General features: G+C 43.8%; 4 protein-coding genes across 10 annotated transcripts in view; 2 read left to right on the top strand and 2 right to left on the bottom strand.

The window, feature by feature from the left end:
* Positions 1-16292, bottom strand: part of FGR (FGR proto-oncogene, Src family tyrosine kinase) — a 21794-nt gene extending 5502 nt beyond the window's left edge. Inside the window, exons 1-8 of one of the 6 annotated variants that reach the window (XM_072750596.1) lie at positions 16257-16292; positions 15927-16001; positions 7244-7306; positions 6030-6262; positions 5439-5541; positions 4345-4443; positions 554-657; positions 134-283 (exon numbers count right to left, since the gene is read on the bottom strand). In XM_072750596.1, coding sequence (XP_072606697.1) covers positions 134-283; positions 554-657; positions 4345-4443; positions 5439-5541; positions 6030-6249 — 676 coding nt within the window. In that variant the 5' untranslated portion in view covers positions 6250-6262; positions 7244-7306; positions 15927-16001; positions 16257-16292. Of the gene's footprint in view, positions 1-133; positions 284-553; positions 658-4344; positions 4444-5438; positions 5542-6029; positions 6263-7243; positions 7307-7921; positions 8130-15365; positions 15542-15926; positions 16233-16256 lie in introns of those variants that run through there. The other 5 variants (XM_072750598.1, XM_026014511.2, XM_026014512.2 and 2 more) reach the window with 5 other exon arrangements.
* A 26437-nt stretch (positions 16293-42729) lies between these two features.
* On the bottom strand, positions 42730-46499 carry IFI6 (interferon alpha inducible protein 6). The gene is made up of 5 exons (XM_026014530.2): positions 46376-46499; positions 44883-44983; positions 44476-44562; positions 44246-44395; positions 42730-42936 (listed from the first exon to the last, which is right to left on the bottom strand). Exons 2-5 carry the CDS (start codon positions 44950-44952, stop codon positions 42839-42841), a joined length of 405 nt encoding a protein of 134 aa, XP_025870315.1. The 5' UTR covers positions 44953-44983; positions 46376-46499; the 3' UTR covers positions 42730-42838.
* A 22343-nt stretch (positions 46500-68842) lies between these two features.
* On the top strand, positions 68843-95077 carry FAM76A (family with sequence similarity 76 member A). Of its 2 annotated transcripts, XM_072750593.1 has the most exons (9): positions 68843-69072; positions 70344-70408; positions 74357-74411; positions 75121-75273; positions 78105-78259; positions 83063-83149; positions 89345-89480; positions 92153-92254; positions 92772-95077. In XM_072750593.1, the coding sequence occupies exons 1-9, from the start codon at positions 68992-68994 to the stop codon at positions 92856-92858; spliced, it is 921 nt and encodes a 306-aa protein (XP_072606694.1). In that variant the 5' UTR covers positions 68843-68991; the 3' UTR covers positions 92859-95077. The 2 variants fall into 2 exon arrangements, with proteins under 2 accessions (XP_072606694.1, XP_072606695.1); XM_072750594.1 differs by lacking the exon at positions 83063-83149 and having other exon boundaries at positions 68888-69072.
* An 8606-nt stretch (positions 95078-103683) lies between these two features.
* Positions 103684-140645, top strand: STX12 (syntaxin 12). The gene is made up of 9 exons (XM_026014408.2): positions 103684-103972; positions 118687-118756; positions 120266-120365; positions 125235-125372; positions 131393-131436; positions 132952-133057; positions 136509-136581; positions 137277-137359; positions 138622-140645. The coding sequence occupies exons 1-9, from the start codon at positions 103855-103857 to the stop codon at positions 138712-138714; spliced, it is 825 nt and encodes a 274-aa protein (XP_025870193.1). The 5' UTR covers positions 103684-103854; the 3' UTR covers positions 138715-140645.
* Positions 140646-142950: the final 2305 nt, after the last annotated feature.

Here is a 142950-nt window from a genome sequence, read left to right as displayed (position 1 = left end):
ACCCAAACACTTGGGTTCCAGTTTTGCTCCAGCCACTACTGCTTTGGGAACCCCTTTCCTTCTCTGGCCCTAATTCTTAGTGGGTTAGTTCAGGGACCCAAAGCACACACCAGCCCTGGAAGCCAGCCCTCACCCATGTAATGCTGCACCAGCTCCTGCACCGAGTGGAACTGGGCCCGTGTGGTGATGTAGTAGCCACCCGTGTCCAGTTTGCGAATTTTGTAATGCTTCACATGGTCGCCTCTGGTCTGGTCCCAATCCCGGATGGACAGGGAGTAGGCACCTGTGGGCAAGGGTTGTCTTCGAGTCTGCTTTCCTCCTTGTTCTTTTTTTTTTTCCTCCTTGTTCTTCATTTTGGAGCCTGAGACACCCAAATGCCTGGGGACTCAGAACTTGGATGGCCACATCCCTTGAACTCGGTCCTAGTCAAATCTCTGAACCTCCACCCCTGTCCCATCTGCCCCCCACTCCCCCATGACCCAAGCCCCTCACCACTGTTCCTAGCCCCACCCTAACAGCTGAGCTTCCCATTTGCCCCTTCCCAGGCCCCCACCTTTGGTAGTCTCACTCTCACGAATAAGAAAGGCCCCCCGGGGGTTCCCGGGGGAGAGCAGCTGCCTCTCAGCATCCTTCCTCCCGATCTTTCCAAAGTACCACCTGTTGGGAAGGGCCAGCAAGAGTCAGATACACCCAGATACACCCAGTTCAACCCACAACTCAGCCTCCTGGGGAAAACCACCTCACTAGCCAAGATTCAATTTCCTCAGTGAGGTGCACAGAGACCAGGAATGTGGAATGCTTGGCTTGTGGTAGCCACCCAGTAAAGGTTAGACTTCTCTCCACTCTCTGGGTTTCCCTTCAACTAAAATCATTAGGACCCCAGTCACTAGTGATCTCATCAGGGTGCTACCAGTTTCCGAATTCATCTCACTACCGCTCCTCCAAGGGCTCATTTTGCAGATGTGGAACTTGAGGCTCAGAGAGGAGAAGTGACCTTCCCTCAGGACTGGTTGATGAGGTCTACGTGAAATGCTTTACCTCCCAGCCTAGTTCTTCTCCCACCACCTAGGCAATCTCTCAGATCCTTCTCCCCATCCATCCCTACCCCCAAATCCTTTCCTCCAATGACTTCCAAACAACAGCCTTTCCTGCTTCTCTTCCCCTCTTCATGACTGCTCCTGCCTGGCTCTGACTGCTGGTTTTCCTCCACTCCCTTTAACTTGGATATTCATATAAAGCTGGACTTCAACCTCAGATGTCAGGCATTCCTTCTTTGTCTTGGATATTTTTCCTAAGACTGAACTGTAGCCTTAAATCAACTGTGAAAATACACTGGGAGAACCAGAGTGGCCCCACAAGTGCCATAGAAGACTCAGATGTCCTTTGATTACAAAATTGGCCAATCTGGGGCACCTGGCTGCCTTCAACTCAGGTCATGATCTGGAAGGTCCTCAGCTTGAACCCTGTGTCACTTCCTGCTCAGTGAGGAGTCTGTTTCTCCCTCTCTCACTCTGCTTCTCCCCACTAGCTACCCGACCCCCTCCCCACTAGCTCTTATGTGTGTGTGTGTGTGTGTGTGTGCATGCATGTGTGTGCATGTGTGTACTCTCTCTCTCTCAAATAACTAAATAAAATATTTAAAATAAATAAATAAACAAACCAGTCTACACCTGGGTACTGGGCATAGTTTGGGGGACAGGAAGGTACTGGCAAATAGAGTGTCCAGGTGGGCAGGCAGGATGGGGAAAGAGGAACTGTAGAAGGCCTATGTAGACAGGACACATTCCCAAGTTTTTTCAAAGCCGTGCCCCCACCCATACCCATGGGAGTAGTTACCTCCTTAATAATTAATTTAATAATAACAGTACTTATTTTATGGCATGCTCTGCTTTAAAACACCTTATATTCATTTAGTTCTTATAACAACATTGTGAGGTAGGTCCTATTATTAACCTCCATTAGACAGATGAGGAAATTGAGATACCTAGTGGTTAAGCAACTTGCCCAAGGCCACACGCTCTTAAGCTGTGTTGGCCAGAATAGGAACACCAGTTGTCGCTCAATGGCCTGCAGTCTTAACCACAACGCTGCTCTTAACCATGGCACTGCAATGAGTGTCTCTCAGAGCTTCGTGACACTGCTTCTAAGATGTGGACACAAGCATGAACCTCCCACACCTCCCACCTTCTGCATCATCACCCTTCTCTTTTCCATGACTCCTACCACTTTCTCTGGATGAAGGCCTCACCTCCTCTGAGCTCAGGACCCCAACTACTTCCCTTCGCTCAGGGACACCTCTCCCCTACAAACCAGCCCCCACCTGCAGCCTCTCCATCCCACCAACCTCTACATATGCCCACATTTCTTCCTTCCCCCCAAAAAAACTGTTCTAAGCCCTAACTTGCCATCAACATTCTGTTATATCTCTCACCTTCTCTTCACTTGAAAAAGCACTTCACACTTGGGTCTTCACTTCCTCACCTCCTACTCCCTCCCAGGCTCTGCTGTCTGGCCTCCACCCCCACTTCACACAGAGACATCTCTCACCAAGGTCACCCCATTGCCAAATCCAGTGGCAGCCTCTGACACTCCCTTTCTTGTTTCCTGAAACCTCTCCTCCACCCTCTTGGCTGTTCTGACTTGGCTTGGCCTGGTTTCCTAACGGCAACTTCTCTTTCAAGGCAGCTTTCTCCAAAGTTGAGTTCTAGGGCCAATTTCTTTCTCACTCTCCTCCTCTTCCTTCACCCTCCTGTGCAGCTTTAATTGTCACCTCCATCCTGGAGACTCCCAGATTTCTACGCCAGCCCAGTTGTGCCCTCTGCAAGAGCTACAGCAAACAAAGAGCCTTAGTGCCAAGTAGGAAAAGATGCCCTCTCCTCTGGGCTAAGTCAGCAGCCTGGCCCTCTCATACGAAGCACAGCCTAGTCCAATTCCTGGCAGTGTCCTTCACCTGGGTGTTCTTCTCTACAGACCTCAACTCAGCAAGTCCCCCACCAGAACCCAGGTATCTATACCTGCTCCTGTGTTCCCCACGTTAGCAAATGACACCATCACCCACTTAGTTCCTCAAGAAGACTTTGGATCACACTTAATTCCTCCTGTTCCTTATAACCAATGGCAAATTAGTAACAAATCCTGGTGACTCCTGCTCTGCAGTCTCTCCGATCCATATATATATATAATTATATATATATGTGTGTGTGTGTATATATATATATATAATTATATTTATATATATGTGTGTATATATATATATATATGCACATAGATAAAAAAGTTTTTTATGAGCCTCAGTTTTCTCATCTGTAAAATGGGGACAAAATATCAATGGTGTGACTGTAAGAATTAAATGACTCAAGGTAGGTAAAGTCCTTGTCGTCATATCTCAGGTTATAATGGTACACCACGAATGATGATTCCCTGCCTACTGAACAGAATGAATTCTTTTTTTTTTTTTCAAGATTTTATTTATTTTAGGGAGAGAGCAAGAGAGAGTGTGTGTGTAAGTAGAGAGAAGGGCAGATGGAGAGGGACAAGCGACTCTGCTCAGCTAGGAGCAAGACTCAGGGCTCTACACCAGGACCCTGAGATCATGACCTGAGCTGAAATCATGAGTCAGATGCGGGGCACATGGGTGGCTTGGTCGGCTGGTATCTGACTCTTGGTTTTGGTTGGGGTTGTAGTCTCAGGGTCATGGGATCCAGCTCTGAGTTCAGCCATGAGTCTACTTCTCTCTCTCTGTCTCTCCCTCCCTCTGTCCCTCCCCCTGCTGGTGCATGCATACACTCTCTTTCTAAAACAAATAAATGAATCCTTTAAAAAAAAAAAGAGTTGGATGCTTAACCAACTGAGCCACCCAGGCACCCCTTTAACAGAATTAATTCTAAGCAATATCCCCTTGCATTTGTGTAGCATTTTTACAAGTTTTAAAAGCTCATATGCTGTTGTTATCACTGAGTCAACATGTATAATGCATAACAAGTGCAGCCAGACCTATCTGGGTTCAAATACCAACTCCACCTATTTACTAGCCATATGAGCTTGGGTAGGATATTTCACTTCTCTGTGCCTCAGTTACCTCATTCATAAAGAGAATAATATTAGTTCTTAACTCTGTTAATGCACAGAAAGCACTTTGAATAGTGCCCAGAACATAATACATGCTACATAAATATTAGTTATTGTCATAATCATCATTATTCTCTTCTCTTATTCTTACAATGACCTCACAGAATTATAGGTAAGAAGATAGGCTCAGAATGGGGCTGTGACTCAGAGGTGGCCTTGGATTCCAGAATCCTGTCCTGTCCATAGGGATTGCAACCTCCCACTCCCACTACTCACTCTTCAGCCTGGATAGAGTCCACAGGGGCCACGTAGTTGCTGGGAATATAGCCAGTTCGTCCGGAGCTGAGAGACCGAGCTTCCCACCAGTCACCCTCACTGCAGGCACAGAATGCAGTGGGTCAGTGGCAACCCAGCCCCCTGGAGTACCCTGGGGCCAGGCAGGGCCTTGTGAAGGGTCAGGTGGAGACTAGCCCTGCCAGCCCCTCACCTTGGACACACACACACACCCCTCCAGGGTATTGTCTGTTCTGCTCTCAGCCACTGATGCTGCCCCAGGAAACTTTTCCCTGCAGAAGCAACATGTCTGGGGACATGTGGGCCTCCTGGCTTTCTCCTTTGGCTCCTCAGCTGGGCTGGGGTTTGGATAGGCAGTGGACAGCTAACTCAGTCACTTTGTCCCCCACTGAAATCTTCCCCTACCCCCAATGATTTCCATATTTCCTTCTGGATAAAATCTAGATTCTTCAACATGGCTTAAAAAGGCCTGCAGAGGGTGGCCCAGGTGGCTCAGCAGTTTAGCGCCGCTTTTGGCCCAGGGCCTGATCCTGGAGTCCCGGGAGCGAGTCCCACTTCGGACTCCCTGCATGGAGCCTGCTTCTCCCTCTGCCTGTGTCTCTGCACTTTCTGTCTCTCATTAATAAATAAATAAAATATTTTTTTAAAAAAAGGCCTTGCAGAATCTGTTTCCACCCACCTCTCTAGCTTCTGGCCTCTCCACTCTACACCTCATACCTTATGATCTACCTAGACTGAACCATTTGGTGGTTTCTAGAAGTCATCCTTTATTCTCATTCTCTCTCACTCTCTCTTCCTCTTCTCCTCACTTCTTGTATGTATTTTTCTAGTCTCGCCTTAGAAATCACCTCCTCCAGGAAGCCTGCCCTGATCACTAGCCTTAAGACCATAGTGTCTTTTCTGGGCCCATATGTCCTCATGTTCCCCCCTACATAGTAGCAATTACTCTGAGTTGTTATTGTCATATATCTGTGTCCCCAACTAGACTGGAGCTTTCTGAGGGACTAGGTAGACTCCTTTCTGGGTCCTGCTCCCAGCCCAGGCTGTGTCCTGAGCCAGGTGGCCTGGTTACTTACGTGTTGTTCAGGATGTGGAACTTCTCACCCTTGGTGAAGGTGAGGTCATCCTCTGTCCGGGCCTCATAGTCATACAGGGCGATGAACAGGGTCACCCCAGTCCCTGCAGAGTCAGGGCTACTCAGCAGAGTAGGGCATGGGACAAGGGGCTCCAAGGGGCCTGAACCCCCAGAGTCTTGCTCCCCAGCCAGGTGCTGTGCCTCCCCACAGCTGCGGTGCCTGGTTCCCAGAGGCTTTTGGAGTCCAGTGGATTTCTGACTTGGGTTTCATAGCTTGGCTCCCCATGGATTCAGGGCACATGCCTTCCAGCTCATCCCTCCCACCCTGGGGAGTTCCCAAGTCACCCATTCCTCCTCTTCTCCATCAAGACTTCCCACCCAGGCCTGTCATCAGGGTCCCTATCTCAGATGGAAACAGAGCTATGTCTTCCCCTCAGACTGGGATTTCTGAGGTAGGGCCGTACAGTTTCCATCTGTGGTCTGAAAGTGGGGCTGTGTCTCCCACGTCATAGTGGAGCCCCCTACAGCTGTCTCCTTCCCCCCAGGTTCTTCCAGGGTCCACGCAGCGTCTGCCTCCAGCCATGAGACTCACCTGAGATGCCCCTGATGGTGCCCCCATCGAGGAAGGTGGGGTTGGTGGACTGAGTGGGAAAGTTGTTGTAGTTGGGGATATGGGCAAAGGAGGACATGCTCCGGGCCTGAGTAGGGTCAGGGCCATAGCGGTCCGCAGCCCCATTGCCCCTGAATTCCCCTTCCAGGCCAACATCGTCCTTGAGCCCTGGCTCCGACTTCTTGCAGAACACACAGCCCATTCCAGGTGCCCTGCTACAGAACGGGTATGCCTCACTCTGGGGCCCCTACCAGATAGGCCACCCTCGCACACTCACACAGGCATGCAGTTTCCCCTCTCAGGGCCTTCCCTGGTGAAGGATAAAGGTGGGGCAGGGCCACCTTTGGGTCTACCTCCCAGCTGCCTGAGTATGTTTGGAGGGAGGATATATATCCTTAATGGGCTGGTTTTCAGCTTTGGGATGCTGCTTGTGTTTATTTATATATTTCTGCCTCCTATTACTTCGATAAAGTTGTGTTTTTGTCACTTCTTCAGAGTGCTTGTACATGTGCGTCTTTTGTGTGTCTCTAAGTATTTGTGAGTTTGCCTGTGGGTGTGCCTATGTGGGTGCAGCCTTTTGTGGATATTTGTGTGTCTGTGTGAGTATACAAGTGTGGGTGGGTACGTGTCCCTGTGCACGTGGTAGCTCTGTGTGTTCATGTCTTAGGAGCATATACGTATGTACAATGTTGCCGTGCAAGTGTATCTGTGTGTTCCTGTGTGTGTGCGCGCATGTATCTCTGTGCGTGCAGCTGGTCTGTGTGAGTAGGTGCCTCTGCATCCGTGTGTATGACCACATGCATAACCCTGCGTGGGATCCTACAGGCCTGTCTATGCATGTGTGTATCTGTGCATACAGGTCTGTGAAAGTATGTGTCAATGTCCCTGTGTATGTGTGCGTGTAGCCCTCCGTGTATGTGCATGTCTATGTATGGAGACATGTTGGTGTGTAAGTGTGTGTGAGGGCTCCGTGTGTCTGCACCTGGAGATTCCCTGCAGAGGGGGATCAAGGCCATTTCCTGTTGTGGGTCCAGCCTCTGGCCTCTCAAGCTGCCTCTTTGTGGCTCCCCCATCTGTTACCTAGCAACAGGGCTCTTGTAGGAGGAGGGAGCCTTGCAGAGTTGTGGGGCTCAGGAAGGCCACCCCACCCCTTTTCCTGACCCTGAAAGCCTTCAGCCCCCTCTCTCCCCACTCACCCCTTTGGCTCCTACTCCTGGGTCAGTGGGGCTGCGGCATGGTCCTCGGAAGGGGCCAGAGACCTGAGGGCGAGAGAGAAGGACATGAAAGATGAAGGCTCTGCCAAGGTTCCTGCAAGCCAGCTGCCAGCTTCTGCCCTCTTCAGGAAGCCAGGCCTGGGCTCTGTCCCAGCATGACTTCTGCCTTCTTTTTCCTTCCCACCGCCCCTGGCAAACTTACATGTCCACCCTCACACAGGACACACTACCCACACCAACTCTCTCACACTCATATCCACCTGACACACCGACTCCCTGACACACACACCCCCCAGCACACAGTCACACACCAACACCCACAGCATACATTCGCATGAGTGTGCTCACCAATAACACCAACACGCTGACACAAACTAACTCTCATGCAAGTCCAAGCTCTGCCGCCCAGATACACGCACACATACACAGGCACACAGGCTGCCTGATAGGTTGACAGACTCATCCTCACAATTTTGTGTTAGGCCCACCTCTCTCATTGGATTTCTGTCAAGCCATGCTCAGCTCACTCACAGGCCCCTCAGTCACTGGCTCCTAAAAACCAGCCCTTCCTTCTCATGCTGCCTCTGCTCCCACCTGGGCTCCGTAAGCTCCAGCAGTCCCAGGGTTACATCTGGTGGCAGGCTGAAAGTGGACACCTACCTCCAGAGCTCGCTCCTAATCCCACACATCAGGTAAAGGCCCAGATCAGAAGCCAGGGCCCCCAGGATCCCTTGGGGAGGAGCCCCTCCAATGAGCCAAGACTTTTCCGATAGTGATGTCCTCTGAGCAATGGGGCAGGCAGATCATTGAGCAAGGGCTCCCCACACCCCATCAGAAACTCTGCCATTGCAACACTTAGAGAGGAACTGCTGGGGAGAGGGCTCAGTTTCTTAAGATGTGAGAGGAATGGAGAGTTGTAGGGTGGGGCTAACCCAGTGAACCCTGATTTCCCCCAGAGGGCTGAGGAAGGACCCTTTTGACAGGTGCTCCCACCTGACATCTCTCGGCCCCCAAGTCCAGTTCCCGTAGGGACATCCTCCTCATCTTCCCTCCAGGTCCTGCCCCTCCTGCTGAGGATACTCACCTCTTCCAGGAAGCCTTCCTGGCTCCACCAGATCCAGCGCTCAGAGGATGGCTCTGTCACATTAGACCCACCAGCCCCTCTCACTCTTCACTGTAACTGTTCTCCCATGTGTGTAGGGGGGGTGACACCCATCTGGCAAACTGCGAAGCAGGCTGTGGTAAGAGCCCTAAAATAGCCTGTGTTCACTAAGCCATTGCCGTGCTTCTCACCTCAGGACCCCTCCCCTGGGGTGCAACCACTGTGTCTGAAAGTCTCCAGGACACTGAGGGTTGGTTGGGCCTGAGGAAAGAAAATAGGTGGAGGTGGGGGGCATCCCGGACCTGGGAAAGGAAGGGATTTCAGGCACTGAGGGGACAGATGGGGATAGGATGAAAACAAAGGTTACAGGGTGAGAATGGAGGTTTTCTCACAGAAAGACACAGACCCATCTCAAATGGCACACAGGGCCTCCACCCAGATCCACACAGCCCTCCTGACATTCTTGGATACACACATTACCTCAGCTCCACACAGCACCTCACAGAGACTCTGAGCTCCTCTATACACAGACATCTTCAAATACCCACATCCCCACATACAGACATCCCCGGCCCCCACCCACCTACACACATGCACATACACACACCATACACACAGCCTCTCCACGAGAACAGCATATACAGGATTTTAGCACTTACCAGGTGCCAGCCACTGCATTAAACACTTTATATATATTACTGCATTTTATTCTCATAACAACACTCTGACCTATTATTATTGCTGCCTATTACTATAAGGCAACTGAGGCACAGAGAGTTTTAGAGCCTGGCCCAAGGTCACATACATAATGAATCCTGACGTTTGGCTCTAGAATCTGAGCCACTTCTCTCCCATGCCTGGTCACAGACACGGATAATTACAGCCATTCCTGCAAGCATGCACAGATGCACAGAGCCCCCAGAGGGACACACAGATATATACAGAGCCCTCTGCTGATTCACAGACCCACACAGAGCACCTCTCTATAAGAGACACAAATGTGTGCAACTTCTTGGGTCCCCACATAGATACGAGGTTGCCACTTCCTAAAATACCCGGATAAATATCACAACATTTTTAAAATTTTTTTAAAAATATTTTATTAGTTTATTCATGAGACACAGAGAGAGGAAGAGGCACAGGCAGAGGGAGAAGCAGGCCCCCCATGGGGAGCCTGATGTGGGACTCGATCCCAGGACACCAGGATCATGACCCAAGCCAAAGGCAGACACTCAACCACTGACCCACCCAGGTGTACTTTAATTCTTTTTTAAAAGTAGGCTGTAGGGCAGCCCGGGTGACTCAGCAGTTTAGTGCCCCCTCCAGCCCAGGGCATGATCCTGGAGACACCGGATAGAGTCCTGCATCTTTGAGCTCCCTGCATGGAGCCTGCTTCTCCCTCTGCCTGTGTCTCTGCCTCTGTCTCTCTCTCTCTCTGTGTGTGTGCCTCTCATGAATAAATAAATAAAATCTTAAAAATAAATAAATAAAAATAAAATAAAAGTAGGCTGTAGGCCCAACGTGGGGCTCAAACTCACAAGAGATCAAGAGTGGCATGCTTCACTAACTGAGCCAGCCCGGTGCCCTATCACAACATTTTTAAGGCAGCCTAATGAGATTCCCAAGTTCTGCATGCCTGGAATGGGGGTGGAGATGGTTCAAAAACTGTGAGCCTCTGAGAAGGAGCCAGAGGGTTCAGTGGGCTGAGGAAGAGCTCTGGGCAGCGTGGAGAGTGCAGGGAACAGACAGTAGGGAGCAGCTCTTAGGACTTGGCACTCCCAGCCTCATGGGGACTGAAGTCCAGGGTTAAGCATGGCTGTCTGGGTGCCAGCATGCAGAAGTGGTTGGAGGATATGGGTGAGGGGGGTTGGGCACAAGGTCTGGCACCTGCACAATCCAAGGCATTGAGGGAGACACGCAATATGTGACCATACTCATGTGGCTCTGTCAGAGGAAAGAGAGAGATGGGAGAGACAGAGAAAGAGAAGACAGAGACAGAGATTGAGAGATACAGAAAGGTAAAGAGTGAGACAAGTACAAAGAGAAACACAGCGTGGTGTGCTGGCATACTGATTCTCAAAATGAAAAAAAAAAAAGGCCCTGATTTGTAGCATTTGCTGATTTCTGTTGTATAAATATTCCTACCATGGCTGATTTCAAGTAACTGAGGTGACTTCTTGGACACTGGGCTGGGAAGAGATTCACACAATCAGCTCCCCAGAGCCAGGACTAGCTGGCTCCAGCAGCTCACTGTCAGGAAGGAATAAAAAGAGGCAAATAGAGATAAAAACGAGAAACAGAATGACAACAGAGAGTGACAGAGACAGAAAAAGAGATAGGGAGAAATCAGGAGAAACTTGGAGAATTAAAGAGTCAAAGGCAGAGGAGAAAAGGCAGAAGAAGCGGGTTGGGCTCAGGTGTTTGCAGACAGCCCCCAGGACTCTTCCTCTTTGCCTCATGTCCTAAGTGGTTGCCTCCCCTCTTTGGAGAGTAATTTGACTTCCTAGAAGTCTGGGTGCCAATAACTATGAGTTTAAAGTTTCTAATTTATAAAATACTCAGTGCCTGGCATTATGCACGCATTCCCATGCATGATCTCATTTAGTTACCCGAGGAAATAGGTTTTATTACTACCCCCTCTTTTACAGATAAGCAACCCAAGTCACAGAAATGGTAAGTAACTTCTCCAAGACCACACCGCAAGTAAGAGGAGGCCAAAATGCAACCCCAGGGGCCCGGGGTGGCTCAGATCATGATCCCAGGGGCTCCCTGCTCAGCAGGGAGTCTGCTTTTCCCTCTACCCGCCCCCCGCCCCACTCCTGTGAGTGCTCTCTCGGGCTCGCTCTCTCTCACTCTCTCTCATAAATAAAATCTTAAAATAAATAAAACAAAAATGCAACCCCAATCCATTTGGCTCCAATCCCACAATAAGCACTCTTCTATTTTGTAGCCCCTGTAGAAGCAATAATGTGTGTCCCTCTGAGAGGTACAAGGAGCCAGGCCCTGTGCTACATGCTCTAAGTCCTCATGATAGCCTAGAGAGGGGAAGCCTGGGTTCTCTCAGGCAACTGTGATTTTCATAGCCTTAGGATCTGAATCCAGGCCTCTCTTTCCTCAGAGCTGAGCCAGCTGCCTACTAACACCAGAAAGGAAGCAGCTCAAAGAGTGGCCATAAGCATTCTGGTTACTCAGGTTCATTCTGGTTACTTCAGGTCCAGAGTTCAGTTCACACCATGGCTGTGTTCTTCAGAGCCTGCACAGATATTTAAGAGTATGTCTCTTAAATATCTGGTTGATAGGAGTTAGTTTCCATAGCCTCATCTGTGTCAAAATCAAGTGGTAGGTATTAGAGCTGAGGTCCACCCCTGGACCAGGGTGCTCCTGCCTTCAACATTTCCCTCTGTGTAGCCTTACCTAGCTCTGTTCTTTTACTTTTTTTTTTTTTTTAAGTAAGCTCTATGCCCAACATGGGGCTTGAACTCATGACCCCCAGATCAAGAGTCGCATGCTCTACCGACTGAGCCAGCCAGGCATCCCTGTTCTTTATATTATATTATTAGCTCCGGGACTCTAGATGAATGATATAAGCCCTCTGAGCCTCCGGTTTTGCATCTGTACCTTCTGTGCAGTTGCTGGGAAGGCTTGAAGAGATGTGGCTTTTACCCAGTGTGCAGTGGCCAAGTGAGGCTGAAAACCATAAGCAGCAAAGCTAGAATGCCCCCCATCCAGGGACCATTTATCAGTTCATCTCCTTCTTGTGTGTAGAAGGGAAAGAGACTTGCTCGAGGTCAGACAGCCACAGGGGATTCAAAGCCAGGACCATTAATTCAGGTCCAGAGTTCAGTTCACACCGTGGCTGTGTTCTTCAGAGCCTGCGCAGGTCATGCTGTCTCTGACTAGTATACGTCATATTTCCAGCCCATGGCCAAGTGAACATGCCACTCCTGCCAAAGGGCAGCTGGCCACTCAGCAGGGAGCCAGCCTTAGGCCTAGCCCTACTCCTGAACATAGGAGTCCTAGGCCCACCCATTCTTTCTTGAGGTCCATGCTTCCCGAAGCCATGTCAGGGCTTCGATGTAGACACAGGATGTCCTGTTCCCCCCTAACCCCTGCCAAGTGTCTGTGGAACCTGGAGACAGATTTAAGCTTATTTCTATGCAGCCTGACAACTAGCTTGAAACATTGGGGAAGTCGGTTCACCTCTCTGAGCTGTAGTTTCTTTGCCTTATAGAAAATAGGAATATAAATCTCTACCTCATGGGGTTGTTTCGGAGCATCAAATGTGAAAGCACCAGGCACACAGCTGGTGTGCAGTGAACTTTCACTTCTGCTCCTTTCCCTCGAGGAAGGCCCCTCCAAGGCCCAGGGAGGGGGAGCAGCAGGGTGGAGAAGAAAGAGAAGTTCCCAGAGTGAGGTGGGAGGGCTGAGCTGGTTAGGTCGCTGGGGGGATTTCAGAAAGAGGGAACTGGGACTTTGGGCAGCAGCAGGAAACCACCATCCTGCAAGAGTTCCGGCTACTCTTCAGGGCTCTGGGCTGGCCAGGGGCAGGGCACTGCGCCCCATCCCCTCACCAAGACTGGAGCCCTCTGACCAGAGGCTTTTATCTCTCATTCGCAGAGGCCCTCTGTCCCTCACTGAACTCCACTGTCTCTTACTAACCCTCATCTCTTTCACTGAGGCCTCATCTCTCATTGAACCTCTACCCATCCCACACCATTCTTTCTTGAGGCCTTATAGCACCCCAGCCCTAACACCCAGGCCCCAAGAAGACATTCCCGAGTCTGACTCTACCACCAGGTGTGGTGGGGGCATGTGAGAGAGGGGCCCTATCTTTGCCACACTAGCTTTATCCTCCACATGATCCTGAAGGTGTCAGCTGAATTTTCTCCACTTGTGTGGGGTCATGGTGGTTTCTCATCTGTTTCTGAAAACCCACCCACCAGCTTCTATTTCAAGGGTCTTCAGGGATTCCGGTTTTAAGGAGATGGGAGCCATGGGTGGTCCAGGGAGATCTGAGGGAATAGGAGTCTAGATTCCATGATGTGGTCAGACAGGAAGCCTCCTCCCCTGGTTCCACCTTATACCAGGTCAAACCTTCAAACCAGGTGGTCTGCTGGTATGCTTGGTGCACAAAGGGCCCTGGCTTCTCCTTCTCCAGCTCTGGGGTCCCCCTAACCAGCCTCCCAAGGTCTGGCCACTTCCTTTGCCACATTAGCTCCAGGTGGCTGTAGAGAACGCCCAAACACCCACACAGCTGCTCGTGCTCATTCACTCAAAGCCCAAACCAGACTCACAAACACTGACACCTCGCTCATAGCTTCAAGCCCACAGGGTTCATGCAGCCCATACACTCCCCACCTTCTCCGTCAATTCGCCAGTCACCCACTCCTCTTTCCACAAGGCTTCAAGGGATTTAGTAGAGATGAGGAGGGATCTCAAGCTTCGGTTCCACCTACTTCTTTCACCACATCACGGGCAAGATGCCCTGGATTCCAAGTCCCCACTTCTGGCCCTATCAGCCCTTGACTGCTGAACCTCCCTCTTCCTATCTGTGAAGTGAGAACAGCTCTGTTCTCCCACCACCACCACAGGGGAAGGATGCCAAAAGACTCAGAGGTCACTGGGTGTGGTACTGTAGGGGTTGAGGATAGACCCTCAAACCTGTTGACTTTCCCAGGATGGGACTTCAACAGATCCACAAACATTTATTTATTAGATGTCACTTTGTGTGCTGGTCCTGGAGGCCCTGTCAGGCTTTCTGTACCCCCTCCATGCTTTTGAGAAGGTGAAAGAAAGGATCCCTCCAGGGCAGTAAGAACTCTTAACCCCTCCAGGACACTCTGCAAAAAGTGCTTTCTAAAGCACCTGATTCTGGGGATTTGGGATGGGGTGGGGGATAGGGGCTGAGTAGGGGCAAAGGTAATGCCCCCCCCCACCTCACTAATTACAGGCCCAGAGAAGGCCTGTAACTTGTCTAAAGTCACACAGCAATCAAGGGCCCCGGGCTGGCTAAGTCCCTGCGACTGCAGAGCCTCCCCCCAGGATGCCTGAACACTCAGCACCATGGCCTTACTCCTCTGTCCAAAAGCCTACCCCTGACTGAGGACCCCCAAATGGGGGCGGTGGGGGTACCAAGGGGGGCTGCGTGGGCGACGTGCCCAACAGCAGCGGAGCTCGGGGCTCCGGCTCTCCACCCTCTGGTTGCTACGGAGACAGCCTCTCCGGGCAATTGCGGTCAAAAGCAGGATTTCCGTCGGGGCTGCCAGCAATTCCCGGATCCCAGGGGGAACGTGGACCGAGGCCGCCACTGGGGGCGGGAAGGGGGCACCCAGAGAGGCCCATCCCTGCGGAGGGCGGGGACTTCCCCAGGAAGCCGGGACCCACGCCTCTAGCGCCTTGGAGGAGTCCCCTCGCCATCCGGGACCCGCCCACCAGGAGGGGAAGGGAGGGTGCAGGTGGCGGCAGTTTGGGCAGCCTCCCCGCCCCACCGGGCTACAGGCTTCCCTGCGACTTCTGCTCTTTTGGGATAGGGGACTTCCTGGACCCTCGGAATTGTTCTGCATCCTGCAGAAATGGTTCTCCTTGACCTCCTGCAGCGAACTCCCTCACCTGGTCCTCCCCCCTTACCCTCTTCCAGAACCCTCAGCTTCTCCCCCATCCTCCCTCTCACGGCGCCCTCAGCTTATTCTCCTGCCCCTCTGGGGAGGGTCCCCTTGGTCCCTCACCCCTGACTCAGCCCCCTTCCCAATTTCTATCGATTCCACTCGACAGGTTCCCTCCGCTTTCCCTACCAGACCTTTCTAGGGGGCCGGTCCCTTTACTCTGCTTCATCGTATTCCTCCGGCCCCCTCCCCAGGGATTGTCAGTCCCCTTCTCCAGGTGTCCTCCGGGGGTCCTTTCCGGGGCGAGGTCCCGGCTCCTCCAGCTCCGCCCTCCGCCCCCCTGCAGTCCCCCCCCCCGGGCGCCGCGCGGCGCGTCCAGCTGCACCTGACGGCCGCCTACCTGGTCCCCGGGGGTGGGGGGGGCCGCCGCCGACGGACCCCAGGCGAGCCGGCCGGGCTCCCGGCAGCCGCGAGAGCCGACGTCGTGGGGGGCGGGGGGCCCCTGGGGCGCTGCTCGCCTCAGCCCGCCGCCTGCGCTGGGCCGGGAGGAGGAAGCCGCCTGGGACTTCTCTTATTGAAGCGGTGCGGCGGCGGCGGCGGCGGCGGCGGCGGGGAGAGTTCACAGTCACGCCCCAGCCCCAAGCCGGCTGCCCCAGGCGGGGAGGGGCCCTCGGGATCGCAGGCCCGCCCGCTCCCACTGCCAGCCTCCCCCGGTGCCTCCCCCCTCGCAGCCCTGAACGTCTCTGCCTGCACCCCAACTCCCTCCCCCCCCACCTGAACCCCCAGCGCAGCCTTCCCAAAGGTCCCCTCCGACGGGGCAGGTTCCTCAATCCCAGAAGCACCTGCTGTTTTAGATCGATTGGATTTCAGGTTAAGAAGCAGCTTTTCTCTAGCCCTGAAGCCCACCCCCACCCCTTTTTGCAGCTGGGAAAACTGTGCACCAGATGCGGGCAGGCCTTACCCAAGTTCTCCACAGCCCGTTGGCTTCAGATTGCTGTCACCAGAGCCACTGAAGATCCCTGGTCTCCCTCAGGAGCTGGACAAGTGGGGGGCACAGGGATGTAGGACAGTGGGGAGCAGCGGGGGGGACTTTTCTCTCAGGAGACTGCTTTTGAGAGGAATCAGCCCTCAGGCCACACTGAGGAAGGAGAAGCTGTCAGCCTCCCCCCCTACACCCAAGATTTAGAGAAACTAAGCATCATCCTTTAACATGGTTCCCCTAGCCTATGGGACTAGGAAGGATCCCTGATCCACACCCACCCACCCTCCCCAACCTGGAGTTCAATCCTACCTCCCACCACTGTTACTTCAGCTTTTAACCAAGGACTAGGAAAATCCCTCCTCCTCTGGGGAGGAGGAGATGTGTGTGTGTGTGGGAGGGCTGTTTGGTGGAGAAGTATGTTTATTGGCATATGATGGGAAAGGAGAGAGGGTGTGTGAGCACAGATGTGTGTGTGTGTGAGTGATTGTAGGCAATGAAATTGATGACTGCAATTTTGTAATCAACAACTGGGACACGTTTTACAGACACATGTGTTTTCTATGTATGAGCAGGGATGTGTGTGAATGTCCGTGTGTGTGTGTGTGTACTCATGTGCACGCCTGCTCAGGTATGTCCCAATATGATTGTGAAATGTAGGTAAGAATGCGTTTCTCTCAGGAAAACAGAAGGAGGGATTTGTGAAGAAGACAGGGGACAAGGTAGAGGCACAGGAGCTTAGGAATGGGGGTCTCAGGTTAGCTGGGCAGCATCACAGCCACCAGCAAGCTTTCCCTACCTGGCTATTGGTCCATATGTTCAGTTAACAAACAAATATTTATCATTGCCTCTCAGGTACCAGGCTTAAGGGATACAGAGATTAATGAGACTGGTCCCTGTCTCTAAGGGATCCCCCAATCTACTAGGTTCTCTCTGGTATCCTTCAAGTTCTGGCTCCTTAGGAAGTCTTCCCTGACTGCCACCCCTATCCCCAGCAGAATGAGCACTCATTCTGTGAGTGAATGAAGTGAGAAGCACTCACTTCTACCAGTGACCACTGGTTCCTGGGTTTTCCTCAAGGACAAGAACTGAATCTGCCTCTTTTTAAAACAATTTAAATTTAATTAACATATCATTTATTATTTTCAGAGTGAATCTGACTCTCATCAATGCTCCCAGCACCCAAAGTAGTACCGACACAGAGTAGCATGTTCTCTGGGCATAGGAATGTATGAATCAATCAAGGAACAAAGGAATTAACGGGTGAACAAATGAAGCCCAATGAAAAAATAAATAATTGAAGGTAAGAATTAAGGAATGAATGAAAAAAATTTAAGAATCAATGAATAAGCAAATGAATGGAAGAACAAAACTGCTTATGTTTTATTTATTTATGATAGTCACATAGAGAGAGAGAGAGGCAGAGACACAGGCAGAGGGAGAAGCAGGCTCCATGCACTGGGAGCCCGATGTGGGATTCGATCCGGGGTCTCCAGGATCACGCTCCAGACCAAAGGCAGGCGCCAAACCGCTGCGCCACCCAGGGATCCCTGCTTATGCTTTTAAAATACAAATTAATCAAAAAAATAAAATAAAATAAAATACAAATTGGACCACATAAGTTCCATGTTTAAAATTCTCCAATAAAAAATAAATAAAATAAAATAAAATAAAATAAAATAAAATAAAATAAAATTCTCCAATGGCTTACCTCCCAGTTTGCTTGGAATAATAAACATAAAATGAAATGCACTAATAGTAAAGGATGATAAAATTCAAGTGTCTTGTCATGGCCTCCTAGGCCTTGTGGGCCTTATCCCTGTCTCCTTGTCTAGTTTCCCTCAGCTACACTGGAATCTTCCTTCAGTTTCCAGAAAATCATTGAATTTTTGCTTCAGGGCTTTCTCATGTGCTGTTCCTTCTTCCTAGGACACTCCCAAAATGCTACCTCCTCAGAGAAGCCTTCTCTGATCACTTCATCTAAAGAGGAGGTCCCCTCATGTCTGCTCTTGGCACCTAGTTTGTCTCCTTCGTGGCAGTTGTCACAATCTAAAATTGTATATTTCTCAGTTCATTTATTTCATATATAAATATGAGACTCCAAGAGTCTCGGTTCATATATTTCTCAGGTCAGGGCTCTGACCTCAAGAGATAACCAGCATCACTCAGGACAGGCAGGCAGGCAGAGTGAATCTAGGAATTTCATCTATCTATTCAGAATAACCAAGTGGCCAGAGACCCAGGCTCTGAGCCCAGACTGCCTGATTTGTAGACTAACTCTGCCTCTTCCTTACTCTATGACCTTGAATAAATTATTTTACCTTTTACCTTTCTGTACTTCAGTTTCTCCATCCATAAAATGGGAGTACTAGTACACCCCAGTTTATAGGAGTCTTGGGAAAAATCAATGAACTGTTAGACTAGTGCTAGGCACGTAGCAAGTGCCATAGGAGTGTTTGCTATAATTCATTCAAACATTTAATCAAGGGCAGCCCTGGTGGCGCAGCGGTTTAACACCACCTGCAGCCTAGGGTGTGATCCTGGAGACTGGGGATCGATTCCCATGTCAGGCTTCCCATGTCAGGCTTCCTGCATGGAGCCTGCTTATCCCTCTCCCTCTACCTGTGTCTCTGCCCCTCTCTCTCTCTCTCTCTCTCTCTCTCTCTCTGAATGAATAAATAAATAAATACATCTTTTTTAAAAAACATTTAATCAAACCTCAGATCTTTCCTGAGACTTCTCTGTGCCAGGCTGGGTGCAGAGGTCTCAAATAGGAATCGAGCTCCAGTCCTTGCCCTCTATGTGGCACAGAAGACTGTTAGCCATAGGGGCAAAGAGGCCATGCTTAATAGGCAAAGGTGCCTATTAGGGGTGCCTGGGTGGCTTAGTCAGTTAAGCATCTGCCTTTGGCTCAGGCCATGATCTCAGGGTCCTGGGAAGGAGCCCCACATAGGGCTCCTTGCCAGCAGGGTGCCTGCTTCTCCCTCCCCCTCTGTCCCTCCCCTGCTTGTGTGCACACAGGCAGATTCTCTCTGTGTGTCAAATAAATAAATACATACATAAAGTCTTTTTTTAAAAAAGGAGAGGCCTGTTGAAATCCCCCACTATCCTTCTAGCCCCCCCACTCACATTTTCCTTTAAAACAATTCTGAAAACTCTACCAAAACCAAATATCAAAATCCAGCAAGCCCGCTGAGACCTCCATTTTCCATCTAGCCATTATTCTCCTGTTCTCACTTCTGTTTTGAAGCAGCCTACATTCTGTCATCAGTCCTTATATCCTCCTTGGTCTCTGCTTTGCCGCCCTTCCCTTCCAGCACACTTGCCTGGAAGTCCCCAAGCCTGCAGCAATCCAACCACCCACCTTCTCTGGGTGTGGAGGAGAAAAGCACCTACCGGGCGGGCAGGGTCACAACTACCAGCCTCAAAAGGACATGAACCTAATCCAGCAATCCTCCAGTGTGTTTCCTAGTAACCTGGCCCTATATGTCTGCCCAGAGGACCAGCTCAAGTCCTTCCTTGTCTTCCACCTTTCCCCCTCCTGCTCCCCACTGGCCCTCTAAATGCCCTCACCTTTTGAGCACTTCCCACCTTCTGTAACCCCCTCTCAAGCATCATCCATCTCTCCCTCTCCACAGAATTATCCTTGCAGCATACAAATAAGTTCTAGAATTTCCCATTTGAGAAGAAAAAAAAAACAAAAACCTTCCCTTAGAGAATTAAGCATTTATCCTGCCTTCTTAGAAGGAACTGCAGTTCATTCCTAGTTGATGAGGGAAAGCCTGTGTATGTGTGTGTGTGTGTGTGTGTGTGTGTGTGTGTGTGTGCACGTGTGCAGAAAAATGCCAACTAATACACCAGGAGGAATGTGAGAACTAGAAAAACCCCATTTGCAGCTCCAATTAGATAATTGATTTAGTCAAGAATCATCAATGATGTGTGAGTTAGCTTGGGCCACCATGAGTGTAGACTGGGTGGCTCAAACAACAATTTATTTCTTACAGTTCGGGGGTCTGGAAGTCCCAGATCTAGGTCTGGTGGGACTGGTTTCTGGTGAGCGTTCTCTTCCAGGCTTGCAGACAGACACTCCCCTGATGCATTCTTACATGGCAGAGAGAAGGTGAGCTCTTTCTTTTCCTTTTTCTTTTTTTTTAAGAAAAACTTTTTTTTTTTGGAAGATTTTATTCAAGAAAGAGAGAGAGAGCATGAGAGAGGAGCAGAGACAGGGAGGGAAAGGGACAAACAGACTCCACAGGCTTCATTTCTCAGGCTCGGTCTCATGACCCTGAGACTATGACCCTGAGACCACGAGCAGAGCTGTGGATATATCAAGAGTCCAGTCCTTCCATGACTGCACCACCAAGGCACCTGGGAAGGTGAACTCTTTGGTGTCTCTTCTTAGAAGGACCCCTGTCTGCTTGGATTAGAGCCCTACCCTCATTACTTTATTTAACTCTAATTACTTTCCTAAGTGCCCTATCTTCAAATGTAGTCACATCGAGGATTAAGGCTTCCACGTATGAATTTGGGGGGAACACAATTCAGTGAATAGTTGATGCTAAAAATACCAGGTGAAAAGGTTTTAAAGAACAGAATGTTCACACAGTGCTGAGGGAGCACCAAACAATTGACCTGGTATTTGTGAAAGGGACCTCTCCTTTTCAGTGGAGAGCCCCAGTAGACATCTCATAACTGGAGTAAGCTGGCACTATGTGCCTTCTCTTGTGATGACCATTAAAGTATACATCATCACTGGGGAGAATTCTCACTACAGGTGCTTAATCTAAAAGCAATCAAGGGGTCAGCAAATTATAAGTCATATATGACCCTCTGCCTGTTTTTGTGCATCCTCTAATCTAAGAATGGCTTTTACTTTTTTTTTTTTTTTTGGCTTTTACATTTTTAAGTGGTTCCAAAAAATTGAAGGAAGAGGAGCTCCTGGGTGGCTCAGTCAGTTGAGCGTCAGACTCTTGTTTTCGGCTCAGGTCATGATCTCAGGGTCCTGCTCAGCTCACATGGGGCTCTGTGCTCAGCTCAGGGTCCTGCCTGTCCCTCTTCCTCTACTCCCCGCCCCCTCCCCCACCACCTCTTGCTTGGTTCCTCTTCCTCTCTCTCTCTCCCTCAAATAAATAAATATTTTAAAAACTCAAAGAAAGAATAATATTGCATGACATATGATAATTAGGGTAAATCCAAATTTCAATGTCTATAAATAAGTTATATCGAAGCATAGCCATGCTCCAGTGGCATCCGTATGACGTGTGGCTGCTTTCATGTTACCATGCAGATTGAATGGTTGCAACACAGGCTCTATGATCTGCAAAGCCAAAAAGATTTAGTTGGCTTTATAGAAAGTGTGCCAACCTCCGCTGTCCACCTAAGTTCAGGTACAAGAGATACAGGGGTTAGAGGGCTAAGGTAAACAACACTAGGAGGGGAATTTCAAACCCATCTGCAGTATGAAATATTCTATGAGACAACTGACCTGCTCACTTTCAAAGTTGCTGTCATTAAAAAAAAAAAAAAAAAGGCAGGAAGGGGGTAACCATTCTAAACTAAAAGAGACCAAAGAGGCATCACCACCAAACATTGCGTGTGAACCTTGGTTAGATATTTTTGGAGAAAAACCTACTATTGAAGGTAGTGGTCAAAGTGTTTTTCTCTCTCTCCTAGATTTTCAGCTCCACTAAGGCAGGAGTTTTGTCTCTAAATCTACCCAGCACCTTTCAAGTGCCTGACACCTAGTAGGTGCTTGATAGACGCTGGTTGAAAATAGGAATGAAAAAAGGAGTCAGTTTTGCTTGAGGGACAGAGGTGACCTCCCAGAGGAGAGAGCATCTAAGTGGGTTCTGAAGGATAAAAAAGAGACTGCCCACAGGCAAAACTTCTGATACGACCCCCGCCACAACTCCACCCGGCTCAGAGGCCAGAGATGACACTCATTCCGGGGGGGCCCCAGGCGACAAGCAGAACTCTGAGTAGTGGGTGGAGGCTCAGGCAGGCAGTTTCAGATCAAGAGAAGAAAGAACTACAATGGTCAGAACAGCTCAGCCCCAGAGTTGTTGGTCTCAGGAGGCCCCAGAGTGAGCAAGCAGAGGAGATCCACAAGTGGGCAAGGAGTGGGCCTGCATGATAATACACATCACAACAAGTCCCACCACCAATCCTTTGTACCAAGGTGCCTGCCATAGTTGGCCTCTTTTCTTTCTTTGCCCAGGCTCAGACTCCAGGCAGGTGGTTTCTCCTTTCTCTGAACCTTAAGCACTTCTTACCTGCACCAGTAGGGGGCGTTCGGCATGCTTGCCTTTTATGGGCGGTCAAGTCCATCAGGTTTAGAGGCAGGGCTTCTCACAGGCTGTATGACCTTGAGAAAGTATGTTGTCTCTGGGCTTCTGCTTCCTGATTTGTACAAGGACAAGGTGGAACAAGACATCCAACGAGGGCTCTTCAATCTCCAGACGTCTTGCTTGAAGCCTGTCTGGTCCTCTTGGCCTATAGATGACTGGGGACTCCCAGAGGACAGGGAGAGTACTGGCTGAAGCCCCTCTGCCAGACACCCAGGAAGAGAAGGTGGCTGGTCTCCACAGAGCACAGGAACCAGGGGGTTGGGGTGGGGTGGGGTGGTGGCTGTTGTGTCTGTGGTGATGCTCTGAACTCCTTCCTTGTCAAAGGCAGCGTGGTTCATTCTGGCCCTGCAAGTTACCAGCTGTGTTATCTTAGGCAAGTGACTTAACAAGTCTAGACTTTAGCTTCTACACCAATAAAATCAGAACAGTAATACCTATCTTCCAGGAGGAGGAGTAGAAGAAATGATCACTTTGAAAGCACCTTTACCAGATATAGAAACCAGCCACCAGGAGCCAGGGAGGGCGGTCTACCGGGAGTTTTAGAATCTCTCCCCCAGCTGCTCCTTACCCTAGTCGTTCCGTGCTCATAAGCTGATTGATAAGGGAAAAAATCATAAATACTTTCTATGTCTTTTAAAAAATATTTTAATATTAAATAAATAAATAAATAAATAAATAAATAATATCTTTTTAAAAAATATTTTATTTATTCATGAAAGACACAGAGACTAAAAAGAAAAAGAAAAGAAAAGAAAGACACAGAGAGAGGGGTAGAGACATAGGCAGAGGGAGAAGCAGGCTCCATGCAGGGAGCCAGGTGCAGGACCCGATCTTGGGACTCCAGGATCATGCCCCAAGCCAAAGGCAGATGCTCAACCACTGAACCACCCAGGCATCCCTCTGTCTATGTCTAAAGCAGACATAGCACATAGTAGGCACCTAAATACTTGATAAATGAAAGATATATTCTATAACCACTGTCTCAGAGCCTTGAAGCAAACTGGGAAGGGGCAAGATAATGGTTTTCTCTGTTGCAAGGGTAAAGCCACTGCAGCTCAGAGAGGGAAAATGATTTGCCTAATGTAACACAGGAGAGCTAGGTTTGGAACCTGGCTCCTTGGCTTGCAGAACCCATACCTGAGACCCTGCAGTTATGGGTTCCATGCAGCCATTTGTGGTCAGGGACTTGCCAGACTCTGCCCATACTCACCCTCACATAAGGGTGACCTGGCAGGCAGTACTTGGACAAGCACAAAGCGGGACAGATAGGGCCCCCCCCAAGTCTAGGGGTTCAGCTCTGCTCCTTGATAGCCTAGAGGCTCTGCTCCTTCGACAGAGAGGGAGCTTGGCTTTGGCTTAGCTGCCTGTTAATCAACAGACCCATGGAGCCCCAGGACAGGTGTCCCAGAGTAGGACAGTGGGAAAACTGGCAGAGTATTGGGGCTGCCTGAGCCTGTGGGACTGACTCTGGGCTAAGCCAGGGGACTCATGACAAGTTGACCTGACAGGTCAGGGGTATGCTACCCCAGGTTCTAGGTGATCCCAATCTTTGGGGACTACTTCCATGTTTCTGGTTAGTGGGGTTCTTATCCTGGGGGTGAGGGGAAGGTTTTTATTTTTATTATTTATTTATTTATTTATTTATTTATTTAAAAGATTTTATTCATTTATTCACAAGAGCCACAGAGGAAAGAGAGAGAGAGACAGAGACAGAGACAGAAGCAGGCTCCATGCAGGAAGTCTGACGTGGGACTCGATCCCGGGATTCCAAGATCACACCCTGGGCTGAAGGCAGGCTCTAAACTGCTGAGCCACCCAGGGATCCCTATTTTTATTTTTTAAAAGATTTTATTTATTTATTCATGACAGACATAGAGGGAGAGTCAGAGACATAGGCAGAGGGAGAAGCAGGCTCCCCGTAGGAAGCCCAGTGTGGAACTCGATCCCAGGACCCCGGGTCACAACTTGAGCAGAAGGCACATGATCAACCACTGAGCCACCCAGGCTTCCCGAGGGGAAGGTTTTTAGAGGAGGGCAGTGCTTGACTGGGAGCACCAGGTGGAAGGCAGTGAGATCATCTCCCAGATCCCTCCCAGGAGAGTGTTGACATTCCCCTACACGGATCTCCAGGAGCCCTTTGAGGCCTGAGAGGACAGGAGAACCAGCAAGAACCTGATTGTGTATTACTACTCGGTATGCCCTGGGCAGGCCTTGGAATCTCTCTTTCCCTGGGGGCAGGACAGAGCATTACAGAGGTGCTGGGTACCTGAGTGGGGTAGAGTGTTCCTGAAGGGGCAGCAGAGTTTTCACTGGGGGCGGAGGACTGTAATGAGAGAGAGAGCTAGGGTATTAAAGTGGGGTGCAGAATATTATGTGTGTTGGTATGTTTGTTGGGGGACTGGGGTATGAAAGTTAGAGCACACATTTTAAAGTTGAGCTAAAAGGCAACCCTCTTGGGTCCCCTCCCTCTTCAGGAGCTCTGTACTACAGCTCAATAAACTTTGCTTTACTATTGCTCAATAAACTTTGCCGCCCACCGCCCCCAAAAAAAGTTGATCTGGGGACGCCTGGGTGGCTCAGCGGTTGAGCATCTGCCTTCAGCCCAGGGCGTGATCCTGGAGTCCTGGGATCGAGTCCCACATTGGGCTCCCTGCATGGATCCTGCTTCTCCCTCTGCCTGTGTCTCTGCTTCTCTCTGTGTGTGTCTCTCATGAATAAATAATTAAAAACAAAAAGAATTGGTTAAAAAATACAAAAAAATCAAAACAATTATTAAAAAAAAGTTGACCTGAAGCTTCACAGCAGGGTCTAGAGTACTTCAGAGAAAATAAGGTATTGTACAGGGGGGTTTACAGAATGTCACTAAGGGCTGGGTTATTTCACAAGGTGCTAGAATGTTACAGGGAAAGAGGAAGATCTAGAGCATCTCAGAGGGAAGCTGGGATATTATGGTGAAGGCTAAAGTCTCCTGGGAAAGGCTGGATTATTTGAGGGAGCAGGAGTACTTCACATGGGGGCTGGAGTCTTTTACAAGGTGGGATGGGATATCTCAGAGGTGAGTGAGCATGGTAGGGGGGATTGCATGTGGCCCTGAGGCTATCTGGAAAGCCCCCGTAGCCCTGAATCTGCAGTCCAAGGATTCCAGGAGCATCCCTGGGAGTCTAGTCTCATGCTCTTTCCTGCCTCCTCCCAAAACAGGTCATCACCTCCACTTGAATCATAGGTGGTACATGCTACAACGAGATGCTAGTGACCATGGCCTTGGGAACCAACATCCGCTGTTGCCTCCAAGTCAATGGCACCAAGGAGAAGCCAGTCCCAGTGCAGACTCCCACCTGAGCTCTAGGGTTTTCAGACAAGAGTCAGACCAACTTGACTATTCCTCTGCCTCTGGGCAAGACTCCCTTCCAAGAGTGAGATTCCCGGTTGAAGTAGGGAACATTGATGGGCAAAGACCCTTCTGGTTCCAGGGGTCTCTTTGCAGTCTACCCACAGTCCCTTCTGCACTGATAGGGGGACAGCTTGCTGATTTCCTCAGTATGGGAGCCCTGTTGGGTTGGGGGATCCTACTCTGCCTCAGTGCTCCCTGGTGCCCTGTGCTGCCTGTGAGATCTGAGGTCCATGGGGGCCAGGAGGGCTCAGTGCTGGAGAGGGTGTCGTCAGTAGGCAGTGGGCAGAAGATCGTGTGCCAATTCTGGGTTGCCTCAGCCCTCAGAGGCCAATTCCTGTTTGTTCTACTGTGCAGACTTTAGCTACCCACTGGGCTGTCACTTCACCAAGTATCAGCTGGACTATGCCAACTTTTCTAACTGCTGTACGCATGACACGTTCCACCTTCCAAAGGGTGAGTGGCCCCAGCTCACTTAACATAGGACAGAGCAAAAAAAAACAAAAACAAAACAAAACAAAACAAAAAAACATAGGACAGAGCCCCACACATCCTCCCTGCCAACGCACCAACATTTCTACCTTCTGTGTCTACATCCTAGCAACACGCTCTGTGCAATGATGTGGCACGATGCTGTGGTTTCTCACCAGTGTCAGGCCTGGGGCCAGTATCTCCCCTCTCTGAATGTGCTGTCTCCAACAAACTAAAGACTATCTTCTCACCTCCCAGCAGAGACTGAGGGTCCCTGGGAATGGAGAGATGGTGGGGGTGAGGGTGGGGGGCCCCCTGCAGTCCTCCAGGCCTTATCAGTATGGGAAGACAGAACACAAATATTGTCTCTGAGACAGCTAGGTCAGCCTGGCTTGGCGTATGCCCAGGCATGGAGTCCCTGACAGAGGAAGAAAAGAAGAAAGGGAAGAGGGATCACTTTGTATAGAGCACCTTCTGTGTATCAGGCCTTATTTTAGACATTCTACATGCATTATTTCCCTGTGAAGTAGAGTTGTTCTTCCTTTTATAGGGATAGGGAAACCGAGGCAAGGGACCTCCAGAGACTTGCTCAAGGTCACACAGCTAACAAATAAGTAAAAAAGCTGGATTTTGGCCCAGGGTCTACCTGAACTGACTAGCACTGCCTTCATCCATAACCCTGATGTGGGCCACTGGACAAATCCTCATTTCTCCACCTATTGGCTGAATGACCTTGAACAAATTCTTTAACTCCTGAAACCTCAGTCTCCTGATCTGTAAAATGGGTATATTAATAAAAATCTATGTTATATGATGAACTAAGATGATGCATGTGAAGTGCCTGTTGTACTTCAGTGTTCAGAGTAAATGTTAGGTAATGCCAATATTTGGAACATAGGGAAGAGACAAAGCCCTGCCCCGTAGTTTCAAGAAAGAGACAAAGCTCTGCCTAGGGATCCTGCCTTGGGAGAGGCTAATCAAGGTGGCAGAAATCACTCCACTTATGAGTTCATCAGGTGCAGGAGAAGGGAGGAGGTGTTAAGGAATGGATCATAAGCTCCCAGCCCCACCTTGCCCCCAAGTACTATACCCTGTTGCTTGGAGTTTATTTCCTAAATATTGTTTCTATATGAGCCTTTCCCATTGGATCCTTGACAGCCTGGCCCAGAGCTGGCATCTCTCAGTGCTGATTATGTTGAAAACAACATGTTTATTGAGTATTTACAATGAGCCAAGTATTATGCTAAGGGATTTTTGTACATTTGCACATTCACTCATTTGATCTTCACAGTGGCCATAGAAGAGGACATTACTATTCCTGTTTTATAGACAGGGAAATTGAGGTTAGAGATGATAAGAGGTGGGTATCTGGCACGTAGTTGGTGCTCCTTTTACTCTGAAATGCTGAATGAATGGATGGATACATTAAGAAGGGGAGGTGGAGGCAAGGAGGTGAAGGTCACAGGAGTCAGTCTCTCCCCTCATCCAGCTTTATTAACTATCACAGCCATGCCCACCATACCTTGTGCCTGGCCCCTGACCACCTGATGGACACCGTCCTAGAGACCTGGCAGCTCTGTGGGGCCTGTTGACATCCTCTGAGGTGAATAAAGGAGAAATCTTTCCTGCCAAGCATCTGGCCAGTGTGGCTCTACCAGAGAACCTGACCTGGAAATTCCATGGTGAGGGCCCATCTCCAAGTCTCTGACAACCAACAAAGAACATAGGAAAACATTGCCCAGCTGCTCTCTCAGAAATCCTGGGGAACTAGGAGGAAGTTCATTCTTTATTGTAGTGAGCCTGATTTCTGTTAGACTGCAGAAGGGACTTACCAACAGAGAGGGGAACAAGCCTGGAGTTCCTTACTAGAGTTAGGAAATGACGAGGTGGTCCCTGTGGGTGGCTCCACAGGCCGTGACCTGGGAAAGGAGGGAGCCAGAATGAGGCTGAACCACAGTCCCCACACTTCCTGCAAAGGGGGGGTCATTGCCTAATGGAGGAGACTTATCACACCCCCAGGACAATAGCCAAGTGTGAGGCAACCGGAGAGGAGAGAGGAGAATTGAGGGAGATGGGGGCCGAGAAAAGGAACTCATGGGATCACACGGGAGGTATTCCTGGGGTGCAGAGTGGGTAACAAGAGCGTGAGGATCTCCAAGGCAAGTGAAGGGAGTAATAGGGAATCTTTTTTTTTTTTTAAGATTTTATTTATTTATTCATGAGAGACACATAGAGGCAAGACACAGGCAGAGGGAGAAGCAGGCTCCCCACTTGATCCCAGGACCCCAGGATCACAACCTGAGTCAAAGGCAGACGCTCAACCACTGAGCCACCCAGGTGCCCCAGTAGGGAACCTTCAGCTGTATGCCAAGCACCACACTTGGCACTTTACATGTGGTGTGCCGTTTCATCCATCCATCCAACAGATATTTATGGAGTGGGCCAGGCTCTAAGGCTATAGCTGTGAACAAGGCAGACACAGTCCCTTTCCCATTGGACCTTAGAAGGGGGAAGAGACAATCAACACATATGTAATATCAAGGGTGATACATGCTTTGAAGAAAAGTAAAGCAGGGAAGGGGATGGAGCAAGGTGGCAATTGGGAGTCAGGACTGCTTTATTATGTATGTATGTATGTATATTTATTTATTTATTTATTTAAGATTTTATTATTTATTTGTGTCTCATGAGAGACACACACAGAGAGAGAGAGAGGCAGAGACACAGGCAGAGGGCAAAGCAGGCTCCATGCAGGGAGCCTGACATTGGACTCGATCCTGGGTCTCCAGGATCACACCCTGGGCTGCAGTTTGCACCACCAGGGCTGCCCTGTATGTATGTATGTATGTGAGAGAAGGCCTCTTTACAGAGGTGACATTAAGTAGAGATCTGAATAAAGTGTGAGGATCGTCAGTGCAAAGGCCCTGAGGTGGGAGTGTGCCTGGTAGGCCCTGGGAACAGCAAGCCGCCTGTGAGTGTGAATAAGGGATGTGAACCAGAGCTGAGAGGAGAGAGGTGCACACATTCTGGTGTGCACTGGTCAGCCACAGCACGGTATGTGATTTTGTTATAATGTGATGGGAGACCACTGGAGGGTTTTTTTCTTTTTTTTTTTTTTTTAATTTTTATTTATTTATTATAGTCACAGAGAGAGAGAGAGGCAGAGACATAGGCAGAGGGAGAGAAGCAGGCTCCATGCACCGGGAGCCTGATGTGGGATTCGATCCTGGGTCTCCAGGATCGTGCCCTGGGCCAAAGGCAGGCACCAAACCACTGCGCCACCCAGGGATCCCCCACTGGAGGGTTTTTGAACAGGAGAGTAATATGGGGGTGCCTGGGTGGCTCAGTCGATTGTCTGCCTTCGGCTCAGGTCATGATGATCCCAGGAGTCTGGGATCAAGCTCTGTGTTGGACTCCCTACTCAGTGGAAAGCCTGTTTCTCCCTCTCCTGCTGTTTCCCCTGCTTGTACTCTCTCTCTCTCTTTCAAATAAATAGAATCTAAAAAAAAAAAAAAAAGGAGAATGATATGATTTATTTTTTAAAATATTTTTTAAGATTTTATTTTTAAGCAATCTTGATAACTTACAATATTAAAATCTTGACCTTAAAAAAAAAACAAAAAACAATCTTGACCCTAAGAGATCAAGCGTCTCACACCTCACTGACGGAGCCAGCCAGGCGCCCATTAATTTAATTTGTATTTTTTAATTTAAAAAAAATTGATGATGTCAGGTCTTTTTGTTGTTGTTGTTAAGATTTGTTTATTTGACAGAGAGAAAAAGAGAGCACAAGCTGGTGGAGCAGCAGAGGGAGAGGGAGAAGCAAGCTCTTCACTGAGCAGGGAGCCCAGCTTGCATCTCAATCCTAGGACCCTGGGATCATGACCTGAGCTGAGGCAGACACTCAACCAACTGAGCCACCCAGGCACCCTTAATTTAATTTTTAAACAGATATTACATTGGGTAATAATACCCAAAATGCAAAGGCCCTGCAAAATCTTATTCCCCTTTATCCTCTTATTCCTTCTCTTGCACCACACGTATTAGTTTCCTGGTTGTCCTTCTAAGATTTCTTTCTTTCTTTTCTTCTTTCTTTCTTTCTTTCTTTCTTTCTTTCTTTCTTTCTTTCTCTCTTTCTTTCTTTCTTTCTTTTTTTGTTTTATTTATCTATTCATGAGAGAAACAGAGAGAGAGAGGCAGAGACACCAGCAGAGGGAGAAGCAGGCTCCATGCAGGGAGCTGGACCTTGGATTGGCCAAGAGGCCTCAGGGTCCCCCTTGTCTGCAAAATGGGGCACTAAATACCATTACCTCCTAGGGTTGTTGTGGGAACTAGGTGTGCCTGGCACATCATGAGCTTGTAGACATGTCAGCTATTAGCACAGAAGTCTCCATCTGAGGATTCTTTGTTGTGGGTGCTCTTTTTTTTTTTTTTTAAGTTTTTATTTATTTATATATGAGAGACACACAGAGAGAGAGAGGCAGAGACACAGGCAGAGGGAGAAGCAGGCTCCATGCAGGGAGCCGGATGTGGGACCTGATCCTGGGTCTCCAGGATCACACCTTGGGTTGAATGTGGTGCTAAACCGCTGGGCCACCCAGGCTGCCCTAAGATCTCTTTATACAAATGCATGAATATATTTAATTAACATTTATGTAGCACTTACTATGTGTCAGATTTTATTCTAAATTCTTTAAAAGATTAACTCATTTAATCCTCTTAACTCAACCCTACACAGTAAATACTATTAGCTCTACTTCACAGATGAGGAAACTAGGGCACAGAGAAGTTAAATTATTGCCCAAGATTGCACAGCTATCTAAATAGCCATATTTGTTTTCTAGGGCTGTCATAACAAATTACCACAAACTGGATGGCTTCAAACAAGAACAATTTCTTCTCTCATAGTTCTGGGGGCTAGAAGTCCAAAACTGAGGAGTCAAGAGGGTTCATTCTTTTTAGAGGCTCTAGGGAGAATTTGTCCCATGCCTGTCTCCCCACTTCGGGTGGTTGCCAGCAACTTTTGGCATTCATTGGCTTGTAGATGCATCTCCTCCATCTCTGCTTCTGTTTTCATATGGCATTTTCTACTGTGTGTCTGTCTGTGTCCAAATATTCCTCTTCTTATAAGGACACCAGTTGTGTTGGATTTATTTATTTATTTAAAGATTTTATTTATTTATTCATAAGAAGTAGAGGGAGAAGCAGGCTCCTCACAAGGAGCCTGATGTGGTACTTGATCCCGGAACCCCAGGATCACACCCTGAACCAAAGACAGACACTCAACCACTGGGCCACCCAGGCATCCCTCGTGTTGAATTAAGAGACTGCCCTAGTCAGGTATGACTTTAACTTGACCTGCAAAGATCCTATTTCCAAATGAGGTCACATTAAGAGGTTTCAGGTGGACTGCAACATGACTCAACCCAGTATAGTACTAGAATGTGTATTTGAACTAAGGCAATCTGGCTTCTGAGTCTGTGCTCCTAATCACTGGTTATGCTGTCACTCAGTAGGATTATAAATATATATAAACAAAAAATATTAAAATCCTCTTTTTCTACAAACAGTAGAATATCATATATGCTTCTCTGTACCTTGCTTTTTACTTATTTTTTTTAAATATTTAATTTACTTATTTATTGAGAGAGAGAGAGCACAAGCATTGGGAGAGGCTGAGGGAGAGGGAGAAGCAGACTCTCTGCTGAGCAGGGAGCCAGACATGGGGCTTGATCCCAGGATCCCGGGATCACGACCTGAGCCAAAGGCAGATGCTCAACCAACTGAGCTACTCAGGCACCCTTACTTATTTTTTTAAGTAAGCTCTACACCCAGTGTGGGGCTTGATCTCACGATCCTGAGATCAACAGTAGCATGCTCTACCCATCAAACCAGGCAAGCACCACATACTTTAGTTTTTAAATATTTATTTATTTATTTATTTATTTATTTATTTATTTATTTATTTGGGCAGCCCGGTTGCTCAGTGGTTTAGCGCCACCTTTGGCCCAGGGCGTGATCCCGGGGACTCAGGATCGAGTCCCAATCCAATAGACTGTCCAGAAATAGACTCAATGCACAGTTATTTAGGATGTGATAAACGTGGCATCTCAAAGTGGAGAATGGCCTCTAAGTTGTTAAGACAACTAGGTAGCCAACTGGAAAAAAAAATTAGATTGGTACGTCACAGCGAGTACCTCACCAAGGATAAGCTCCGAAGGGATCAAATATTTAAATATTAAAAACAAAAACAAAAACAAAAAAATAAAAAAATAAAAACAAAATCATAAAAGCACTTGAGGAAGACATTAGAGAATCCATAGTCTCAGAGTGGAAAGGTCTAACCATGACTCAAGACCAAAAGTTCATTTTTTTTTTAAAGATTTTATCTATTCATTCATGAGAGACATAAAGAGGCAAAGACATAGGCAGAGGGAGAAGCAGGCTCCCGGTAGGGAGCCCACTGTGGAATTCAATCCCAGGACCCTGGGATGAGGACCTAAGCCAAAGGCAGATGCTCAACCACTGAGCCACCCAGGTACTCCTATAAGGTCATTTTTAAAAGTTTGATTAGGGAGCCTGCTCAGTCAGTTAAGTGTCTGCCTTTGGTTTTTATTTGTCTCCTCCTGCATCCAAAGTGTTTGTCTCCTCCTGCATCCAAATCAAGTTGTTTTAATTACTAATGGTTTAAATATTATCTATGGTAGTGAAGTTAGTGTACTTGTTCTCTCCCCCACCATACAGTTTCCTGGTATTCTTCCCCCCCACGCCACCCTTTTTTTTTTTTTTTTCTGAGGGTAAGGAACTTTAGGAGATATCATGGGACTTATACTCTAGGGGGGAACAGACAATAAACAATAATTACATTTCACTTGGTAGTGCCAAGAAAAACAATAAAGCCGATAAAAGGACAGAAGGCAAGCAGGGAGTCCTATTTAGGTGGGTAGCCAGGGAAGGCTCCTGGACAAGGTGAATACACCTGAGTGAAGGGATGGAGGCCACAGGGATACCTGGCCGAAGACATTCCTAGCAGGTCCAAGGACAAATGCAAAGGCCGGAGCCAGGAGCATGCCTGGCATGTTGAAAACAGCAGGGCAGAGAGTGCAGCCGGACCGGAGTGTTCAGATGGGAGAGTGGGAGGCGATGAGGTAGCTCTTGCAGGCCTCGCAGGTCACAGCAAGGACGCTGGCTCTTCCTTGGAGATGGGGCGCCACGGGAGGGGACTGAACAGCAGAGTAACGGGTTCTGACCTCCCTTTCAGCAGGCTGCAGTGTGGAGAACAGACCAATACAGGAGAGGGCAGCAGCAGGGAAGGCGGCAGGATTTAGGACGGGTGAGTGGATTGTAACTCAGTTTCCTTGTCCGTCTCCCCCACTAAACTGTGAGCTTTACAAGGACAGGCACTGAGCTTACTCTGCACAGCGTAGGCATGGACAAACATTTGTGGGAGGAAGAAGGGAGGGAGGAGAGACTCGAGAGGAGGCGGGAGAGGCACTCCCTGGGGAATGGCTCTGCAAAGGCCACAGACAGTAGAGGGAGCAGACGTGGTGATAACAGAGCCAGCGCTGCCCGGCAGGGATGAAAGCTGGAAAGGGCTAAAGCTGGTGAAGCTAGTCCTCCCAACCTGGTGCCCACCCAACCCAGGATCTGCAACCCCCACATGGAGGCCAGGCAGGGTGCAGTGTAGGCTGGAGTTTTGCTATCACAGGGACCCTGGAGAGATGCTCTGTTCCTCAAGGACGGAGGGTTCAAGGGTGAGATAGCCTGGGAAAGAGAGCAGCTTTCCTGAATTCTGGCACACTGAGGCCCTAGGGAGGGATAATTTGTCCTCTTTACAGATGATAAATTGAGGTTCCAAAAAGGAAAGGAACTCACCCAAGGTCACACTGCAAATAAGTGGCCCAGCCCAGTTGCAGGGACTTGGTATGTATAAGATAGTTCCTTGGCCAGTGCCTAATTTTGGTCTGGGCCCCTCTGCAGTTTGGGGGAGTGAGCAGATGCAGAAGGAAGAGGTGACTCCTGGCATTCAGCCAGCCCTTAGCTGCTGCCCAGGCACAGCTGCTGATGCCCCAGTGGGGGGTAGGACTCAGCTGTGGGGAATAGGAGAATGGGACCCTTCAGGACTTCAGGATGCTTTGAGAAGAATGGGCCTGGGAGCAGGGCAGGTAGATAAGAGGCATCAAGCTAATGGGCAGAGGAAAAAGAGCTTGGCTTTGCCACAATCTCACTGTGTGACTTTAGGTAAATGGCATCTCTCCAGAAACCTCAGTTTGTGCATCTGTAAAATGGGAACAGCATCTCATCTTCACAGGGCTGGCATGGGGTTGAATGAGGTAATAGGAGTCTAGTGCTACCTGAAAGTGCTTCCTTCCTGGCCTTTCCCCACCCAGACTAGGGTGCTGGTGTCCTGTTGCCAGCAGAGGCTGATCCACTCCTCCTAGGTAAAAGGGAACATGAGTTGTATCCCTGTCTCAAGTCCCAGGCCTATGAATGGATCCAGGCTATGGGGGATCTGGCCAGTGCTGATGCCTGTTAGGGTCAGGGGAGCTGCCACAAGCCCTCAGGACAGGTGGGTGGACCCCGCTCTGCACCAAGTACCTCAAAGTACTGGCTCACTCTGGGCCTCAGTTCCAGGCAATTTCTTGAGTACTGGTTGAGAATGGGCAGGCATTAGAGGCCTTCTAATAGGCAGATGATGGGATGCCTGGGTGACTCAGCAGTTAAGCGTCTGCCTTAGGCTCAGGGTGTGATCCCAGGGTCCTAGGATGGAGTCCCACATCGGGCTCTCTGCATGGAGCCTGCTTCTCCCTCTGCCTATGTCTCTGCCTCTCTGTCTCTGTGTCTCTCATGAATAAATAACATCTTTTTTTAAAAAAGATGTTATTTATTTATTCATGACACACACACACACACACACACACAGAGAGAGAGAGAGAGAGAGAGAGAGAAGCAGAGACACAGGCAGAGGGAGAAGCAGGCTCTATGCAGGGAGCCCGATGTGGGACTCGATCCTGCGGCTCCAGGGGCAGGGGCTAAACCATTGAGCCACCCAGGGATCCCCAAATAAAATCTTAACAAAAAATAGGCAGATGAAGTAGGCTCCTTCAATAGTAGTGAGCTCCCTGTCTCTGAAGTGTATAAGCAGAGACTGGACAAGCCCTGGGCAAGGATTCACTCAACAGACATGTAGTGGCAAGAAAGTGGGTACTTGATGTGGGAGGGCTGGTCAAGGGCTTCTAAACTGAGATATGGAGGACAAGTATGAGGTAAAATAGGGAAGAGAAGAGTGTTTAGGTCTGAGAGAACAGGAAGTGCAACACCTAGAGGCAAGGGAGAGCCCTGCATTTTGAAGGAACTAGAGGTTTATTTAGCATAGTGGGAAGGTAGGAAGCAAACTGGCTGAGTTGGGTGAGGTCAGAAGTCACCAGTCCTCATCTAAGAAGGGGACCCATCGTAGGGGTCACAATCCACCCTGTCCCATGATGGTCAAGGATGAGGAGTGAGCCAGGTGAGAGAGGATAGCACATAGAGGGAACATAGAGCACATCTTTGAAAACACCTGGAAGAGAGGAGAGAGAGCTGAGAGCTCCTCAGTCTGGCTGGAGCCCGGCTGGGAGAGAGGGGAGCTGCGAGGCTGAGACTAGAGCCTTAGGGGTCTTGCTGAGTAGCCTGAGGGCCACTGGGACCCACCAAAGGGTTTTGCGTGGTAGTGGAAGTGGGGGGAGGGTAGTGACCCAACCCCAGTAAAAACATTGAGGAAGGTAGTAGTCTGGGATGCCCTTTTAAGTCCCTGCAGACCCTAAGACCCCGCAGAAACTCTGAGGAGTCCAACTCTCTTTGGCGGAAACCCCCTTAGAGGCATCTCAGGAAGGATGAGGAAGTTGGTTTGTCTGAGGAACCTCAGAGAGGTCAAGTGACACCTGGAGGTGGGCTCTGGTTTCAGTTCATCGTTGATTCAGTGAGTCAGTAAGTCTGAGCTCTCAGAAGGTAGGGGCTGGAAGGACGATTCTCTCATCGTAAGATGGGGAAGTGAGGCCCCCCAGACAGAGGTGAAATGAAATTGCTCCAGGCCACAGAGCAAATCAGTGGCAGGGGCAGGGCCAGGGAGAAGGAAACTAGTATCTACTGAGCACCCAGCAAGCGCCAGTTCAGTGCTGGGCTCTTTATACACCAGATCGTGAGGCAAGTACCGCTTCATTTTGCAGATGAGCAGACTGAGGTGCAGATGGTAGGGCCCTCGTTCCCGGGTCTGGATAGGGCTGGAAACCAAGCGTGCACACTCCGTGTCCTGCAGCACTTTCGGGTCTACGTTAAGGTGGGGGGAGGGGGGAAGGAGGCGGGGCGTCTCCGAGAGTGAGGGGGAGGGTGGGGCTGCGTTTCTGGGACTTTCCTCTGAGGTCAGAGCCCCGAAACAGTTGCGCTCCAGTGGGCCCCCGAAGCTTGGCCACGCGTCATCTGCCCCGCCCGATGCGCGCGTCCCATCTTCCCCGGGAACGGCTTGAACTTGGCCAAACGTTCGGCGCGCCGTGGACGTGCCCCGGGTGCCCCGGAGGGCTGAAGCCGGGGCCGCTGCGGCAGGGCCTGGCGGCCGTCTATGCGGACACGAAGCCGCACTCCTCCACCTCGCCGCTCCCGGCACAGCCGCTCGGCCCGCAGCGCCGCTGAGCGCTGCTGCCGCCACGCCGCGCCCGCCAATTAGGGAGCAGAGGCGGGCTCCGGCCACGCCTCCTCCGTGACGTCACGCAGCAGCCCAGGAAGCCCCGCCCAGTGGCCTTGCCTGGGAAAGGCCTTGCGGGGCGGGGGCAGCGGGCTTTTCTAGGGTGGCAATAACTCCCGTGTGTATCGCCCACTGTATACCTGCCCTGAGAAATACAGAGGGGGAATAGTCTCCTAACTTTAAAATGTATGTGCTCACTCGATCGCACTTCATCCACCCATCCGTCTGTCCATCCATCTGGACCATCCACTCAACCCTAGCTATTGGGCGCCTGCTGTGTGCCTGGAGCTGAGCTGGGTCCTAGTGATAAATAATGATGAACTCTGTGCTTGTGTTCAGGGAGCTCGGAGTCTAGTGAGGAAGTCTGACAGTAACAAATGCTTACACCAATCATGCTTTTATTACAATCGTGATCCATTCTAGGAACATAAGGTACAGGCTGCTGGGATAAAGGAGTGTTTAATTTAGATTGGGGGCTCGGATCTCTGGAGAAGTTACATTCGAGCTGACTCCTGAAGCAACAAAAGTGTTCCAGGCAGAGGGAAGGGCTTGTGTAAAGGCATTGAGGTTGGCAGGCACTTGGAGGGTTCTGGAAAGGGAAAAGAGGCCAGTATGGCTGGAAGAGAGTTGGGGGAGGGGAAGCAAGGTGAAGAAAGACTCTGGAGCTTTGGAGGAGCAGATTATTCAAGACTGTGAAGACCAGAGTAAAGGAGTAGATTTTTTGGGGGGGGGAGGGGGAGTAGAATTTTAAGTGTGATGGGCACCTACTGGGGGACTTTAAGCTGGAAGGGGGGGTCACTTTGTTTTGCTTTAAGATCATCTTGATTCTGTGTGGAGAATATACAAGAGTGGACACAGGGAAACCCATTAGGAAGACCTTGTAGGTGACCTCCAGGACTGAGGGTAGTGAGCTAGATGATGAGAGGGGGGCCAAAGGGATGCCTGGATGGCTCAGCGATTGAGCGTCTGCCTTTGGCTCAGATGGTGATACTGGGGTCCTGGGATCCAGTCCCACATTGGGTTCCCTGAATGGAGCCTGCCTCTCCCTCTGCCTATGTCTCTGCCTCTCTCTCTCTCTCTCCCTGTGTCCCTCATGAATAAATAAATTAAATCTTTAAAAAAAAAAAAGAGGGGGGGGGCCATGTGGGTGGAGAGCCGTGAACAGACTCCAGAAATAATTAGAAGATAGGTTCTACAGGCTGATTGATTGCTGGATTGAGTATGGGGGGATGGATGGGACCAAAGGAGATTAAGTACCTTTATTGGACAATTATTTATATGGTCCTCTCTGGTGCCAAGTACTGTTCTACAGTGCCTGTCAAGATTCAAATCCTGGTCCTACCACTTGCTAGCTGTTTACCTTAGGGGAGTCATTTAACCTCCCTTCTCAGTCTTGATCCTCTTCATTTATGAAGCAAGGATCCTAATAACACCCAAGAGGGTTGTTGTCAGGGTTAAATGAGTTAATATATCTAATATCCTGGATCTAGAGGTCTGGGACTGGACTCTGAGGCTTAGTACTTGGACTTGGCTACTTGGGGCTGAGTGCTTGGGATTGCTTCTTGAAGTAACCCAGGCTCCATTTCTTGCCTGGCCTTAGACAAATGAGCCTGCCCCTAACCTGATTCTTCTCTGTGGCTTCATAACACATGAGAAGAGTGTGACCCTACCTGTCTGCACTGTTTGATCCATGGAAACCTCAGAGGGAAGGGAAGCCTGCTCGAACTTCTATATGGGGGCTTCCTGGGGCCCCTTTCTTTTTCCCTTAAGCCAGGAAGCTCCACACCCCCTACTCTTCTGCCCCTCCCCCACAGCAATCTGCTTAAAGGAAGTGGCTCTTTAGTTCTTCACAGGAAGCCACAGGCCTCCTCTGCCTCTGCTCCCTCCAGCTACTGCTGACCCAGGCCCTGTGCTGGCCCAGGACCCTTTCAAGGTTGAGTCCAGGGATACCCTGTATCTGACATCACTCTCTACTGCCCAGACAAGGGGAAGTGTTTGTGGAGTGTTCTCATGTCATTTAAATCCCTGTAGCAGCGGTCTGGAAGCACAGGCTGTAGGCCTGAGGGTGAGATCTGATTGCAGAGGGTCCCTAATGCTCTGTTGGGGAGTTTGGAGATCCTCAGATCCTCAGAGGACTGAGGGCCTGCCGTGCAAGGGAGAGGAGGGGCAGGCCCTGCAGGGATCCTCAGGATTCACTACTCCTGCGAGCTTCAGGAGCTCCTGCGGAAGAGCAGGGGCAAGGTCGATTCATTTTGGTCTTCAGCATCCACTGCGGGGTCTGCCCCTGGGAGGGCTGTTGGTAATTGTGGAGCAGCTAAAGGATGATTCAGGCTGAGGAAGATTCAGGGTGGGACTGTACTGCCACCTGGTGGCCACAGTAGCACATCGCACCATGGGATGCGGGGAGGGCTGCCCTGAGAGGGACGGAGCTGACTTTCCAGGGTCTGCGGGCCAGGGAGGCTCTTGAATAAAAGGAATCCCTACGTGAAGGGGTTTTATTAAAGAGAAAGGCACCTCTCACTTGAGTACTAGGGAAAGACATTCGAGGTCTAGATGAGAGTCCAACTCCTCCCCTCCTCCATTTCATAGACTAGGATACTGAGAGGTCCGGAGAGAAATGATGAGGACAGAGGACCTCAATGTTGTTTTCCATCAAGTCAGCCACACAGATGGGATCTATTTTTGGACTCGTCTTAGGGTGTGGTCTCAGAGTGAGGAACTGCCCTGTTGGTTTCTAGTCACCCTCATTTGTGACCAAACATGGCAGCCCTCGGCACCATCACCCACCTTAGTCACCAAAGTTGGCACCACAAGGTGGCTTTTGGCAGCTTCTAAAAATAAAATCCACTCTCAGAGGGCTGGGACCAGACAGGACTGAGAGGATTCTGAAGCATGTGCTTCAGGCTCAGCAGTTTTAGAGCAGGAAGTACCTCAGAGGCCATACTATCCAAGCCCCCTTGTTGTGAAAACGAGGAAGCTAAGACTCAGAGAAGGCAGGTAACCTGCCAGCAGCACCACCTATTGCGGGGCCAGGACTCAGTTTTTTGTCTCTTTGACGGCCATTGCCACGGAGGAGTCTAAAAATGCATTAGCATCCCCTGACTTGTTGAGTTAGTGAATTCTGGTTTGTGTTCATCATTCTGCCTCACACTTTGTAGACAGGATGATTGTGATCCATGATGGCTCACAAGGGTCAGGATGCACGAAAGGAGATGGGGGCAAGGAGGTCGAAGGAGGTTGTAGATGCTTTGTGGAGGCTCCTAGTGTGTGCACTGTGGGCTCCAAGGAGGTAGGAACTGGGTCTCTTCCACCATTGTGTTCTCAGCAGCTGGCACAGTGCCTGACACAGACTGAGTGCCCAGTGAATGCCTGCAGAATGAAAGCAGGGAGTTATCCTGCACAGACCCAAGGGATCCTCTGATAAGAAGAGTGTCTCCTTAGAGACGGGTCATTTTCAGTGTCATTCAGCCTGAGAAGTGCTGAGGCCTCAAATCTGAAATCCTGGGGGCAGAGCTGTCTGTCTCTCTCTGGCCTTGAAGCTATCCAAGGGAATAAGATGCCAATGGAGGGGGCGCCTGGGTGACTTAGGTGGTTAAAGCATCCACTTGTGGTTTCAGCTCAGGTTATGATCTCAGGGTCCTGGGATTGAGCCCCAAATCAGGCTCCACACTCAGCATGGAGTCTGCTTAAGGATTCTCTCCCTCTTCCTCTGTCCCTCGTGTGTGTGTGTGTGTGTGTGTGTGTGTGTGTGTGTGTGTGTCTTAAATAAATACTTTTTTTTTAATGCCAAGGGAATAAGTGCGGGGCGGTATATGCTCTTGGGGGCAGGATGCCCACCCTTGGGAGAAAGAAAGAACAGGGTCTGTGAGCTCCTGAAAATAAACCCTGACCCCAAGATCATGTGATCTAGTTCCTGGCTATTACTTGGCTTTTTCCTCTCTGCTTTTTTTTTTTTCCCAAGATTTTATTTATTTATTCATGAGAGACACAGAAAGAGAGGCAGAGACACAGGCAGAGGAAGGAGAAGCAGGCTCCATGCAGGGAGCCTGATCTGGGACTCGATCTCGGGAATCGGGGATCATGCCCTGAACAGAAGGTAGACACTCAACCACTGAGCCACCCAGGCATCCCTCCTCTCTGCTTTATGCTTTAATCTTAAAAAGGAAGAAACTGAGTAACATGAAGTGAAGGAACTCATGTTAGGTGTATAGGACTCCAGGGGAACTTCCTAACTATTATGTTCCACTACTTTGTTTGAAAACCCCAGCCTTATCTATGCTGGAGGATGCTGATTAAAAGGTTTGAGGCCTGTGTTTACTCATACCACAGTGTAAAAGGGGTTTCAGGTCTCCCACCCCCACGCCTACATGATAGTGACAATGAGTATTATCAAGAGTCGCCCAGGGAAAGAACAAGAGGTCCAGTCATCCTTCCCATGAACACTGAGGAAGGTGAAGGGACAGGTAGATGGGAGGAGACTGACCTCAGGTTTGATTCTACCCACATATATTAGCACCTACTGTGTGCCGGGCCTGTACCAGGCACTGGGGGCGAGAGATAAATTAGAGACAATGCCTTCCCTGAAGGTGTCAAGGGATACATAGTATGTCTCTGGGATGTCAACCTTATAGACAAACTGGGGTACAGGCCTCAGTAGAGTGTGATGCTTGAGATTCCACCTCCCTCCATAGGCAGAAGTCCACTCTCTGCTCCTCTGTGGATGGCCGTCACCAAGACAGGACTCTGCTGAGGCCCTCTGGTGAGTATCAGGTCAGGGGACTCAGCCCAGTTTTTGCTCTTGGACACAAGCCATGAGGAGTGTGTGAGGAGCAGGTGGTGCCTCTACCGCCTCTGGACCTCTTCCACAGGCAGTGCTTCTCTGGGGCCTGGGGCAAGCCAGCTGAGGCAAGCAATTGCCAGCTGCAGAGATGGCATTAGATCTGGGGGCAGAAGCAGGCAGGATGGGAACTCTTACCCACCCACCCGCCCACACACATCAGTAATTGAAGAAGAATTTCTGGACTATAAGTGGGGGGATGGCGCTGAGCACAGCTGCTGTGGCCCTTTGGTGACCAGCTTCTGTGGTTCACACATGACTACTTCCCAGGGTGGCCAATTTGGCATGGAGGCTGATGTGCCTGCTCACAGACCAGAACTATGGTGCTGGCACAAGCCCTGTCGTCACTGCTATTTGATTTCCAGGACCTCTGTGCCCACCCCATCCCCACCCCCAGGTCCAGGCACCCTGGGTTCACCTGGACAGGCCTCGCTAACTTTGGATCTCCCCAAAGCTTTGGGTTGGTCTTCCTGTTCCACTCAGAAGGTGTAAAGGCTCCATATGCAAACTGTCCACTTTATCCTCAGAGTTCTTGGAGGGAAGGAAACCTTACTGAGCCCTCAGAAAGCTGCTGTTACACACATTCCCCATGGAAAAGGTCTGGCCTTATATTCTCCATCTCAGGGAGACCACTCTAGAGCTTCTTCAGAGAATAGAGATCAGTCTTCTCCATCTCTGCCTAATCAGAAAAGTAGCTGGAAGCTTCTCCCACTGAGAACAGACTGAGCTCTGCCTCCCCAGGCACCCTGTGAAATCGAGCCTGAGTGTTCACGCTGTGGCAGGAGGCTCTGCTGGGAAGGAATCCCAGAGGAGGGGATGTCTCAGCTGGGTTATGAGCTTCAGAAGGACATTTGAGGCAGAGAGAACAGCACGTGCTGAGGCCCAGAGATAAAACCACTTGGTTGTGTTCTGGGAGCTATGGTTGGCTTTAGGGGAGAAGGGCTTGGAGGTGTGTGGATAAGACAAATCAGAGCCAGATCTTGCAGGGCTTCTCATAGCAAGGGTGACTCCAGAAGGGCAAAACGTTTTCTGATAGAATTTTATTCTGTGTTTTCACGCAGGTCACTGCTGAGTGTGACAGAGAAAGCTCTGGGCTACGACAGGAAGAGGGATTGGGTTCCTGGTAGGCACTGGCTACTCCTCATCCTCCTCGCTGTTTTCCAATTGTTTGTGGACGACGTAGCCCAGAAAGGCACCAATCTTGCCCATGAGGACACTGCCACCACCAGTCCCTGGAAAGCAAATACAGCCAGGTCACTTGGGGCCCAGGCACCAGAACTGGGAATTCAAACGCCTAGAAACCATTAGTTAAGTCCAGCCTCTTTATTTCCAGTTAGAGGAACAGGGGCCCTGAGAGGGAACAGGACTTCCACAAAGAGAATCCTAGCTCCCCCTTTACTTGCCATCTCAAATCAGAGATGTGTTTCAGAGATGGAAAATACACAAATCATAGCTCATTGTCACATCTGCTGTAAACTGGTTTTTTTTTTTTTTAAGATTATTTATTTATGTATTCATGAGAGACACACAGAGAGAGGCAGACGGAAAGCAGGCTTCCTGCGGGGAGCCTGACACAGGACTCAGGATCAGGACCTGAGCCAAAGGTAGGTGCTCAGCCACGAAGCCACCCAGGTATCCCCACACTGTATTATTAATAACGCTAATAGCAGCCACCTAGTGGAGACCTCCCTGTGGGGTCTGGGGGCTCGCGAGTAAGAGCTTTCATCCTCCTCACCACCCTGTGAGCCACATGCAGGAGCACAAGCATCTTAAGCACAGGACTGTCCCTAGCTTTGCCCATACCCTTCACCTCCCACTGCTGGAGTGTGGCCTGATTTGTCTTCCCTTCTGCCCCTTCTGTGAAGGGCTCTATTTTTCTGGGCTGATTCTTTGAGCTTTTGTCATCAAGAATTGAGAGCAGATGGAAGATTCAGGAAGGCAGAGGGGAGCCTGTCAGGGACAACTTTTCTCTAGGATTTTGGAGGCCTCAGAGAGAGAGGGAGAGAAAGATAAAGGGGTGGAGGAGAGACAGAAGTGAACGCATCTTTTTTTTTTTATTAAAAAATTAAAAAAAAAATTAAGTGTAATCTCTACACCCAACAGGAGGCTGGAACTCACAAGGGGGAGATCAGGAGTCACATGCTCTACTGACTGAACCAGCCAGGAACCCCTCTCCACCACCTTTTTTTTTTTTTTTTTTTTTGCCACTGCACCATCCTTCTTTGCCCCTCTGGTTCTCTGGGATGGGGCAGATTCATAAAATGTCATATTGAGGGTGGTCACCCCTGGGAACAGATGGGGAAACCGAGGCTTGTTGTGACCTGGCCGGAGCATCAGTGGAGCACGTGGCCTTAGTGGCTAGCAGCGAGGAATAAGAAGAGGTTCGAATCCTGACTCTGGTGCGAATTAACTGGGAGAACCCGAGTAAGTGACTCAATCCCTCGGAGCCTCAGTTTCCGCGCTGCAGGACGGAGACTGCCAACACCCACGCGGAGTCCCCCGGCCCCCGCGTCCCCGCCCCAGGGCGCGCCGCCCACTCACCGAGGCTCTGCAGCGTGGCCACCAGCCCCCCGGCGGGCACCCCGCCCGCGTTCGCCACCGCGGACCAGCTCATCAGCGAGGCGGCCACCGAGTTGGCGGCGATGCCGGTGCTCATGAAGCCCAGCGCGGGCAGCACGGCGGCCAGGAGCCCTGGGGGAAGAGGCGGCGGTGAGGGGGCGCCCGCAGGGGGCGCCCGCCCCCCTCCCCAGCCGGCCGCCCTCCCGGCCCACCTCCTCCGACGGCCGTGTAGGTCAGCGCTCTCAGGAACCCGGAGCCTCTGCCTTCCGAGCGCTCTTCCTTGTCTTTTTTTCTTTTGCCTATCGGGAGGGGACAGCGGGGTCCTCTGTGCCTGCTGCTCAGGACCAGCCCCAACCTCCCATTTCGGGGAGCCTTGCTGCAGGGAAGAGGCTTCACCCGCGGCGCCGTGCCTGGCGCGTAAATGCACGGAGCACATTTCGGTGGGATGGAGGGATGGACGTGTAGGGATTCGAATCCGGGACTCTGGCCACAGCGACCGGGGCTGTGCACTAGAATAGCGCTTCCCGTGTTGGAACCAGGGACCCGGAGACTCTCTGTCGGGATTCCGAAACTCTCGGCTTCTTTATCCGGCAGCCCTCGGGTGTGCGGGGATCCCTACCTGCCTCCACCCCGCCGCAGGCGAAGAGTAGCAGGTAGCACAGGAAGAGCGACACCGCCTTCTGCCGCATGGTGGCGCCGCGCGCAGGCTCGGCCACAAGCCTAGAGAAGGGGGAGAGGGAGATGGTCCCCAGTGCCCTTTGGGACGCGCTCGGCAAGAACGAGGTGCTCCGGATGGAGCCCAGGATCCTTCTAAGGAGCCGGGGGCTTTCAGTTTCAGCGTGGCTACAACAGTCACACAGCAAATTGTGCAGCCTAGACACACACTCAACACTGTCAGATTCAAACCTTAGGCTCTTGGGGATCCCTGGGTGGCTCAGCGGTTTAGCGCCTGCCTTTGGCCCAGGGCGTGATCCCGGGAGGGATGGAGGGCCGGGATGGAGTGCCCGGATGGAGTCCCACATCGGGCTCCCTACATGGAGCCTGCTTCTCCCTCTGCCTATGTCTCTGCCTCTCTTTCTCTCTGTGTCTCTCATGAATAAATAAATAAGTCTTTAAAAACAAAACAAAAAAACACCTTATGCTCTTAATGTTATAGCACAGAATAGGAAAATACGTATGCCCCCAAACTTACCTCTGATGTGATCTTTGTCAGCTCAAGGCATTTTCCTTGAATTAAAAACAAATAATCTCCCACATATTGAGGACTTAGCACTTTATGGCACAAGGTTACTTATAACAACTCCATGGGGTACGTACCATTGTTCTCAACCATGTGTTATAGATAAGGAAGCTGAAACTGGGGGAGGTCAAGTAATATTCCGAAGATTGCCCAGCAAGGAAGTCTCAGTCAGGATTTAAACCCACAGTTAACTGATGCCCAAACCCACACTTCTAACAACCACTCCAGATAACTTTATCCCCAAAGATGAATTCACTGTCACATCAGATCCTACATTAAAGGGGTTGCAGAAACTGTCCAGTCCTATAGGCAGGTAAGGTAGCTTGGGCTCCATTTTACAGATGACAAACTAAAGCCCAAAGAAGTGAAGTGCCACAGTTAAGGCCACAGATTGCTGAGTTGGCACCTATAAACTAAGTTTCATGCCTTTTGGAGTTTTATACCACAAGCCCCTAAAAGCCCCAACGCATCTCCTTGGATCAGTCTTAGCCCATGGCACTACAAGGGACAAGGGTATACTCTCCCTGAGGAACGGGTATCCTGGTTTTCGAGGCATGAGGCCCTGGCAAAGGTTGGCAGCTTGACATCCATTCTCCCTAGCTCCCCCTTTTTTTTTTCAAAGATTTATTTATTTATTTGGGACACACAGAGAGAGACAGACAGACAGAATAAGTGGTGGGGAGGAGCAGAGGAAGAGAGAGAAGCAGATTCCCTGCTGAACAGGGACCCCCCCCCCGCCCAGTGTGGGGATGCAGGGTGGGGGCTCGATGCGGGGGCTCGATCCCAGGACCCTGAGATCATGACTTGAGCTGAAGTCAGACACTTAACTGACTGAGCCACCCAGACACCCCTCCCCTAGCTTCTGAGTTTACCTTGGAGGAGGGGAGAAGAGGACTCTTCCTTCCCGGAGCCGGATGTTAGATGGGAACAACAGTGAGGTACAGTGAGGTAGCAGCTCTCTGGCTGCAGGCTGGTTTTATGTAATCACATTTGGACTGCCTCCTCTCCTCCCCCAGGCCACCAACCAATCCTAGTCTGAGTTTCCATTTACTACACTCATCCTGTGGTTTTATTTCCCCTTTCCCTTTCCCTCCACCTGGCTCACTGACAGTATCTCTGCCTAATCCACTGGCAGAAACCTGTAATTGAAGCCAGGGACTTTCTTTTCTCTTCTTTTTAATTTTTATTTATTTATGATAGTCACACACACACACACATACACACACACACACACACACACACACACACAGAGAGAGAAAGAGAGGGAGAAGCAGGCTCCAGGCACCAGGAGCCCGACGTGGGATTCGATCCTGGGTCTCCAGGATCGTGCCCTGGGCCAAAGGCAGGCGCTAAACTGCTGCACCACCCAGGGATCCCCAGAAACGTGTAATTGAAGCCAGGGACTTTCTGAGCAGCTCAGAGTATTTCAAGCAGACCATGCTAGAGTAGGGATCCACGGCCCTGCTGGGTTTAATGAAGCCCCACCACCAGCTCCTCTTGGGATGCAGAGGCCTTTCACAATTCCATTCATAATAATGCCTCCCATTTATTGAATACTTTCTGCACACCAGGGCCTGTGTAAAATACTCTATATACATGATGTCTTTCCTGTCCCACAACAGTCCTGCGAAGTATCATCTATTGTTTATAATTCTACAGAGGAGATGAAAGCTTGTGGAAATGAAGCTCATTCAATTCCATGTGTTCTCAGGCTGGCTCCTTCTGGGTGATAGGCATCTGGTAAGACCAGTGAAGCCTATATGCATGACACCGTTGGCACACAGCTTTTGCCATAAAATGGGTCCTCTGATCCTGGTAATGGATTGAGTATTCTTTAAACTTTTGGATAGTAATGCTTGCAGACACACTATGGGTAAGAAATACAACCAGTGTTTGGAGTACATAACGATTCCAATGAGGATGAATCATTGCCTTCTCCAAAGTGGAAGGGGGCTGATATAATTGATCTGCCACCCAGTGGCTGGCTGTTGTTCTCTCTGACCTATGTTGCAATACTGAAGCCTACTGCCGGCTGGTTGGCTATATATTGGCAGTTGCTAGATCAACTTTGGTGAGAGGGAGTCAAGTTGCAGTGTCCCCTCATAGCCTCCATCTTTGCTACCATGGCCATTCTTTTATGGATCTTTCACAAAGCAATAGAGTTGCTAAGTTAGAGCCTGGTTGACATCCACAATACAGGACAAATGACCATCTGGCTGGACAAACTCCTCTGCAGTAGGTAGTCTCTGGTAAGTCGTTTTTTTTTTTTTTTTTTTTTAGATTTATTTATTTATTTGTTTGTTTATTATTTAATTATTTATTTATGAGAGACACACAGAGAGAGAGGCAGAGACATAGAGGGAGAAGCAGGCTTCCTGTGGGGAGCCTGATGTGGGACTCCATCCCGGAACTCTGGGAGTGTCCCTCTGGTGAGTGTTAACATGAGACACAAAGATCCTCATGCCTAATGCCTACTCCTACCTATGCTCCCTACCCAGATATGCTTTTCTTTAAAATTCAAATCTTGCTCTTTCCAAGCCATTTGCCACTTTTAGGAATTAGTGTCTGTCTACACCTCAGTTCATCTCTTGCAAAAGGAGACAAGAGAGCTCGCTGCTCATGGTTCTGCGCCTGAGAGGGTTTACCACTGCCCAAGGCTACCCAACTGGGGCCATAGTAGAGTAGTCCATTTCCAGCTAGTGCCAAAATATCATACTGACCTGTCTGTGAAATGGATTTGACTCCTTTCCTTTTCTATAAATCGATTGCGGGGAATCCTTCATGAGACCATAGGTATGAGTTACAGGAGTGATGTCAGATCAACAGAGATACAGTGGGAGTCTGAGCTTCCTGTCCATTTACTTCTGCCTTCTGAATCCTGTAGGTCCAGCCCTGAATATAACACTTCCATCATATTGGATTGCTGCTATTCCTGTCTGATAACATCTAGCTTAAGACATTTAAGTCACCTGGCATCTGGTGGTCACAGTGGGGCCTAGTTTCACATCAGGACTTTTTTGTTTAAATGGACCATGGTTGGGATCCTTGGGTGGCTCAGCGGGTTAGCGCATGCCTTTGGCCCAGGGCATGATCCTGGAGTCTGGGGATCGAGTCCCACACCAGGCTCCCTCCATGGGGCCTGCTTCTCTCTCTGCCTGTCTCTCTCTCTCTCTCTCTCTCTCTCTCTCATTAATAAATAAAATCTTAAAAAAAAAATGGACCATGGTGAGTATATCCTTGCTGTAGATCTCAGGGGTCCTCACTGAAACTCTCCTTTTTGAGCTTCCAATAGGCTCCTTACAGAAACTTTATCCATCACAGATGCCTCCAGCCACATTGTATCTTCAGGATCATTTCATCCACCGGATTTGGACTAAACTCCATCTATTACCTGACCTCTGTTAGTCCCTACTCTTTTTTTTTTTTTTAATTTTTATTTATTTATGATAGTCAGAGAGAGAGAGAGAGAGAGAGAGAGAGAGGGAGAGAGAGGGACACAGGCAGAGGGAGAAGCAGGCTCCATGCACTGGGAGCCCGACGTGGGATTCGATCCTGGGTCTCCAGGATCACGCCCTGGGCCAAAGGCAGGCGCCAAACCGCTGCGTCACCCAGGGATCCCTGTTAGTCCCTACTCTAACCAGAAAGCTGTCAGTATTTTGTGTCTCTTACTTTCTGTGTCAGCTCAGACTCCATGTCTTTAACAGTCTATGAAAATCTTGAATAGTCTTCTCTTTCCAATGCACAGTTACCCAAGCAAATGTCAGCAGATCCCTTTGGGGAAGGATTGGAGAGACATTTACTACTTGTAGCGATGATAGCATTCACTGCAGAGTTGTTCCTTAATGGGGCATGGCCCCTCCTGTTTTCAAGTGTTCTGGTTATGTGAACTTAGATCTAGGATCTGGATGAGAGATTGTGATTTTTCCATTTGCGGCAGCTAATGTCAGTCTTCTGCTTATCACCTCTGAGGTTTTTTTAATATAAAAATTGAGAGGAGCAACTGGCTGGCTTAATCTATAGAGCATGTGACTCTTGATCCCAGGGTTATAAGTTCAAGCCCCATATTGGGTATAGATATTACTTAAAAATAAAATCTTTTAGGCTTTAAAAAAATTTTTTTTTATTTTTTAAAGATTTATTTTATTTATTTATTTTAGAGAGAAAGAGAGAGCGCATGCTGTCCATGAGAGTAGAGGGAGGGACAGAGGGAGAAAATCTCAAGCAGATTCCACATTGAGTGTACAGCCCGATATGGGACTTGATCTCACAACCCTGAGATCTTGACCTGAGTTGAAATCAACAGTTAGATACTTAACTGACTGAGCCATTCAGATGCTAGCAAAATAAAATCTTTTAAATAAATAAAAATGAAGATTACCCAGTCAGCTGTCCATCCATCCCATCCCCATAGGCAACTTGCCATAGATCCATCCCTGGAGATCAAGGCACCCTCATTGTCACTTTGGCCTTGCTGCCCTTGACAGTAATCATACTCACCTGGCCTTGGATGCCACCTCTGCCATTCTGGAATCTCAACATTACTATTGATATTAGGGATCCCAGTTCCATGGCGGCATCTCTTACTCTTCATCTCAGCTTACCAAAGACAGACAACACTGAGCTACCCAGAGATGCTGATGCCCCCTTTCTCAGTGAACCCTTTAACCTTAGTAAAGAGAGTCCTCTGGGCTCTCCTAGAGAACATAGTCAGGGGCTGAGTTTTTGGATTTTACATTCCCACCTCCTTGAACTTTCTGACCTCTTCTTAAATAGTCTACTATGGAAGTTCTAGCATCTTGTAGGCCACCATCCTGCTTTAAGGAACCATCCTTGCAAACTATTAAGACCATATTTCAATTATTTATTGCTGAATAACAACCTCCCATGCTAAAGGCTTAAAGCAACAGTAATTTATTATTTCTCACAATTCTGCAGTCTGGGTTAGACTTAGTTGGGTGTCCGTATGCTTCATGTGGTATTTACAGGTATTTGTAGAATAAATGTCTAAGATGTCCTTTCCACTTACACAAATGGCACTTCAGCTGGGATGGATAGAATACTTGGGGATTGGTCAATAATCTCTCTCTCTCTCTCTCTTTCTCTCAGATTTATTTATTTATGAGAGAGAGAGAGAGAGAGAGAGCGAGCAGGAAGGAAGGGCAGAGGGAGAGGGAGAGAGAATCCCAAGCAGACTCCATGCTGAGCATGGAGCCAATGTGGGGCTTGATCTCACAACCATGAGATCATGATCTGAGCTGAAACCAAGAGTTGGACATGGATGCTTAACCAACTGTACCATGCAGGTTCCCCAGTCATCTTTCTTAATATGGTGTGTCCACATGGCTAATTTATACTTTTTCAAAGGATGAGGAAGTGCCAGTTTCTTATATGGTGGCTGGCTTCCAAGAGGGAGGAAATGGAAGTTTCCTCTTTTTGAAGTTTAGGTCTGAAACTGGAACAGTGTCACTTCTATCATATTCTGTTAGTGAAGGCAAGTCACAAGGCCAGTCTAGACTCAAGGAGAAGAGGAAAACAGACTCTCATCTCTTGATGTGAAGAGTGGCACGTATATAAGGGAAGGGAAAGAATTGATGGTGATCATCTTTGGAAACTATCTACCAGAGATGAGAGCTAGCCATCCTGGAAAGAATATTGGAGACTATGAGGTGTCTGGCTGGCCCGGTTGGTGGAGCATGGAACTCTTGATCTCAGGATTATGGCTTTGAGCCCTGCATTGTGTGTAGAGATTACTTAAAAATAAAATCTTAAGAAAAATATTGAAGTCTGAGCTATGGGACAGTGGTCCATGATGACATGATCCCTATTAGCTGGTCTTATATTCTGTGATGGCTGCCCCCTCACTGCCATGTCTAAAACCAAAATCTCTCCCACATATATTAGCTAGGTCTTTTGATTCTTTTGCTGTGTACCTTGTTTTTCCCAGGTAAGGACTAAAATTTTCCTACTCAGGACTTGCCAGGAACTGACCCTGGTTATTTGAGGAGGTGATAGGAGTAGGTCTTGAGGAGAATAAATATCACCTTATGAGGCACAGGCTTCATGTGAGATTATTTCACGTCTCTAGAGAAAGAGAAATTGTTCTTTCTTGGCAAGAGGGCAGGGAAACCACCCAGGAAAACAGAATTTATGAGGTAAATTCAAACCTAAATTCTTAGGTTTGTCTTCCCTACTGTCCCTATTCCAGGTCTCAGGGTCCTACTCTTTCCCTGTCAGGACCTTGATTTTGATGTAGGAGATCTACTAAAGTTGCACATTAAAATTTTATTTGTTTATTTATTTATTTATTTATTTATTTATTTATTTATTTTAGAGAGCATGAGTGGAGGGGAGGGGCAGAAGCAGAAGCAGACTCCCCACTAAGCAGGGAGCCCGATGCCAGGCTCCATTCCAAGACCCTGGGATTATGAACCAAGCTGAAGGCAAATGCTTCACTGACTGAGCCACCTAAGAGCCCCTAAAGTTGCACGTTTAGAATCCTTTGCCACTTATAACCAGCCTGATCTTGGATGTGGTTTGTTCTGTTCTGTTCTGTTTTTTACCTGGTCTTCCCTTCACCACAAGAGAAAGCTTTCATAATTGCTATGCCAACTGAAGGCCAAGGCTATTATCACTCCACTTGCTACCATCAATGAGATTCCCTATTGTTTTCACATAAGTGAGAAAAACAACCACAGAATCATACACTGGAGGTCTGTTTTCTAGGACTTCTTCTGGTACTGAATGTCAGCCTATGTTCCTGGAAAATGGAGCTGGTATCTAAGGTTGTATGCTAGTGCTTTCTTGGGAGTTACAATCTCCAAAGCCAGGGGAAAAAAGAAATGAAACAGAGAAGGAAGGAAGGAAATACAAGCTAGTGCATTACTTAGCTGGCCAGAGTCCCACAAATCTCAAAGCCAGTTGCTCAGTCACATGGGATCTCTTCAAAGAGGTTGCATAGAGCCACTATGTCTTAGAATAGTCTGTAAGAAGGTAAGAGGGAAGAAGAGTGAGGAATTTATCTCTCAGCAATTTTTCACTGTCTGGTCTCAGGGTCACCAACAGGGTCTTAACAGTCTGCACTTTGGAATTGTGTGAATTCATTCCACTGGGCTGTTTCTGGGCAAGCCAGAGCCTTTATGGGTCCAGTTGGGTCAGACATGAGTGCCAAAGCTTCTGTGCTTACCACTATAGCAGGCTTCATTGAGTTCATGCCAAAGACTAGCATTTGCCTCCTGATAATGCCGAGGCAACCAGTAACATTTGGAGACAGGAAAAGATATAAACTGCCGGGAGACATCTAAACTGAGTCTGGGACAGTGAGAATAAAGACTGGCATTAACTTAGAGTGAGATGGAAAGCTACTGCAAGGATTTGAGCAGAGCAACATATCTAACAAGTTTTAGCAGGATTACTCTGGCTACCCAGGGGTCAATTGTGAAAGTTCGGGTATATCGGTCAGGGTTCTATCAGAGAAGCAGAACCATTAGGGACAATATAAAATTAGGGATTTGTTTAGGTATTTAACCTTATACAATTATGAGGGCTGGTTAATCTGATTATGCAGGTTGTTGCTTGTGTATCTGGTGTTGGGCTAGAAGTTAACAAGGAAGTTTTGAAAGTTCTCTTTCTTTTTAAAAAATATTTTATTTTTTTATTCATGAGATACACAGAGAGAGAGAGGCAGATACATAGGCAGAGGGAGAAGCAGGCTCCCCGCTAGGAACCCAATGTGGGACTCGATCCTGGATCCCAGGATCAAGACCTGAGCTGAAGGCAGACGCTCAACTGCTGAGCCATCCAGGTGTCCCGAAAGATGAGTGTTCTGAAAGATGGCCATGAAGTGATGGATGTCAAGGTCAAATTGGACCCCTGAAGATGAACTGGAACCCATGAGGACAAACTAGATTTCCTGTTGGTCTCTCCACCTTCGAGCCTCCAATTGTGATGACCAACAATAGAAACTGATGCCCTTCATGGATACATACTTAACCCTGGGGTTGGAGAAGAAGAAGGCGGAGAACTGGGGGTTGTGGAGGAGCTGCTGCCTTATACCAACCAGGGGAGCCAGCAGATTAGTGAAAACATGCATGAGCTACAGCAGCATCTGACCCTGTATCAGTCTTCCAGGAGTAGGCCTGACTACAGCCTCACTTCTTTTTTTTTTTTTTTAAGATTTTATTTATTTATTCATGAGACACACACACACACACACACACACACACACAGAAGTGGAGACACAGAGAGAGGGAGAAGCAGGCTCCCTGCAGGGACTCCTGGGGGACTCCATCCCAAGTCTCTAGGATCACACCCTGGACCGAAGGTGGGGCTGAACCGCTAAGCCACACAGGCTGCCCTACAGCCTCACTTCTGCCTCCAAATCCTGCTTGAGTCTTCCTCTGTGGCAAATTCTCACCCAAAACTACACAAGAAATGGAATTCTGGGAAACATAGTTCCAACTTAGCTAAGTTGACAAAATATAAATTCCACCACATCAGGTAGGAAATTAGAGTAGCTTGAACCAGAGTGTTGGCAACAGGGATGGGAGAAGTACTTGAAATCTGGAGGTATCAGTCATCCCTGGGTGGCTCAGCGGTTTAGCACCTGCCTTTGGCCCAGGGCGCGATCCTAAAGTCCCAGGATCGAGTCCCACGTCAGGCTCCCGGCATGGAGCCTGCTTCTCCCTCCTCCTGTGTCTCTGCCTCTCTCTCTCTATGTCTATCATAAATAAATAAGTAAATCTTAAAAAAAAAAAAGAAATCTGGAGGTATCTTGAATATCCCTCACTATCTGAATCTGTTTGCTTGGAGCTTGGGTGGTGAGTTTTTGTTTTTGTTTTTTTAATTTACTCATGAGACACACACACACACACACAGAGAGAGAGAGAGAGAGAGAGAGAGAGAGGCAGAGACACAGGCAGAGGGAGGAGCAGGCTCCATGCAGGGAGCCCGACATGGGACTCCATCCCCGGTCTCCAGGATCACGCCCTGGGCCCAAGGCAGCGCTAAACCGCTGAGCCACCTGGGCTGCTCTGGGTGGTGAGTTCTGATGCAAAAGTAGCATGTGTTGAGCAAAAAGCAAATGCCCACCACTCACATCTACAGACCCTGGGACAAAGGTGTAAACAGAGCTGCCCCTATTACATGTAAATATTTAAAAACTCTAAATGAAGACATAACTTACCATTTTTTAAAAGACTTTATTTATTTATCCACGACAGACACCGAGAGAAAGAGAGAGGCAGAGGGAGAAGCAGGTTCCATGCAGGGAGCCCGACGTGGGACTTGATCCCAGGTCTCCAGGATCACGCTCCAGGACGAAGGCAGGGCTAAACCACTGGGCTACCAGGGCTGCCCTAACTTACCATTTAAAATATATTCTAGCTTGGAGTGCCTAGGTGGCTCAGTTGATTGGGCTTTTGGGTCTTGATCTAGGGTAGTGGGTTCAAGTCCCACGTTGGGCTCTCTATTGGGCATGGAACCTACTTAAAACTAAATAAATAAATAATAAAAATAAAGTATATTCTATCTTTATACCTTAAATTTACCTTAATAATGACAAAACAAAAGATATGTGTAGGCCTATAGCTTTTATATGACCCAAAGTCTCTCAGAATGAATGCTTTTCATTATCAGTCTACATATCTGTGTCCTAATGATGGACTGGAAATATTTGGATAAGAAATACAATAAAATATATAAATAATTAATACTTTATTACTATATGTTTATTCCATATAAAAGAGAGGGAAAAAAGGACTAGCCTGTAACTCACAGCTAGACCATGTTATTGAACATAAATGATCTCACAAAATACCAATCTCAAATGTTACAGTGAGACCATGATAAAATAAGACAAAACAAGGCCACTTTATATTTTATCTTAGCCCAGACAACAACAAGGTCACTGTACCTCCCTCAAAATATGAAGCTACCCTTTCCTCCTTAGTTAAAATGAATGACTGCTACTTCTCAACAATTAGTTTTACCTTTGTGCGAGGCTCATTTCCCTACGGATAAGATTTATGTATTGAGATTCGTAATCATAGTATTGCCCTTGCTTTCTGACATCCAGAAAGTGAGAGCAATCCCTCACTATCTTAGACTTTCTCCTGTCATTCAATCCTAGTCCAGATCCTATAAAAGGCTGTTTGTAACACCCATGATTCCCAGTGTGTCTATTTTCCCTCACCACAAAGGATAATAAATCCAATTTGTTTATCTATGGTTTTTTTTTTTTTCTGGTGGTCTTTGGTTAAAGAGCATTAACACACACGTACACACACACTCACACACAAACAAAAGAGCATTAACACACCTAGAACATATTTTTCTTGACTTTTTTTCACCAAAATTACTAACCTTTCTTTTCCTTTTTTAAAAAAGTTTTTATTTAAATTCCAGTTAGTTGACATACAGTGTAGTTGCACTGCTTGTGCTTATGCTCAGCTTCTGGAAATCCCCTTGTGGCCTTTCCTATTCTGTTAGCCCTTATAGGTGGCTCTGAAGGTGTGCCTGTTAATCCTGGGAGGGGAGGAGTGTGGTCAGCATCTGCTTCATACTTCCTCCAAAATGCCTAACTGCTTAACATTAGTTTCAGGTGTACAATACAGTGATTCAGCCCTTCCATTCGACACCTGGTGCTCGTCACAAGTACATCCCAATCTTTTTTTTTTTTTTTAATATGCTAGCATTTTAAAAAAGATTTTATTTAGGTATTCATGAGAGACACACAGAGAGAGAGAGACAGAGAGAGACAGAGAGGCAGAGACACAAGCAGAGGGAGAAGCAGGCTCCATGCAAGGAGCCCGATGTGAGACCCGATCCCAGGTCTCCAGGATCAGTCCCTGGGGCTGAAGGCAACGCTAAGCCGCTGAGCCACTGGGGCTGCCCCCAATATTTCTTTTTTAAGTTTTATTTATTTATTTGAGAGAGAGAGAGAGAGAGCATGAGCGGTCAGATGGAGAAGCAGACTCCCTAATAGACTCCAAAATATTTAAAACATCTATTAAAATAATCTATTAAAAATAAAAATCATCTAAAAAAGCAAACTCTACACATTAATATAACATTTAAAAGGAAAATTTAAGGGGCACCTGGGTGGCTTAGTAGTTGAACGTCTGCCTTTGGCTCAAGTTGCGATCCCAGGGTCCTGGGATAAGTCCCACATCAGGCTCCTGGCAGGGATCCTGCTTCTCCCTCTGCCTATGTCTCTGTCTTTCTCTGCGCTCTCACGAATAAATAAATAAAATCTTAAAAATAAATAAAATAAAACTTTCTGATAGTGTTCAATATCCATCTAAATGCCAATAAAAAGAATTGGTACTGGGCAGCCCAGGTGGCTCAGCGGTTTAGCGCCCCCTTCAGCCCAGGGCCTGATCCTGGAGACTTGGGATGGAGTCCCACCTCAGGCTCCCTGCATGGAGCCTGCTTCTCCCTCTGCCTGTGTCTCTGCCTCTCTCTCTCTCTCTCTCTCTCTCTCTCTCTCTCTCTCTCTCTCTGTGTGTGTGTCTTTCATGAATAAATAAATAAAATCTTAAAAAAAAAGAATTGGTACTATGCTTCACACATGTTACATCGAGATCTATGCATACTCAGATGAGTAATAAGATTTGTTCAATTGGAAAACATCCCTCAGCTGCCATGTGTGACTGTTGTGAATGCCGAGGTAATTTATGAGTATCTCCAGTTTGGAATTGAAATTGGAAGAGAAACAAGAAAATGGACACTGGGCACTACTGGAAAATGATACTTTGTTGTGCCATAATTTATTACATTCATGCTATCAGAGAGGAAAGTTTTGGCTAGGCAATTAATTTGTCTGTTCTCTTGCCTAAGCTCTTTCAGTCTTCCACAGACTCTAAAGCAGTGTCTGTTCTCTGATGTTGCAGTGACACAACCTATAAACCTTTATAGCAATCAACACAATTCACTTTTGTTTTGGGAACACAGGACACAAGATTTTGGAAGCATTCCCTGGGGCCTGAATGGTGCTGGTCATAGATGTTTATGATTTCAGGTTGTGCTGTTCCAGGGCTGAGCTTCAGATCCTGAGCCATGGAAGCATTCATGTGTTCCTTATCTGATTTGTGTTTGTGATATGCAGGGTTCTCTAAAACACAGGGCTTAGATCTAAGGATGGTAGTAGTAGTAAGGTCTTGGATTTTTTTTTTTAATTTTTATTTATTTATGATAGTCACACACAGAGAGAGAGAGAGAGGCAGAGACACAGGCAGAGGGAGAAGCAGGCTCCATGCACCGGGAGCCCGACATGGGATTCAATCCCGGGTCTCCAGGATCATGCCCTGGGCCAAAGGCAGGCGCCAAACCGCTGCGCCACCCAGGGATCCCAAGGTCTTGGATTTTGAAGGATATTCCAAAAATTTTATTTGTGGGGGCACCTGGGTAGCTCAGTGGTTCAGTGTCTGCCTTTGGCTCAGGGCATGATCCCGAGGTCCTGGGATCGAGTTCCACATCAGGCTCCCCATGGGGAGCCCGCTTCTCCCCTGCCTGTGTCTGTGTCTCATGAATGAATAAAAAAAAATCTTTACAAAAATTAGAACTAATCAATAGTATTTATAGACAGATCAGATGTGATATATGAGAGAAAGTGAGGGATGACACCAAGACTTTTGACCTAAACAACTGGGGAAATGGAACTGTTGTTAACTGAAGGTAAGGACTGCAGAGGGAACTAGACATTTTTTGGAGATACCAAGTTTGAGATGTTTATCAGACATCCAAATAGAGATGTTAAGTTCAGGGGAGAGGCCAGACTAGAGATAATTTCAAAGTCATCAGTGGTTAAAAGCCAAGAGTTACATGAGACCTCATAGGATGAATGAAGAAAGAAAAAAAGTCCAAGGACTTTTTATATTCCCTGCCAGTTGTACCCCACATGAACTAGCCTCAACCATGCAGACTGTGGAGCAACTCACTAGGAGAAGTCTGGGTGTCTGGATGACAACATGGAGTACAGCCACCAGTTGACCTAGAACATTAGTCCTTAGACCATTAGTTAGTTTCAGCTGCTGTAACAGAATACCATAGATTGGGTGGCTTTTAAACAACAGAAATATATTTCCCACAGTTATGTAAACTGGAGAGTCCAAGATCAAGGTACCTGCAGATTTGGGGTCAGGTGAACCAGCTTCCTGGTTGCTCTCTTCCCCCGTGTCCTCACTTGGTGGATGGGGAAGAGAGTTCTCTAGGACCTTTTTTTTTTTTTTTTTTTTTTTTTTTACCAGGGCACTAATTCCATTCATGGGCCTAAGCCCTCATGAACTAATCGTGTCTCAGAGCCTTCACCTCCAAATACTGTCACGCTCGGGGTTAGGTTTCAACATGTGAATTTTGGGAGGACATAAACATTGTCCATTGCAATTATATTATTTTTAAAATTTTTATTTATTTATTCATGAGAGACACAGAGAGAGGCAGAGACATAGGCAGAGGGAGAAGCAGTCTCCATGCAAGGAGCCCAATGTAGGACTCAACCCCAGAACCCCAGGATTACACCCTGAGCCGAAGGCAGACAGACACTCAACCACTGAGCCACCCAGGCGTCTCCACTGCAAATATATATATATATATAAAAGATTTTACTTACTTACTTATTTATTTATTTATTTATTTTAAATTTATTTATTCATGAGAGACACAGAGAGAGGGAGAGGGAGAGACACAGGCAGAGGGAGAAGCAGGCTCCCTGCAGGGAGCCCCATGTGGGACTGGATCCCGCAACTCCGGGATCACAACCTGAGCCAAAGGCAGATGCTTTAACCGCTGAGCCATTCAGGCATCCCATATTTATATATTTATTTATTTATTTATTTATTTATTTATTTATTTATTTATTCATTCATTCATGAGAGACAGAGAGAGAGAGAGAGAGAAAGAGGCAGAGACATAGGTAGAGGGAGAAGCAGGCTCCATGCAGGGAGCCCAATGTGGGACTCGATCCCAGGACTCCGGGATCATGCCCTGAGCCAAAGGCAGACACTTAACCACTTAGCCACCCAGGCGTCCCCCTTCTGCAATTATATTAGAGGAAAGTAGACATCTAGCTTAGTCAACCCCCTGAATAATTGTTCATTCTTGTTACAGCAGCCAAGTCTTACCCTAGATGGCAAAGCTCATGGAAGTCCCTGCATCCAACACAGTCCAGGAGCAGTAGACAGGAATGGTTGAAAGGAGTGTGGCTCCTTATGCTGGAGAGTGGCACAGGGAGCAGTGGAACATTGTCTCCAATCTCCTTGAGCAAAGCAGCTATGGTACATATTCCTGGCAGACATGAAGATGCCTTGTGGTCTAGATGAGGAGGACATGGCAGCGAGCCACATGGACAAATGACTTGACACCAGATGGGAAAGAGGACGTCAGTATGGACAGATGACAAAGACCAGATAATCCTTACTCTGCTCCATTCCACCTGTGCTTGTGGCTCAAAAAGTTCCCAGAATTTATTTATTTAAAATTTTATTTATTTATTCATGAGAGACACAGAGAGAAGGCAGAGACATAGGCAGAGGGAGAAGCAAATTCCCCGCAGGGAGCCCAATATGGGACTCCATCCTGGATCTGGGATCATGACCTGAGCCGAAGGCAAGCGCCCAACTGCTGAGCCACCCAGGCATCCCCCCCCCTTTTTTAAAAAGATTTTATTTATTTATTCATGAGATACACAGAGAAGTTCCCAGAATTTAGATGCAGCCCCCGGGGAATGTGTGGGACAGACTCTACATTATACCTGCCGCTACTGTTCATGGCCATCTTTCAACTTGTACGCTGGATCCCATTCCCCATTTATTTACTCAAAGGCTTTGTTCCTTCAACTTTCTCCTGCATCATCAAGTTTCCCCTTTACTGTAATAGCCCCCACTGAAGAAAAGAAAAAGATAAATCTTCCCTTGCCTCTCATAGCCTTTTAAAATTATCCTTTGTTGTTGTGTTCCAAATCCTCTAAATGCTTCTCTATAGTCATTGACTCCACTTCCTCACCTCCCATTCTCTCTATTTTTTTTTTCTCCTGTTCCATCTGTCCTCAGCCTCTCTCCATCAGGGTTTTCCTCCTGCAAGCCCAGTGCAACCACTCTTGTCAGGGTTACCAAACATCCATCCTGCCAAGGCTCTTAGCAGCCTTTACTGATGATGATGACTTTTTTTTTTCTTAAAGTTTGCTTATTTATTTATTCAAGCAATCTCTACAGTCAACAGGGGGCTTGAACTCAAAAACCTGAGATTGAGTCATGTTCTCTTCCAATCGAGCTAGCCAGGGGCCCCAATGGTCACTTCTTTCTTGAAGACCTTTCTTTACTTGGCTTCTGAGACCCAACACTCTCCTGAGTTTCTTCCTAACCTCACTGACTATACCTTCTAGTTTCATTTGCTGGATTACCACCTCTCCCTCCTCCATCCCATCCTTCGGTTTGGGTGCCTGTTCTTGTGCCACTTCCTCAGGGAAGTCTTCCCTGATCATTCCATCTAAAATAGAGCCTTTCCCAATATTCTCTCTCCCTTTTCCCTGCTTCATTTTTATCTGAGCACTTAGCATCACCTGAGATTATATTATACATTTGTTTACTCATATATCACGTGTCTCTCCAATCCCTAAAATGGAAGCTTCATGACAGCAGGGACTTAGTTATATTTATTGCTGTACTTTTTAAGAGTAATCTCCATGCCCAGCATGGGGCTCAAACTCACGACTTCAAGATCAAGAGTTGTGTCCTCAAAATAAAATAAAACAAAATAAAATAAAATAAAATAAAAAGAGTTGCATCCTCTACCGAATGAACCAGCCAGGTGCCCCTTGTCTATGTACTTTTAAGGCCTAGCACTGTGCCTGATACTTACTAGATTGTCAATGCATGTCTATTGGATAAACAGTATAGAGAGTAAATCCAGTTATATGTCAATATATCTCAATAAAGTCAGAAAAATAATTTAAGCCAGAAAAAAATGTTTTTTTTAAAGAAATTACAGTTTTTTAAAAAAATTTCATTTCAGAATTTGTGGACCAAGAAGTCATACCTGTAATAGAAGCCAGTTCTAATTTTTGTCAACTCCCCCTTCTCCACCTCAGATGTACACCATTCTCCTTAACATGAAGATTTTCTGGAGATTGTGACTAGGAGGTAAGCGGTCAACTGGGAGAACTGACCCAGTCGAAGCTAAGTAAGCCCTCTCTGGACTTCCATGGTCCCCTAGGCACAGCACAATTTATTCATCCACTATTCTGTCAAGAGTTATTTCCTTCTTTCTCCCTTTCCTTTTGATACTATGAACAATATTGCTAGAAAATTGTCTTCTCCTTCTGCTCCCCAGGCACACCCTGCTGCTGCCAAAGACACACGGAAGACTCGATAAGGGAAGAGGGACAAGTTTTGACAGGGCAGACGTTCAGCAAACACAGGTGTGTGTCCAGGTCAGTTCAGGAAACATCCATCACTGTCCTCACTTCAGTCTCCCAGTGGCTGATGACACTATTGACTAATGTCTCTAGCTTTTCTCTTGGCTTCTGTGAAATCACTCTCTCCTCTCTGCACTCTCTGGCTCATGGCTGCTCTGCAGGCATCTTCTCCTGAGCAGACCTCTGTGTTGGATGGACTTTCTCTGGGCTCAGGAGGGGGAGCACTGTTCTCCTCTTCCTATGGGCTTCCAAGGTAACATCATCCAGTTTTAAGGCATTAAATAGTATGTGTGTGTGTGCGTGTGTGTGTGTGTGTGTGATACACACACACACACACACACGCACATATATATACTGATAACATGCCTCAAACTCTATTTGTCACAGACCTCTTCTATAAGACATATAAAAACTATAGAATGTCTCCCCCTGGATGTCCCATAGGAATCTAGAACTTAATACAGGCACACCTTGGGGATATTGCCAGTTTGGTCCCAGATCTCCACTATAAAGTGAATATCACAATAAAGTGACTCAATATTATTGGCTATATTCCCTATGCTGTGCCTTTCATCCCCATGACTTATTTATAACTGGATGTTTGTACCTTTTAATTCCCTTCACCTATGTTGCCCATTCTCCCAACCCCTTCCCCTCTGGCAACCATCAGTTTGTTCTCTGTATTTATGATTCTGTTTCTGTTTGTTTGTTCATTTGTTTTGTTTTTCAGATTCCACATATAGGTGAAATCATATGGCATTTGTCTTTCTCTGTCTAACTTATTTTACTTAGGTGTTAATAGCTGCTGACCAATCAGGATAGTGGGTGCTGAAGGTTGAGTGGCTGTGGCAATTTCCAAAACAATGAAGTTTGCCACATCAATTGCCTCTTCCTGTCACAAATGATTTCTCTGGAACATACGATGGTATTTGATAGCATTTTACTCACAGCAGAACTTCTTTCAAAATTAGAGTCATCTGGGATGCCTGGGTGGCTCAGCAGTTGAGCGTCTGCCTTTGGCTTGGGCCGTAATCCTGGGGTCTGGGATTGGGTCCTGCACTGGGTTCCCTGCATGGAGCCTGCTTCTCCCTCTGCCTGTGTCTCTGCCTCTGTCTGTGTCTTGTGAATAAATAAATAAAATCTTTTTAAAAAATTGGAGTCATTTCTTTCAAACCTTGCCACTGCTTTATCAACCCAGTTTATGTACTATTCTAAATTCTTTGTGTCATTTCAACAGTCTTCACAGCAAGAGTAGATTCTATCTCAAGAGACCACTTTCTTTGGTCATCCATAAGAAGCAACTTGTCCAAGTTGGAACATGAGGTTGTGGCCATTCTTCCATCTCCACTTGCTGTGAACACCACATCTGCAGCTACTTCCCCCAATGAAGTCTTGAACCCCTCACAGTCATCCACGAAGGTGGGAATCAACTTTTTCTAAACTCCTATCAATGTTGATACTTTGACCTCTTCTCATGAATCACAAATGTTTTTAATGACATATAGAGAGGTGAATCCTTTCCTGAAGGTTTTCAACTTACTTTTCACAGATCCACTAGAGGAATCACTCTATGGCAGCTTTGACCTTAAGAAATGTATTTCTTAAATAATAACACCTAAAAGTTGAAATTACTCCTTGATCCATGGGCTGAAGCATGGATGATGTGTTAGCATGCATGAAAGCAACATTAATCTTGATGTGGTACATCTCCAGTAGAGCTCTTGAGTAACCAGGTGGGTTGTCAATCAGCAGTAATATTTTGAAAGGAATCTTTTTTCTGAGCAGTAGGTTTCAAGAGTGGGCTTAAAATATTCAGTAAACCACATTGTAAACTGGCATCCTTTCATCTAGGCTTTGTTTTTGCATTTATAGAGCACAGGCAGAGTAGATTTGGCATAGTTTTTAAGGATTTTTGGAATGGAAATGGGCATTGGTTTCAACTTAAAGTCAACAGCTTGCATTAGCCCCTAAAACAAGAGAGTCAGCCTGTCCTCTGAAGCTTCAAAGCCAGGCATTGACTTCTCCTCTCTAGCTATGAAAGTCCTGAATGGCATCTGCTTCCAGTAGAAGGCTGTTTCATCTACACTGAACAGCTTGTTGTTTAGTATAGCCACCTTCATCAATTATCTGAGCTAGATCTTCTGGATAACTTGCTGCAGCTTCTACATCACCACTTGTTGCTTCACTATGCATTTGTATGCAATGGAAATGGCTTCCTTCCTTAAATCTCATGAACAAACTCAGCTAGCTTCTGACTTCCCTCTCTCACCTTCACAGAGAATTAGGGCCTTGCTTTGCATTAGGCTTTCACTTAAAGGAATGGTGTGGCTGGTTTGATCTTTTATCCAGACCACTTGAACTTTCTCTAGCAATAAGGTTATTTTGCTTTCTTATTATTCATGTGTTCACTGGAGTAGCAATATTAATTTCCTTTAAGAACTGAACTTTAAAAAAAAAAAAAAAAAGAACTGAACTTTTGGGCAGCCTGGGTGGCTCAGCGGTTTAGCGCTGCCTTCAGCCCAGAGCTTGATCCTGGAGACCCAGGATCGAGTCCCATGTCAGGCTCCCTGCATGGAGCCTGCTTCTCCCTCTCCTGTGTCTCTGCCTCTCTCTCTCTCTCTCTCTCTCTCTATGTGTGTGTGTGTGTGTGTGTGTGTGTGTGTGTCTCATGAATAAATAAAATCTTTGGAAAAAAAAAAGAACTGAACTTTTCTTTTGTATTCACAACTTGGCTAACTGACACAAGAGGCCTAGCTTTCAGCCTATTTCAGTTTTTGACATGCCTTTCTCACTAAGCTCAGTCATTTTTAGCTTTTGATTTAAAGTGAGAGACATTTGGCTCTTCCTTTCACTTGAACATTTAAAGGCCATTGGAGGGTTATATATTGGTCTAATTCCAATAATTTTCCCTGTGTCTCACGGAACAGGGTGGCCTGAGAAGAAGGAGAGGGACCAGCCGGTTCATAAGCAGTCAGAACACACATTTATTGGGATAACTGGGTAGCTCAGTTGGTTAAGCATCTAACTCTTGATCTCAGCTCAAGTCCTGATCTCAGAGTCACAACTTCAAGTCGCATGTTGGGCTCCACACTGGATGTGGAGCTTACTTTAAAAAAACACACATGCATTTATCAATCAAGTTCATCCTCTTATATGAGTGTGGCTTGTGGCAGCCAAAACAATTACAATAATAACATGAAAGATCACTGATCACAGGCCACCATAACAAATATAATAATGAAAGGATTTGAAATATTGCAAGAATTACCAAAATAAGAAGAGATAAGAAGTAAACAAATATTGTTGGAAAAATGTTGCATACAGACTTGCTTGATGCAGTATTGCCATAAACTTTCAATTTGTAAACATGCAATACCTGCAAAGTGCAATAAAGCCAAGCTCAATAAAATGATGCATGCCTGTATGTCAAAAATAAAACACTTGATTTTGTCTCCAAAACCTGTTCTTCTTATCTTTTGCTGGAAATGAAACCTTCATTCACATAAGTGGGTATTTTGATCATAATTTTTTCCTTTCTCTTACTGCCTCCTAAATCCAATCCATCCCTAAATTCTGTTGACTCTCTTTCCAGAATATATCTTGACTCTACTTCTCTCACTGCAACATTTTAATTGTGACCTCTTACCTGGAAGAGGTAGCCTCCTCACCAGTCTCTGTGCTTTTATGCTGGTCCCCTACAGTCTATTTTCCTCATAGTAGCCAAACAAATCTTAAAAATACAAATCTGTCACTTATCTGCTTAAGACTGCCAATGACTTCTTTCCCATTATACTACATACATTGTACTTTGAAAAAAAATCCATATCCATAACAGAGTCTACAGATTCTACACATCTGGCCCCAGCCAACCCCTCCCGACTCCTCTCTTCTTGCCTTTGTCCCACTAAAGCTCTAGCTATAGTGGCTTCTTCTTCATTCTTGTACATGCCTAGCTCTATTCTACCTCAAGTTCTTCACTTTTCCCTCTGCCCAGAACATTCTTGGCTAAGTCATATGGCTAAGTTCTTCTCGATCTTCACGTCTTGGCAGCTCCTCAGAAAATTATGCCATGACCTTCTCTATCCAGGTGACTCCCTTTCCCTTCTCCCCTACCCCAACATTGTTATCCCTGCAGTATGTCTCATCATTCATGGTCCTTGCTATTTGGCTGTCCTTGTCATCAGACTTTTGTCTTCACAAGTGCAGGATTCACATTGTGCATCCCCAATGCCTAAGCCAGAGCCTGGTATATAGTGAATACTGAATAAAGATCTGCTGAAAGAATGGATTAGTTCACCTACACTACTCGGTAAAGAGGATACAGAAATGACCTAGGTATGGTCCTTATATTCCATAATGCTATAGTCCGATGGGCAAAAAATGTATAAATAGGCAATTAGAAAGCTGGTGAAGGGGATCCCTGGGTGGCGCAGCGGTTTGGCGCCTGCCTTTGGCCCAGGGCGCGATCCTGGAGACCCGGGATCGAATCCCACATCGGGCTCCCGGTGCATGGAGCCTGCTTCTCCCTCCGCCTGTGTCTCTGCCTCTCTCTCTCTCTCTCTCTCTGTGACTATCATAAATTAAAAAAAAAAAAAAAAGCTGGTGAAGTAATACACTAGAAATTAGAACTAGAACACAGAGAGGCCCATATGTATGTGAGTAGAAGGGATGCTATATTTACATGACCCAAGGCACCAGGATCTCTCTAATAAGAAACACAGTTTTTTTTTCCTTCTTCTTCTTTTTTAAGATTTTATTTATTTACGAGAGACATAGAGAGGCAGAGACACAGGCAGAGGGAGAAGCAGGCTCCATGCAGGGAGCCCGATGCAAGACTCAATCCTGGGACCTCAGGATCACACTCTGGGCCGAAGGCAGGTGCTAAACCACTGAGCCACCCAGGGATCCCCATTTTTTTCTTCTAAAAATAAACATTTACCTACCGTACCAAGTTCCATATATGGTTTGGTTTTTACTGTTTCTTGTTTATTTTGTTTGTGTTTAATATGCCCAGAGTAATACAGCTTCTAAGCGATAGAGCTGGGATCCAAAGCCATGTAGTCTAGTTATTAAACCTACATTCTTCTTTTTTTAATGATTTGAGATGAAATTCACATAATATAAAATCAACCATTTTAAAGTGAACAATTCAGTGAATTAGTACATTCACAATGTCATGCAACCACTACCTCTAATTCCAAAATATTTCCATCACTCCAAAGTAAAATCCCTTACTTTTTAAAATTTTTTAATTTTTAAAAAGATTTATTAATGAGAGACACAGAGCGAGAGAGGCAGAGACAGACGCAGAGGGAGAACCAGGCTTCAGGCAGGGTACCGGAAGTAGGACTCAATTTGGGGACCACTGGTTCACGCTTGGGGCTAAAGGTAGATGTTCAAGGCTGAGCCACCCAGGCATCCCCCTTATTTTTAAAAGATTTTATTTATTTATTTGACAGAGAGAGAACTAGCACAAGCAGGGGGAGCTGTAGAGGGAGCAGACTCTGCTGAGCAGGGAGACTGATGTGGGACTCCATCCTAGGACCCTGGGAATAACCAACTGAGCCATCCAGGCACCCCTAAAGCCCTTTACTTATGTACGTTCCCCTCATTACCCTCCATGTACTGTTTTTGATTCTCATAATGATCCAGTTGTACAACTGAGGAAAGTGAGGGTCTGAGAAGTTCAGTGAGAAGTCCAAGGTCACACAGCTAGTAAATGTGTTGTGGTGATTTTGAACCTTAGTTTTCTGACCCTAGAGCCTAAACCTTTGATTAACACACATCTTTGGGCAACCCCCCAAGAAAAGGGCTGGATTTGGGTCTCAGAGGTAAATTTTGTTGGGGCAGGGATTAGAAACTCTAAGCGCGTCCTCAATTGTAAAGAAACACGTTGAAGTAATATTGCAATTAGTACTGTATAGGTGGTTAGCAGAACCCAAAACAATCTAAGCCCAAGAGCAGTTATAGGGTAGGGACTTGGAAAGGTCAGCACTGCAGGAAACTTTGCCAAAGTCTCAAGAACAGGAAGTTCATAATTCCTTGGGCAGCCCCTATAAGTGCGAAGCTGAGAGCCGGAAGAGAGGCGGCGGAGGAGCCAGGAGGGTGCGGCTTGCTTTGGGGTGGGGGTGGAGTCGGCGTCAGCCAGGAAACCTCAGGTGATTGTTTTGCAAGAGAAGCTGGGAGTGCAACTGGGGAACACAAGGTAGGAAAAAGGTCTCAGGCCAAATATATCCCACTCTGAGAGAGGCCACCAAAGCAGGAAGACTGAGGGGTGGAGGGCCTCGCCTTAGTATTCTACTTCGTCCTGGAGGGGCTGTCATCACTGTAGCGGCCCTCTTCCTCAAGATAGGGGTCCTCTCTCTGGAGCTTCCCCTTTCCTCTCTGGAGGTCAACGATCCTCGAATTCTTCTCCTTTTTAGGGATCTCCGACAGAGAGCACACTTCTTATATTGTCTCTCATGGTTTCCTCTTCTTCCTCCCTGTGTGTTCTCTTTACAAGACCCCCAACTGCACACACCCCTTTTGCAGGCTCGGGATCTTGCCCGAGTTCTAGTTCAACAATGCCCAGCTTTCCGCCCAACCGCACCCCTCCGACTCCCAGAAGGCAGCTCCATGGAAACCAAAACATCACAACTCCGCGGAGGTATCGCGAGAGGCGCGATTGCGACCGCGACCGGGGGGAGGCGGGGCGAGGGCGGGAACAAAGAGCGAGGTGGGCGGAGCCTGGGCGCTTCCGAGGTCCCGGGCGGGAGAAGGTACCTCCTAGTGGCGCCCCCGCGTGACTGCGCTTTACATAATCGAGGCCGCGCGCGTCAGAAGTGGCGTACTCCAGTCCCGACCCAATCAGGGTTGTCATAACCTCTGTGTTCCGCCCCTTCGTGCTTGATGGACGTCGAGGTGAACCAGTGACCGGGCGAAGAGCGCCGCCGCGCCCGCCCTGATCCGCCCGCACTCGCCGGCCCGCCCGCCTGCCGCAGCCGCAGCCTGCCGCCGCCGCCGCCGCCAGCTTGTCCCTCAGACTGTCAGATAAAGCGGCGGGCCGGGCCGGCCGGGCGGTGAGCGCGGCCCGGGCGGGACATGGCGGCGCTCTACGCCTGCACCAAGTGCCACCAGCGCTTCCCCTTCGAGGCGCTGTCTCAGGGGCAGCAGCTGTGCAAGGTGCGCGGGCTGGGGCGGCGGCCGGGAACTGGGACGCTGGAGGCGCGGCCCGGAGCCCCCTGTTCTGCGGGGCCCGTTCGGCGGGGTCCCCCGGGCAGGGCGTGGCAGGCCCGCCTAGCTGAGGCGCCTCACCCGCTCCGCCGGGGGCCAGCGGGGCACGTGGGGACTCCCGGGCCCCCGCGGCCGGCGTGTCCGGGTGCTTAGCAACCGCGAGGGGATTGTTCTCGGACCCCTTGAGGTCCCGAGAGCGGACAGCGGGTCCTCTGCTCGCCCCCGACCAGCCGCACCGAGATCCATCCTGGGCTGGCTTCCCCGCCGCTGGTTGCAGACCGAGGGACTCCCTGCCCCGCCGGGAACTGAACTCCAGAGTTGGGTGCTGCCTGGGAGGAGAGTCTCCCAACTCGGGCGCCTCGCGGGCACTTTCCAGCCAGTCTCAGAGTTGGAGGTGGCGAGGCTTTATAGAAAAGCCCCACAGCGAAGCGTACAAAGCAAAAGGATTTTTCAGCATCCAGTTGGTGACCTTCGCCCCTGGCCCTAACCAACTACTCTTCAGTTTTTATTCCTGAAGGTCCAAGTTCTTTTTATCGTTTGAGTTGCTTCATCCTGCTTTGCCTATTTAATAGAAATGCTGTGAGGCGACAGTTTAAAGTCACCAACCCGGCCTGAGAGTGATTTTGAGATAGTCCCAGATAATCCAGAGTTTGTGACTCTGATAGGGGTAACTCATCACTGTATGTCACTATTGCCTCAAATGGCCATGATTTTGTCACTGTTTACCCTGTAGGAGAGCTCAGATTTTATATGATTAAAAAATATATTATATATATATATGGCTTTTTTAGGCCATATATATATATATATATATATATTTGAAATATATATATTGATTTTAAGGAACTTTGTTATAGGTAAGCAATAATGATTTAAATTTAGCACTTTCATTTCACAAGTGAACCTGTTAAAAAAATCAAACAGTGCAAGTGGCAGAACCAGAACTAGAATCTGGGGCTTCTGATTTCTTGTCTGAGGCTTATTCATACATACTTTTGTTTTATAGTTTATGACTAGTTCCATATAAATTCTCAATTCTCACATCAGTGCAGCCTAGTAATGCCAATATGACAGAAGAGAAAAATAAGGCCCAGAAAGTTCAAGTGACTCACTCAAGCACAGTGGATATGCTGGGAATAGTACCTAGGTCTTCTGCCTCCTACTGAAGGCTGTTGCCATTTCTGACTGCCTTTTAAAATTATATCCTCATTTCATTTCAGGAATGTCGGATTGCACACCCTGTTGTGAAGTGCACCTACTGTAGAACTGAGTACCAGCAAGAGAGGTACAGTTTTTGTTGACCATGAAGATGTTAGTTAATAGGCTTTTTCCTCTTAAAATCTGTAATTAGCTGCTTTTCAATGGACAGATCTGTAATTGATTGCATTATACACAGATTCTGCAGTTTTACATTATAACACATGGACAAATACAAAATACATATATTGTTCCCTAGTTCTCTGTTGATTGCTTAAATTTTTAAAGTTATCTTTTTTCAGATCCTTGATCATTTTACATTGTGTATATAATCTTTATGACACTAAGAAACCACAACAGTAAAATATGAGTCTCCTGTTTCAGTATGTTTATATTCAGAGCTCCAAGAATTTATAAGCCAAAATAAGATACTTTTGGAAATGTGACAATTTTTAAAAAAATATTTTATTTATTTATTCATGAGAGACACAGAAGGAGAGAGGAAGAGACTAAGGCAGAGGGAGAAGCAGGCTCCATGCAGGGAGCCTGATGTGGGACTTGATCCCAGAACCAAAGGCAGAGGTTCAACCACTGAGCCACCCAGGCGTCCCAGAAAATGTGACAATTGTGATAAAGGGTTTGTGAGCCCTAGTCACACTTGAAACTCATTTGCCTGATGTAAATCTCTTTTTTAAAAATGTGAAAAACATTTAGGTGTGAGTAAACACAAATCTTTGGAAGACTTTCAATAGCAGCAAAGTAATTTATTGGTACAGTAAGTTCTGTGGGACTGCAACTGTAAATAATAGTTCCTTAACTCAGGGTGAGACCTATTTGCTGGCTCACACATAGACCTAGAAACCTAGTTTTAATCAGTCTTATTTCAGTTCCAGGAACATTTTCCCCAACATTTTATTATGGATGTTTTCAAACCAGAAAAAGTTGAAAGAATTAGACAATAAACACTCATATACTCACCACTTAGATTCTACAATTTACATTTACTGTATTTGCATCTACGCATCAGTGTATTAACTTGTTTATGATGCATTTTAAAGTTGTGGACATCAGTATATTTGATCCTAAACAGTTAAGCGTGCATATCACTAATGAAGTCTGATATTTGTTTATAGTTCTTTATTTTTTTAGAGGTAAAATTTGCACACAGTGAAATGCTCAAATCTTGAGTACATCATTTGATGAGTTCTGCAAACAGTATACATCTGTATAACCCCAAACCCTTTCAAATGTAGAATATTACCATCACCCTCAGAGAGTCTTCTCATCCTTCATCCCACTCAATCCCTACAACTTCTTCTTCTTCTTGCCTTCTTGCCTTCCCCATACAACTACGGTTCTGATTTTCCTTTCCACCATGGATTAGTTTTACCTGTTCTAGCACTTCATAGAAATGGAAACATACAGGACCTACTCTAGCAGCATACTCTAGAAGTTTTAGATTTTACATTTGGGTCTATGATCCATATTGAATTAATTTTTGGGTGTGAGGTGTGACGTGAAGTTTAACCATTAATTCACACCACATTTAAAAATTGATTGAAGGGATCCCTGGGTGGCGCAGCGGTTTGGCGCCCGCCTTTGGCCCAGGGCGCGATCCTGGAGATCTGGGATCGAATCCCACGTCGGGATTCCGGTGCATGGAGCCTGCTTCTCCCTCTGCCTGTGTCTCTGCCTCTCTCTCTGTGTGTGTGTGTGACTATCGTAGATTAAAAAAAAAAAAGAAATTGATTGAAGAAGAGGGCACCTGGCTGGGTCAGTTGGTGGAGCATGCAACTCTTAATCTCCAGGTTGTAAGTTTGAGCCCCATCTTGGGTATAGAGATTACTTTAAAAAATTAAATTAAAAAAAAATGGATTCAAGATGGATCATAGAAATAGTTTTTGTTTTGTTTTTTTTTTTTAGATTTCAGGAGTGTGTGTGTATGTGTGTGTGTGTGTATATGTATATATCCCACTTTTTCAGTAATAAATGTAAGTATAAACCAAAATGTTCAACATCACAGAATCACTGAAGTGAATCTTCTTTCTAAAAGAGCGTCCTTTAGGGGCACCTGGGTGGCTCAGTTGGTTAAGCATCTGACTTCGGCTCAGGTCATGATCCCAGGTCCTGGGATGGAGCCCTGCATCATGCTCCCTGCTCATTGGGGAGTCTTCCCCTCCCTCTGCTTATGCTCGCTCACTATGTCTCTCTCACTCACATGCTCTCTTTCTCTCAAATAAATATTGAAATATTTATTGAATAAATAATGAAATCTTTTTTAAAAAGTTTCCTTTAAATACACTGCACTTCTTGTACTGCCTGTTTTTTTTTTTTTTAAGATTTATTTATTTAATTTTTTAAAAAAATTTATTTGTGATAGTCATACAGAGAGAGAGAGAGAGAGAGAGGCAGAGACACAGGCAGAGGGAGAAGCAGGCTCCATGCACGGGGAGCCCGACGTGGGATTCGATCCCGGGTCTCCAGGATTGCGCCCTGGGCCAAAGGCAGGCGCCAAACCGCTGCGCCACCCAGGGATCCCAAGATTTATTTATTTATTCATGAGAGATAGAGGCAGAGACACAGGCAGAGGGAGAAGCAGGCTCCTTGCAAGGACCCTGATGTGGAATTCGATCCTGGATCCCGGGATCACAACCTGAGCTGAAGGCAGGCGCCCAACTGCGGAGCCACCCAGGTGTCCCTTTGTACTGCCTCTTTAAAATGGTAGAAAATAGAAAATTGCCCTGGAAACTATTTCGTTTGAATATTTCATTTTATTTAAATGTTTTCTACTTTGCGGTTTTTCTTTGTTTTAACTTTATGGTCACTTTTATAGGACTTTATGAGAAAATAATCACAAAATAGCTTATAGACTGGATTTTTATGTGATTTTATTTTCAGCCCCAGAATATTGTTTATTGTTGCACATCAAGCATTTGTGAAGAATTAGACTTTGTTTGAAGATGATTTTTTTCCCCTAGGCAGTTTATCAGTTTTGATATTTAGGTCATGTTATGACCTCTGGACCTTCACAAGACAGAAGACGTTTTTATTTTTGTCAGTGCTTAGTTCTTAGAGAAATTGGAAATACTGACAAAATATTTGGTCATAGCATCTATTTCCTCACATCTGGGATTTTCCTATGCTTTTCCTTACAGAGGAGAGTGTAGACAGATTAAAGTCAACATAGATAGAATTACTAAGTTTGTATTCCAAACATATATTATACTTTATTTCTCACCTCAGGTTTCTCAGATGTTTATCCAAATTGAGAATTACTGCTAGTCCATTTCAGTCTAACATAATATTCTTTTGAAAGTTGTGTCCATATTTGATCATTTTGTTTAGTAATACTTGGAGATGTGATAATCAGAAATACTCACCATTTGGGATCCCTGGGTGGCTCAGCAGTTTAGCGCCTGCCTTCGGCCCAGGGCATGATCCTGGGGTCCCAGGATCGAGTCCCACATCGGGCTTCCTGCATGGAGCCTGCTTCTCCCTCTGCCTGTGTCTCTGCCTCTCTCTCTCTCTCTGTCTGTGTTTCTCAAGAATAAATAAGTAAAATCTTTAGGAAAAAAAAAACACCACCATTTTTTTTTTTTTAAGATTTTATTTATTCATGAGAGACACACAGAAAGAGAGAGAGAGATGCAGAGACCCAGGCAGAGGGAGAAACAGGCTCCATGCATGGAGCCTGATGTGGGACTCGATCCCAGGTCTCCAGGATCACGCCCTGGGCCGAAGGCGGCGCTAAACCGCTGAGCCACCCGGGCTGTCCCATAACTCACCATTTTAATGAAAGTCTCATTTTATCTGAGCTAATAAAATTAATAATCTGGATAATTAATAAAAGAGTTAGTGGCCAGATACTCAACCTTCAGTTAACCAAGTATCCAGACCACATATCTCCTTGGCACTTAGCAATGAGTAAATTCTGTGGGCTTAAGGAGGAATCAGTTTTCAGATGTTGTAAGTAAAACAAGTTTTTTCTTATAAAAGCCTCTTTTTTTTAAAAAAGTGTCTCTTTTTTCCTTAACAGTAAAACCAATACAATATGCAAGAAATGTGCTCAGAATGTGCAGTTATATGGAACGGTAAGTGGGGTTTCTCTGTACTGAACAATGAATACTCAGGCCTCTTGGAACCTTACATTCTGTGGATTATTAATGTAATTATCATATCTTTAGTAGAACTGGTTATGGGTAAATATTTTCTCAGAGTTTATTTAGTGTTTGAGCTTATAAGCTTAGCTAATACTTCAAATTGAGTTCTGTGTTTATGGTCATGATGGCAAGATTGTCATCATAATTTTCTTTGAGAGCTTCAGTAATCAGTATGAAAAGAAGAGTCCAAAGATGGATCTTACAATGTGACCTCTTTGTTTGGTAGCAGTTGACTATTCATTTTGATGAATGGATTTTTTTTCGTCTCTCAGTGTTAGGGTTCTGGATACTATGTCCTTCAGGCATTCTCCTAACCTATAATAAAATGATAATGGCAAAATGGCCTTTTGAGAAATTTGGAAGCACATGCCGATTTCTTCAAAGCATGGGTTCTGTTGAGTTTCTTATAGAAGTCCCAGTGTATACACTAATGGGATTTTGTTTTTTTTTGTTTGTTTTAAAATCAATAGCTGTGCAGAAAAACACTTTAGTGTTAGGAATTTGATTGGTATAGAAGGAAATGTATGAAGTTGGGAATACATTTTTACAGTGACTAATGAACTGTGTAATAGGAATTATTGCTTTTAAAAATGCACTCATATTTTATAATGTACTTAGTTGACCTTTTTTTCTCTTTAAGCCCAAACCTTGTCAGTACTGCAACATAATTGCAGCATTTATTGGCAACAAATGTCAGCGATGCACGAATTCAGAGAAGAAGTATGGACCACCATATTCATGTGAACAGTGTAAGCAACAGTGTGCATTTGACAGGAAAGATGATAGAAAGAAGGTAAATCTCTGTTTCTGTTGATTTTTTTTTTTTTTTTTTTTTTTTGTCTTTCAGAGAAGTTAAGGTGGGTCACTTGTGTCAAACAGTGGTGCCTGTTGGGCTCAGTTGGTGGAACATGACTCTGGATCTTGGGATTATGGGTTTGAGCCCCATGTTGGGTGTAAATATTTCTTAAAAATAAAATCTTTAAAAAGGGGGTTGGGGTACCTGGGTGACTTAGTTGAGCATCTGGCTCTTAATCTCAGCTCAGGTCTTGATCTCAGGATTATGAGTTCAAGCCCCATGTTAGGCTCCATGCTGGATGTGGAGCCTACTTAAAGCCTACTTAAAAAAAAAAAAAAAAAAAAAAAAAAAGACCTATAATAGAGAATTCTCAGTTCTTCTAGTTTTTATTGACCTTGAAGATTTTCAGCCTTTGTTTTCTTCATTTACAAAATGTGGACAATTATATTCTTTTTTAAAAAAAAAATTTAAATTCTTTATATTTTTAAAAAATATCTATGTCTATGTTTAAGTATTTATTTATTTAAGTTATTTCTGCATCCAAGGTGGGGCTTGAATTTATGACCTTGAGATCAATAGTTGCATGTTCTTTTGACTGAGCCAGCCAGGCACCCCTAGGCCATTATATTCTAATATTTCATATATTCTAATATTTAGTATTTCATAAGAATCTAAATTTCAGTGGTCAATATCCCATATAAGTGAAGTGGTTTTTTCACAAAATTTTATTTAATTCTATAAAGGAGAGATTGTGACTTAAGCAAGATACATTACCAGTTTCACTATATGACTCTTTAAATGTTTCTGTCTGTTGAAGTTAAAAATCACAAGATGACATAGAGGAGAGCCCTATGTGGAGTGATGATATGTTGGTAGAATAAAAGTGATATAGATTTGTTCTGTTAAAAACCCTCCAGTGGCTTCCAGTTGCACTTAGAATAAAACCCAAACCCCTTTTCTGGCCTGCATGGCCCACACCTGCCTCTCAGTTTCATCTGACATCACACCTCCCACCCCTTGCCTATTTCGGCCACACTGGCTATCTTTCAGCCCTTCAGGTGTGCCAGTGTCATTCCCACCTTTGTGCTAGCTGTCGTTTTGCCTGATAACATCATTCTCTAAAGCATCTTAATTGGTTTCTCAAGCTCAGATGCCACTTCTTCACAGAGACCCTTACTAACTTACTCACCCCTTGTTATATTGCCTTCATAGCACGTAACATTGTGAGGAATTATCTTGTTTATTTGCTTCTATGTTTGTCCACCTGCACTAGAACATGAGCTCTTTGTCCATCTTGTTCTCTGCCACATTTCCAGTGATCTGGCACATAGAGAGTTCCCCCCTTGTATTATAGTATATATATTATGTAAACAAATTTATCCATGCATACTTAGATTGATAAGAGTGATACTTTTATTGAGAACTATTTCCTCTCCCTTTTAGTTGTTTTACCAAACATGGCCAAAATGTTAATCTGAAATATATCTCCAACTTGCTGTTATTTATTGTGAGAATTTGTACTTCTACTTTTTGAAAAGTGACTGAGGGAAGCCTGGATGGCTCGGTGGTTTAGCACCACCTTTGGCCCAGAACGTGATCCTGGAGTTCCTGGATCGAGTCCTGCGTTGGGCTCCCTGCATGGAGCCTGCTTCTCCCTTTCCGTGTCTCTGTCTCTCTCTCTTTCTGTGTCTCTCATGAATAAATAGATAAAATCTTAAAAAAAAAAGTGAAAAAGTGATTATTTTATATATTCTTAAATTTGAGGTATAATTGACATACACTAGCTTCATATATATAGCATAATGATTCAATATTTGTATGTATTGGAAATTGATCACCACAATAAATCCAGTTTACATCTATCACTATACACAGTTATAGAATTGCTTTTCTTGTGATGAGAACTTTTAAGATTTACTCTCTTAGCAACTTTCAAATATGCAATATAGTATTATTAACTATAGTCATCATACTGTATATTATAATCATTTTGTAAGTAGAAATTTATACCTTTTCACTACTTTCACTCATTTCACCTATGTCCCACTCTCCACCCCTGGCAACTATCAATTTGTTCTCTTCAATAAATATTCTTTTAATGAAAGAATATAGTACAGAAACTTTTTCAGTGTCCAGAGGTACTCTTTGGAGATGCTTAGGCTCACAAGAGCCGATTCTTGCTAACCATATTCATTAATTTACAATGACTCTGCAATGATTAGAATACTTTTTTTTTTTTTAAGATTTTATTTATTCATGAGAGACAGACAGAGAGAGAGGCAGAGACACAGGCAGGGGGAGAAACAGGGTCCATGCAGGGAGCCTGATGCGGGCTCGATCCCAGGACTCCAGGATCACACCCTGGGCTGAAGGCAGGTGTTAAACCTCTGAGCCACCCAGGGATCCCGGATGATCAGAATACTCCTGCCTGACAACCAGAGCACCTTTCCCCTGAATCCGAGAAGCTGTATTAGGAATCAGGAGGAATCAATATTATAATCATTGGAATATAAACTTCGCAATCCCATAGCCCTGGGCTAGCAAAATGATCCTGGGCAAGTTACTTACTTTTATTATGCGTCAATTTCATCATTTTTCCAGTGGGAAATAACAGTAACTGCTTCACAGGACATAGGGAGATTTAATTGAGGTAGAAGACTTGCCTAAGTTCACGTACCACATAAATGACAGAATTGGGACTTAATTGGGACTTAAGTGGGTTATCTGAGGTTAATTGGGAGGTTCTAACTCCCAATACCTATATTCTGTAGTACCCATCTACTACATTCCCTCTTCTTTATCTTTATCTTTGTCTCTTTGTCTCTCAGGTAGATGGGAAATTGCTGTGTTGGCTGTGCACACTTTCATACAAACGGGTCCTTCAAAAGACCAAAGAGCAGAGGAAACATCTGAGCAGCTCTTCCCGTGCCAGCCACCAGGAGAAGGAACAGTATCGACTGAGTGGTGGCAGCCATTATAACAGGTAACCCCAAGATGCGTAAGATGGGGCTAGAGGTACTGGTTGGTCGGATAGAAACACAATTAGCCGGGATGATACCATTTGGTGTACATTTTCCTAGTCTTTTCTCTCTAGTTACTAGCCTTAGGAGGAATCCTTAGGAAGAATCTCCTTTACCGTAATTTACAGTTCATGTGTCTTCCAAGCGCCAGTGAGATTCAAAAGGTATCAGGATTTCCTGACTTGGTTTGTATTGTGTCTAAAAAGTTTATGGAACTTGTTCTACTTTCTCTGTGATGTTCTCCTCACCCTTGGAGTGGGTTATCTCCTCAGAGGATTGGACATTTCACTTTCTGAGGGATGCAGCTTTTTTTTTTTTTTTTTTAAGATTTTATTTATTTATTCGTGAGAGACAGAGAGTGAGAGAGGGGGAGAGAGAGAGAGAGAGAGAGAGAGAGGCAGAGACACAGACAGAGGAGAAGCAGGCTCCATGCAGGAAGCCTGATGGGGGACTCGATCCCGGACTCCAGGGTCACACCCTGGGCCAAAGGCAGGCGCCAAACTGCTGAGCCACCCAGGGATCCCCTGGATGCAGCTTTTTTAATGCACATTTGGCCAGGAGGTTAATGTTCTAGGTTTGTCCTGATGAGATCTAGTCAAAAAGATGTCCTTTCGTTGCAGTCTTAGCTTCCTTTCAGAGTATCTGAAGTTTTTGTTAAGAGTTCTGGCTCTGAATTGAATCCCAACTCTACCAGGTTCTCTGTGTGGGATCTTGGGCAAGCTTTTTCATCAGTAAAATAGGGAAATAATATCACCTGATAGAATTGTTGTGAAGATAAATTACATAGTGCGTGCATAGTGGTTAGTTTTATCACTGGCATAAAGGAAGCATTCAGTATATTTTAGTTACTGTTTGTTATTGTTACCATTATGTTTTTGTTCATTTAGCAAACATTAAGTATTCCCATGGGCCAGGGATTGTGCTAGGAAGGCAGAGATGAATAAAAGAATCATGCTGCTTACCAAGAGTATGCAGTCTGGTAGGGAAGACAGGCCTGTAATCAAATCATTGCAATATAATTCAATGAACACCACAGTGGAAACATCAAGATACAGGCATGAGAGGCAGTAGTAATTAACTGCCTTGGGAAGTCAGGCAACAGACAGAGGCTCAGAGAAGAGCTGGTATTGGAGCTGGATTTTAGGATGAGTTGGAATTGTCAGACGGAATGGGCAGAGACATCCTAGGCTGAGGGAATAGTGTTTGCAGAGACATGGAGGGCATGAGACCATATGGAACCCTGGGGAACTGCAGTCCTTTTATGTTGCTGGACCTTATGTTTGGGAGCCAGGGAATGGGAGTAAAGTGAAAAGTGACTGAGGGAAGATGTGTTAAGGAGCATGAACCTGATCCTGTGGTCCATAAAAAGAAAATAACTCTGATTATTGTAGTGAATACATTGGAAGAAAAAGAGACTGGGGGCTAGTTAAGAAGCTTTTTTGTAAGAGGTACAGGGTAAGAAATGTTAATACTAGAATCTCAACTCAGGCCATAGCACCAGAGGTCAAAGACACAGATTCAGGAAAATAGTTTAGAGGGAAAATTATGAGAAATTTAGATAATTTGATGAATAGGTAGATGGACAGGAGCTGGGTAAGCAAAGGATAATTCTGAGGTTTTTTTACTTGGATAAATAGTAGATTCCTAACCGAGAGAGAATATAGGAAGAAGAGAAGTTCAGTTTTAAAAAGTTGAGTATGTGGGGCACCTAGGTGGCTTAGTCAGTTAAGTGTCTGACTTCAGCTCAGGTCATGATCCCGGGGTTCTGGGATCGAGCCCCACAAGGGGCTCCCTGCTCAGCTGGGAGCCTGCTTCTCCCTCTCCCTCTGCTCCCCACCCCACCCACTTGTGCTTTCTCTGTCTCTCTCTCAAAATCTTTTTTAAAATTATAAAAATAAAAAGTTGAATTTAGAGGATCAAAAATTATTATTTTGTGGGAGCTCAGCTTAGAACTCAGAAGAAAGATTTGGATATGGCCCATTGGTAGCACATAAGAGTCAGTGGGAATAGAAGTTGTTATAAAGTGTGGATTCCTGCTGCTCTACTCCAGGCTTTAAATTCAATAGAATCTAGGATAGAGTCCATGAAACCACATTAAGGGAACACTCTTTCCAACCCATGTAAGTAGTTGTTAAAACCACGTTTTTGGATGATACAATTCAAGTTGGAGGCTGAGAACAGAACTCCAGAAGCACTCAAGAAGGATAGAGTATTTGCAAACCATATACCTGATAAAGGGTTAATATAAAAAATATATGAAGAATTCATACTACTCAATAATAAAGTGAATAACCCAATTTAAAAATGGACAGAGGACTTGAATAGACATTTTTCCAAAGAAGACATACAGATTGCCAATAAATGCATGCAAAGGTGCTAAACATCACTAATCATCAAGGAAGGGATCCCTGGGTGGCGCAGCGGTTTGGCGCCTGCCTTTGGCCCAGGGCGCGATCCTGGAGACCCGGGATCGAATCCCACGTCGGGCTCCCGGTGCATGGAGCCTGCTTCACCCTCTGCCTATGTCTCTGCCTCTCTTTCTCTCTGTGACTATCATAAAAAAAAAAAAAAAAAAAAAAAACTAATCATCAAGGAAATGCACATCAAAACCACAATGAGATATCTCACATCTTTTAGGATGGCTCAGTCGGGAGAGCATGTGACTCCTGATCTGAGTCATGAGTTTGAGTTCCACTTTGGGTGTAGAGATTACCTTAAAAAAAAAAAAGAAAGGAGGGAAAAGATAAGAAATAACAGATGTTGGTGAGGTTGTGGAGAAAAGGGAACCCTATATACCATTGGTAGGAATGTAAATTGGTACAGCCATTGTGCAGAACAGTATGATGGTTCCTCAAAAAATTAAAAACAGAACTATCATTTGATCCAGAAGTCATTCCTGGGTATATAGGCAAAGGAAATGAAATCAGTATCTTGAAGAGATATTTACACCTTATGTTCACTGCACCTTTATTCGTAATAGCCAGGAGATGGAAATAATGTAAATGTTCTGCAGTGGTTGAATGGATAAAGAAAATATATTCACACTCCCCCCCCCCCCCCCCCCCCCCCCCCCACGTACTGTGTGGTATCACTTCTACGTGAAATCTTTTTAAAAGGCTAATTTCAGGGACGCCTGGGTGGCTCAGAGGTTGGGTGGCGGCTGCCTTTGGCTCAGGTCGTGATCCCAGGATCTGGAATTGAGTCCCACATCGGGCTCCTACGAGGAGCCTGCTTCTCCCTCTACCTGTGTCTCTGCCTCTCTCTCTTTCTCTGTGTCTCTCATGAATAAATAAATAAATCTTAAAAAAAAAAAAAGCCAATTTCATGGAAACAGAAACTGGAATGGTGGTTGCCAGGGGCTGAGGAAAGTGGGAAGTGGGGAGGTTAGGTCAAAGGATATATAAACTTTCAGTTATAAGAAGAAAAAGTTCTGGGAATGCCTGGGTGGCTCAGCGGTTGGGTGTCTGCCTTTGGCTCAGTGCATGATTCTGGAGTCCCAGGATCGAGTCCCACATTGGCTTCCTGCGTGGAGCCTGCTTCTCCCTCTTCCTGTGTCTCTGCCTCTCTCTCCGTGTGTCTCTCATGAATAAATAAATAAAATCTTAAAAAAAAAAAGAGAAAAAGTTCTGAGGATCTAATGTACAGCAGAGTGACTATTAATATGGTATTATAGGGACCCCTGGGTGGCTCAGTGGTTGAGCATTTGCTTTCGGCTCAGGGCATGATCCCATGGTCCTGGGATCAGGTCCCACATTGGGCTCCTCACAGGGAGCCTGCTTCTTCTGCCTATGTCTCTGCCTCTCTCTGTGTATCTCTCATGAATAAATAAATAAAATCTTTTTAAAAATGGTATTATATATTTGAAAATTGCTGAGAGTAGATTGCTATGAAAAACAAGGTAACTGTGTGAGGTGATAGATGTGTTAATTATCTTAATCTTGGTAATCATACCATAGCATATATGTATATCAAACTGTCGTATTATATACCTTACATATATAGTTTGTCAGTTATTCCTCGATATAGTTGGAAGGGGAGAAGGTTAGCAAGGTCAGTGGTATCAATTATTGAAGAGATCAAGTAAGAAAAGGTCTTACTTGAGGATGAACTCACTGGGGCCAAAATGATTTTTAGTGGTGTTGTGGGACTCATTAGATTCACAGAATTGTTGTGAAGAAGAATTGGACTAGGAGTTCAACCTGGTATCTAGTCCCAGCTTCACTGTTGACTAGCTGTATATCCTTGGGTAGTTCAGATAACCTTGATGAGCATCAGTTTCTGCAGACTAGAAATAGTACCTTGTATATACCTCACAGAATTGGAGGTGCATATGAATCATTAAATGTAAAAGTACTTTTTAAGGGGTGGCTGGCTCAGTTGGTGGAGTGTGCGACTCTTGATCTCAGGGTCATGAATTTGAGCCACACTTTGGGGATGGATCCTACATAAAATTAAAAAAATTTAAAAATGTTTTAGAAGATTACTTTTTAACTATAAAGTAGATTATACTTCTTACTAAAATTTTAATAGGTTGTTAATAAAGTAGGTAATATTTAATTAAAGCTAAGAATTTGGCGGGGGGGAGCCTGTGAAAGTGAGCTGCCCATGCACCTATAAGACCTATGAAATCAATACCATGGTAGATTTTAGTAATCAAGAATAACTGTATGGAAGAGCTATGATATGTTGGTCCCATTTAACAAACTTTTATTGTGGTGTTTTATAAATCTTTGATTTCTAATGTGTATCTATTTTTGCATTAAAAGCCAGAAAACACTTTCTACGTCTTCAATTCAAAATGAAATCCCAAAGAAAAAATCCAAGTTTGAGTCAATCACAACTAATGGAGACAGGTAAGCCAGTTGGTGTGTGTACATCCTTCCATTTGAGGTGCTGCATATACAGTTCCTGAAATAGGGTATGCCTTGGACCTTATCTAGGATTGTTATTGAGGCTCTGAGGAACATTACATTAGCCACTTGATAGCTTGTGAATAAGCAGTGCCGATATTTGTTTATAACTCTAATCCTGTCATTAAAAGACAAACACATATAACTGGATTTAACAGCAACTGAATTCTATAGTCCACAAATAACTCCCCCACACTAATTCTAAGAAGTTAGGAGCTATATGCTTTTTACTTTGATCTGTGCCTGTGGCCTCCTCCAGGCAGGGCAGGAGTTGGTCTTGAGAGGTGGAGCAGTGACAATTTGGAATTTAGGCAGTATTGCTTAGTCTGTGAGTGCAGATACCAAATCAGCAGAGAACAAGATGTATTTAAATATTTTTACTTATTTTTAAACCTGTTTAAATGTATATTTTAATTTGTTGCTTTCCCCTCTCCTTCTGAGCAATGCTTTCTCTTGTAAGCTACTTTATCCCAATATCTAGAGTGCCCCATCCATGTTGGTGCAGTGACTGCTTCCCAACCAAGTCTTGGGGCCACCCATTTTTCTGTTTCTGCATCCCAGGCCCAGTGAGACACTGACATACTCTCCCCCAAAATCCTTGGAATCATCTCCATTCTGAAAACTCCCAGTGTCAGTTCTCCTTCCCGGCCAGTGGTAGGTATGGGAGTAGAGTAGCACATAGGCTTACCAGGGCTTTTGTTTAGGGGAGCACAGAGCACTTGTGAAATTTATTCTTTCCTGTTACCTTTTTTATTAACTTGCTTTCAGATTCTACAAGGTTTCTTTCTTTCTTTCTTTCTTTCTTTCTTTCTTTCTTTCTTTCTTTCTTTCTTTTTAAGATTTATTGATTTATTTGAGAGAGAGAGAGTGAAGTGAGGAGGGGCGGAGGGAGAGAATCTTCAAGCAGACTTCCCACTAAGCACAGGGCCAACACAAGACTCAATCCCAAAACCCCTGAGATCATGACCTGAGCCAAAACCAAGTCATGTGCTTAACCGACTGAGCCACCCAGTCACCACTACAAGGTCTTTTTATCCTCTAGTATCATTGATTTGTATTTCTTGAAATGAACCTTCTGGAAATGTTGGACTTATGTATTCAAATTATATTGGGGAAGGAACTATGAAGACCATCTTTTCTGGTCAGCTTCAGTGTTCTCTCAGTAGATATTCTGGCCATTGTGAAGATTGCCATCACTTCTGCCAGGGTGCATGATCCTCCAAAAACCATGTCAAGGGGTGAACCTTTCTTTTTTTGGGGGGGGGGGGCGCGGGGTGAACCTTTCTGAGATTCCTGCCTTTTTAGAGGTCTAGGCCAAGACTCAGAGCATTTAGATTCATCATTTCTATTTTGTGCTCATTTATGACCCAGACAGTATATGAATGACCTGAAAAAAACCTTTAGTTGAGCCAATGAGCCCTTAAAGTTTACCTTTGAGCTTTTGTTCTTAAGATACTGCCATTATTCTGGCTGTATTGCTTTGGATATACAAAGCTAAACTTAAGTTTTCTTTTTTTTGAAGATTTATTTATTTATTCATGAGAGACACAGAGAGAGGCAGAGACATAGGCAGAGGGAGACGCAGGCTTCTCACAGGGAGCCCCGTGTGGAGCTTGATCCTGGATTCTGGGATCATGCCCTGAGCTGAAGGCAGATGCTCAACCACTGAGCCACCCACGCATCTCTGAAAACATTTTTTTAAAGATTATTTTAGAGAGAGAGTGAGTGTGTGCATACGCATAGTGGGAAGTAAAGCGGGAAAGAATCTTGAGCAGACTCCTCACTGAGCATGGAGCTCTGCATGGGGCTGGATTCCACAACCTGAGTGGAAACCAAGAGTGGGACACCCAACTGACTGAGCCACCCAGGCGCCCCTTACTTTGAAAACATTCTGGCAAGCCTTTTTTTGATGGCCCCTTTGTAATGTCATGCAAAGCCCTAGTCTTTTTTTGAGTATCTGTCTTGAATTCACTTCTGTACCAGATGTAAACAGGCTCGCTTCTGAGCGCTCCACTGTAGCTGCCTCCCCATTTTCAGTGCATCACAGTCTACTTTCCTGGCCCCACTTTTAAAATATCCACATATGGGGACGCCTGGGTGGCTCAGCGGTTGAGCATCTGCCTTTGGCTCAGGGTGTGATCCTGGAGTCTGGGGATCGAGTCCCACATCAGGCTCCCTGCATGGAGCCTGCTTCTCCCTCTGCCTGTGTCACTGCCTCTCTCTCTTTCATGAATGAATAAGTAAAATCTTTAAAAAAAAAATATCCACATATGCTCTTTTCTTTGCTCTTGTCATCCCCTCCTGTCTTTTGCAGGCTTCTCCCTGACAACTTTCCATTCACCTCGCTGTTCTCCCACATTCTCCTCTCTTAGTTTGTAAGTTTTGTTTTGTTTTGTTTTGTTTTTTAGTTTATAAGTTTTGAGGCATGTTTGATTTTTTTTTTTTTCTCTTCTTTTTACTTCTCCATTAACCTTCCGTATCATACAGGAAGAATGCATCGCTTTAGGTTGGTTTTCTTTTCTTTTTTTTTTTTTTTTTTTAAGATTTTATTATTTGAGAGAGAGAGCATATATGAGCAGGAGGTGGGGCAGAAGGAGAGGGAGAGGAAGAAGCAGATTACACAGTAGCATGGAGCCTGACATGGGGCTTGATCCTAGGACCCTGAGATCATGCATGACCTGAGCTGAAGTCAGATGCTTAACCAATTGAGCTACCCAGGCACCCCTAAGTTTTTTATAAAACCTTTAATTGAATAGTTTTATTTATTTTTTTAAAGATTTTTATTTATTTATTCAGGGGGCAGAAGGTCCAGAGGGAGAGAGAGTCCTAAGCAGACTCTGCATTGAGTGCAGACTTTGATGTAGGGCTCAATCTCCTGACCTTGAGATCAGGACCTGAGCTGAAACTAAGAGTCAGACACCCAACCAGCTGTGCCACCCAGGTATCTCTTGAATAGTTTTGTACTTCTAAAATGGCTTTTTGCCTTTTTTTTTTAAGTATCTTGCAGAATTCATAGCCTCCCTCTCATATATTCTAGTTTGTTACATTGTAGGAAAAACTTCAATTTGAGGAAAATCTGAGTTCATTTCTATCTTTCCTTACCAGAGAAAATATACCAGCTACTTTTTTTGTTTGTTCTGTTGATAATAAAGCACTCTCAACAATGGGACGCCCAGGCTCACCTTGTGGTTTATTGTTTCTAAAGGACATTCCTTTCCTTTCCTCATATTTTTTTTAAATTTTATTTATTTATTCATGAGAGACAGAGAGAGAGAGAGAGAGGCAGAGACACAGGCAGAGGGAGAAGCAGGCTCCATGCAGGGAGCCTGACGTGGGACTTGATCCTGGGTCTCCAGGATCAGGCCCTGGGCTGAAGGTGGCGCTAAACTGCTGAGCCAACCGGGCTGCCTAGATTTTTATTTTAAGTAATCTCTACACCCAGTGTGGGGCTTGAACTCTCAACCCCAAGATCAAGTCACATGTTCCACTGTCTGAGCCAACCAGGCACCCCTCTTCATTGTTTTATTTCATTCTGCATTTGAAGTATGCCTGAAAGATTAGCCTTACTTTGTGTGGTCTTTGAGGTCTTATATTAAAAGGTTTAGGGATCCCTGGGTGGCGCAGCGGTTTGGCGCCTGCCTTTGACCCAGGGCGCGATTCTGGAGACCCGGGATCGAATCCCACGTCGGGCTCCCTGTGCATGGAGCCTGCTTCTCCTTCTGCTTGTGACTCTGCCTCTCTCTCTCTCTCTCTGTGACTATCATAAATAAATAAAAATAAATAAATAAATAAAAGGTTTAGAAAAGACAAGAAGCTTCCTAGAGAAATAGTGAGTTCCTTCTCATTAGAGATACTTGGAAAGAGACTGAATCTGATTTTCTGCCTTGATAACCTAGCCATCTGTTTTCATTTGATTTCCAGCAAAAAAAAAAAAAAAAAAAAAAAAAGCTTAGAAAGTTAGAAAGGTCAGGCCGTAACACAGGATAAACACAACTGGTCTTGTCAGTAACATATTGGTATGGAAAGAATCCTCTCAAGAAGCAAATAGAGAAGGGCATTTTTGGGACCCCAAGATTTATACTACCCCATTACTCTGTTTCATTTTAATTCTGGTTATGGGTTTAAGTAAATTCTTTTGGATTGAGGGTAGAAAGTCCCTTGGCAGGTATTGAAATTGGTGGAGACTTTGATGGGTTCCTTCAGTATTTTCTCCTGCGTGCCTTGTTTTATTATATGACATTTATTACTTTTTGTCACCCAGTAATTCTGGACATTCATCATTTATGAAAGCACTGGTACATTCTTCTGACATTCTCCTCGTGTGCTTCATGTATACCGAGAGAGAATATTCTTTCTTTTTTTTTTTTTTTAAGATTTTATTTATTCATGAGACACAGAGAGAGGCAGAAACAGGCAGAGGGACCCTGATGCAAGACTCAGTCCCAGGACCCTGGGATCACGACTTGAATCGAAGGCAGACGCTAAACCAATGAGCCACCCAGGCATCCCAAGAGAGAATATTCTTATCAATGGACTGTGTCTTCTAGTCATAGAAATGTTTGGTAACTATGAGGATGTCCAGTGATTCTGCTTGCCCTTTGGAGTTTCTACCTAAATAGGGAAATACTGGTTATTAGATGTAATTCAAGAAATAGGAACGAACCAACAGCAAGGGGGAACTAGAGTCATTGCTATATTGATATAGGGAGCTGGGAATTAATATTCCAGTGTCTGCTTAGGAAAAACAGGTTTGTGTTTTACTTTAAAGGTTGCCCTGGGGGGATCCCTGGGTGGCGCAGTGGTTTGGCGCCTGCCTTTGGCCCAGGGCGCGATCCTGGAGACCTGGGATCGAATCCCACGTCAGGCTCCCGGTGCATGGAGCCTGCTTCTCCCTCTGCCTATGTCTCTGCCTCTCTCTCTCTCTCACTGTGTGCCTATCATAAATAAATAAAATAAAAATTATTAAAAAAAAAAAAAAAAGGTTGCCCTGGGAAGAGTAAGAGCCAGCTTTGGGAAGACTCTGGACACTGACAGGATATGACTTTCATGGCAATGATTCCTTAACTTGTTTTGAGTTTAAGACATCTCTGACCAACCGGGAAAGCTATGGAGTCTCACCCTAAAAACCACTCATTATATGTATACACTGAATTACATGTACAATTTCAGGGTTTTACAGGTTAGATTCCCTGGCACTGGGCCTGGTTAGAAGACACTGCTAAAAAGACAGAGTTCACTTGGCACTTTGGAAAAATGAAGTGCTCAGGTACTGTTACTGAGAAGAATCTGTTGAAAATCCAGGTTGTGGTGTGACTCTGGGTTTCCCACCTCTTTGTTCCTTTTCTAACTAAATATCATTGAATTCTTGATACTGGAAGTGGTGGTCAACAGGCCAGTTGCAATGTAGGGGAAGTTGGCTTCCTTCCTGTTAATTTAAAAGGGACTGACTGCTCCTGGTATGGAATGCAGTAGGGGTGTGTGTGTGTATGTGTGTGTGTGTGTGTGTGTATGTGTGTGTGTTTATTTATTTGAGAGAGAGAGAAAAAAATGAGTTGGGAGAGGGACAGAGGGAGAAGTAGACACTCCACTGAGCCAGAAGCCCAACATCAAACACTTAACTGACTGAGCCACCCAGGCACCCCATGCGACAGCTTTTTAGCAGTTGTACCACATCATAAAGCTTTGGGGCAGAAAATAACCAAAAGATGAGCTCTGTGGGGAGCTCTAAAAGAAAAATACATGAGCTTACAATTGATAACTTATCCAGATTCTAGGGTAATTATTTAATTACAAAAAAATTACTGTTTCATCCATGAATAATTGGGGATTTTCAGTGCACCTGAAACAAAATGTCTTTGGCTTTGGAAAATGCATTTGTTTTCATCTTGAATGTGAGAGGAGATGCTGCAGAAATGCTATGGGTTTTGATTTGGTTGGTGTAGTCATGATCACCTTGCCGGTACAGTTTAGCAAATTCTGTTGAGTCTGGCATATATGGAGCATTGTGCTTACCACTGGGAATTCAAATAGTTGTTCTTACCCTTGAGCTTGTAGTCAAGTGGCCTGTGGTGTGTCCTCAAGTAGAAAAAGGTTTATCCCTCCAAGTTACTATTTTTCCCCCTCTATATTTCTACTCAGCTTTTCCCCAGACCTGGCTCTGGACTCACCAGGCACTGACCACTTTGTCATCATTGCCCAGCTGAAGGAAGAAGTGGCCACTTTGAAGAAGATGCTGCATCAAAAGGATCAAATGATTTTAGAGAAAGAGAAGAAGGTACAGTTTTGTTAATACCGTTCAGGCCAGAATGATGCAAGGATAAGCATGTGGTGCAATAGGGCACGGTGCTAACTCTTGTTTAACTGATATTTATTTGGTACTGACCAATTAAAACGACAGTGCCCCTCTTAATTCACAGTGGGGGCATAACTCACTACTGCTATTCTCAGCATGAGTTGCTTTGGAAGGTTGTAATCAGAAGGTGCTGAATAAGCATGGAGTCGGGACAAGAGGAGGTAGTTATATAATTGGAATTTTTAATGCTCTCAGGCTAAGAGAATCTGATGTCTCCATCTCTATTATTGGGATGGCTATATCTGTGGGACACTAATACTCAAAATATGTGGGCCAGGTCTCCCTCCTTCCTGGACAATGTTCAGGTAGGCCTTCCTCCATGGACTCTTACATCACTTTGCTTCCATTACTGACAACTCCCTTCCTGAGTGACCCATTCTTTAAACACATTAGTATCTTCAGTAAAGTCTTACTCTGGTCTAACAGTTATTCTCCCTCTTTAAGGGAATTTTTTAAAATCCTTCTTCTATTCAGGTCTATTTATCTTATTGGGTTCGTAAAGAATATCTCATTTTTGTCTTAATATATTAATAACAATAATAGCTAACTTTTATTGGATACTTAACTGTGTACCTAACACTTCTGCATACTTTCCACGTATTAACTCATTTATCCTCATAATAGCCCTTCGAGGGCAGCCCTGGTGGCTCAGTGGTTTAGCGCCGCCTTTGGCCCGGGGTGTGGTTCTGGAGACTCGGGATCAAGTTCCGCGTCGGGCTCCCGGCGTGGAGCCTGTTTCTCCCTCTGCCTGTGTGTCTGCCTCCCTCTCACTCTCTCTCTCTGATAAATAAATAAAATCTTAAAAAAAAAAATAGCCCTTTGAGAGAGGATTTATTGTTATCATGTCATAGATGAAGGGAGCCTCCAATATTTTTCCTCTTAGGCTTCCTTCTCCTAGTTGTGTTTTCTTCCTTGAGGCTGTATGTTTTCTTGCTAGGATTCAATCTGAATGGCTAGCCAAAGGCATTTATAATATTAAAATATTTACATGCATTCTTTCAATCTAATTTCGACCTCATTTTACAGATGAGGAAACAGACCCAAAGATATTAAATGATGTACCAAATCACACAGCTAGTAAATGGCAGAACAGAGTTACTCCAGTCTTTCTGACTACTGCTCTTTCTACTAGCCTGTGCTTTCTTCTGCTGGTAAGGTGGAGATTCATGGGGAGAGACCAGCATTCTTTCCACTTTACTACATGACTGTTAGATGAAAGTGGACTTAGGTATATTTTCTTCATGGACTAAGTCAAAATGGCACATAAAAGGATTTTGCAAAATAGAGATAAAATGAACACTTGTTTCTATTACTTTGCGAAGTTTGGGTTTTTAAAAGGAGCAAAAACAAATAGGTTGTTTCTCATCACTTTCAGGATCAAGGTCACACTTCTTGGCTTGGAACATAGGTCCTCCTACCTCATGCCTGCTTTTCTGTAGCATCATCACCTGCCACTTTCCATGCTCATTAGTCATTCGAACAAGTTGTTGGTTACCTCAAATCTTCTGGCTACGCCCATATAGTTTCTTTTGCTTGGATGCTCTTCTTGTCTTGTGTGCCAATTGTACCTCATGTACCTTAAAACTCAGCTCACACTTCTCAACATAGACATCTCTCGGGCAGCCCGGGTGGCTCAGCAGTTTAGCACCTGCCTTCATCCCAGGGTGTGACCCTGGAGACCCTGTATTGAGTCCCACTTCGGGCTCCCTGCATGGAGCCTGCTTCTCCCTCCGCCTGTGCCTCTGCCTCTCTCTCTTTGTCTTCTCTCTGTGTATTCTCATGAATAAATAATAAAATCTCAAAAAAAAAAAAAAAAACCCCAAAACCTAGACATCTCTCTTTGCTCCTTGAATAGCATAGTCAATAGAAGAAGGCCTGGAGTTTGAATTCTAGCTCTGCCACTTGATAGCATGTATGATCTTGGCCATGTTACTTTAACCCTTTCTAAGCCTCAGTTTTCCCATCTATGAAATGGGAAAAATAATATTGCCTTCCCAAAGGTTTATCATAGGATAGACTGAAATAATATAATCAAACAGTTTAGGGCACCTGGCTGGCTCAGTTGGAGAAGCATGCAACTCTTGATCTTGAGGTCGTGAGTTCAAGCTCTATGCTGTGTATAGAGATTACTAAAACAAACAAAAACTACATGTATATCTGTATATATAGTATATATTCTCAAACATTTTGCCTAGAATAGGTTAAAAATTCAATAAATGGCAACAGCTGTTATTCTCCTGGCTTCTCTCAAACCGTCGGTCATATTGTATTATAATCACTGATTTTTTGGAGGATTATTGGCATGTATTAAATACATAAAATCTTTAAAACCTGCCAGTGATGAAGTATGAGAAATGATATGTCAGGATTTTGTGTAATTTTCAGGAAATCTTTAGAAAAAATAGGATACAGAATCCCCTGGTTTTGATGTAGTTCTGGATCTTCAGGAGAGCCCTGGATTTCATTCATTTGGAAAACCGTTAGTTCTTTGGTATCAGAACATTTTTTGTTGACATTCTCACAAGTGGAGCCATGCACAGAATTGGACACAGAGATTTCTTCTGGTCACTCTGCCTTTTTTGTTTCCCCCTCAGATCACAGAGTTGAAGGCTGATTTTCAATACCAAGAATCTCAGATGAGAGCCAAAATGAACCAGATGGAGAAAACTCACAAAGAAGTCACAGAGCAATTGCAGGTGAGTCTGCTTATTTTATGTGATAACCCTGGTGTATTTAGCTGATTGTGTTTTAAGTGATTATCTTTCAGACTTTTTTATCTCAGGGTATTGACAAATTCACATTAATCCACCTTGTAGCTGTCTTTTATTGTTTCATGGTTGGCTTATTCTGATCTTTTTCCCTCAAAAAACAGTGGAATTAATAAATGTGTGTTTTGATTTTTGGGTAAGCCAGATGTGATTCCAGATGTCTGGATTATGAATTCTGTTTATCCAGCACGTTAAGGCACTCTGGTTTGTTTGTGTTTCATAAAGTACCCTTTTGTAACAGTGGATCCCAGGAGATTGAAGTGTGCTGATTAGCCTCCAGGAAACACTCTCTTCCCCTGAACCAAGCCCTAGAGCTTTCTGTTGTTTTCTATCTCTAGAACTTGTTTCTTCCTGACCCTCTACATTGTATGCCTTAGCATCTGCATGAAAAACATGTCCTGTCCTGTTAAAACATCCTTCTTTTTCTGATTTTTTGTTTGTTTAGGCCAAAAACCGAGAACTCCTGAAGCAGGCAGCTGCCTTGTCCAAGAGCAAGAAGTCAGAGAAGTCAGGAGCTATAACTTCTCCATGAGAGACCATAAGGAGGCTCCCAGCCACAGCAAAGGGGTTTTCTGGGTTAGGGTTGGTGGCCTGGCTGTTATCTGGGAATTGCAAGCTTTCTTAAGAAATCTCTATTTTATTACAGTTATCCTTCTTTGTGGGATTGCAGTGGGCTGAATGGAAACACCTGGTTCATGCTGTGTCGTGACTGCATGCTTGGATGTTTGGGGTTCCAAGCTCTCTGTCTCATACTCTCACTCCTCCCCCCACCCACCCCCATACTACTCTGTCTCTCTCTTTGGGTACTACTCTTGTGTGTGTGTGTGTGTGTGTGTGTGTGTGTGTGTGTGTGTGTGTGTGTGGTGGTCACTGCTCAGTGTTATGTGCAGAATAATTTTTTTTTTCTGGTCCATCATTGCATCCTGCCATACCCATGAGCAAATCGTTTGGCATTAATTACATATCACTGCCATCCTCTGAACTTTGAAAACTGCCACCTTAAGACTTGGTACAAGGGAAGAGGCCTTCTCTCTCCAATAAATCTTTTGCTTCAGGGTATACTCTTGGGTTTTTCTCCAGGTATATTATGTATGAACTTTGTACTATGTATAGCCAGAGTTTTATTTATTTTTTAAAAAAAGAAACTTTTTCTTGATAAAGGAATAATGATTAGCCTAGCTTGTTCTTGTAAAAGTGATGCCTCTTTAAAAAAAAAAAAAAGGTTCTACTCTCTACCTTTTAGTAAAGGAATAAGACCTTTTCTTGTTACCTTGGAGTCTTAAAAATGATTGCTGAGGTGTAATAATTCAGTGCATAAGTATGAAGTTAAGTGCCTTTTGGAAGATTTCTTGGAAGAGCATTTAAGAAGATACTTAAGGGAGATTTGAACAGTCTGTCTTTTTAAATAAGGGCAGAAAGAAAGGTTGTCCAGGTTTTACTGGACATTTCCCTCCTCTACCCCTTTCTTGATTGTTTTATGTGACTGATTTTAAATTCTCACACTGCCATTTCTTTTTAAAAAAGAAAAATACCCTTTACTTATATCAGTTGTTATACTGGGCTGTTGTTAGAGAACATTTTTTTTAATGAGCAGATCAAAATGAGATAATATTTGAACTACAGAGCATTTGGGGAGTCAGTGCAAGCTGCTCAAGTATGGATTCTGAATCTGATTGGGAGAAATAATATCACTGTATCTTCTCCCCACTCCTTCTCATCCACCCCAGCCTGTACACTCCCTGCTTTTAACAGAAATGTATTGAAAACAGGTGCTTGTCAGAAGCAGCTTGGCCTCAGCTAGAATTGTTTGTGTCCTGTTTTCCCTTCTTGACCCAATAGGCACATGGATTTACTTTTCCAGGAGAGGAGATAGATTTACACTTCTAGCCATTCTCTCAGGTCCTCTGTGGGATGTTTGTGAAAGAAATGGGAGATGTGTAATGTGCCACGAAACACAGTAAAATCAACTACCTTGGAATTAGTGCACAGGGGAGGGGTACTACGGCTAGAGGTAACCACGAGGGCAGATGACATTTGTACCTCAGTGTACCAAAATTGTAAGCAGTCAGTGTAACGTGCTAGGCATTTCCTAGAGGCAGATGCTTATAATTTGTGAGGACATTCTCACAAGTGGAGCCATGCACAGAATTGGACAGAGATGTGGAAATAGGTAGCTTCTTTCTGAGAAGAAACAATGGACCATGTTGCTTCAATCTCACTCTAGTAGGGGAGGTCATTTTCCCTTCTAAGCAAGGGAAATGGCAGTGCTAAATAGTTTTGTAACTTTTTGAATGAGAAACTTTTAGGTAAAGATAAATTGTCAGATAATATTTTTCAGATGCATTTACGTTTAACTATGGGGAAATGATTGTGGAAAAACGTTAACAGTCATGGTTTTTGGGGTTTTTTTAATTTGGAAGACTTGAGAAATTCTGTTTCATGAAGTGACAATATAAAAACACATACTTAGTTTTATACTAAATCTTTTTTTAAGGTCTTGGCATTTAATATAAAGCAGATTCACACATTTTCTAACTTTCCACAAGTTCCAAAAGATGAAGGAAGAAACCTCAGTCTTGAAATTTTGGTTTTTAAAAATCATGACACTGTTTTACCATGAAATTGAGTAGCTAACTTTTGGTAACACCTTTTGTTCATTTGTATGTTTGTATAATGGACATTTTGAAACACAGGAATGTTTTGGTTTGTACAAACTTTGAAAAATGTGTGTTAATAAAAATATTGACTCAAGTACAATGGTTCGGTGATGATTCCTGGTTTACCAATGGACATATCCCATTATGTCCTTCAGCCTAGAAAACATTTTGTCTTGTAGACTTAAACAATTAAAAGCATAACTGTGGCAGCGCCTGAGCGGCTCATTTGGTTGTGAACACCTTTGGCTCAGATAATAATCCCAGGCTTCTAGGATTGAGCCCTGCATGGAGCTCCCTGCCTGCCGCTTCCTTTCCCTCTGCCTGCTGCTCCCCCTGCTTGTATTCTCTCTGTCAAATAAATAATTAAATCTTTAATAAAAAATAAGGGGCAGCCCAGGTGGCTCAGCAGTTTAGCACCACCTTCAGCCCGGGGCCTGATCCTGGAGGCCCAGGATCGAGTCCCATGTCGGGCTCCCTGCATGGAGCCTGCTTCTCCCTCTGCCTGTGTCTCTGCCTCTCTCTGTCTTTCTCTCTCTCTCTCTCTCTCTGTCTCTCATGAATAAATAAATAAATAATAAATAAAAGAATAAAGCTGAACTGTGGTAATAGGGAGTTTCATATCCATCAGAGAATAAACTCATTCTCTTTTTTGTTCTATGATTTTATTTTCCAGTTTAAGTGCTTGCTTTGTTATAAATCCTATGCTAGGCAGTGAAGATACAGAAGTGAAGAAAATTGACAAATTACTGTCCTCATGGGGCTTCCATTTATGAAATACTGGACAACACCATTGTTCCTTGATTTTGTATTCATTAATTTTTTTAAAGATTTTATTTATTCATAAGAGACACAGAGAGAGAGTCAGGCAGAGACATAGGCAGAGGGAGAAGCAGGCTCCAATGCAGGGAGCCTGATGTGGGACTCGATCCTGGGACCGTGGGATCATGCCCTGAGCCGAAGGCAGATGCTCAACTGCTGAGCCACCCAGGCGTCCCTCACCATTAATTTTCAAAATATAATACAGGATGAATCTTTATAAGGTATATATGAAAGGATTTTGAGATGCCATCTCAAGAAGGAAAGGAATGTATTAGTTTGAAACTTTGGCACTGGTAGGTTTTAAAATTAATAATGGGTGTTCTCTCAGTGTCACTGTCACATCCTGGTCATTCTATAGACTCTTTGACAACTTATTTTCTCTAAATTGAAGACAGTTTTATTTTGTAGGTACTATGGTCTGAATGTTTGTGCCTCCCTAAACTGATATGCTGAGATTTTAAGCCCCAAAGATGATAGAAGGTGGGGCCTGCCTTTGGAAGGTGCTTAGGCTCTATCCTCATGAATGGAATTACCTTACCTCTATGTGAGGACACAGCCAGAAGGCACTGACGGTGGCCTAGAAAGAAGGCCATCACTAGAACATAACCATGCTGGCACCTTGAACTTCCCAGCCTCCAGAACTCTTGATAAATAAATTTCTGTTGTTTATAAGCAATGCAGTCTGCAATATTTTGTTACAGCAGCCTGGAAAGACTAAGACAGTAGGTTATGTTTATGACCATCTATTGTGTGAATTAATTTAGCCATTTACTCTGCCTTAAAAACCAGTGTAGGGGGCAGTCTGGGTGGCTCAGTGGTTTAGCACCACCTTCAGCCCACGGCGAGATCCTGGAGACCCGGGATCAAGTCCCATGTCAGGCTCCCTGCATGGAGCCTGCTTCTCCCTCTGCCTGTGTTGCTGCCTCTCTCTCTCTCTCTCTCTCTCTCTCTCTCATGAATAGGTGAAATCTTAAAAAAAAAAAAACTGTAGGGGAAGTATAAACAGTTCTTCAAAAAGGTCTCCAACCACTTGAAATAACCCTCAAAATTTAGAACTTTGGTTCTATTTTTTTTGCAGTTTAATATCATATGTTACCTGTAGTACAGCCGTCTTCAACTGATGGCCAACTCAAGGGTCTTGGAGGAGTGGCCACTTCCGGGAAAGCCAAAACTGTCAGGAGTTGCAGAGTATCCTTGTTATTATTCCTACAAAAAAAACTACCTCCAAATTTAAATATGCCCACAGATCCTGTTGATCAAGTATTTGGATAGGGCACTGTGCGGATGACTGGTCTTTGTTCTACAATGTCTAGGTCCTCAGTTGGGAAGATTCAAAAGCCAAGGAATGCTTTCTGAGGCTGGAATCATCCCTAAAGCCTGTTTACATATATCTGGTGCCTGGGCTGGGATGACTGGAAGTCCAGTAATACTGACTGTAGCACTGTATGGGACCCCTCCATATATAACAGTTTTCTCCAGCATGGTGCTTCAAAGTAATCAGACTTCTTCCATGGTGGCTCTAAACTCCAAGCACAAGTGATCCAGTGAAAAAATTGAAGATACATTCATTTTCTGAACTATCTTCAGGGGTCACATCACCTTATTTGTGTAGTATTCTATTGGTTGAACAGTCAGAAGCCCATCCAGACTTGAGGGGGAAGGGGACATAGATCCCTTCTCTTTATGAGAGGATGACCAAGTATAAGAGCAATGTTGGATGGAAGCTATTGTGGTAGCTAACTTAAAAAATATAATCTGCCACATAGGGAATAGATTCTGCAACCAAACCAAATCCTTGAGAGCAATGAGCAGAAGCTGTAAGATCTTTGAGGGTCAACTTTCAGAAGTGGCTCTCATGTCTGCAATACCTTACTTGTTACAGAGGTCAGATCACTGATACTATTCAAGGTGGAATGCTGCCACCCATGTGGGTCCATACCAGGAGGGAAAGATCATTGGGGTCTGTCTTGTAGAATGGCTACCATATTGCCCTTCAGCCTATAGGATTGGGTAAAAATGATGTGAAGCCAGAAATGAAAGCTGTCAGTTTGGGGAAAGTAGTTCATATACCTCAGCTCTTCCTGGAATCAATAACTACTTTCCCTACCCCCCAGTGTTTGCCAGGTTGTCACTGCAACTGATTATCACTATACTTGAAAAGTGGCACTGTGTCATGCCATGGTTAGTTCTGAAGTCTCTTCTTACCAAGTTGGGTCTCTTCTTACCTTGTGGTTGTTGTGAGGATTAAGTAACATCTGTAGAAGTCATTAGAACAGTGCTTGGCACATAGTACATGCTAGATTTTGTAAGCAATTTTTATGCATGACTTCTATAGAAACTACATTTTCTGTTTCTCAAGAGGGAAAGTAATAGTCACAAATTAGAATAAACATGGATGTTCACTTGTTCTTGGCTTCATTATTAATTTATCCCAAGATGACATTTAGGCCCTCAGAACATTCATGCAACCCAGAACTGACATGTCCTTTTTTTGACTCCAAACTACCCACCTCATGCTTGCCACATCACACTGGTTCTTAGACTGTCAGTAAAAAAAAAAAAAAAAGTTTAATAAGATACAATTTGCATATACTAAAATTTACCCATATTAATTTTTTTATTATTTTTAAAGATTTTATTTATTTATTCACAAAAGAGACACACAGAGAGAGAGGCAGGCAGAGGGAGAAGCAGGCTCCATGCAAGGATCCCGACGTGGGACTTGATCCTGGGACTCCAGGATCACACCCTGGGCCAAAGGCAGGCGCTAAACCACTGAGCCACCCAGGGATCCCCTCCATCTTTATATATAAGGTTCAATTCAAAGGTTTTGATGTATAAACAGTTGTGTAATCATCACAATCAAGATATAAAACATTTCCACCAACCTTAAAACTTGGTGGCTTTATGGGGGCACCTGGGTGGCTCAGTGGTTGAGCATCTGCCTTCGGCTCAGGGTGTGATCCCAGGGTCCTGCGATTGAGTCCCACATCAGGCTCTCCACAGCAAGCTTGCTTCTCCCTCTGCCTATGTCTCCGCCTCTCTCTCTCTGTCTCTTGTGAATAAATAAATAAAATGTTTAAAAAAAAAGAAAAACCTGGGGATCCCTGGGTGGCGCAGCGGTTTGGCGCCTGCCTTTGGCCCAGGGCGCGATCCTGGAGACCCGGGATCGAATCCCACATCGGGCTCCCGGTGCATGGAGCCCGCTTCTCCCTCTGCCTGTGTCTCTGCCTCTCTCTCTCTCTCTCTCTCTCTGTGACATCATAAATAAATAAAAATTAAAAAAAAAAAAAGAAAGAAAAACCTTCCCTTCAGCCCCTTGGTAATTAATTCCGCTCTCCCAACTCCAGCCCATGGCAACCATTAATTTGATTTTTATTTTATTTTTATTTATTTATGATAGTCACACAGAGAGAGAGAGAGAGGCAGAGATACAGGCAGAGGGAGAAGCAGGCTCCACGCACCGGGAGCCCGACGTGGGATTCGATCCCGGGTCTCCAGGATCACGCCCTGGGCCAAAGGCAGGCGCCAAACCGCTGCGCCACCCAGGGATCCCCATTAATTTGATTTCTACCCTGGTAGCTTTGCCTTTTCCAGAATGTCTCATAAATGGAATCATACAATATGATTTTCGTGTCTGGCTTCTTTTCATTGAGCACAACATGCTTTTGAGATTTTTCCATGTTGTTGCATGTCTCAGTAACCGATTCCAAGGTTTAAGTAGTGTGTTGCTTTTTATAGCTGAATAGTTTTCCACTGTATGAACATACCACAATTTGTTTATTCAGTAGCTGTTGGACATTTGAGGTATTTCCAGCTTTTGGTCATTATGAATAAAGCTGCCTTACACATTTATGTACAGATTCTTTATATAAGCATGTGTTTTCATTTCTCTTGGGTGAAAGCCTAGGGATGAGATTGCTGGATTGCTGGATTGGACAGTAAATTTGTTTGATTCTCTAAGAAGCTACCAAACTATTTTTCCAAAGTGGCTCTACGGTTTTGCATTCCCACTAGCAATGTACGATGAGTGCTAATTTGAATGCAGTCTTCATTGCAACGTAAGTGAATTGTCTCCATTGACTCCTCCCTACCATTCCCAAGAAAGTTTTACATATTGGTGATAATGATACTTTATTTTTAAAATATGAAATTTATTTACGGACATACAGTATACTTCAGAAGAGGACACATCACACATCACACGTATATGACTTGATGAATTTTCACAAAGTAAACACACCTATGTAATCACCATCCGCATCAAGAAAGACTAATATCAGCATCCTAGAGGCTCACCTCATGTGCTCATTCCTGGTTACTCTCTCTGTGAAAACTAAGTACATACTATCCTAATTTTTAATAATTATTTGGCTGGTTATGAATCTAATAAAAATTATTAATACAGAATGTACTCAATTTTTTTCTACCTTCTTCTGCTATGCATTGTGTTTGTAATTTTTTATTTTTTAAAGTAGGCTCCATGCCCAACATCGGACTTGAACTCATGACCCCAAGATCAAGGGTCACATGCTTAACTGGCTGAGCCAGCCAGGCACCCCTCTATGCATTATGTTTGGGTGATTTCACCCACATTGCTCACATAGCAGTAGGACATTTATTTTTGTGTTCTATAACATTACTACAATCCTATTGTTGATGGACATTCAGATTGTTTCCAGTTTGGAATTAGTAAAAATAAATGCCGTTCTGGTCTTCATCATAATAGCCTCAAACTGGAAACAATTCAAATGTCCATCAATAAGAGAACGGGTAATCAAATTGTATATTCATATGATAAAATAGTACACAGCAATAAAAAGACCAAACCACTGATTTATGCAACATGATGGATAAATCTCAAAAATATTATGTTAATTGAAGTAAGCCAAGCACTAAACAACACATAAAATATTATTCCATCTCCATGAAGTACAAGAATAGGAAAAACAAATACGTAGTAATAAAAATTAAAGAGTAATTTCTGGGGATGAAATAAATTGATTAGAATGGAGCACAGCTTGATACAGCAATATGTACAAACCTGCAGGTCATAGGTGTTTTTGTGTAGCCCTGACCCACTTGCTACATTCCTTCCCCCTGCCCCTATAAAATATGTGATAAGAAGGGGCACAGTCCAAGGAAATTTCCCTGGGTGACGATGAAATGGTCTATATCTTGATATCTTAGATGTATAGAAGTGTCAAAATTCATTGAATTGAACACTTAATATCTGTACATGATGTTGTCAGTTATAAATCAATAAAAATAATTAATACAGAAAAACCCTGCTTAGGCTTAAAAATGCTATTATGAACATTCCTATACTCGTTCTTTAAAAATATTTTATTTATTTATTCATGAGAGACACACACAGAGAGAGAGGCAGAGACAGAGGGAGAAGCAGGCTCCATGCAGGGAGCCCAATGTGGGACTCGATCCTGGGACTCCAGGACCACGCCCTGGGCTGAAGGCAGGCTCCAAATCACAGAGCCACCCAGGGATCCCCTTATACTTGGTTTTTGGAACACATAGGCGTTCATATCAGTCGAGTACTTAGGGGTAGAATTGCTGGGTCATAGAATATGTATGAATCACGGCTCCGCAACTTAATAGCTGTATAGCATTGGGCAAGTACCCAGAATCTCTAGAGAACACCAGATTCCTTATCTGTTACCGAGGAGCTAATCTCACGTTGATGGATGCAAACCATGAAAACTGCTTTTGTCAATTAACAAAAGGACATAACGCTGAGAAAAATTACAGATTTTCAGAATATTTGCTATTTGAAATATCAGCAAGAATGGAATATTCCACTCCTGCCTGGAGGATTTGAGTTACTTTGACACAGAGGAGCAGCCTTAATTTCCAACCCAGGTGCAGAGCTTCAGATAAGGGGTTTCCAGATACAACATTCCACATTTATCTTCATGTTGTAGTTTCCAAGGAAACAAGATCCTGAATCCTCTTGTTAGCTCAGGACTGATGATAATCCCCTTACATGTAGCTTCATGTGCTTTGAGGCTATCAAAACACTGCTTTTAAATTTTACCTATACTCCATTTTTTCCCCAAATCCTAGGATAACTCCATCTCCTCCTGTGCTTGGTGAGATGCCCCATGATTCCTCTGGTGTGCAGTCTCCCTTGTAGTATTAAGTTAATAAGCCTAATATTGTCAGACCACAGGTGGCCTTTATCAAATAGGCTTTATCTTGGGGGGTACCGATAAAGTTTGTAAAAGGTGTTCACATTGCCTAGATAGGCTTTTAAGAAATGGTAGTTATTTTTTATTATTCATGTATAAATATAATAAACGTTCATTTGACATTTAGTATTTGCAAGACATAAATGTATTGCTATGACAGCACAAGATAGCACAAGGCACAGATGGAAAACCACTTTTTATTTTAGATAAAGAAAACAACAATAACAAAGCCCTATGCCTTCAATTACTAGGAGAAAAATACATTTACTGAACTTCACTTTAAATAGAGTCAAATGTAAATGAACAAATACTCAAGGCTATTTTAGAAGTAAAAAAAAAAAAGTACAATTTACATGATTAGCCATAAGATTTTACATAAAACTATGGCTTCTAAGAAATGGTCGTGTTTTAATAACCAGAACAAGAGCCCCCAATGTCATCTGTCCCTTTCTATAGAGAAATAAATGCTCTTATAAATGCCAAAAGGAAAATAGAAATATCTTTTTAAATAAAATCTTTAAGGCTGAATGCAGGCTCATTCACTCATTTCGGGTCTCCTCCCAAACAGGCAAACAGCTTCCTCTCTTGCCATTCCCCAGAGATTGCAAAGTAGGCTGGGGTGGGGTTGGGTGGAGAACACATGAAACAAACACTGCCAGTTTCCCCTTCACTTCTTCCTATCTTGATCCCTTCCCAAACCCAAATCCTACCCACGTCTGTCCCTTTATGATAAGCTCACAAAATGCAGTCTTCTGTGGGAACATTGAGGTCATATGCTCAAAATTAGGGAATGATTTTTCTCCCATCCTCAAGGGAATGTTTTTTAAAATTTGAGAGTCTAGTTCTCTAAAAAAAAAAAACAAAAAAAAAAAACAAAACAACCCTGGTTTGGGATATACAGTAAATGAAGAGGCTGTTTGGGAAGGATTTAGATGGAGAATGAATTTGGGAATATGAGAATGCGTTTTAGGGAAGTAGCAAGATGAGGACGTAGTTAGCTTAGTGTTTGGGTTTTGCAGTCAAATCTCAGAAAAGCAAATTAACCCCTCTGGCCTTAGTTTTCTCCGTTTTGTAAAGGGGTAAATAACTCTTGACGAGTTACTTTGCTTCAACATTAAAAAAAAAAAAATCGATTTTCCATTATCTATTCTGAACGTAAAGATAAAGTTAGAACATTGTCCCTTGTCTATGAACAAGTGAATTGCAGTGAAGATTGATACATAGTATGTGCTCAATAACTATTATTATTATTATCATCGCTTTATTGCTTGGATTAGAAGAGGGGTGGAAAGCGACCTGTACACCTTAGAGGTGCTCCGCAATTACTACCAAAGCCCTACAGGATGGAAGTAGAGTGGGGAATTTCAGGAGTTTGGTTACCGCTCTGAGTTTCAGGGGTGTGGAATTCTCCCATATATGGGCCCGACTTCTCAGTATAGAACAGAATAGGATGTTAGGGCTGAGGTCATCTGGTACAGTATTATGCTAATCAAAAATCCTCGCCTCCCGTCACCGTGCTCTCGGCGAGAAACAACACGGTCACACCGGCTCCTCCAATCCGAGCCCTAACCGCGTGACGTCATCGCCCCGCCCCGTTTCCCCAAGGCCCAGGCGGCCAGTCTCTAAGCTCCGGTCCGCGGCACCAGTTCCAGCGGCGCCTGCGCACTGCGCGGCGGGGCGGGGCGGACGCGTGCGCGCGGCGTGGGGGCGGAGCCAGTGCGCACGCATCCGGAGCCCCTTCCCCCGCCCTTTCTCTTCTCGGTTTCCCCGTCAGGCTGCGGGTTCAGTCTGGCGGCTGCTTCCGGTAGGAGCGCGGTGCCGGGAGAGTCGGTCTCAGTTCCTCGTCATGTCCTACGGTCCCTTAGACATGTATCGGAACCCGGGGTCCTCTGGGCCCCAGCTCCGGGACTTCAACAGCATCATACAGACGTGCAGTGGCAACATCCAGCGGATCAGCCAAGCCAGTGAGCTGGGGGACGGGGCTGGGGGGCGGGGGCCGTCCCGGGGCCGGGCCTGGGTGAGGTTGCCGGGATGCGGAGCCCGGCCGAGGCTACGGGCTACGGCCAAAGCCACACCTGAGGGAGTCTCGGGCTCTCCACTGCGGGGGCGGCGGCTGTCATCCTTGAGTGTGTCAGGCCCAGGCTCCCCGAGGGTCCCCAGCCCCAGCTGAAGCTTGAATTTCTTCTCAGGTGTCCTGCCCTCATGATATTGGGGCCGAAGCAGCAGTCCTGACAGCCCTGGGGTGGGAGGGGTGTGTGTGTCATCTCTGGAGTAGTGAGTGAGTTGACTTGGCGCAGTGGTCAGCCGAGTTTTTCCTGTCATTTGCCTTACCCCCACCCACCGCCCTTTCCTCTTTGGCCAGCTTGGATCAGGAGTTGTTTACTGATCTAGACTTTAAGTTTACATTCTGCTCAGCTTTTTGCTCCTTGGAAATCAGCTTTCAGTTAAGGGAAGTGGGGAGTGCATGTATTTGGGTGACTTAATACCCAGCTCTTCCTCTAATGAATTTGGAAATCAGATATAATGACTTGTATTTGAGGAGTGAAATGACTTATGTTTTAATAAAGAGAATTCACCGAAAACATTCCCCTTGACATGGTTTTGTCTTTTGTAGCAAAGATTTGCTATTTATTTGGATTTCAAGCGGACGAAGCTTCTGCATTCCTTCCCTATTTAGCTGCTTTTTTGAACAAATCTCATACACAGAGAAGCTCAGGGCCTTGGCCACAATCACACAGGAAGTAAGACATGGTAGAGTTAGTGGTGGATTTCAGAATATCATTGCTTGTCTTAAAACTACTCCCCCATCCCCATCATTGGGTCTGAGTAAGACTGAGCTAATTGAGACAAATACAGGCAGGTTCTTGTGCCTGAAGATCATTGCAGAGAGCCCTATAATCAGGTTAGTGGCACAACTTTACTTGGAAAGAATGGTGATCAACATCCTTTATTATTGTGTTTTTGTGAGCTTGGCTGTACTCTGTTGATAGAACTCAGTTGGTCCTAAATTATAATTATGTTCTATATATATAAAGAGGGGGAAAGTTTCTGATGAAAAGAGTGTGAGACCAGATGAATTGGAAGTGGAAGGAAAAATATGTGGCCTGTTAGGATAGAAATTTAAAAACATTAATATGACCACTGATTTGAAAGTGTAGTACTTTGTGTTCCAATGTCTCCTTTTGTGAGGGAGCTGTAGTACCAGTTAGGTCAGGAAGATTCTGGTTCAAGGCTGAAAGTTTATTGTTGAGGCTAAATCTAACCTTAATGTCTGTTTGAGAAATTTTCATTCTACAAATGTTTGTTTGACTATTAGGTATACTCATATTGAGTATAGGAACTGTCGTAGCCTGGATTCTTTCAACAGGGAGCCTATGGAGTACTTAACAACTGAAGTATAAAGTTGAAAGGGTTCAGTACTGAAGAATAGGTATAACAACATGGAGTAGGTATTCAGGGGGAAAAGATACCAATTTCACTTGGGAGGGATCTGGGAAACGCATTGTGGCATTTGAGCAAGTCTGGAAAGTAGTAGAAAGGATTTGAACTTTTAACAGTGAGGAAGGGAAGAGGAGGGAATAAAATGAACAAGGCATGGTAGTGGGAAAGCATGGGGTGTATATAGAAAAGTAGAGTGATTTAATTTGGCTAGAAGGAATTCTAGAAAGTTGTGAAAAATTGCGTTGGAAAGGTAAGTTGAGGGCAGCCCAGGTGGCTCAGTGGTTTAGCGCTGCCTTTGGCCCAGGGCGTGATCCTGGAGACTCGGGATCGAGTCCCACGTCGGCTTCCTGCATGGAGCCTGCTTCTCCCTCTGCCTGTGTCTCTGCCTCTCTCTTTCTCTCATTAATAAATAAATATTAGGGAAAAAAAAAAAAAAAGGAAAGGTAAGTTGGGGCCCAAACATGAAGGGCTTTAAGCGCTAAACTAAAGGGGGGTGGATTTAGTCTTTTTTTTTTTTTTTTGAGTATTTATTTGTGAGAGAGAAAATGAGTGGAGATGAGGGTGGGAGGAAGGGACAGAAGGAAAAGCAGACTCTCCACTGAGCAGGGCGCCTGACCCAGGGACCTTGAGACATGAACTGAGCCAAAGGCAGCTACTTAACCAGTTAAGCCACCCAGGAGTCCCTTGGATTTAGTTCTTTAGGAATGTATAAATTGAATTGGAAGGGAAAATCTGGAATTAGAGACACCAGTCAGGAACTGTGAAAATGAAAAGGAAGGAAAGGATAGGCTTCTGTGGTGACAGAATTGATAAGATTTAGCTGTTGGTTGGGTATTGGGCTCAAGGGATTATTGGAGTCAACCATTAATAACACTAATAGCTAACATTTGAGTACATTCTGTGTGCCAGGCAATTTGAAAAGTGCTTCATATGCATTATCTTACTTAATTTTTAAACAACTCCATTTAAGTAATTACCAATATTATTTCTTTTTATAGGTTAGGAAACAGATCGATAAAGTTTGTTTGCTTGTTTGTTTATTTATTTATTTATTTATTTATTTATGATAGTCACACAGGGAGAGAGAGAGAGAGGCAGAGACCTAGGCAGAGGGAGAAGCAGGCTCCATTCAGGGAGCCCGATGTAGGACTCGATCCGGGATCCCGGGATCACACCGTAAGCCAAAGGCAGACGCTCAACCGCTGAGGCAGGCATCCTAGCAGTTAGCACTTCAAGTTACAAGTGACATTTTTTCCTCTCCATAGAAAATTGGGGAATGCCTGAGGCTGTAGAACTTTCTCTTGTGGTGTGTCTAACCTCCCCTGCTAGATTGTTATGAAGAAACATGGGGCATGACTTATTCATCTTTATATTTCTAGTACTTATCTCAGTCCCAAATATCTGATAGATTCATACATTTACTATTAACAAATATCCTTTGAACCACCCTCTGTGCGCTGGGATTGGAGTGATGAATAAGACAGACGAAATCATTGCAAGGAGAACATGTGTGTACATATGTGTGTATACACATGTATACATATCCAGTAATGACAGATGGTGTGAACAAAATGGCAGGTTAAGGGGACGGAGGTGAGGAGACACAGAGGGTGGATGTGCTATATTATGGATCAGATGGTTAAGGAAGGGCTGTGTGAAGAGGTGACATTTGAGTAGACTCCTGGCTGAAGTGAGGGAGAAAGCCATGTGAGTAGCTGGAGGAAGGCATTCTAGGCAGAGGGGATAGCAAGAGCAAAGATCTTAGTGTGTTCTTTTTTTTTTTTTTTTTTAAGGAATTTATTTATTTGTTCATGAGAGACACAGAGAGAGGCAGAGACACAGGCAGAGGGAGAAGCAGGTTCCGTGCAGGGAGCCTGATTGGGACTCGATCCCTGGACTCCAGGACCACGCCCCGAGCCCAAGGCAGGCGCTTAAACTGCTGAGCCACCCAGGGATCCCCCCCCTTTTTTTAAAAAGTAGGCTCAGTGCCCAGTGTGGAGCCCAACACAAGGCTTGAACTTACGACCCTGAGATCAAGACCTGAGCTGAGATCAAGAGTCACATGCTTAACCAACTGAGCCACCCAGGCACCCCTAAAGATTTTATTTTTAAGTAATCTGTATACTCAATGTGGGGGGTCAAACTCACAACCCTGAGATCAAGAGCTGCATGCTCCACCAACTGAGCCTGTCAGGTACCCCCCTTAATGTATTCAAAGAATAGCAAGGAAGCTAGTGTAGCTAGACTGTAGTTAAAGAAGGGGAGCGTAGTAAGAAGAGAAGTTAGGGAGGTAGCCAGGGATCATATCATTTAGAATCTTGATGCTTAATAAATAGTACATTTGAATGAATGAGGTTTTTCTACCATCTTTGAAGTCTTCCTGCCTCGTTCTTGTACTGTGTGGTACCTACCACATCTTGTGACCCTAGGTAGTGTCAGTTGGAATTCTTCTCTTAGGGTTGTTTGATGAGGAATTGGGGATTTGAATTTGCAGGGTAACACTCTACCCTGTTACCATAGGTTAGTGACTTTCCCCAAAATCTTCTCCAAGATGTGACAGGCATACTAAGTATACACTCTGCATGTGAGCTCACAGACATATACCCATGTCCATATAGTCTTGCAAGGACTGTACCCATTGAAAATTTGAGAGAATATTTGTTGTTTTTTTATCTGCTGTTCAGCCACAGATGTGGGTTTGGAATTGCCAAGTATATCAGCTGAAATATGGCAGGGAACCACGTGGGTTGTTACAGATACAGCGAAGGTTGACTGCCTGGTACAGAAAGGGTTGTTATCAGTATGTGTAGGGTACAGAAGAAATATACTTGACTCTGCCTATTATGAAATGGAGGGTCTGGCAAGTATTGCTGTGTCAGATATAGGAAAAAATCTAATAGCCTCCAAGTTATCTCTGAAGAGATTAAAGAACAGGATTTCTTTTCTTTCTTTCTTTCTTTCTTTCTTTCTTTCTTTCTTTCTTTCTTTCTTTCTTTCTTTCTTTCTTTCTTTTTTTCAGATTTTATTTATTTATTCATGAGAGACAAAGAGAGAGAGAGAGAGAGAGGCACAGACACAAACAGAGGGAGAAGCAGGCTCCATGTAGGGAGCCCGACATGGGACTCGATTCCAGGTTTCCAGGATCACACCCTGGGCTGAAGGCGGTGCTAAACCACTGAGCCACCTGGGCTGCCCTGCATTTCTGTTCTTTAATGTTACTTATTTATTGCTATGGCTTTTTAAACTAAAAAAATGAAAGACAGTTGAATTTGTAAAGCCAATTATCAGGAAATCCCATGCATTGTTCTTTCAAAGTTATTTTCAGATTTGCCATTTGCTTTTAATTTCTCTGCCATCTCTTAAATCTTCATGATCTCAACATCTGTATCACAGCAGCATACTCTCTGTGTCTCTGTTTCCACTCTTGTTCATCCTGATAATAGTATCAGTGGTATGTCTAAAATTCTGTTTTGATTATACCATTCACCTTCTCAAGAGCCTGCAGTGGCTCTCTCTTGGCTGTTGCATCAGATTGTAACTTTCTACCTTGTTTTCACTCTCATTTTTTTCAAAAAAATATTGTAATTTTAAGATCTCTCTATGCCCAACATGGGGCTCAAACATACAACCCTGAGATCAAAGGTACACTCTACTACCTGAGCCAGCTAGGCACCCCTTACTCTCTGTCATCTTAACACAGATTAGCTGTATTGTCTACTTCTCTTCACCCTTCATTGTAAGCAGGCTGTTTTTCTTAACATCCTTAAACACTGGTTTTTCCTCCCAAGTTTTTGCTCATTCTGTTCCTCCTTTCATTAATATCTTTACCTAATTCACTAGCTATCTAAATTTACAAATCCTCTGAGTTGTGCTTAAATCCTGTGTCTTGTAATTATGTATATCTTAGCTTTTGAAAGAAAGTGAAGTCAGAAAGAGATGGGCTTTAGGGTCAGTAGTTCTGTGACTGAGTTCTTGCCCCTCTATGCACTGTTAACCTTGGGCAGGGTATTTCCCCTTTTTGTCTGTAACTCTATCTGTAAAATGAATATAATTTTTTTTAGATTTATTTATGTATTTGAGAGAGAGCCAGAGAGCACAAATGTATTGTGGGACGATGGTGAGGGGGAGAGAATTCCAAGTAGACCCTCAGCTGAGTGTGGAGCCTGACTTGGAGCTCAGTCCCAGGACCCCAAGATCATGACCTAAGCCAAAATCAAGAGTTGGCCACCAAACCATCTGAGCCACCCAGGTGCTCCATGAATAGAATTGTTAAAATGGGATGTTTGAAAGTAGAGTGACTAGCATATAGGAGACATTCAGTAACTGGTGATACTGAGTCTCTGGCCCCACTATGGTTTAGTGATTAGGTGAGCAGGCTCAGGAGTCAGACAGTCTGGGTTTGAATCTTAGTCTGCTTCTTACTACCTGTGTAAGCATACTGCTTTACTTCTATATTTTTCAGTTTCCTCATCTGTAAAGTTCAGTTAAAAATGATACCTACTTTATAGAGTTGTATAGAATTAAATGAGATAATTATGTAAAGTGCTTAAAACAGTGCCCGCAACATAGTAAATGTTTAAGAAATGTTGATTATCCTTTTGTTGTTTTTTCTTTGAATTTGCAAGCACTTTAACTCACAGTTTAGCACTTTTATTCAGTATTCATTAATTTTTTTTTGACCTTGTCATTGTAACTAGAGAGATTACTTTTAGTTTTCTAGGGATAGAGATAGCATGCATTGTATAGTTCTCTTTAGCTCCAGCACCTGGCACAGCAACGGATATGTAGTTGGCATTCAATATGTACTTAATTGATATTATCATTGCTGAGTATATTGTTCTTGGTCTTGAGTTTGATAATTCTAGCTATCCTTAATTGAGTTCTTTTATATGCCAGACACTGTTCTAAACTTAGCTCCATATTATCTCATTTTATCAGTTAAAAAACTGTATGAGAGTTCTCTTAATATTCCCATTTTTTTAGGTGAGGAAACTGAGGCACAGAGAAATGAAGCCTTTTGCTCAAGATCAGAAAGCTAAGTTGGGGTGCCCAGCTGGCTTAGTCAATGGAGCAATGGAGCATGCAACACATGATCTTGGCATTGTGAGTTCAAGCCCCACATTGGGCATAGAGCTTACTTTAAAAAAAAAAATCATAAAGCTAAGAAGTAGTGTAACCAGGAATAACACACAGGCAGTCTTAATTCAGAGTATGCTCTTAACCATTACATGTTCTGTCTCTGGTAGGGTAAATGGAAGATTGTACTTTTGATATTTAGCACTCATGTTCAGTTTAGTTTAGACCTTATAATATAGTGGCTACTTTTTTAAAGTCAAGTAATTTTCATTGTAGCTATATGAAAACAATATAAACCTGATTTTCAGAGTAGAACAGTGGGATGACTTCGTTGACATAATTACCACATAGGCTATCATTTTCCCATTTGGTATAAATAATGTTTTTTTCTTTGAATTTATTTATTTATTTATTTTTAATATACTATGATGATAATTGCTTTGATATGACTAGACTTTATTTGGATTAAGGTTCATTTGGAGATTCATGGGTGCCTGGGTGGCTCAGTTGGTTAAGCATCCAACTCTTGATTTCCACTCAGGTCATGGTCTCAAGGTGATAATGTTAGGGTTGTGAGACTGAGCCCTGCATCAGGCTCCATGCTCAGTGCAGAGTCTACTTGATATTCTCTCCCTCTGCCCTCCTACAAGTAAATAAGTAAGTAAGTAAGTAAGTAAATAAATAAATAAATAAAAGCTTTAAAAAGTTTATTTGGGGATTCAGATTCTTCTTAAAGCTGATATCAGCTAAAAGCACACAAAGAGTGTTCAATTTTGAGTAGTTGATAATGTGGATATCAGCTGTAATGTACAATAAATTGATTTGTTTTGTAGTCTTCATAAAAGTTTTAGCCAAGACATGCTTTTAAAAATAGGAGGTCAATGATAGAAATTGAAGCCTAGTTTTAAAAATAACAAAATTGCTTACACAGAATTTTTTTTTTAAGATTTTACTTATTTATTAGAGACACACACGCAGGGAGACAGAGACAGAGACAGGCAGAGGGAGAAGCAGGCTCCATGCAGGGAGCCCGACATGGGACTCGATCCCGGGTCTCCAGGATCACGCCCTGGGCTGAAGGTGGTGCTAAACCGCCGAGCCCCCCGGGCTGCCTGCTTACACAGAATTTAAGGACTTGTCTTTATGTTTGGCCTAGTCATCTGATTTCCAGGAAAAATAGCATTTCAGAGACTATTATTTTCATCCAAAATGTTGTAATAAGTCAATATAAGGAAAAGATTTTATTTACTAGAATGCTTATTAGAAAAGGAGTTTTTGGGATCTCTGGGTGGTTCGGCGTTTAGCGCCTGCCTTCGGCCCAGGGCATCATCCTGGAGTCCCAGGATCGAATCCCGTATCAGACTCCTTGCATGCATGGAGCCTGCTTCTCCCTCTGCCTGTGTCTCTGCTTCTCTCTCTCTCTCTCTCTCTCTCTCTCTCTGTGTCTCTCATGAATAAATAAATAAAAATCTTTAAAAAAAAAGAAAAAAAAAAAAGAAAAGAAAAGAAAAGGAGTTTTCTCATTAACCAAGTTGACCACAAAACTCTTAGATTCAACCCATTTTTGTAAAAATCTTTCCAAAAAGTATCACTTCACTTCATTGTAAGTACACTCCAGTGAAAATAATTGTGTATGGGAACATTCTGTTCCTTTCTGTGTTTTAGGTTTACTAAGGGATACAATTCTTAGATATAAAATAAATGGGTCATCGAGTCATTATTTTTGAATAAATCCCTGGTAGTGGTGGTTATGGAGGGCAGTATACAAAAAGTTCTGTTTCTTTGGATTCCAGTAAAGTAAGATGCTACTGTTCTTATGATTTGAGTTTTGGGGTATCTGATACTTGAATCTTGCTGGAAACTTTTAGGAAAATATCTTAATATTCAGAAATTTAGAAAAAGTTGATGGAGCCTTCGATTAATTCTGGTGTTTAGCTAGCAAATGACCCTATAAATCCCTTTCCCCCACACTTCTGTAACCCCCCCCCTCCCCACAACACATTCAGGTAACCTCAACAAAGTCAGAAAAGTCTAGATGAAAAAAATTCTCAGCTGAGAATACACAAAGAATAGCTGATTATTTTAAAAAAAGATCTATCTATCTGAGCACAAGTAGAGGGAGTGGGAGGCAGAGGGAGAGGGAGAAGCAAGCTCTGTGCAGAGCAGCTGCCTGAAGTGGGGCTCGATCCCAGCACCCTAGGATCATGACCTGAGCCAAAGCCAGATGCTCAACTGACTGAGCCACCCAGGTGCCCCAAGAATAGCTGATTTTTAATAGATTTTTTCCATGTTCTATAAAATCTCCATTGTTCTCTGGGGTATTTAATAAACTTTTTTTTTTAAGTTTATTTTATTTTATTTTTTAGTAATCTCTACACCTAGTGTGAGGCCCGAAATAACACTGAGATCAAGAGTCACATGCTCTTTCAAGTGAGCCAGCCAGGCACTCTGGGTATTTAATAAATTTTCATAGATGATTAATACCTTGATACTTTGACATATCTCTAGAGTTTCTAAGGAGAGTTCTTTATAAAGACAGTCAATAAGATGAGATCTGTTTCCTTGAACTTTTTGTAAGATCTACCTTAATGTGTCTTCGTATATTCAACTAACTATTTTTTGGAGGGGTGTGTGTGTTGTTATACAAATTCAAAAATGAGTAGAATGTGGTCCTGGCCCTCCTGAGGCACATTCTCTGTCCAGTCCCATTTGTACACAGGTGGAACCTCTCTAAGCCAAACTGTGGTTTGCAAAAAACATTCCTTGGTTGCATAGCATCATTCTGGTACTAGAGCTTATTTATTGTTAAATTTTAGCATTGAGCAGTAATGGGAGAACGTTTATTCCTCATATAAAGATTTAATGAGGGGGGATCCCTGGGTGGCGCAGTGGTTTGGCGCCTGCCTTTGGCTCAGGGCGCGATCCTGGAGACCCGGGATCGAATCCCACATCGGGCTCCCGGTGCATGGAGCCTGCTTCTCCCTCTCCCTGTGTCTCTGCCTCTCTCTCTCTTTGACTATCATAAATAAAATAAAATAAAATAAAATAAAAGATAAACCAGCCCTGCTGGGCCTCCCGGTCCCTTTGTCTTTTATTTAAAAAAAAAAAAAAAGATTTAATGAGGAAAAAAATCTGAATCCCACAAATACTAAGTATAAAAATAGTAAGTACTCAGTTTACATTAGTTAAACCTGAATATCACATGTAATTGGTGAAAAGAGACCCAACAATATGAAATGACTTGCTTGGTACCATGCATCTAGTTAGTGGTCAAGTGTGGCTTAGAAGTCAGGTGTCATTATTCTTAGCACATGTTCATTCATATTTCTGCTTTAAAGAAAATGTCATTAAATAAAAGGAAGATTAGTTCAACCAACAAGTGATTTATGTACCTGTTGGTTGCCTGGCACTCTGCTGGACTCTGGTAAGTACACAGGAATGTTCCCAAAGGTAGGAGGGAAGAGAGTAGGTTAGAGCAAGGACGTCAGACTACCCCATGGCAGAGAGCTATTAAGTTAGGGAGGTAACAGATAAGCAGGGTGTGGCTAAGTGGAACACTGGAATTGAGGCCTGCCCTGTGTCACTACATTCTATTTCCTTAAAGTGTCAGCCTTTTGAGAAAACATAACGTGGCACAAAGAATATAGCCATTGGAATTTGACCTGGGGTTGAGTTCTGGTTATTACGACACTTTGTGGCTGCTTATTTCATTACAATTTGAAGTCCTTGCTCTAGCTTAGAAGGCCCTATTATAATCTGGCCTCTCTGCTTCTTCAGCCACTTCTCTTACCCCTCTCTTGCTTGCTCTACCGTAGGCACAGTGGCCTCCTCACTGTTCCTCCTTCAGAAGAAGAACTCTCTCTTGGGACTTTGACTTCCTACTCTGTTAGAAAGCTTCTCTGCCATTTATTTGTATGGCTTGATCATTCACTTCCTTTAGATCCCTTCTCTGTGTTACATTCTCAGAGAGGTTTTCTCTAACCACATTATGTAAGCTAGTACCATCTGCCCACCCTGGTTTTCCAGCCCTTACCTGAATTTATTTTTCTTTATAGTACTTATCACCACCAGATATATGTTTATTGTCTATCTCTTTCCTTTAAAATGTTAGCTTTTTTTTTTTTTAAGATTTTATTTATTCGTGAGAGACACACACACAGAGGCAGAGACACAGGCTGAGGGAGAAGCAGGCTCCCTGCGGAGAACCTGATGCGGGACTCGATCCCAGGACCCTGGGTCATGACCTGAGCCAAAGGCAGATGCTCAACCCATGAGCCATCCACGTGCCCTAAAATGTTACCTTTTTAAGAGCAGTTGTCTTCTATAGCACAGGACAATGTAGAGTAGGTACTCTGAATGAATGAATGAATGAATGAATGAATGAATGAATGATAGAATGAGTTCTGTAACATTCATGAGCCTCAGTGTGCCCATCTATAATATTGAGATAACAGTGCTTATTTAGGGATGCCTGGGGCTCAGATACCCTCCAACAACCTCTCTGGATCGTTGCCTGTTGACCAACCCAAAAGCTCATCAGATGTAGTTCAAGAGTTTTTATAGTGCTTAATCTAAATCTGCAGTGCCTATCATTCTCCACCCCCACCACCATTTCTCTGAAATCAGTGTGTGGGGCTGAAAGTTCCAGTGTAATCACTTGGTAGTTCTGATGACTAGCCCCACCCAACTTAAGGCTATCTAGCTCTAACTCACCCTAGGATCATAAACTCCTTGTGCTCAGAAGTGGCTCCTTGTGGGGCACCTCAGTAGCTCAGTCTGTTAAGCAGTCGACTCTTAGCTTTGGTTCAGGTCATGAGCTCAGGACGCTGGGTTCTAGCCCTGAATGGGGCTCCCTCCTCAGGGGGCAGTCTGCTTGAGGATTCTCGTTTTCCCTCTCCCTCTGCCTCTCCCTGTCACTTGTGCATGTGCACGCTGTCTCTCTCAAATATGTAAGTAAATCTTTTTTTAAAAAGGAAGTCTCTATGAATAACAAAAGACACTCTTATTGTACACAAAATTCCAAGGGTTTTAGGTGCTTTTTGCCAGGAACTGGGGACAAAGACCAAATACATTTTTTATTATATCATGTCAAGTTCCTAGCCCAGTGTCTCTCATGTAATAAATGCTCAATTAATGCTAATGTCTGCCCTCTAATAAATTATTTGTATGGCTAGCCAGTTGATAGCTCTAGTGGTATCCTGATTCCAATTTGAGATAAGAGGGGAAATCCCACAGGTTAGTGATGAAAAATTGTTATTTATATCTTATAGAATGCTGTCTTAGCAAAATGCATTCATTATAAGGCATACATGTTTCTGCAGAACCATGAAGCTAAAAGTAACCCTCACTTAATAAAAATAACTGATATATTTTAGGAAAATGGGTAAAAAGGCAAAATTTTAAACACTTGAACACTGTATTTCCATTATAAAACAAAACAAAGCATGGTCTCAAAATAAGATAAAACCATAATTTGAGGTGCTACAAGTTTATATATTTTTGACTTTGGAATTTTTGCTTTGTAACACCCATGATGCAGTAATTTTGGCTAAAGAGAAATAACTTGTACATATTTCTAAGGATTAGGTTGTTCAATTTATTCTTAGTAGAGTCACCTAGCATTCAATTATATTTTGCTTAATCGTTTATCAGACTTAGAAACTGTTAGCTTGTGAGTGTTTTGGTAAGGTAACTGGTACTTAATAAACTTCAGCTTGCCTTTTTACTACTCTCTTTTTTTTAAAAGATTTATGTATTTATTTTAGAGAGAGAGAGCATGAGTGTGGGGAGGGACAGAAGGAGAGGGAGATAGAAGCAGACTTCTCGCTAAGTTCAGAGCCCATTGTGGGATTCCATCTCAGGACCCTAAATAAGATCATGACCTGAGCCAAAATTAAGAGTTGGACTCTTAAATGATGCCCCTTGTTTTACTACTCTTGGTGACCAAATTAGGAACAAGGTTATGATTGAACCTCAAATTTTGTTATTTTAAAGAATATCCTATCATAAAGAACTACTAATTTTTAAAGTTCAAAGTTCTAAAAAGTAAGTTTATTTTTACTAGATAAGGAAGCATTGTATGTATGTTGTTTCCTTAACATATACACATGATGTTACATAATATCCATCAGTTTCCTCCTCATCTCCCAGTAAGCCAATCATTTGGCAGTCTGATCTCACAAGTGAAATTTGGCCCTTTCCAAGGAGACTGTGTTTTGACTGGAGGAGTCATATACCTATTGTGTTATCTCTTGAAGTTCTGGTGAAACTTGAAGAATATCCTGTTTCCTCTGGGCAAGGAGTATTCTATTATTATTTTCTGTATTCTAGCAACTTGGAATAGAAGATAGTGAATGGTCTTGAAAATCAAGCAAGGGCAACCCTGGTGGCGCAGCAGTTTGGCACCGCCTGTAGCCCAGGGCGTGATCCTGGAGACCCGGGATGGAGTCCCACATCGGGCTCCCTGCATGGTGCCTGCTTCTCCCTCTGCCTGTGTCTCTGCCTCTCTCTCTCTAGCTGTGTCTCTATGAATAAATAAATAAAATCTTAAAAAAATATATTAAAAAAAAAAGCAAGCAAGCAGGGTACCTGAGTGGCACAGTCAGATGAGCATCTGACTTGGTTTCAGCTCAGGTCGTGATCTCAGACTCATGAGATCAAGCTCTGCGTCAAACCCCATGTCAGACTCCGGGCTCTTCACATTCCTCCCAGAGTCTGCTTGGAATTCTCTCTCCCTCTGCCCCCCACCCCCATATGCACATGTTCTCTCTCTCTCTCTCTCTCTCTCTCTCTCTCTCTCAAATAAATACATTTTTTTTAAAAAAGCAAAGATCAACAAAAAAAATACAACAAAATTCCAACCTCTATAAATGAATGAATGAATGAATCTAGCTCCTTCATCGTTCTGCCAACCAGAAAAAGAACAGAAAGCAGGACACAAAAGAAATAAAAAAGTCAACTACACTTTTAAAAAAGCCCAGAAAGCCCAAAAATATTTAGACTAAGAAAAAAAAAATAAATGCTTTATTTGTGGTGCACAGATCAGTGAGGTACAGGATTATTTATATTCCCAGGCAGGCTGGTGTTAAGAGTGTTTCCCCTTATTGATAGATGATCAGTTCCTCTGGACCTCTGCTTTCCTAGTCCAGGGCTGGAGGCCTAAACATCTAGAATTGAAACATGACCATTTCCAGTCTTAGCAAAGTATCTAGGAAAAGACAGAGAATGTTATCTGAATGAAGCCATGTATTTGTAGACAACATAGTTAAAAGAACATGGAGTTCAGTGTATCTGAGATTGAATTTTTGCCCTGTTACTTATTAATTGTGTACCCTTACATAATTAACTTATGTAAATTTAACTTATAGAACTTATTTAAACGTATTTCTTCATCTGCAAAATGAAGATATACTTACTTCAGACTGTTGCTGTGAAAATTAATAAAATAATGTATTAAAGCTCCTAATATAGAAGTTCCTGGCAGGGGCACCTGGGTGATTCAGTCAGTTAAGCATCTGCTTTTGGCTCAGGTCTTGATCCTGGGGTCCTAGAATCAAGCCCCATATTGGGCTCTCTGCTCAGCAGAGTCTGCTTCTCACTCTCCCCCTCCTTCTGCTCATGTTTGTGAGCTCTCTCTCTCTCTCCCACTCTCTCTCTCAAATAAATAAAATCTTAAAAAGAAAAGTCTCCTGGCACATGGCGGTGCTCAGTTAATGGTAATTTATTATTTTTTTAATGGTAATTTATTATTAATAACAAATGTACATTGTCTTTACCAAAGCGTTTGCTATAGAAAAATTATTGTATATTATGAATTTAAATTTTAATTGTAATGAGTTAATATTTGGTAGTAAGGCCCTTCCAAAGGTGTTGAAATTTTAAGTCAGCACCATGGGAAATGTGGACAATTTTGGAAGTTCTTTGGGAATGATGAACAAAACTGCCATCCTCTACTTGGTGACATAATTATCTATAGCAGAGGGGTGAACCTTGTAATTAGTTTTAGAAGGGAATATATATATCAAATTTTTGGTCATAACATGCTTTCTCTTAGTTGCCTGAACTTATACAGGATGTGCAGAGAGACTAGTGATCTGAGAATTAGGATGCTCATGATAAATGTATTTTTCTTTTAAATAAATCTTTCCCCCCCTCTTCCCAGCTGCTCAGATAAAGAATTTGATGAGCCAACTAGGAACTAAGCAGGACTCAAGCAAACTACAGGAAAATCTGTGAGTAGCTTCCTAACATGGTTGCGTTCTATGAGGGCCCTTTGAGGACACACCTACTGTCTTTGCTGTGTGGCAGCTTGGGTTTCCAGCCTGTGTAGTCAGAATGACAGGCAGTAGGCCATGAGGTAATAGCTGGATCTAGAAGAGGAGCAACAAAATATATTCATGGGTTGTGATCTCTGCTGCCTTTCAAAATCCTTGAGCTCAGATTCTTTCTTCCCGTGGGCAATTTAGCAGAACACTTTGAGGAAGTAGAGGAGGGAACTCCTACCACTATGAAACTGTATTCTGCCTAAATGAGCCTCCTTGTTGGCACAGGACTCTAGATGATCTGCAGACAACATCTAGTCTAGTGGGATTTCCAACTGTAAATATTAGCAAAACGTATTCAGAATGACATGAGGGGCGTCGGAGGGAAAGGAGAGTGGACTGGTAGTAGGGAGTCATAATTCTTTTTATTAGATCCTTCTTGACCCCATTTCTGCTTTTAGAAGTTCTATTCTTCATCTTTAAAGTATCCTGAATGATATTGTTTCCTGTCCTAGACAGTGTGAAGTGAGAGAATGACTTACTACTTGGAGTTTTTTCCAGGGATATGTGAAAAACCTTTGGATGTGTTAGTAATTTCTGGGAGGTACAGGTCCCTGATTGATTCCCTCTTGTTTTTGACTCCCCCCCCCTTTTTTTTAATCTGGGAGGCCTCTTTGCAGTGGAAAAATAATAATGATTAAGTAGTAGTTTCTCTGTCCTTTCTTTAAAACCTTTGTAGAAATGGCCACAGAGTGGAGGAAACCATGACTAAAAGGGGCTCTTTTGTGTTTCCACTACTTTCCAGTCCCACTGAATATAATGCATATTCTTCCCTCTTTCATTTTCTTCCCCTTATACTCCTTACGTGTTTTTACACAGTACAGGGCTTCTTTGTTTTGGAGGGAAGAGCCAGAAAGTCAAGCATGAAGGACGATAGGGAGCCAAGAATAAAGCTGAAAAAGCTCCAGCTTTAAGCAAGAATGTGGGAGTAGATCTTTGGAGGCTGTTCTCTAGGGTAGAAGCTGTGCTTTTAATGCACATTTCATCCAACCCCCAGTGTCTTAATTCTGTCTCTAGTCAGTGGCCTGTGACAGACAGCAGCTATGCAGAACTGCCAGGCAATTCTACATGAGTTTTGTGAGACCTCAGTGTGTTCAAACTATTAGATTTAGATGTGGGGGCAGTTGTTCTTATATTTCTATCAGAATGGCCAATAGGCATTTCTTTTCTCCCCAAGGTTAAAATACCTAATCAGCAGATTTCCACCGAGGCAGGTTCTTTCTGCTGAGTAACATGAAGTGGGTTTGATGGAGTAGTATTTCTAGAATTTTTTTTTGTGAACCTGTGCCTCTGGGAACCCATTCCTTGAGGTACCCCTTTTATTCCTTTCACTGTGAGGCACTCTGAGAACAAGCTGGTACTAACTGTAACAGCTCTCTAGCAGTGGGGATATCCTGAAACATGTCTTTTCTCTCTTAGGCAACAGTTACAGCACTCTACAAATCAGCTCGCCAAGGAAACAAATGAATTACTGAAGGAATTAGGGTCTTTGCCTCTTCCCTTATCTGCTTCAGAACAGGTTGGTATTTTCTGGTGTGTGTGTGTGTGTGTGTGGAAAGGACTTTGTTTTAATGGGAAGGCAATGTGTGAAACAAAAATAACTTGGTCTTTGGTGCTAGGTAGACCTTTTGTGATGCTCAGTTTCCTTATCTGTAATATGCAGTTACGTGACTGTTGTGACAATAGAAAGATTGCATGCACCAGATCTTGCAAAGTGCTGGGAATTTAGTAGGTACTCAGTATCTGCTGCTATTGTTAATAATAACTTACTAACATATTAATAAAATGAGTTTAACCGGTAAAGAAAGTTTGCATCTCTGGGGTTTGGCCAGTAGCTTATGTTTGCAGGCTTGATCCTAGTTTGTTTTGTAGTCAGTTTCTATAAATTACAATAAAATATTTTTGCTTTGTATTTTGTAGTAACTTTCATGTCCCATCATGAGTCATTCATAGGTCTCAGATTGAAGAAGTGCTCAGAGGAAAAGATTTCTCTTTTCAAGTTGTTTTATTCAGCGGTCATTGAAATCCTTTAAAAACACACAATTTTTAACTGGAGTTCATTGTTCTCTTGATGTGCCAGGGCCTTTTCTTCACACATTCCTGAAGTCTGTATGCCTCCTCCTTTATTGTGGGTTGACCTGGTTTACTTATCATTCATGGTCTATCTCAAATCCTCTCTCTTCCAGAAAAAAAGCCTTCTCCATCTACCTTAGGCTACTGTGATTTCATTTTTCTTTTAGCTTCTCTACTGTTTCTGGAAGTGCTTGACTCATTTTGCTTTTTATTATTGAGTTTTTTTTCTGATGATGTTCCATCTCTGATGGCTTTAAAGACAGAGCCTACAAGTTCCCAGTCTGGGTTGTTTTTCATTTTGCAAGTTGTGGCTAGTTGGAACATGAAATAATTTTAGTGTGCTGTGATTATCATTTAAAAAAACAGTAGGAATATCAGAATGTATACCATGTAACAAAGGGAACTATTATGACAGAAAGCTTTCGTTTCATACCTTTGTGTATATATGGTACTAGGTCAAGATGTCACATTTGTACTGCATGCCTCTATCAAAAAAAGTGTGAAAATGCTAGTTTAACCCATACCTGGCAAACTGTTTAGTGAAGCATGTTTAGTGGTTGGAGTTTTGGCGCCCCCTTGCACAAAAGAGAGGAACCAAGACTCTATGCTTTGTCGTCTTACAAAGTAGCTATGATAAAAAGTAGTCTTAATGTACTCACCTTTGGCTGTCCATATATGTGCTGTTGTTATTCATGCTGATATTTCACTTAGGGACCAGTTTTCCTTGACATCCAATATCTCCAATAAAAATTACCCCTTTCCTCCTCTCAGCTGGGCACTTAAGGAATACACACTTGTGGATGGTTTTAGTAGTAATAAAAAACGAATCTAAGGGTCTTGATGAAAGCAGAGTGTTGAAAGTACTTAAGAATTAAATAATAGCCTAAGCAAAAATAAATAGAAAGTTAAATCTGCTATCAGAGAGAGAGAGAGAGAGAGAGAGAAGGATTTAATGTATTCCAAAATCAAATAGAAGTTATTTTTGTATCATGCATGCTGTCATTCCCTTTCATTATCTTGGATCATTAAGACTATGAAATAGATCTGCAAATAATTCTTTGATTCCTCTCCTCTGTTGTGCTGAGTATCGTTTGCCCTTTTGATTCTTTCTTGATCAGATCAATCTTAGCCTTACCACCATTTTTTTTCTGCTGCTGTCTTTTTTTTTTTTTTAAGATTTTATTTATTTATTCATGAGAGACACAGACAGAGAGAGAGAGGCAGAGACACAGGCAGAGGCAGAAGCAGGCTCTATGCAGGAAGCCTGATGTAGGACTCGATCCCAGGACTCCAGGATCATGCCCTGGGCTGAAGGCAGGCGCTAAACTGCTGAGGCACCCAGACCCATATATTCTCTTTTCAGTCTTTTTTATATTCATGTGCTATTATCCATGATCTTGTTGCCAAATCCAAAGGGGTTGAGGTTTTACTCACTTTTCTGTCTCATTTGAAACAGCCCATCCTTTCTACTGAAACTGTCTTCATTCCGAGATCCCCTTTCAGTGTATCTCCCAACTCTGGTATCCCTTGCTAGCCCCTTTCTCTCCGTATGTGGAGTCTCAGCCTCCTCCTCTGACTCTTGGTCTTCCTAGAAGTGGGTGTGTCCCAAGGCTCTGCCATTGACCCTCTCATTTTCTTTGTCTTTGCTTTCTCCCTTAGGAGGCTTATCTATTTCTATGAGCTCCCTGTCACCTTTATTTTATTTATTTATTTATTTATTTATTTATTTATTTATTTATTTATTTATTTTTAAGAATTATTAATTTATTTATTTATGATAGTCACAGAGAGAGAGAGAGAGAGAGAGAGAGAGAGGCAGAGACAGAAGCAGGCTCCATGCACCGGGATCCCGACGTGGGATTCAATCCCGGGTCTCCAGGATCACACCCTGGGCCAAAGGCAGGCGCCAAACCGCTGCGCCACCCAGGGATCCCCTCTCCCTGTCACCTTTATGAACATGACCCCCAGATCTTTTCCTAGCTCTAGCCCTAGCTGCTAATCTCTAAGGACTAGGCCCATATTGCCAATTCCTACTCTAATGTCTCCTCTTGAATATACTGCCTTCATCTAAAATTTAATGTGTTTTCTTGTACTGAATTCCTCCCATCTCATCCAAACCCCTTAATTAAGCAGATTGATAATACTAATTGTCATAAAAAACTTTGTGCCTTGGAATGCTTGAGTGGCTCAGCAGTTTAGTGCCTGCTTTTGACCCAGGGCATAATCCTAGAGTCCCAGATTGAGTCCTGGATTGAGTCCCACATCAGGCTTCCTGCATGGAGCCTGCTTCTCCCTCTGCCTATATCTCTGCCTCTCTCTCTCTCTGTGTGTCTCTCATGAATAAATAAATAAAATCTTAAAAAAAAAAAGTTTGTGCCTTTTGACCTAATATTCCCATTCCTGCAGATTTGTCCTAAGGAAAAATACTAGTCTGGAAACAAATTTCCTGTATTTAAATTCCACCCCTGCCACTTAGTGTGTGATCCTAGGCAAATTACTTAACTTCTCTGTGCCTCGGTTTTCTGATCTGTAAAAATAGGGACTATAATAGTACCTAATTTATAGATTATTGTGTGGATTAAAGCGAATTATTATGTTAAAGTGCTTATAACCCTACTGGTACATGGTAAGCACTGTATTAACATTAGCAATTATAGTGGGACTCACATTAGTTTTATTTACGATAGTTAAAAACTGGGAACAATCTAGAAGGAATGTTGACATAAAATTTACTAGATCAACTTGATAGAATATTATGTAACAAAGACTATAATTGTGAAGAGTATGATAACATGGAAAATGTTTATGATATAGTTAAAGGTAGTATTTTTGTGGGGCACCTGGCTGGCTTAGTCAGTGGAACACGCAACTCTTGAGCTCAAGATTGTGAGTTCAAGCTCCACACTAAACATGGACCCTACTCAAAAAAAAAAAAAAGAAAAAGATAGTGTTTTTCAATAGTGAGACTATAGAATGATGATTTTTCCTTCTAATTGTTATGTTTATGTGAAAATAAAAAATCCCAGAAAAGGGGGAAAAAGTTCTTCATCTAAATTTGCTTTCAGTATTACCATAATTCTCCCAGGTGTGATATTTAAGTCATTCTTGACTTTAGTCCCCTTGCAGCTCTTTAGCTAGTCACTAAGTCATAATGTTTCTTAAATTCATGTCTTTGTGTTCCCATTACTGATACAGTGTCCTCCCAACCTTTAACCTAGAATATTGCAATAGTCTTTTTGACATATTTCTTTCTTCCATCCTGTTCTGTACATCATGACAGACTACTTTTTCTAAATTAGCATTTTGTACCCATCATGTTTCCTTCTCAGAAATCTTTGTTGCTCTTTGTTCTTTAGTGGTTGAATCCCAAACTCATTAGCTTGGCATTTAAAGTCTGCTCTGGGCAGCCCCTTCTGTGTCTTTCCAGTTCTTTTAGCCATTCTCATGAAAAAACCTTTGGTTCTAGCCAAACTATCTCCTTATAGATCCTCTTCAAATTTTTATTGCCATGCCTTTGCTCACACTGTTTTCTTTCTTGGATTTGCCTTACTCTTTCCATCTGCTTATTCAGATCTTTTTCTTCTTTCAGTGTCCACTTTCTCTTGAGGCCTTTTTAACCACTTGAGTTCTTACTGATTATATTTGCCTTTGAACTCCTGTAGTACTGATTGGATATAGCAGTTATTTATAATGACTTGTAACTTATGTGTCTATATCCCTTGTCTATAAGTAGTTGGTAAGCTGTTTGAGGTCAGGGATGAGTTTTTACTTCTGTGTTCTCAGCACATAGCAGGTGCTCTCAGTGTGTGTTTTTTGAGACATAGTCAGTAAGTTTAGTAAAGATAGCCTGTAATAGTATTCAGGTTCTCAAAAACTTTAAACCTCACTACAGTATAAAGGAAAATGATTCTGCAGTTTTCAGGGAAGCTGTGAGCTCAGGGTAGATGAATAGTTTTATGTTAAATAAAACGATCTATTTGGGGTTCAGTCTGAGCCTAAAGTTATTTATTCTGCTTTTAGGTTCTCCAGGGAACCAAAATTCTCAATTGCAGTTCCCTCTGAGATTACCTTACAAAGTAAATGACACAGTTCCCAGGTTTGTCAGAATGAAAGAAGGAAAATTCAGACTTGGCCTATGACACTAATGAGGGGTTTGAGTTAGCAAAGAGCAAACTTATTGATTTAAGAAGAGTCTATTTTATAGTAATTTTCCTGGTTAGAAATCTTTAGGGAGAATAATTTTGCTTTTAATGGAAATTAAAACTAAATTATTCAGGGTTAATATGAAATTTCAAGTCATTGTTTATTTCTTTAGCGCCAGCAGAAACTTCAGAAAGAACGCCTCATGAATGACTTTTCTGCAGCCTTAAATAATTTTCAGGCTGTGCAGAGAAGGGTATCTGAAAAGGAAAAGGAGAGTATTGCCAGAGCAAGAGCTGGATCTCGTCTCTCGGTAAGTTTATTCCCAAAAGAAGATGACCGTTGCAATTTCAGTACATTCTTTCACACATTGTTGGGTTTTTTTTCTTCCCCTCCTAATTCTGACCATTTTGACCATTAGCTTTTATTATCTCCCCCATAATAACAAACATAGACATTAGCTGTTGTGAAGATGCCAGATTGGTACAACCTATATAAAAAAGTATGTATGCAGGGTGCTGCCTGGCTCAGTTGGTAGAGCATGTGACTCCTGATCTCAGGCTCATGAGTTCAAGCCCCACATTGGGAAAGGAGCCTACTTAAAAAAAATTTTTTTTAATAAAAATAAATTTAGGGGATCCCTGGGTGGCGCAGCGGTTTGCCGCCTGCCTTTGGCCTGGGGCGCGATCCTGGGGACCCGGGATCGAGTCCCACATCGGGCTCCCAGTGCATGGAGCCTGCTTCTCCCTCTGCCTGTGTCTCTGCCTCTCTCTCTCTCTGTGTGTGACTATAATAAATAAAAAATTAAAAAAAAATAAATTAATTAATTAAAAAAATATGTATGCCTGTGGTCTAAGACTAGAAAGGAATATGCACAAAGGTTTAAAAAAGTGACAGGTAGGAGTATATGTAATTTCTTTTTTATTATTATATTTGTCTTACATTAAAAACAGAAACAATGAATCTATTTCCTAGAATGTAGCAGGCTAGGTTATTTGGACTAGACCTTCGTGTGAAACAAATTAACAAATGCTAAATTTTAACAACCCAACTTCTCAAAAGTATCAAAGAGCCATGAAAATACTAAGGTCAAAATCTAATAGAAGATGTGAACTCCTAGAGAGTTAAGCTGAACAACTGCTTTTGCATGGAGTTTACTGAGGGCAAACTTGAACTTCAGTTTTGATGTCCTTATGACATGAGGGGGAAGAAAAGCCCAGGGTCCACACAAGGTGAAAAATCTAAAAGAAGACACTTCTTCAATTAAACTGGACCCCAAAAGGCTATATACTTTGGGTATGGGTAAACCAAAAGTAAGCCCTTCTTGCCAATGAAAAGATTGCATCAGCTCTGAGCTGAGCAAGTGGTGGAACACAGCAGGAGAGAGGGGGAAATCCAGACAATAAGTGTACCACAAAGGAACCTTGAGGCAAATTTACTGCCCAAATTCATACTACATGAGTGATCCAAAAACCTCAAACTTTAAGTAGTTCTGGATTGGTAGAGTACAGGTGCCAGGCAGAAGCAAATACAAATCCTCTATGGTTAGACCACGTTATCCTAGCCCTGAAATAATACCATCAAACAATTTTTGAAGTATTACAAGCAGTACAGTGTTAAAAATACTCAAGTACACGAAGAAACAACTCTAAACAAGAACTAGTAGAAATAACAGGTGAAATGGTCATACAGAAACTTCATGTATTAGAATAAGATAACTGTCCTTATTGTATTTAAAGAAAATCTTGCAAACATGTGCAGGAAGCAGGAGACTACAAAAAACTTTGGAAAGGAGTCAAAATATTATCTAGAATTGAAAAAATATAATATGGAAACTAAAAACTTTATGGATAGATGATTTAACTAGAAAATAGAATATATTTTCTAAACTAGAAAATAGAATATATTTTCTATCTTATGATATTATGTATCAGCATGTAGGACAGGGGGTTAAGAAATTAAATAGGAAGAAAGATTATGAGAAATGGAGAATGAAGAGAAAGGATCTGACTTAGTTTTAATTGGAGTTTCAGAATAAGTGGAGCAAACATAGAACAGAGGTGTTATTTAAAGAAGTAATGGCTGGTAATATTTTAGGACTCATGAGAGACAGTGATCTGCAGTTTAAAGAAGCCCAACAAATCTCAAAAGGAATAAATAAAAGGCTGTCATCTAGATGCATCAGAGAGACTTAAAGACCAAAGACAAAGGGGAAATCATAAAAATAGCCAGGGAAACAATAGAATACCTTCAAAGATGCAGTAGTTGAATTGGCAGTTGACTTCTGAAAAAGCAGCAGTGGAAGCCAGTTGAGGGCGATCTTTAATGTTCTAAAGGACAATAACTGTCTACCTAGGATTCTAAACCCAGTGAAAGATATCCAGAATGAGGGCTAATTAAAGACATTTTCAGTCAGAAGTGGGTTTGCTCTCAGCACACCTTACTTAAGAACATTCTGGAAAATGTACTTCAGGCAGAAGGAAGGTGATCCCAGATGGGAAGGCAGAAAAGCAGAAAAGAATGAAGAGCAAAGAAAGTGGTAAATATGTGAAAAGGCAAACTACAGACAGGGAGAAGATACTGCTATATATATAATTGACAAGGGACTAGAATATATACAGAATATATAGAGAATTCTTATGAATCAGTATGAAAAAGATACAACCCAGTAGAAGAGTAGTTTCTAAGATTTTTCGATCTCAGGACCCTATTACACTTAAACATTATTAGGGACACCAAAGAGCTTTTACTTGTACGAGTGGTATCTATTGATATATATTAGAAATTAAAAGTGTGAAGTTTTTAAAATGTTTATTCATTTACAAATAATAATAAACCAGTATATATTAACATAAATATATGTGACATTTTCATTAAAAATAACTACTTTTCCAAAACAAAAATTTAGTGGGAAGAGTGGTATTGTTTTCATTTTTGCAAATATTTTGAAGATTTGGCTTAACCGAAGGAAGCTAGATTTTCATATAGGCTTCTGTATTCAGTCTGTTGTGCTATGTTGTTTTGGTTGAGGTATCTGAAGAAAATCCAGCCTGACAGCGATCTGCAATTAGAAAAGGAAGGAGTATTTTAATTAACCTCTTCAGATCATTGTTTATACTATTCTTTGACGCATCAAAATTTGACAAAAGTTAGTGGAATTGTAGAGTCTAAAACCATGTTAATGACTTTTTCATACTCTACTATATCCAAGTCTGTTGATACATCTTATATTTTGATTGGATCTTTTTTCCATGTATGATTTTTATATCATGTATCTATCATTTGGAAAAATATTGATTCCCTGAGTTATGAAGGTCTTCCAAATGTTGATATATTTCATTATACAATATCAAAAGGTATAGTATCTTTAGTTTTATCAGAAAAGTCTTTTGGAGACTTAAAGAGAGTTGTGAATTTCTTAAGTTCACAAGTGATAGATAAAAGTTTTCCAACATTCTGTTTTTTAATTTGAAAGCTAGTTTTCTATCACTGGCAACACACACTGTCCATTGTTTTCCTTGAAGTGACAGGCTTACATTGTTTCTGTTCAAGAACTTATCTGCCAAATACCCATTTGAATAACCATAGGTTGTCAGTTATTCCTTATATGTATCATACATACAGGAGTTTGTGTGTGTGTGTGTGTGTGTGTGTGTGTGTGTGTGCGCGCGCGTGTGTGTGTATAAACAAATTTTTAAAAAAATTTATTGATTTATTTATTGGAGAGGGAGAGAGAAGGAGTGCACAGAGGGAGAAGGAGAAACAGACTCCCTGCTCATCAGGGAGCCTGATGTGAGGCTCAATCCCAGGACCCTGGGATCATGACCTGAGCCGAAGGCAGACACTTAACCAACTGAAGCACCCAGGTGCCCTAATATAAACAGATATTATTTAAAAAGCTTATGTGTTTTTTAAAGTTTATAAAAGTTTTATGTATAAACTATATTAAATAAGTAAAATTATGTTCCCTAAAAGAAAGTAGGTAGTTTACCCAGCAACTCAATTACATGCATTCTTTTCCTGGAGATAAGCTTTGTATTTCTGTAGGCAGCAGAAGTGCTTTATATGTATTTCCCATCTCATCATACAGGACTTTTTTTTGAGACCTGTATTGAAGTGTTGAGATTTACTTAATCTATAATTTTAATGGCTTCGTTAAGGACAAACTGGCTTTTCCACCCCTTGTTTATAGTGATGAAGAATATAATAACCCTAGAACAGTTTGGTGCCACTGCCTTGGATTTGTGTTAAAATGCCAGCAGTTAGGAGTGCCTGGGTGCCTCAGTTGGTTGAGTATCCAGCTCTTGATCTCAGTTCAGGTCTTGATCTCAGGCTCTCTTTTTTTTTTTTTTTTAAGATTTTATTTATTTATGAGAGAGAGAAAGAGAGAGGCAGAGACATAGGGGCAGAGGGAGAAGCAGGCTCCATGCAGGGAGCCTGATGTGGGACTCGATCCCAGGACTCCAGGATCACGTCCCGGGCTGAACGCAGGCTTTAAACCATTGAGCCACCCAGGCATCCCTTTGATCTCAGGCTCTTGAGTTTAAGCCCCACATTGGGGCTTGACATACTTTAAAAAAAGTTTTATCCACCATTGCTGTGGTTGGTTGGTTGGTTGGTTGGTTGGTTGGTTGGTTGGTTTTAAGTAGGCTCCATGTGATGGGGTGCCTGGGTGGCTGAGTCGGTAAAGTGTCAGACTCTTGATTTCGGCTCAGATTGTGATCTCAAGGTCCCAGGATTGATCCCTGCATCAGGCTCTGTGCTCAGCAAGGAATCTGCTGGAGATCCTCTCCCTCTTCCTCTGCTCCTCCCCCTGCTCACGTGTGCGCTCTCTTTCTCTCTCTCTCTCTCTCAAATAAGTAAATACGGTCTTTAAAAAAAAAAGTAGGCTCCACACGGAGCCCAATGTGGGGCTTGAACTTATGATGCTGAGATTAAGAATCAGACACTCAACTGACTGAGCCACCCAGACAGTCTTCCACCACTCTTTGTTCCATGGATGTAAATATCAACACAGTGAAAACGGCAGATAACATTTTAGTATTATTTTGAGTAATGGTCAAACAGATGGAAAATTACTCAACTTAATAGTCATGAAATTGCAAGTTAAAACCACAGTGAGGTACTATTTCATATCCAAATGTAGGGCAAAATTTTAAAATTCTGTGAACACTAAGGGTGGTTGTTATGATGCAACAGGAACTTTCCTTCCTGGATGGTTATAGTGTAAATGGGAACAGTCATTGGAAAACATTTTGCTTGTAACTTCAGAACACGTTAGTTCTACCCTAGAGAAAACTGTAAATGTTTATATCAGGATATAAGAATGTTTATAGCAGCATTATTTGTCTAGTCAAAAATTGGAAGCATTTGAATGTCCATCAGCAGAATAGATAAATGCACTGTGGTATATTCACATACTATAATATCATACAGCAAAGAAAATAAATGACCCACAGTTACATTCAGCATCAGAGACGGATCTGGCACAATCAGGCATGATCCAGTCAAAGCATGAAAGAATACGGACAGTATAATTCCACTCACGTGATGTTCAAAAGCAGGTACAGTGTTATAGTAAATAGGGATACATATATCACTATATTAAAAATACAGGAAAATGATCACTACAGTCAGGGTAGTGGTTACTTTAAGGGTGCAGGAGGGGGCATTGTAATTGGTGGAGAGCACAGAGGTAGACTTGAGGACACTAGCAGTGTTTTGTCTCTTTATTTGGGAAAAAAGTAAAAGTTAAAAAACAACAAGAAAACCTCATGGTGTTCCTCTAGGTGGGTAAAATTTTGAAATTCTCCGTTTTGCTTGTTTTTTTAATTACTGCTATTATAAGGAAGGAAAGACTTTTTAATGGGAATAGATTGATCTTTTAACTTTTTTAAATACATGCATTAGACTGATTTTTGAAATGAGTCTGCCACTTTAGTGCCTGATATGCCATAAATGTCCATTTTTTTAATGTTTACATATTCTGAAAATTTATATCCTTGCAAGTTTTCAACTCTTTTCCTTATTTTACCCCCCTGAAGATTATAAAATAAGTTATCACTATTACTGTTGTTTACTCCTCTCTCCTATCCATATTATCTCCATCCTATTCAGTAAGGTTACCATTCTGAGCCCAGATTTGATTTCAACTACTTCACACCCATTTTCTAGTTGAGACAGATTGCCAGAGCCCTGTGTCATCTTACATATCCTGTTGGAGCCAAGGGAATGTTGCTTCTTTATACTGTAGCGAAAGGAAGCCATTGTTTTATGTGTCTGTCTGTGGCATGTTTCTGGATAACAGCAGCAATAATGTAATCTGCTTTCTAGGCAGAGGAGAGGCAAAGAGAGGAGCAGCTCGTCTCATTTGATGGGTAAGGAATTTTCCGTACAACCTGCTGGCTAGTTGAGATGGGATTCTATACTTTCTACTCACTTCTAATTTTCAAAATCATGTGGAAAAGAAGGAAAAATAAAGGGAGACCTGGGGTGGGTGACTTATAATCCACCAAATAAAATAAAAGTCAAAACCTTGGGCTTTTCCAAGATATTTGAATAGGGAAGGAACAATTTCAAGGTGAGTAAAAAAGCCAGGGAAATCCCCGATGTCTTTGTGTTGGGGAGAGCTTGCTTCACTAGGAATAAGTACGAATACACAAATCTACAGATTAAGATTTTACCTCTAATTCAGAAGTAAGTTTTTCAAAGTTCTTGGATCTCTGTTTACCATATCCATCCAAAATGGAGGCAACTCGTTCTTTTAGGAGTAGTACAAGACAAAGCAAACAGTTTGCATCTGAAAGACATCTTCTTTCTTAATTTCTCCAAACTGAATTAACTAATTCCATAGAAATATATTGGTGATATTAATTCAGAATGTAAATTGCTTTATCAGAGATACGTATCTCTCTCCCCACTACACTGTGAGCACCTCAAAGGGGTGCCTGCAGGGTGCTGTCTTACTCCGTTTTTGTTTTTTTGTTTTTGTTTTTAAAGATTTTACTTATTCATTCATAACAGAGACAGAGGGAGAGAGGCAGAGACATAGGCAGAGGGAGAAGCAGGCTCCCTGTGGGGAGCCCAGTGTGGGACTCGATCCCAGACTCTGGGATCATTTGACCTGAGCCAAAGGCAGAGGCTCAACCACTGAGCCGCCAAGGCACCCTCTTAACTCCGTTTTGTATCTCCAGTGCATGGAGGAAACTCTTTAAATACTGTGGAGATGATGTCTGCTTTATGAACATTGTTGGGAAAATGCTTAATACTGGATTTTCAAAGTGTTGTCTAGTATCATAGCATTTCTTCTAAATATGGTACCTGAAAGAAGAGTTATAACATTTCAGTAGCTTTTTATTTTAGTTTTCTCTTAAGAGGCATTTAACTGAAAGCATACCCTCAAGGAATGTTCTGAAAACCAGAAGGTGTAAATCTGTTAGACTAATTGGAGATGCATTGACAGGTCGCTTAGCCTGCTCTCCTCCACCCATTTAGTACCCAAGAGACCATCTCAGCTTGCACTTTGAGAGTGCTCTAGAAGAGGATGGACCAATATGTTTCATTGACTTCAAGTCTCTGTTTTCCTTGTCTAGCAAGCCCTAGCAAGATTGCAGAGTGTACCCCTAACTGGAAAACAGCAAGGAGTCCCATCCCTCATAATCCTGCTGCATCTCAGTTTTGCCCAGGGAAGCTGAGACTTTGTTTTCTAGGTATTATCAACTCTTTGCCTCCAGTTATGAAGAATGTGGCCCTCAAGTACTTTGTATTGATACCAGAGGAAGTGGAGCCTTGTAATGTCCTTGGATAGGCCCTGCTGTAGTAGAAATGTTGTAAAAGTGTCTCATGCACACTTTACAGAGGAAGAATCAACTAGTGTGCTTGTCTCCTTGCAGCCATGAGGAGTGGAACCAGATGCAGAGCCAGGAGGATGAGGTGGCCATCACTGAACAGGATCTGGAACTTATTAAAGAGAGAGAAACAGCCATTCGGCAGCTGGAGGTGAGAGCCAGGTTGTGTCTTTTGACTCCATGTATCTATACTCTAATCCACCTGGATTTTCTCTCATTGATTATGAAAAAGCATGAAATGAATTCTTATTGATTTGCATATTATATCTTAATGTAATTATGGTGAATTTGAACTACTCTTATGATGGTACTGGTCATGGTGCCCGAGAAGACTCAAATCTTTTCCTCAGTTACCATATATTACATGGTTTCTGTGAGAATATGCATGAAGAAGCAAGCAAGGCAAACAAATATTTTATCCCTCATTAAGACTTTGACCCCATGGCACCTGGGTAACTCAGTTAGATAAGCATCTGTCTTTGGCTCAGGTCATGATCCCAGAGTCCTAGGATGGAGCCCCTCATTGAGCTCCCTGCTCAGCAGAGGGTCTGCTTCTCCTTTTCCCTCTGCCCCGCACCCTATTCAAGCTCTCTCTCCCCAGCTCTCTCTCTCTCTCTCTCTCTCTCTCAGATAAATAAATACAATCTTTGTTTTTTAAGATTGTATTTATTTATTCATGAGAGACATAGAGAGAGGCAGAGACATAGGTAGAGGGAGAAGCAGGCTCCATGCAGGGAGCCTGATGTGGGACTCAACCCCGGCACTCCAGGATCATGCCCTGAGCTGAAGGCAGACTCACATAACCGCTGAGCCACCCAGGCATCTCAATAAGTAAAATCTTAAAAAAAAAAAAAAAAAAAAAGACCTTACCCCCCAGACCTCAATGCCAACTTCAGGTGGGATTCTATGGAGAGAGCCCCTTTGCTTTGTCTGACTATCTCAGAATAAAGGCAGGCCAAAAAGTTGGCTTAATTTTTGTGCATCCCAAAGTTGAATCCTAAGTTGTGGATATGACTTTAGAGCAGAGAAACAGGAACAGTTTTTGAGGTGAGGGTTGAGGGAAAGGTCTTGAGGATTTTCTTACCTGATTTTCCAACCTTTAGCTTTACATAATGACTAGTATATTCTTAAGCCTGAGGAATTTAATCCTCCATGCAGCTAGAATGTCATCCTTGAGGGCAGTGAGGAGAAGGGCCTTGCAAAGGGGAGAAACTTGGAGTTCGACCTTCATCTGTGGCAGTGGCTCTGAACTCTGAAAATGCCTTAGAGTCACTTGGAGATTTATTTTCCAGATACTCAGCTGTTCTCCCCTCATTCATCAACTGTTATTTTAGGCTCTGTGAAATTCCTATTTTGTAGGTTAGAAATGGACAAATAGCCATAAGTTTTTTTTTTTCTTAAGATTTTATTTATTTATTCCTGAGAGACACACACACAGAGAGAGAGAGAGAGAGAGAGAGAGAGAGAGAGAGGCAGAGACACAGGCAGAGGAAGAAGGAGGCTCCATGTAGGGAGCCCAGTGTGTTAGCCCATGTGGAGCCCAGGGAGCTCCATGTAGGGAGACTCAGTGGATTAAATCTGCTGTTGGTGGTTGATTCAGCCTCCAGCCCTCTGATAACAGAGGTCTCCCTGGCCACCAGCCCCCATCCTGAAGGGCTTTCCAAAAGCCTTTTTCTCTAACTTCAAGTGTGGTTGAACAGGATTTGTTAGAAGCACCAAAAGATAGTTTCCTTTCTTTTACCACTTAGGAAACTTCAAGGGATTTAGGATCTTTGCTCCAGGAGTGGGATGAAGACTAAATATAGATTTCCTTTTTTAAAAAAAAGATTGATTAATTATTTATTTATTTGAGAGAGAACCAGGAAGAGAGCACAAGCGGGTTGGGGGTGGGGGCAGAGGGAGAGGGAGAAGCTGACTCCTTGCTGAGCTGGGAACTCTATGTGAGGCTTGATCCTAGGACCCTAGGATCATAACCCAGGCCAAAGGCAGATGTTTAATTGATCGAGCCACTCAGGCGCCCTGTATATTTCTTATAAATCCCAATTTCACATGCATGTTACATCCAAGCTGGGCTGTTTGCTCTTTAACTCAATCATCTGTTTGTTTATATGGCTTCTCTTTTGCTGTAAGGTATACCTCAAGTTGTACCTCTCCTGCAAGCCTTCCTGTGCACACTTTCCTTTACCATTTACCAGTCACTTCTATGTAATGACTTTTCTTATTTATCTTGTTGTGTACTGACTCCACCCCCCCACCTCCTATCCCTGTTAGTCAGCAAGCAACTAGTAGACTGTCCTGACTCCAGCAGACTCTTAGTGGGTAATTGACGTGCTGGTAAGCTCTTGCCAAGTTATGGTTCGGAAGCTGTGGCTTTCAAGGCATTGTTTTTATCCTCGCCTTCTAAGAGGCAGTGTATTTCAGTTGCAAGAGCAAGTGCTTTAGAGATACTCTGGCTATAATGCTTAGTTTCTTCACTGACAAGTGTTGTGGCTAGACAGGTAGATAACCTCCCCGAGCGTTATTATCCTCAAAGATACTTGACTTCATAGAGTGGCTGGTTAATGTAACTATCAAAGAGGCATAGTAATGTAATGAAAACATCATGAACTTTTCATTCTGAGCTCTGCCACTTGATAGCTTTGAGACCTTGGGACAAGTCATCAAACTTCTCTGAGCCCCAGTTTTCTTATTCTTATTCTTTTTTTTTTTTTTTAAGATTTTATTTATTCATGAGAGACACAGGCAGAGGGAAAGCAGGCGCCATGTGGGAGCCTGACGTGGGACTCGATCCTGAGGTCTCCAGGATCACACCTGGGCTGAAGGCAGCGCTAAACCGCTGAGCCACCAGGGCTGCCCCCCAGTTTTCTCTTGTGTATGATGGGGATATTACATGTCTCATTGTGTTGTCATGAGGACCAACTAATGATTAGTAATAGCTGACACTTAGGAAGTGCTTTTTTTTTTTTTTATTAAATTTATTTATTTATTTATGATAGTCACAGAGAGAGAGAGAGAGAGAGAGAGAGAGAGAGAGAGAGAGAGAGGCAGAGACACAGAGGGAGAAGCAGGCTCCATGCACCAGGAGCCCGACGTGGGACTCGATCCCGGGTCTCCAGGATCGCGCCCTGGGCCAAAGGCAGGCGCCAAACCACTGCGCCACCCAGGGATCCCCTTAGGAAGTGCTTATTGCACAGTTCTAAGAACTTTAAATATATCAATTTATTTAGTGCTTCTGCGCTTTAGTATGAGATAGGTACTGTCATTGTCCACATTTTAGAGGGGGCAGCCCAGAGAGTTTCTTAACCTAAGATGGTACAACAGGACGGTGGAAGATTAACTTCACACAGCAAGACTCTGGATCCTCTCTAGCTGACAACTAGGCTCCAAAAGTCTGTGCTTAATTACCTACCTGGTATAGTTCTTGGCACATAACAGGCATTTAGTAGCTATTAATTAACTTTATTTTCATTTTCAGTTTATGGAGAAAGGGTGATTTATAAGCCTTAGAAACACCTGTGTTATGTTTACAGCCAAAATTTTAGCTAAGTAGAAGGAATTGTCTAACATGTTGCTTAATGTTAATTGTTTTTTGTGTTCTTTAGGCTGACATTTTGGATGTCAATCAAATATTTAAAGATTTGGCCATGATGATCCATGATCAAGGTGATCTAATTGGTATGTATCGTTGATACTTTTAACCTCAAGGTGAGTTGATAGTTGGTACTGAAGAAGTACCAACTTCTTGGTGTGAAGAAGTCAGTAAGACATGTCTTAGGAATTTAGGAATGCCATTTAAAAATTATTAAATTCATTTTTTAGTCCCCTTTTTATATTGTCAAATATAGACACTAGTGAGATGGGCATGATTACTCAGCTCACTTGCCATAGCCTCTTTTTAGGTCTTTGGCTGTTTAGGGAAATAGCTGTTGTCTTCCAAGCTTTTATCTCCAGAAACTTGCACAATTTTGGGATTAGTAACCTTTTTTTCTAAGCTTTTTATTTGGAAATGATTTCAAGGTTAGAAAAGTTGCAAAAATAGACTACAAGGAATTCCTTAAAACCTTTACCCAGATTTACCTCTTAACATTCTACCCTCATTTGGTTTAGATTTGCCCTCTTTTTCTCCAAATATACGTGTATACATAATTTTTCCTGAACCATTTTGTGGTGAGTTGCCTACTTCATAATCCTTTATTCCCAAAGAACAGAGTTATTCTCTTACCCGGTTAGTAATTTTGATTACATGGCTGGCTAGTTGGAATGGTGGTGGTGGAACCAGGACCAATGACATAAGAATTATGTTTAATTTACAGTCTTGAAACATCAGTTATGATAAAAAGATATCCACTGCCCTTCTTTGTTTTTTGCAGACAGCATAGAAGCCAATGTGGAAAGCTCAGAGGTACATGTAGAGAGAGCCACTGATCAGTTACAGCGAGCTGCTTACTATCAGGTAAAAGCACTTAACAAAGAAAGTCACTGTGCTGTATACTTCATGAGCCGTCACATCTCATTGACACATTGAGAGCAGCTGCAGCCTTTTGCTTAGGCTTAAGCTGGAGGCAGGTGGTCATAATTGCACTCCAGCCCATTTTTAATATTTTCTTCTGCAGAGAAATCTACAAAAAGATACCAGTCCTTGAGTAAATTTACAGAGAAGTCTCAGCTACAAAGCTAACCCTGTAAGCTGGCATAGTACCTAAATCTGGTAGAAGGCTAATTTTATATTCTTAACAGCTAAAATTTGTTTCAATTAGTATAGGAATAGGTACAAAGTATGACTTTGCAGGTACTTTATGTTGACTACAGCTGTAGAGGATAGACATAAAATCAATTCCAACTGCTATTGTGAATAAATAGGGGGTTATCCTGTGGAGGTTATTTTTCTATGAATAAATGGAAGTTAATTGTTCTACGTTGTAAGAAGTGATATTCTTTTACATATTAGATGAAACTCTGGTTTTATGACCCTTACTTGGGTCTTTATCTCAAGTATGCAAATATTGTGAATGCGGTCCTTTTCATTTCCCATCTCTTGGTGCTATATGGCTTTTTAGAAATAAGCACATTTCAGTCATTTCCCATGTTCCTAGGATTGTTGTATTTTACCTGGAAATGTTCTTGAAGAAATTTGTATTTAATAATAGTATTTCCTTTTAAAAACTGAGTGATGATGTTAGTGTCAGACAGTAAAGGAATTATGAAGTAAATTATATACATTCACTCAATATTATATTATGCGGGAATTACAAGAGATGTTTATGAAGAATTTATAATATTTTTATGCTAAAATGTTAAGTGAGAAAAACATCGAACATCATACAGTATGATACTAATTCTGTCAAATAACAATATGCATAGATAAAAGATGATGAGAAAACACATTCAAAATGTCAACAGTTTTATCTGTAGGTGATTATTTTCTTTCTGCATGTCTGTATTTTTTATAATGAACATAACATTTTATAATAGATATAAAACCTTTATTAAAATACACATGAACAAAAAAAATAAAAAAAATAAAAAAAATAAAAAACAAAAACAAAAATAAAATAAAATACACATGAACAAATAACTTATTTTTTTACAAATACTGCCTAGATAGGGTTAATGCTGAATTACAAGGAGGCAAATTTATGAAGCACTCTTGGAGTCTTAGATATGAGAAATTTTACTTGTTTCATGAGGGTCTTTTTTATATATTTTTCTCCTCAGAAAAAATCTCGCAAGAAGATCTGTATCCTGGTGCTTGTCCTGTCCGTGATTATTGTAATCTTGGTATTTATTATCTGGAAAATTTATAAATGAAGTGATTGCCTCAGAGCTGCCTTCTGCTGAGCTGTTTTCAAGGGCACGTGCTTATTGGAGTCTTGCCAGAACAAACTGATCACAAGAAGAGAGCATACACCAGAACGTCCTGTAATAATTTAGTTAGAAAATAACTACTAACTAGTCCTTGGAATTAGTGACCTATGGAGACAGTATTTATCAATTTATGTATACATTTTATTGATTTCTCAAATTAGGAATTAATTTATGTGGATTTTGCTTTCTCTTGTATTCTGATTGCCCTTCATCTCAAGTGTTTACTGAAAATTCCATTCTTGATATTCTTGTTTTGACAGGTGACACTACAGTCTTGGTAATATTGTCATTTTATGTGTCTACTAGATTCACCTTTTTACTAACAACTGAGATAGAATTACTTTCTCATGGCCAGCACATTGGAGTCTGTCAGAAACTGTATAATAAGCTGGTACTTTTTATTATTTAACATTTTAATTTGTATTTCCAAGGAGCCTATTCTCTATCTGCTTTGAAAGATTTTGGCAATGTATTTAACTGGAAAGTAAAAAATTACACATTTGATCTGGATTAAAAGTATCTATTAGAGCTGGCCATTTGTTAAGGTACCTGTTAACAGGGTTTAAAGTTTACTTTATTATCTACTAATGTCATCCACGGCAGTTCATCTGTACAGATACTAAACCATCTTGTTCAATTTTTTTTTAAGAGGTTAATTTAATTAACATTATTATGCTCTCTGGGGTCCCTCTCCCCCTGTCTGTATAGAAAGGGAGAATTAGACAAAGCATGCTTTTGGAAAGCAAATAGGAATTGTTTGGAATGATTTAAACTTTTTGTTGTTGTTCACTTGTGGTTCTACATTCCTGGTGAATGATGAATATTGCTGTCAAAAGGCTGCCCCTTCCCCATAAGGGTTGCTGGGCATTTGATGGCTGGAAGATTTTAAAAGCTAGACTGAAGTTGGTCTAAAATTTAGTTCTGTGAACCTGGTGATAAAGCAAAGAAAAGGTTCATTTTTGTAAATACTGCTGGTTTGGAATAGTGATGTTAGACTTACCCTAATTTATGAACAAGAGATTAATCTCCATGCATAGTTTTAGACAAAAAAAGATGTTTCAATAAAAGATTGTTGTCTTGTAATAGAAATGTTGTCCACTTCCCTTTTTCACACAGGTCTAGAGCAGTTAAAGGCAATGTAATTTCTGTAGGCTCTCACATAAGTGTGAATTGGGCCAAGAATTTCAGTTCATCCTTTAGTGAATTAGAGGACTGAGCTACCCTGGATATATTTATATTCATTTATTCCACTCCCTTTAATGTTACTTAATCTCCTTTTTCCCAAACTAATGTGAATAGTAGGGAAACAAGGGCCCAAATGCCTACGTTTCTCTGTACTCTTGCACCATTCCACTCCTTAATACAAATAAACATTTTAAAAGCTTTTGTAGTAAGTTTTTATGAGTTAACATGCAGCAGCTATTAGATAATGTGCTGTCCTGGGAAAAATTGAGACCAGCAGGAAGGCTGGAGATCAGGTGAGGATTGGCTTGGGGGTGGAATAAGGGCGCTGCCGCCCTTTCCTTGAAAAATAGGATGGAGCTATTGGGGTGTCACAGTGGCCTGTGCAGCAGCTTCAGGGCTAATTCCTTGCTTCTACAATCATGGCCCCTTCAGCTCAAATTATAGACAGGCTTGGATACATCATTTGTAACATTCAAGAAAAAATTCTTGATTGTGAAAAACTATCTCAATCTGGGTTAAATGAAGCTATCAGAATTCTGTTCTATAATACTGTGTAGTCCAGTGGTGGTGATAATAGTGGTCATGGGTAGCAAATACGACCTTGGCTTAGAATTTGAATGGCCTGGAGTTTACGGGGTTGCCAAGAGGTTCTGCTAGATGATCTTAATAAACCTGCTCACAGAATCCTCCTTATCTGTGCTTTGTTTGTCTTTGGTGGGGAGGGGCACCATGCCCTAAGACAGTGGTTCTTTTTTTTTTTTTTTTTTTAAGATTTTATTTATTTATTCATGAGAGACACAGAGAGAGAGACAGAAACACAGGCAGAGGGAGAAGCAGGCTCCACACAGGAAGCCCGATGTAGGACTTGATCCCGGATCCTGGGATCATGCCCTGAGCCAAAGGCAGACGCTCAACTGCTGAGCCACCCAGGCGTCCCAAAGACAGTGATTCTTAACCATGGCTTCACATTAGAAGCTTAAAAAAATACTGATACGTATGTGCCCCTGCCACAAGATTCTTTTTTTTTTTTTTAAGATTTTATTTATTTATTCATGAGAGACACACACAGAGAGACAGAGACATAGGCAGAGGGAGAAGCAGGCTCCCCTTGGGGAGCCCGATATGGGACTTGATCTCAGGACCCCTGGGATCATGACCTGAGCCGAAGACAGATGCTCAGCCACTGAACTACCGAGGTGTTCTGTGCCACAAGATTCTAATTCAGTTAGTTTGGAGTGTAGGCTGGGCATTTAAAAGCTCTGGATAAAAAAAAGCTCTGGATAATTCTCATGTGTAACCATGGTTGAGAAGCATTAGTTTGAAGGTCAAAAACTAGACTGGAACACAGAAAGCCTGAAGAATCTTGGCTTGCCATTAACTTGAGGTAGATACTTGGACAAGTCATTTAACCTGAAGGCCTCAAGATTTGTCAGTAGCTGTCTTCTAGCTATAAAATTTTCTGATTATAAAAGTCACGGGGGAGGGGAGGCCGCTGGGTGACTCAGTTAGGCGTCTGCCTTTGGCTCAGGTAATGATCCCAGGGTCCTGGGATTGAGCCCTGCATCAGGCTCCCTGCTCCACAAGGAGCTTGCTTCTCCCTCTCCCTCTGCCTGCCACTCCCCCTACTTGTGTGCATGTTCGCACTCTCTCTCTCTCTCAAGTAAAGTCTTTAAAAAAAAAATCACAGGAGTTTGGCTTGAACATACAAATTCTGTTTGCCTCTATATTCCTTTCCTTTTCTCTTCCCCTTTATTCTTCCTTTATGGAATGTTCTAGAAGGACTAAATCTACCATTCTCTCAAGTGAATTAAAACCATAGTACTATAGAGACATCTGAGTGTCTGCCTTCAGCTCAGGGCATGGTTCTGGAGTCCTGTGATCAAGTCCCACATTGGGCTCCCTGCAAGGAGCCTACTTCTCCCTCTGCCTCTCTCTGTGTGTCTCTCATGAATAAATAAATAAAATCTTAAAAAAAAAAAAAAAAAACCATAGTACTATATAGGGTAAAGCAGAAATGTCATTCTGGGCCCTTCCTCTGGGAATGTTTCAGAACTAGAACTTGTAGCTGCTAGACTGTTGCTTCCAGGGCAGGTTTTGTCTTATTTGCTAAGGGATGGTGATACCACTGCCTTATACCATTGGGCAAACATATCAAATTGGAATTGCCATTGTGTCAGTGCAAAGTAAAACACCCTAATCCTCCTCCATTTTTTTTTTAATTTCTAGATTTGTTTATTTATTCATGAGAGACACAGGCAGAGACATAGGCAGAGGGAGAAGCAGGCTCCTCACAGGGAGCTTGATGTGGGCCTTGATCCCCGAACTGGGATCACGCCCTAAGCCAAAGGAAGTCGCTCAACTGCTGAGCCACCCAGGGGTCCTGCTCCTCCATTTTTAAAATTTAAGTATAGTTGACATACAATATTAGATAGTTTCAAGTATATACAACATAGTGATTTGATATCTATATACATTATGAGATGGCCACCACAGAAGTCTTGTTATCATCTGTCACCAGAGTTTTTACATTATTGATATTACCTATGCTGGATATCCCCATGAGTTATTTTATAACTGGAAGTTTGTGCCTCTTAATCCACCTATGTTGTCTGCCTCTGATCCTTCCTCACTTTGATAACCAGCAGTTTGCCTCCTGTATATATGAGTCTGTTTCTGTTTTGTTTGCTTTCTTCATTTGTTTTGTTTTCTAGATTCCATAAAAGTGAAAAGTATTTGTCTTTCTCTGACCTAATTTTATTTTTTTTTTGAAGATTTATTTATTCATGAGAAAAAGAGAGGCAGAGACATAGCCCTGATGCGGGACTTGACCCCAGGACCTCCAGCATCACAACCTGAGCCAAAGGCAGATGCTCAATCACTGAGCCACCCAGGTGCCCCTGACCTATTTTTATTTAGCCTAATACCCTCTAAGTCTGTCCATGTCAAAATAGCAAGATTTCATTCTTTTTCATGGCTAATATTCTATTGCATATG

This window comes from Vulpes vulpes, chromosome 2, assembly GCF_048418805.1.
Source record: "Vulpes vulpes isolate BD-2025 chromosome 2, VulVul3, whole genome shotgun sequence".
Taxonomy (NCBI): domain Eukaryota; kingdom Metazoa; phylum Chordata; class Mammalia; order Carnivora; family Canidae; genus Vulpes; species Vulpes vulpes.
Note: the sequence above shows the minus strand (reverse complement) of the source record. Positions and strands in the feature narration are given on the sequence as shown.

What these genes read in the sequence shown, in the direction of transcription:
- IFI6 (XM_026014530.2), bottom strand. Translation starts at nt 44,952, where the DNA reads ATGCGGCAGAAGGCGGTGTCGCTCTTCCTGTGCTACCTGCTACTCTTC. An exon ending in CTGCGGCGGGGTGGAGGCAG is followed by an intron (nt 44,563 to 44,882) that starts GTAGGGATCCCC and finishes CCCTCCCGATAG; the next exon opens with GCAAAAGAAAAAAAGACAAG. An exon ending in GGCCACGCTGCAGAGCCTCG is followed by an intron (nt 42,937 to 44,245) that starts GTGAGTGGGCGG and finishes TTTGCTTTCCAG; the next exon opens with GGACTGGTGGTGGCAGTGTC.
- FAM76A (XM_072750593.1), top strand. Translation starts at nt 68,992, where the DNA reads ATGGCGGCGCTCTACGCCTGCACCAAGTGCCACCAGCGCTTCCCCTTC. An exon ending in AGGGGCAGCAGCTGTGCAAG is followed by an intron (nt 69,073 to 70,343) that starts GTGCGCGGGCTG and finishes ATTTCATTTCAG; the next exon opens with GAATGTCGGATTGCACACCC. An exon ending in AAGTCACAGAGCAATTGCAG is followed by an intron (nt 92,255 to 92,771) that starts GTGAGTCTGCTT and finishes TTGTTTGTTTAG; the next exon opens with GCCAAAAACCGAGAACTCCT.
- STX12 (XM_026014408.2), top strand. Translation starts at nt 103,855, where the DNA reads ATGTCCTACGGTCCCTTAGACATGTATCGGAACCCGGGGTCCTCTGGG. An exon ending in CCTTATCTGCTTCAGAACAG is followed by an intron (nt 120,366 to 125,234) that starts GTTGGTATTTTC and finishes TTATTTCTTTAG; the next exon opens with CGCCAGCAGAAACTTCAGAA. An exon ending in AGCGAGCTGCTTACTATCAG is followed by an intron (nt 137,360 to 138,621) that starts GTAAAAGCACTT and finishes TTTTCTCCTCAG; the next exon opens with AAAAAATCTCGCAAGAAGAT.